Here is a 144,179-nt window from a genome sequence, read left to right as displayed (position 1 = left end):
ACTTGCTTTCTGTGGGAAACAGTGGAGTGAATGGGCAGTGGTTTCATTCATAGTAATGAAAGTTGGTTTCCTATGGGTTTATGTCTTTCATGCCTCTTCTCCCCTACCACATCTTCCAGTACCTTTGCAGCAGAGTTCCCAGTTTTTCAGTGGCCCTTCACTATCAGCTGGGCAGGAATCAGCGTGTGCTAGAGCTGCTCTCGGGCTCGGGGGTGCCGGCTGGCCCGTGCGTGTGCGCACCGGCTAGYGGAAGGTCAGAAGCAGCAACTAAGTGGTGAGCTCGTGCTGGCATTTGCCTCATATGAGGGAGAGGAAGTCTCTCTTCTGCTTTGTTTTTCATTTCTAGGAAGAAAATGTCTGTCCGTCCTTCACTCTTTGTCAAACTGTGTTTAATATTAAGAATTAGGGGCAGTAAAGCYGTTACAATAGCAGAAATTAGGTTTAGGAAACTTGAGGAAGGGTACCAGGTAAAACCAGGTACCAGGATGTGCATGACCATCAAAGGACCAAAGTGCGATGGAGGGTGAGCTGGGCGGGGAGCTCAGCGCACGGGGCGCCGCTGGAGCAGGCGAGGGGGTTAGGCGCAGGCCTGCGGTTGCTGTGAAGGGCTAGGTGCTGCCAGTGTCGCTTCCGGAAGCTCGGGTCATCTTTCTCTTCCTTTTTTCCCCCTGTTTGTAAAAGGCAAGAATACTGGTATATTCCTCAGTAGGGGTATTCGTCAACGTGGCAAAATACTTGAGGTCCTTGGTTGGATGAGGCTGGGTACATGTAAAGTTTAATCATGGTGCTTAGTGCTGTGGCTTTTGTCTTGGCTGCAGTGCCTGAGGTGGTTGTGGTATTAGTGTAGTCATAGCAACAATAAAAAGGTTAGTAGATATTTAATCAAATATATACTTCATTCCTCCTTCCCCCCCCATTAACTTACTTTTTCTTCCTGTGAAGCCCCTTGCTGCATACAATTCTGTTGTCAACTTACACGCTTGCAGATGGCTTTTAATAGGATGATGAATAAATGGCAATCAGTTCACCTGTCCCATTTTATGCAAAGCCTGGTTTTACCCTGATGGAGAGTTAAGCTGGCCCGCCAAAGCTGGGGAAGCCAGAAGAGACTGCGTTGCCAGGAGCGTGCTAGGAAGAACCTGCCCAGCGGGGCTGCTGCTGACTCACGCTTTGCAAACCTGGAATGTTCCCTGCGAGGCTGGAGCCACCACCGGCTTCCGCTCCCTCTCGCGGGCAGCGGGCAGCTCTCTGTGCTGGCTGCCACCAAGTGAAGCCTCTAGATAGTTATGCACCGCTGCGTTTTCCCTGACGTTTTATGGAGTGCATTAGCATGGAGCTTGCGAGAAATCATGGGCAATTTATTTTAATACATTGGGTGACATTTGATGCTAAATCACAGCAGCTATTTACATTTGTTTTCTGAGTCATCCTGCTTCTGGCGATAAGGTGATTTTTTCAATGTGTGCAGTTAGTAAATTGGGTTCATCTTTTTTTTTTTTTAATGTGTATTTTTGCTCTTAAAAATGCAAACGTATTCCTTAATGGGCTAAAAGAAAATGAGTCACGTTTAAGAAAGTGTCTTTCCTTAGCATTTTCATCATCAAGGGGAAGAGGTTCATGAGCGCTAAAGACAGGAATAGAGAGCAGTGGGGGAGAGATCATAGAGCTGTACATTAAAATATCAATATAAAACTCCGTGTCATGCAGTTGCCTGGATGTCATACTGTAACAGATAAGAAAACATGCTAAACTTGCATCTGATTTTTGCAGGACAGAAAGCACTTAATTCTGTCCTGTAGCAAGGAGTTCACCCACTTAGCGTATCCTTACGCCGCTGAGCACTTGTGTCACGCATGTGTGCATCCCGGCTGTACTTCCAGCAGTGAGGGAGCAATGCACAGCTGCTCATCGCGACTGTGCTTTATATCCTCTGTGAGCACGAGGAGGAACGTTGGTGTTTTATTGTCATTTCTGTGCTGATAATTTCCGAGGTGAAAAGTCATTAGAGTTGATCTGGAGTTTCCTATGGTTAGAAGCCTTTCTTTCCAGCCTGCATTTTTCAAGCTCCCCTGCTGTGGTGTTTATTTAGATATTTGTGACTGAGGCATATGGGAGAAAGGGCAGCAGCAGTGGAAAATACAGGGCCGTAAAGACTTGTAGATTGCTCCGGTTCTGCCCTTGGACACTGTAGGCCTGGAAACCACATGGTCACAGCAGGGAATCAGCACTGCTACCCCTTCCCTCTGTCCAGCCCTGCGGCACGCAAGGCAGCAGCCTCGTCGGTAAGGCCCGTGTGCTTTCACTTCCGTCTGAAAGCAAAGGCGTAAAAAATCCAGGGACTTGTCACAGTCCACCTAAAGCAATGCATCTGCCTGGAGTCGGAGGAGGGACAAAACCAGTAACATGCAATAATTTAGGGCAGAGCTACCTGCTTTAGGATTTCCCTGTTCCTCCAAATTACAGCCGTTTAACTGCAGTTGTTTTGAGGGTGGATTTACTTGCATCGGTCCACAACACTTTTCAGAGCTCCTTAATGTGATTGTGCTGGCTCAGCTTTTTGTTTGGCCTTAGGGTTCTCCATATTGACTTAATGCATTGAAACCCAAATTTGTGATGATTCAAGATGGCTGATACCTGTATTCATAAATTGATGTTAAATCACGCCTTAGGTACTGCTGCAGTTCAGCTGCCTGCCAGCAAGTCCAGGGTGCCAGGCCCCGTTCCGGCGCTGCGGCGGAGGGACATCGCTCGCTGCTCTCCTCCTCAGCTCTTGAATCCGGGCAGATTCCCTGCCCCAGTGGGATTCTCATCTGCTAACTTGTTCATGCTCCCCGAGAAGTCAGGCGTAGTCTGGCTTTTGATCTTGGGTGTTTCTAAAATTTATACGGAGTTTGAAAGGCACAAGTTTTATTTTTAACTGAAAAAAGTGTAGTTGAGTGTGCTGGTCTGTGGGTTCCTCTTTGAGAACACATGCTATTCTGGAGTTCGTAGCTCCTACACTGTGTGCTCCGAATCTCTAGAAGGACAAAAGACAACAGTTGAGTAATCTTTTCTTGTTTTTAGCAACATGATGTTAAAACTAAAGGAACTTTAGATGCCAAAGAATGAGTCAAGATTGCACTGATAGTTTTTTTTTTTTTCTTCTTGCTCATAGTTCTGATAAAACAGAAGAGATTAAAACAACAAATTAGGATCATTAGTAATTTAGTGAAAGAAATCAGAGAAGATAGAAACCTGAGATTTAAAGCTTTGGGGCTCCCCCCACTCCTGTACCCACACCAAAGAGGCCTGAGGGCGGAGGCCTGGCTTGCAGAGCCCGCCGAGGGCGGAGGAGCTCCGTGCTCTGAGCGCCCATCCCGGGCGCTCGCCGCTCTCGGGGCTGCCCCGGCCGGGGGCCCCGCCGAGCAGAGCTCACCTTCTCCGCGYGTGGAGGCGCAGTGCCTGAGAATTGAATCCTCCGCTTTGGAAAGTTGCCACAAAATACTTCTGCAATGCAACTAAGTACCTTAATAATCATTGTAATATGAATTGGTGCTATTATTATCAGTGGTGTAATGTAATTAATAACGGCAGGATTTTTAACAGCAGCTGAGAGAAACTGGCAGAATTGCTTATGGCAGTGAGATTGCCTGCAAAATACAGAAAATGCCCCTTGGAGTAGATGAATGTGCTTATTCTTAGCTTTTTTGCATTTAGTGTCCATTAGTCAAAATGTCCCAGTGAATACTTGTGGAAGTKATTATGAAAAGTAAATTTAAGACTCGTTTGTTTTGTCAGGGTATTACCTAAAAGTGGTTTTACAGCTGTAGAACTAACTAGCATCAGTGAAAATCTTAGAATACTATTGCGTGTGGTACACACAAGCAAGAAACTTGAGAGCACTTTAGCTGGTTAATTATTGAACGCAGGGAATGGAAACTGTGCTCTGTGATATAAGTAACATATCCGTGCAGCTTGCAAACAATTTGCAAACCAGGAATAACTCCCTGAAATAAGTCACTGAGGAATATTTGAACTTAAAAACAAATTGAGAATTTCTTTGCGGCCGTATCACAAACAGGCAGAAGAAAAAGGAAGCGAGGAGGCCGTTGTTGTGGATTGTTGCCCAGTCTCACCGGTCCCCACCAAGTCTGCTTTGCGCCCTTGCTATCATGTTTGCCTAGGTGGGATTTGAGAGAAGGGCAGTCAGAGATTTTGAGCCTCAAAGAGCTTTTTGTACGGTGTGCTGCTGTGGCACTGAGTACGGTTGGATTGGCTAGGTAGAGTTCTGGGGTGTTTTTGAGCTAGTACAATGTAATTACAGTGAAATCCAGGTAAATCATTTTCAGTGTCTTGTCCTGTAACTCTCTCTCCCCTCAAATAGATATTTTACAGATCTACCAGTGCTTAGTTCCTGCTTTTTTTGCTCTCTTTCCTCCTCCATCATAGAGTCACTCCACAGAAAGGTTAGTAACTAAAGCCYGGATGCCTGTAGATAATCCTGCTTTACAGGAATGGCCAGGCTCCCTGTAAGAGCTGCTTTCTGGAGGCTTTGGAGGAGCCAGGAARCATCACCCCAAACCAGCTCTGCCATGTTGTGCCTTGGCTGGCAGCAGGGAAGAAGAGAGAGCCTTGGAGAAAAGGGGATATGACAAAAAGATGCGTTTTGGGGCCTCGTACCTGTGGTAAGGACAATCCAAATAGGGGTGACCGCCAGGCTATACCTGTTCATTGCAGCCTGGCAGGCCTGCTGGTGCCGGCCCCCGGCGAGCTGCTGCACGGTGAGGCTAAGCTGTTTCTGAGGAGGAGGTCGGTGGCAGGTGTCTGTAGCCCTTTAACTGGTAAAAGCAGTCAGCCGGGAGATGGTGAGTAGGTGTGGGGCAGGCTGCTGCTCTGGCACGGTGACACGGAGGTGCTGTGCGCGCTCCTGACGGCAGCGATTGCTGCGGGAGCTTTCCCCGGGCCGAGGCTGGCTGATGCCTTGCTCCTCTGAGCAGTCCGATGGTAAAAGATCGCGGTGTCCTCTGTCGGCAGCTTGGCAGGCGGTTCTGGTTGTGTTGCAGGGACTTCTCGGGCACTGGAGCTGCCTCAGCCGCCTGCGGGTTTGAGGTTTGATGCCAGGACTCCTCCGCAAGTTGCTGCTTCACTGTGGGACCCAAACTTATTTTTCATGACCATCTATTAAACAAAGCTTAATCTGCGCCCAACAGGGCAGACGTGTATACTGTCGTAGCGCCCACTTTGCAAAATCTCTGTATTCCCCCCCCACCCTAACATGCCAACCTCTAATTAAAAATGGAGAAAGGCAGTGAATCACGGGGAAGGAGGGCCAGTCAAATCATTGCATTTGTGTCCAAGTGTTCGCTTATGTTTTGTTAGTGTTTGTATTTACATTTTCCAGAGCCGCCTTTATTAGAAGGAGCCCTTGCAATAACACTGTTTTGACCCATAAAATGCCCTTCTGCAGTATCCAAAATGGCAAGAGAAATATAAACATAAACTCTTCTTCCTTATAACAGTGGAGGAGTATTGGAATTAGCAGTATTTTTTTGAAGTCTATTGGGATAAAGTACTGTGGACAAACTAATTCCTGGAGCAAATCAGATTCTTTCAGTAACCAAATATGAATGTGGCCTCTGTATGTACATGTGTATAATCATATATAATATACAGAAAAATAGATTTTTAAATCCATAATATTAGGGGGGGAAAAAAGGAGTGCATCTTATTTCACTCAATTTATAAAACCTCATGCATGGGTCTTTTTTTTTTTTTTTTTTTTTTTTTTTTTGACATTTATTGAAGGGAGACATTTATTCACATCAGTTAACAGAAAAAGATTATTTAGATATTCTGAAATACTGTTACTGAAGTAAAATTGATAAAATCGTAAAAAATACTGTTAGTGGACCTAATCCAGCATCTGCTGAATTGACTTCAGAAGGCCTTACATTAGGCTTGCAGTGAGCAATAATCACAAATGTGGGCATCTCCTTTCCACCTGTACTTCTGTTTATTTGATTTACAAAGTGTGATGAGAGGCCCAAACTGTTCGTATGCATTCTGCAAACATGTTACTGCCTTTGGATTCAACTCATGTTGTGGTGCTGATGCTCTTCCCTACAGTTATGCCCCTTTTCCCCTTAAAACAAGGGAAARAAATAGTCATATAATAAACCACACCTTGGGACGGTAAGTCGTATGTTGTGACAGAGCTTAAAAAGGCTTTTGAGGATTTGCAGCTGTGACTCTTTGAGAACTGAACCCAGAGCATTTTCATTTTCCAGCAATGTTGTTTGCAGAGATCATCGGAAGATGGACATGTATAGGGCTTAAGTAATATCGAATATAAATCAGGTGTGAAGCAGTAGCCGTCAGCTCCGGCGAGGAGCCGTCGCTGCCGCCAGCGCCCGCAGCGCTGAGTGGCCAGGCTGCGGCCGCAGTGGGCCCTGCTGAGAGACGGCAGCCTGCCAGCGGGGCGGCCGCGCTYGGCCTCCGCGCAGCGTCGCCGGGGCAGGTTAAGCCGGTGGATTCAAGTAATCCTTGCAGTATTTAAACCCACGGCCTTGCAGTGTCTGCGCGGGGGAGGGGGCTGTCAGACTGCAGGATCTGGGACGTGTTTTGGCAGAAACTTGCTGCAATCGTGGGTCTCGCTAGCCCCCTCAGCGACCCCCCGGCTCTTGCTCTGGTCTCTGGCTCCCGATTTCTCAGGCTCCTCAGCACCTCCTGCTTTTGGTAAGATGCTTCCCATAGCAGAAATTGGCCTTGGATCCAAGCCCCTTAGCTGCTTAGTGGAATTAAGTCTTGCACTGATCCGTGTCACTCGGAATTCACTGCGGTCTGCCCGCTCCGACCACCCYGGCTGGCACTGGCAGTTTGCTGTTTCTGTCTCCCTATATCTGTCCTGGGTTATCTCTGTCTGTACCGTCACTGTGCCTGGGGACAGTCTGCGTCTCCCAGGGACAGCGGCAGTCATTTGTCCAGCCCTCTGCCCTCCGCATGGCAGCTGTCTCCTTTGTAACTCAGAAATCTAATGAAACGTGGGGCTTAGCAGGCTGGGCACTGCGTTCCTAAAGCCGCGCTGCTCTGCCCTTCCAAGAGCCGCGCTGCTTTGTCCCGGGGGCTCGCACACGTGCTCGAAAGCAGGAGGCAGATGCAAAGCTCATTGCTGCTGCTCAGGAGCATCTGTCCCAGGCTTTGCTTTGAGCTCGCTGGGGAGAACGGGCGAATTGGTAAATAGTGGCGTGGAGAGGGAGTGTGACCCCTGCGCCTCTCCCGGGGTGGAGGCCTCTGTGCAACGAGGGCTAGTCTCTCAATCAGCACATGGCCAGAGCTGCGGTGGGCCTAGGAAGGCTACTTTTCTGTTTAAATAGACTTGACGGCTATTGTGTGGCTGCCATCTGGCCTCTTTCACGCAGTGATAAGTTTGTTTTATTATTATCTTCAACTGTATCTTACTGGGCCTTTAAACCACTGGTCAGTCTCCATTCATTGTGGGATAAAGGAGTTGCTAACTTTTTTTTTTTTTAAACAGAAAATATGGTCTCACTCTGATAGGGGTAAATGAGCCTTTTTTCCCTCCTTTTTTCCATCCTTATTGGTGTGAGCAGCTTTCTGCTTGAAAATTGTGCTTTATGGCAGGGAACTTATCTCAGCATTTATCATCCTGATTCAACAGTGCACTTTGCTTTATATAGGGAACGGCAGCCATCTAAACAATAGTTGTAGAAGGCATTTAAGCCAAAATACATTTTATGATACAATATATTAGCATGGAAGTAAATGCAGGGTTTGGAGAAGACAAGGAATGGGACATGGGATATGCTTCAGGGAACACTTGAAGAATTTTGCTAGCAGGGATGAGAGCACTGAAGGAGTTTTGAAGTGGGTTAACTGTGATAAAAAAAAAAAAAATGTAATGGCCAGTGTATAACATACTGGGGATGTGACAGTATTTTGTCAATGGTATTCTTTGTGCCTATTCGCGTCAAAGTCAGTCTGCCTGTAGCGATCCCTAGCGGGAGCTGGCTGGGGGCTGCTTTGCTGCGTGCGCGGCAGCGGTGCGCAGGTTGCAGTGCTTTGGTGCTCTGGACCGCGTCCAAGGCTGGTTACATGCAGGCAGCTGCGGTAGGGCTGCAGCACTGCTCCGATGTAAGTGGGGGTCGGAATTGGTCCTTTGATATTTTATTGATATATTTAGTCTAGATGCTCTCCACATCAAGCAACACAGATTTTTTAAGGAGCTGCAAGCACTGAAGTGCTCAAGTGAAATTCTTCCCTTTGACAAGCTCTTCAAGCCACAAGAACTTTAGTAAATGCAAGAAATGGGAATATTCTGGAAGTTTTCTGAAGGCGTTTGTGATTCCCAGACAGGGATTAAGCCAGTGCTAGCTCAGGGTCCCTCCTTTGCTGTCGGTGGAGCCCTCCGCTTTTGTGCTCCTGTGAGCTGGAGGCTGGCTCGGTGGCTTTTGCAGAGACGAGAGGGTATTGAATTGTCCTTGGGTGCTCAGCACAGTCTATTGCTTGGTCAGTCCATGTCTGGGAATTAAAAATTGAACGATGTCTTAGCTCACTCAGGGCAGAAAGCTGTACAGGATTTTGCTGCAGACAGGCTTTATGGCAGGGGTGAGTCCTCCAGGGCATGAAATGTGGCAGCACTCTTGGATTATTACTTTCTTTACTGGAGGTGAAAATTGGGAGGTGGCTGGAGCATAAAAAGGTTAAAAAACAATTGAATTTTGAGCTCCTCAGTGTTTTGTGTTGGCCAGCTTTTGATAATTTCCAGTCTCTGTGTCCCATGGATATCTGAGTTGACACAAAAATATTGAAGTGCTACAAATTATAAAAGTACTACATAAATCCGTTCTTAATCTATCTTAGAGCAGAGACTGTTGCAGAGTCCTGTGCCTTGGCCGTTGGGTCAGTGCAGCTGGTAGTGGGCAGGCGTAAAGGCAAGCCGAGCGGTGGGATCCAGAAAGTGCTTTCTTGTGGTCCCCTGGTCACAGCTCCACCTGTCACATGTTCCTTGCAGGGATGTAGCTGCTGGAGGGGCAGCGTCTACACGCAAAACTTAACTGGGAAGCAGTGCCTTAAAAAAGGGGTGGAGGGAGGAGAAAAGATGGACCTTTTCTGTTTCGAATTCCTGTAGAAACTTTCCATTAGTGTGGCTTTGGTTTTGTTCTGCTGTGGTCACTAGCAATTTGATGTTTGCAGAAAATGGGCTGTTGTTCTTCCTGCACTAAGCATCCCTTGCATCATTCGCATTCAGGATGGGCGGAGGGAGGACTGTGGCACTGCTGCAGGCTCACTTAAGCAAAACTAAGCAGCGGTTAGTCCATTGTAAAAGAAAATGTGAGTAATTATAGATGGTTAGACACACTGAATAAAATAGTTGGAGAGTTGTGAAGCTGGTGTCTGGGGACACTGAGACAGAACATGACTGAACATATGAAAATGTGTTCTTGCATATTAAGTATGTTTTCGTGGTTGAGAGTTCAAAGAAATGGAACATACTGAGTACCCTCAGAGAGAAAATAAGGAATTAACTGAAAGAAACACCTTCAGGTTTAAAAAAAAAAAAAAGAAAAGAAAAAAAAGGGAAGACGTGCATTCGCAGGAGGGGTTGTTGTGGCATATATTGGATACTGCTAAAGGAAGCCTGTGCTTGGAGCAGCACAGCCTGGCACAGGGGGTTGGCAGCGGTTGTTTGAAGATCTGTGCGCTTTTGGAAATGAGTGCTTGGTGTTTTCCTGTGCCTGCTCTGGCTGTCCCTGGATGTTTTGTGTCCTAAGAGGAGCTGCATGTTTGCTGACTATTGCTTGGATTACTTTGCCTTTATGATGTTCCCCCTTTTACTGTTACAGGTCTGTTTTTGTCTTTTTAGGCTCTAGTCATGCAACTGGTGATCCTTTGTGAACCCCAGGGATGTCATTCTGCTTTCCTGGTATCAGCTGCAGTTTCTGGGAGGGAGGGAGGAGGAGGAGGAGGAGGAGGATGAAGGAGCAATACACTAACTTAAAGTAGCTTGTGTGATGAAGCAGCTCTTCAGTGCTTAATCCAAAGACGTTTCTAGATGCTGGTATACCAAGTTGGTTTCAAGAAAGCAATTCTCATCCTAGATGTTGCACTGTAACTTGGAACGAGTCGTTTAATTCCTGCCCTCCCACCTGCCTCCATTACTTGGCTTTCTTACCTAGAAAATGGGTGGAACACCCCAAAACCTTTACATCTCTGGATGCTAGGAGGTAGATACCTAAAATAAAGGTATTTATATAGTTATCAAAGCCTGTACATGCCCTACATTGTCTTGAAAGTAGGGTGACTAGGTCAGTCACTTCCCAAGATTGGACCTGGATTTTACGACTGGGTTGCAGTCCTCCCAGGGGATTCACAGCTTGAAGGCACTGCTGTGTGAATGTGCTGTTGATAGAATAAGTGCCAGTGCTTTGCTTTTGGAGCAAATAAAACCCTGCAGTCTGTACCATGGAAAGGCACTGCTAGCAAGTGCTTGTAAAAGCATTTGCCATTTTTGTTTATACAGTGATATCTAAAACACCAGGAAAGAACATTATAACTTCCTAAAAATCACTGTATGTAAAACTTGGCATTAGGGCCAAAGGTGTGCTGTACAGTATCTGTTATATGAAACTGGTGCAGGCATCTTGGATCTTGAAACTGCCATGAAAGCAACTTCAAAGGTGGATCAGATTTGATGGTCTAAAGGCAGAGCTGTCAGGGTGCCGGAGTTTAGTTGTTTGCTGGTCTAATAAAGATACTGAGGGCCAGAAAAAAAAATGCTTCTGGATTCAAGGCAATGAACTTGGCACTGCTGTTTACTGTGGTGCTTCCAAGAGTTCGGATCTAATACCTGATTTTAGCTCTTCAAAAGATAACTTCACCTTCCTGTTGTTTGCCCTCATTCTTGAATCATCTAACCTCTACAGGCATGTGGGGTGAATTTCTGTGTGTATGTGTGTGTGCGTGCACAGTCAGTTCTTTTATGCTTGTCTCCCTGCAAAAAACATAACATTTGACTCATGCATGCATTATCTGTTCTCTGAGTGGGGAAGCAGTTGTACAGAGGGGAGTGAATAACACTGATATAAAGCACCTTTTACTAGTGGTATTGTGTTCACCTTAAGAGATGCCCTCCAAGTAGCAGTTACACTTGCAGGTAATTCTGAGAAATGCTGTGCTTAGGCCTGGCTGACCTCCAAGCTTGCTACTAGTATGTAAGCAGAGTTTTGGCCATGTCTCTTGGAACCTCTGCCTTGCTTCCATTTACCCTCTGAAGAGCCAGAAAAAGGCTCAAGTGGCACTAATTCCTTCACTTGCGCCTTAGCAAAGTGCGTGGAAGTAATTTGAAGGAGCTGAGCACACACCTCTGCTCTGCTCACAAGTGGGCTTACCTCCCACTTGTTTTCTGTGGCGATGGAGGGAAGGAGTATCTGTGAAGAAACCAACTCYTGCAGCTACGAAGTTAGAGCAGGGACCTGGGGATCCCTTACCTAATGGTGGAAGTCGTGTGTGTATATACAAAAACCACCTGAAGCCATGTCATTCCTGTCAAGTGGCATGTCYCAAGTGGCATGTCCCAAGCATGACTGTGCTAGGAATGTTTGCCGTARTGCTGTGTGTGGCTTTCATTAAGGGGCTATGAGCAGCTAACAAAGAGAACATGTGCTCCTTTCTGTGGTCTAAGAAACTCTGAAGTTTCCTTCATTCTGGGACCATGTCCCTCTTCCTCTTTTCAGTCTGTCTGGCTCCTTAGGTCTTTAGAGGTTTTGATGCTATGTGGGACCTCTTGTTTGGTATCTTACCACTCTGGGAGCATCTTCTCAGCCTTGATATGTGAGTTCTTTTCCACAGAGTCCTGTGTGAGATAGGTAGGTGTGCAGACTGGAGATGGTGTCCCCAGGGACAATACTCTGCTCCTAGAACCACTGTGCACCAAAGCATCCGAGAGGGCATCAGACCTGCATCGTCTAAGGATATCCCACATTCCCACTGGGTCTCCTCAGCTATTAGCTGTTATTGAACCTTGCACCACAGCCATTAAATCAACTTGTAATTGATTCTGAAATAATTTCTTAGGTCCTAGACACCCCTGTTATAGCAGAATGATTCTTTTGACCACTCTTCCCTTAAGATCAGAGGAAGACAGGGTAGATTAAAGCAGGGCCCTTCCCTGCTTCTGCTTGTGTATCTTGTCCAGAGTGAATGATGATGTCAATAGGACCTGATCCAAAGCCTACTGAAACCGATGAAAAGTTTTGTATCAGCTTCAGTGGGTTTTGGATTGGGCACCTAAAGGGCTGCTTTAGTCAGTAAAGAGACCGCACTGAGCTGGTTAAATACTGACACTAGAAGGTGAAGGGCTACTGTTGCTGGTGGCAACACATTTTGATGGTCAGTACATGAAGGCTCTCTGAGGACGCTTTCACTGCTAAGAGGACAGCAACCCACTTCAGGGCTTAAGGCATGTTGGATGTTGTACTGTGTGTTGTGTAAGTTGTCTTGTGCAAAGTGGCACTGAGATGACATGACCTACTTGACTTAGAAGAAYACTTCACCTCTGCTGCAGTCAATCTTCTTCTGAGAGAAGATATAGTAAACATGTATTTTTTTTTAATCAGGTGACCTGTGAGATAAAGATGAGGAAAGTTAATTGAAATTGTCACTGCAGTCTCTTGCCAGAGGCTGTCATTATGCTGAAAAGTGACATTACTGATGTTGGCAGCATGGGACAATTTATTGTTAAGTATTAACTATGAAAATTCACCTTCCAGTTATTCACTGATGCTGAGCTGCTAGAAATCTGGCTTGCTTTAGTTCCCGAATTGCCATTTGCCGTAAAATGTGTATGGCTGTTACAGGTACTTTTATAATAAAACACTTGCATCTCAAGAGCTCTAAATCACATCCACATTTTGCAGGTGGTGTCTGTTTCTTGGTTGATCTTCCTTGGTAGAGTAAGTTGGTATAATGACATTCCATGCATTGCTGCTAAGGTGTAGTTGTGGTGTGAATGTGGAGGTGTTTAGATATATGCTATGTTTATATGAATGAAGATGTTTTAATTCACATATCTACATAATTATAATGAATATGTAGGCAGTAATTGTGATGGACTTAGCTGAATGCTTAAAGGTAAGAATGGTGGGGGAAAATACAAAAAAGCTGTTTAAAATAAATTGTATTTCTTCTGTATGGTTTAATAACAACACATGCGGCTGTGTGGGCACAACCTTAGAAATTAAACTCACGTTGAAACACTTTCATTTCCATATCCAAACAGATTTGTGTGGTTTTATTGACTGGTTACAAACAGTATATTAAAACATATGCCATCGAAATTAGGCCACTGTTTCCTACAGTGTAGTTCCTTACTGCATGTTATTTACTTTTTCTGTCTAGGGAAATCCCAGTAGCATAAGTCCCTACATATGTTCACCATAAACCCACCAAGGATGTGTGTTTCATCCAGAACAGAGCTCATTAACAAYGTGAAAGTAGCACAGACTTTTGAGATGTCTTTTAGCTTTATTGTACACATTTCAGGATCACAGAAGGTGTTAGAAATGATTAGTCCCCATAAGGGCACCATCTCAGATGTTGGGGAATGCCAGAAGTTGGGCACAAGCTTGCGAGCACGTGGCTAAGAGCAGGAACTGGATATTTGTAGGAGAGACCAAAGCTAATATCCTCCATCTCACTCCCATGTGAGCTCTGTTAGCTGTTCCCAGTCGATGATAGTTTCCCATTAAACTGTCTCTCTCATTTCTGGAAATTCTTTTCCATCAGTTGGATCTATTAATAATCAGTAGTAAAAATTAATGTTATGGACTCATCTTCTAGAGGGGGATCCTTTTGGCTCAGTCATAATCAAGAAGCTCTTTCTTTTGTGACTGATGTGACAGTATCAGATGGGTAAGAAGTTACCTACCACGTTGTACTTATTGCAACTGCCCTGTGGTACAGGGCAGGATAGCCGCAAGCAGCCTGGAAAGCGTATGGAGCGATGCATCTTTCTGCCGCCATTTAGATGCCAAAGTATCTTTTGCAAGACTTTTTATGTAGGTGGCAAGGTTAGGGTGGTTTGTTTGTTTCTTTTAACCAGTTACGTTGTTTTTGTTAGGAACAAGAAGATTGAAACAAGTAACTCACAACATGCAGTTTATCCAAAAAGAGTAAGTCCTCTCTCCCAATCTGTGGAGGCATATGAACAAACATTCGTCTTTTAGCATTAAAACAGTCACATGGAGTAGTGTTAGTGAAACTGTTTATTCTGTCAAGCAATAGTAAATGTAAAGGAAAGCTGTTGGTGTTATCATGAAGCCCATACCTCCTACATAAGTGCTTCAGTCACAGTTTCCGTATAATCATGGATTCTTGAACACTTCATGATGTCAACAAACCTGTTCATCAGTGTCTAGAAGATACCTTACTTTCTCAATATCAACAAAACCTAGAGGATGTTTGTTAATRTTTCTTTGGAAATGTTAAAAGCACACCCATATGTATGGGAAGTTGTTCTGTGTTAGTTACTAGTATTTTCTTGCCTTAAACAGTTACATTCACACCGAATGCATGCTGACTCTTCATCTCAGCACTGCTTTGTTTCTGTTACCTTGCAGTGGTGTTTGTACTGATCAGTTAAATCCTCTTCCCCAATTCAATTCAAGTTGTTACTTGTAATGGTATGAATACAGTATGCTGTCTCCTCTCTCCATCTGAATTAAAAATACCATGGCTAACATTTCAGAATGAGCCACTCAGATATGAGTATATACAAAATTAAGGTTGTATCCAGTAAATGCTGATATGGAAGGGCTCGGTTTCACCTAGCTGTCCAGGTGCTGAGTAGGGGCTGTGTGACAGCAGGAGGATGCAGTCTAATTAAGGCAAATCAAGTATTTATCTTCAGGCTTGTGACACTGAGTACATGTACTGGGTTGCAAGAGATTCATTCTGCCTTCTGGTTTCCAGACTTTATGGCCCCACTGTGACCCATATTCAGAATGAGTTTTGTCCGTCTTTACTTCTGGGTGGAACCTGTTATTGGGACCCCGTTTGTCTCTAAGGAATTCATATACAAATTTTCAATAGTGTTATTTTGGTGATGGCTTCTCCTTACTTTGTGGCTTCAGACTGTCGTCGTCCTTTCTGACTGAAGAACACCACGGTACGGTTCTGCCTTTGTAAATCAGACTTGGTCTTGGTTGATGAGAGGCCTTTGAATGTTTCTGTGTCACTCTTAACTCCTGTCTCCTGTTATCCCATCAGTAGGCTAGGATGTGGCACAATGCTCATCTGAAGTGCTCCAATTCTCTTGGGCTCTTTGGCCACAGGAGACTGTAGTTCCACTCGAGTAATGTTGGGCTAAGTGCCTTTGCTATTGCTCCATGACTGGGTGTAGCAGGGGCATAAAAGGCCATGACTGTGGATCAGGAGGGCAACCTACAGCTTCATGAAATCATGTGCAGCCAAGGGGCAATTCATTTTGAAAACTGTTTTGATTCATTCAGAGTAATTTGGGGTGAGCTTCTTCACATGGCATATGTTTTCTGGGAAATGGGCCAGCTTAGTAATAAGAGGCCACCAGAAAACTGGCACAGAACATGTAGATGCAATGGACTTGAAGGATTGAAAGCTTAATGAAGACTGATAATATCTGAATAACCTCGAGGGGACTCAGTTCAGACGCTGTGTAGTTTCCAGGAGTACCGACTGTTCTCCTAGTGTGACATGGTATTGTGCTAGTGATCAAATCATCTATCTAAAATAGTTTCCTTTTTCAGATCATATCCTTGGCTGGTACATTCTAGAGTTGTTCCATTTAAATCAATGTAGCTATTCCAAGTCAGGTGAGGTGCTAATATACCTCTTTAGACAGAGATACAGTTCTGGCCAGATAAGCCTAGAGAAGCGCAAGTGTGATTAAGTTAGGTGCAGTTGTATTAATAAGGTACAGCTGTATTTGTCCTGTGAGATGTCAGTACTGGATAGGACATCATGCTTTTGTTCATGGTTCCGACAGTCCTGTTCCTTATTCTTATGGCGTCATCCTGTTGTCATTGTCCTTATGGYGTCACTCTTAGAAGTGGGGAGGCCATCTCCCCAAAGGAAGAAGTATGTTTGCTGGATATCTGTCACCTGATACTCTCCATCCCTGCCCAGCTGGGTCCTCAACTTGCTGCAGTAGGAGGGAGAAAACATACCACATCATGGCCAGTCTGATGAGGAGGTAAATATTCCTTCCTAGTTCTGGAGGAGAAGCTGGTGTTCACAGCAAAATATTCTAGTCCATACTCAGAGGGACAGGGTGGCCTAAGGAGTGGCTGCCCAGTTTTAATAATGACTAGGGCTCCTCCAGTTTGGCTGTTGCATCCCTCAGTCTCCAGGCAACTTTTTCTGATCGGTATGCAGCTGGAGGGTGCTCTTCAGCACCTGAAAAGAAACGAGTGAGACTTTCATCAGCAAGAGGAAGGAAAGGCCAGAGAAAGCTCCCTACTACACTGCTGCTCATTTCCTGTTTTGATGTGTTTTCCCAATTCAAGCAAAACTTGGAGAAATCACTTTTTTAATGCCTGAGAATAAGAAGTAGCAGAGTGCTGAGATTCCTCAGTTTGCATTCAAAAGACCATGCCTTCTAATCATCTCAAAGCAACCAACATGAAAGCTCCTTCCAGAGAGATGTCACAGAAGGTCACACGTTTTCCTTTGAATGATGAGCAGTGCTTTTAAAGGAGCTTAGTATAAACTTCAGGCCTGTGGCCCGTATGATCTGTTTACTGTATACACAGAGGCTGCAATCCTTAGCTAAGCAGGACTGGTGATTCTGTCATTAGAGCTTGAACTGAAATTTAGAAAATCTGCATGCAATTCCTTCTCTGCTGTCGAGTCCATGTGTGATTTCAGGCAAGATATTTTAACTTCCTTGGCCTCAATTCACAGTCTTTCAAATATAAAAATGGGAATGCTACCACACAATTCTTTAGAAGTATTTTCCTTGAAAATGAATCCACAGATCACCCTCAAAAATGAGAGTCAGGGGAGTAGGAGAGAGCTCAGCAGCTGAGAAAGAGAAGGCAAGCTATAGTAGACTAAAGGCAGATAAGTTTCCCATCATGTTATTAGTATAGGCACATAGCCTGCACTGATACTGCATTACAGTTTGGTATTTATGATAGAAAACCTCTGCATTATAAATATGAGAACATGGCAATAATTGGRTTTTCCTTTCCTATCCTCTGACTGGCTATATTGGGCTATAAACTCTTCAAGGACTAAGCCCTTTTTTTCAGTGTATGCCCTGCCTACTGTCATGGGTCCCACTCTCAGTCAAAGGCTGCCTGTGCTAAGGATACACTTAGCACCTAGGTATATACTAGAAATAAATAGGATTGGATCCTACAAGGTTGTTGGCGCTTGCTCTGATGATTGGAGTTGAGGAAACTGGGGGATACGTAACTCATGGCAATCTACTGAAAGAAGGAAGGTGAGCTAAAGGAAAATCTTCTTTTTCTCATAGTTTATGCCTCTTACTCCCTGATCCTCATCTACARTAAGACAGTTAGAAAAGCTTGAGCTAGTCTAATTCTACTGCAGGACTGATTCCTGAAGCGACACAGGACTCATCCTAAGCCCAGGATATGCAGGGGCCGTAGGAACTGACTCCAGCTGCTGATCTGTACCCATGCATGGCTGTGCAGAAAGTTCTTCTAGAGGGGAAAATAAGGCCTTTACTGGTGGCATCAGGTTATATCCCTGAGCAATATGGTCTTCCTGTCCTGTTAGGAGATTTAATAGCTCTTTTCATTTATGGATGTAGATTTTGAGCTATATGGTTATTTTTTTAATTTTAATCTACTCAAAATAGGAAGTATAAATTTTGTTACAAAATTGAAAATGTACTTTCTATTGTTCCATAATGTTGAGTCCAGATCCATGAATCCATTTTCAAATGTGTGAATTAAAAGTTGATCAGGAATTTAAAGGAAAATATCTGCCAGGTAGGCAGAAGTACTGGTCTGTGTATAACTGAATTTTCTTAGGGCTTTACACATTACATGTGATTCATTTAGAAATGTGGTCTAAATTGTGCTAAAGTACCTAAAGTACTCTGTTACAGAAGACTACAGCCCTTGTGGTCAAATGGATCAGTAACCTTTGTTTTTGATTTTATTTATTTATTTATTTTTAAATCTCTGTTCAGGTACTTATATAATGCAGCATAGTGTTTCTAAGGGAGCTGTTATACACTTCTGAGTAGTGAGTTCCTATTTTAAAAGTTGCTCCAAGATCTACATGCTAGCTCTAAAAAAGAGAGAAATTCACTGGATAAATTAAGTACTAAAATACTTGTTTTTAAGATTGTTCAAATAGAAGTTTGGGTTTAATGGCTTTGTCATGAACCATAACGTCCATAATCTTAAGGTCAAAACACTGATTTTGACTTGTCTGTCTCCATGGAAGTATAGCAGTCAGTGTTGACTTTTGTTGGAAAAAGCATGGCACTGTGAATAACCAGTGCAGCCTGGCACTTATGTGGACTCAAACAAGTGAAGTACGGCTTTCAGCCCATGAATCATTTCCTGAGATTGCTCAGCTTAGTAAAAAGCATTGTTATTTTAATGTGTTTTGATACAATCGGAGGCATGTGGTGCTGAGAGAGAATAATAATTTTCTTTACAGGGATTTAGTTTCAAGAGGTTAGAAATCTGTATTTGCCCTGGTTTTCATGTTGGCTTGCCACTTGCTTAGCATTTTCAGATGTACCATACAGTTCTTTTTGAGCGAGGGAATGGGGCATATAATACTTTCTACTATACAGTACCATGGTTTCTCATCTCCTTAGCACTGCCTGTTTGCTTAATCCTAAGACAGTTAAAGTATAATAGTGGAACACACTTCTGAACTGAGCATAAAGGAAACGATCAGAGACAGTGCTGGAAAACTGAGAGGAGGACGTGTGAGCCGTTGGGCACGCGCACAGTATACTCTGTGCCTCCTGCCGGGGTGGCTGTTTGTGTTCGTGGTGAGTTTGTCTCATTTGGTCCTGTCACTGAGACTAGGATTTTCCAAGGAGGGCAGGGGATATACCGAGGGGATCTGACAGAGCACCACAACCCTTTGAACTTCCTGGTGTTGGTTTCACCACTTCATTTTGCATTAGTCTCGTGTCATGGTATTATCAGCTGGTAATTAATTTGCTGTTAGGCAAAGTTGATATCGTATAGGATTTGACACAGGTTGTACTGAATTCACTTGACAGGATCTCCCTGACTGCCCTGTCGTGGCTCTGCAAAGCCCACAGTGAGGTGCAATGGTTCACCTTGCAAGCGCTGAAGTATTGGCAGCTCAGTCCTCTCAGGTCCATTTCCACCCACGTAGGCGGACTTCGATACTGTTTTTTCATTTGATATAAGAAAACAGCTAACCTTATAGTCCTGATTTCTGAGATAGCTCTGGCTTGGCTATCTCTATTATGCACTGTGGCATAGACACCTCTGTGTAAATGCCTCCATCTCCTTTGAAAGTGCTGCCTAGTGGTTCTGTTACGTGGAGCGTGCTACGGCTCCTGGAGGAGCTCTCCTGGCTCCCAGTCCTGCAAAGCACTTAGCAAGTGCCTACCTTTATACACAGAATATGTTCTCTTAAATTTATTGAAGGATCCAGGGCCTTTCAGATTAACCTGGTCTTGGCTAACACTCAAAACCTCAGAAATTTGCAACAAAAAAGTTGCCTTTGGATTTGCAATTTCCTGGTCTTAACAACCAACTCCCGTGTTAGGTGAGTGGTGTGCGGTGGAGAATAACAAGTAACGATGGCAGCTTTGTTGGTTGGTGTGGTTCCTCCGCGATGCCCACGGTGGCCTGGAAGCACAGACTTCAACCACAAGTATGAGGCACTGAAGCTTTGTGAAGCAGTAAATGATGACAAATCTAATGCGGTTAGGGGCAGTCTCCGTCAGAGGCTCGTCTTAGTTGAGCAGATGGCTGTACAAGATGAGGCGTTACTGATTTCAAAAGAATTTCTAGACACTAGAGCCACAGGAAGTTTTCCCAAAATTGCAGGAACCTCAACACGGTTTGTTATAATGGGAAGGTAGATTCTTGTTAGCTTTTTTTTTTTTTTTTTTTGCATTCAGTGAAAAAAAGGTGCAACATCTCCTCATGAAACCACGAGATAGTGGTCTCCCACTTCTGGCAGTTTCTAGTTATTTTAAACTTTGTGAAAGATGTAATTGCTTGGTTAAAGTAAACACAATTATCTGAAATGAATGCTGTAAAGGGAAAACACTCCTGTTTTAGTAAAATCCCTAAACTTTAATAAGGACACACAAGCATGTATTCTTTATGGGTAGACTGGCCTCAGCTTGACCTCGACTAGCCATCTGGAACCTTATTTCTTAATAACTTATAGTCTGCTGAATTTGGCTTTTATGACTTATGGCTTAAGCTATTAAATACAGAACATTTGGTTTCACAGGAACTACATAATTTTCAAATAAACAACTGGCTGGAATATATACATTACATGAGAGAATCCATACAGCAAACTCCTCTCTCAAGTGAAAGCAGGTCATTTTTTCCTGCCTTGTCTTTGGTGAGAGTAATGAAGAACTTATTTCACAGATTTAGATTTGGAGTTGATATTGAAGCTAGGAAGTAGATTTAACTGGAGGTTTTTTTAATTGCTTTTTTAAATCAGAAAATATCACTTCATGAAATGAAAAGTGTTCGTGGGAAAGGATCAGTTTCAGTGGACTCCCTATTCCTGAAAAGTTCCTCCCCCTTCTTCCAATTTCAAAATGCCCTTTTTGACATCTTCAAAATGGAAATAAAAATTCTTCAGTTTGGAATAGCTTAAATTGCCAGAGGAAAACTCAACTTGAAGAAAAGAGAAATAAAACACAGTTGAAACATTTCAGTTGACCTAGTCTGAAATACGTAACGATGTATTTTTTGAGGTTTTGTCCCAGATTGGATTGGGAAAACATTTCAAAAACCTTGCGGGACCTGGGAGGGCAGCCCGGTGTAAAGAGGTGCTGCTCTAAGCTAGTAACTGCCCATGTACAGAAATACTAACTGAGGTTTCACAAGCAGCATGGCTGTTTAGCGTGGCACCTCAGCCCAGCTAAAAAGCTTCATGTTTCAGCAAGGCTGATGGGCTCAGGGTGTGGGCTGCTGACTCAGCGTGGACTTGGGCGGCTGCTGGAGCTGAGAGGGTCTCCACAGCGTGCGCCAGTGATGGTGGAGTACATGCCCATTTGCTAGCATGCAGATAGGCCGGTCCAGAGTTGCTTTAGAAGTGAAAGAGTCAGCAAATTTATTTAACAAATGAGAGAGAAAGAAATGCTATCGGTCAACTGGGTAGCAGCAAGACTTGTGTCATTAGCTTTATTTATGGCACATTGTTTTCTTCCACCCCTGCTGGCCGCATACTTAGCAGAAAGAGCGCTGAAAATGAAGTAGGCTCTCTCATGAGAGCTGAGCAGACAGGCAGAGTGGATTAATGACAGGATGCACTTCCCAGTGCCCACAAACCCTAAACACAGCTGGGAAGTGCGATTGTAGCTCCCAGCTGTGAGGCTGCCCCTTTGTGCCCTTGGTTATAGAGATGGTAATGTTGCTGCTGGTTAGCATCRCGCCTGGCTGGGGACACCGGGAATTGGCAGGAGGCTGTGTGGGACTGCATCTCCCAGAGCCTGCGGAGGGCAGACGAGCTGGAGATGAATGTGGGCCCCAAGGGTATGGCAGAGGGAATGGAGATGTCAAGGTACCTGCTGTGAGCTGGGCTCCAGACTTTGGTACGGTTTGTGTTGCGGAGGATGACAGACCTGCCAAGTATAATGGTCTAAACTCTGTGACTAGTGACTCCYTCCACAGCCTCTCAGGAAGGATTCACAGTCTGCTTTGGAGTTGCTACCCTCACCTTGAGGTTCTGTTTTATGACAGCCCTCCGCCCAGTCCTAACAGTACATTCACAGATTTGTTACCTGCATGCAGTGAGAATGGGCTATGCCTGAAACCGTACTCAAAACCACCTGTGCTCGATTGCAAACAGGCAGGACTTTCATGTAACAGGGGGGAGCAGATGGAAAAGAGATTTAGCCAGTATGTTCATTCTTTTATTTATTAGGTACAAAAGTAAGAGCTTTGTTTTTTAGGTAATTCAGGGACTGAGGCTGTTAGAGACTTGAAGTATCATTTTTCAGCCTGCTCGGACAATTCTCCTACTGTCTTACCTCTGGAGACTGTGTGGCTGTGGCATGTATGGGACCCATAGGCCCTAAGCGTCATTGAATCTTCTAAGAATGTGCAGTCCTCCACAAGTTGGCATTTCTTGCCAAGTGCCTGGTGTTAGGCAAATATCAGTTCTGTTTGCTAGTCATGGCCATAAAAGTTTAGCAAAGAGGAGGGAAAACATGGGCAGACAGTAGATTGAGGGAAAATCAGGAGAACAGGGAAAACCTGCACCTGGATGTGCAAGAGAGGTGCTGGTGCCAACCATCCTGTATCAGCACGTTGGTTCTGATGCTGAATGTGCCACTGCTGGTGAGTCCTKTTTCACAGCATAAACATCTCTTGCTGGTTGGTCATAGTATCATATTCTCTCTGACATGTGGTATTACTCATTTACTTGAGTTATCAGCACGTTACTAGTTTTTCCACAAAGCAGGAACCAGATGCATGCTAACAAGGAGTATTATGGCAGGTGTGGTGGCTTCAGCAGTGTAGGACCAGAGCAGTCCGTGGGCTGCAGGGAACAGTCCGCTTTTACAAATATTGACACTGGTCAAGCAGAAGATAAAGTGATGCCATTTCTCAGATTTGGGGTTACACCTCATTTGAGTGAGGAGGAGCCAAATCTTGTCAAAGATTTTTACTTCTTACCAAGGAACTGACTTGTTTCTGACTGAATTATAGGAAGGCATAAATGCCAGTCTGCATCTCCTTCCACTACAAGTGGCTTCAGGGAGTGTGCCACTGCGTGTGGTGATTCTGCATGTGGCTGCTTATATGGTGGTTCTTCCATGCACAGCTTTCCTGACTGACAGACAAAATCTGGCAGCATTCACTGTCGTGATTTCAGATGTTTCTCTTGATATATCTGGCTATCTTCCCCTCTGGAGGGGCAGCAAAACACGCTGTATCCCAGGGCTCCAGCTGACTCAGCTCACAGCTCACCGTATTAGCTTAAACTAGTGATGAAGTAGCACTGAACTACTGACTTTGAGTTGAGATGCAAGAGGAATGACAAGCTCAAACAGCCAAGGCATGTGTAGGTATTTTTCCCTATCCCCCTGACTACCAGGCAGTTCATCTCCTACAGCAGAGTTAAATGGACAGTTTGGGACAACCGTGCCTTAACTGTGAAAGCTGACTTGGCTACATTTCATCTATCCAGAGCTGGGAGATGTTGGCGATTTTGTGAGCCAGGGCTGCTGCCATTCACTCTCCTCTCCTGAGCTGCCTCTCTCATGGTGTAGTCTCACTGCAGTTCTGGATGAGATCTCAGTCACAGTCTCTAGTTCCTCCAGCGAGCTCAACCCTAGCATAAAAGTGAGGCTGGCACTCCCCAAGGTTAATGTCCAGTCTGTTGATGCCTGGTGTGAAAGCATCTGGCACCTCAGAGTCGTCTTTGAAACCTCTGAAGCTGAATGAGGGAATTGTGCCAGGCTGTCCCTCTTACCAGCTCCTGAGCTGGTGCGATGTGGCCTAGAGTGATAGCGGCTCGCGGTGGCTGTCCTGGGGAGCCTGAATGCATTGTATGGTAAAGCTGGCAAGGGGGATTTCTCCAAACTCAGAAGGTTGAGATGTTCAGGCAGTCCTAGTGGTAATGAAGACAGGTGATGTGCTCAAAATCCATGACAAAGAAAACAAAAAGCTTGCAGTTCTCAACTAGCAAAAGACTTTGCTTTACTTAACTCTCCTTCGCCCTGTGACAGGTGACTTGGCCACTCCAGATTGCTAATGGAGATAAGCAGTTTAGAGGAGATTTAGAAGATAAAGGGCTTAAAGCCTCTGGGACCTTCTGCTCTGCAGTTGCTGTATTGTGCGTGGGAAGTGCAGATACTACGGGGATGTGCGTGAAATGGGACAGTCAGTACACTCCAAGCAAAGCAGTGTGGTTCTTTCCTGGAGAGTGCCAGTAACCACCTGTGATGCATCGCGGCACGTGTTCAGTACTGCCCCACTGCTGCTTGGCTAAGATGCTCTAAGCTGGTGCTTTGGGCCGTGTTATCTCAGATATATGAATCCCAGCAGAAAGCCTCAGCTTAAACTTGGTTGCCGTGGGTGCAGCACAAATTGCACAGCCTAGTCCCCATTCCCTAAAGTTAACTTCCCAGGTTTTAGAATTAGAGATAACAGCCAACTGATTATAGGAACCTCTAGACTAGCCGTAACCTGAGGTGGCTTACTCATACATCCCCGCAGAAGCACTAAATTTTGAAGCATCGTTCACTTCTCCTGGCATAATGCAATTTGTGTTAACATGCACATTGGGAAAAGGCTGCACTTTGTTACTACAGGAGTGTGGAATTACACACTGCACTGCATCGTCGGCAATGCTAGGATTATACATCCAAGCTTATTATTAGAGCAGAGAAGCAGGAGCCGAGTGACCTTGGTTTTCACCCTGTCTCAGGCAATAACTCATTCTGTGATCCACAGGAGGTCTTTCAGTCTTCAAACCTGTAAAATGGGGTTTTATTACTTTTTCATCCGAATCATCTTCTGAAGTTTAACTGACACCCTTAAATTGTATAATATCACACTGGCAAGAAAAGTAAATTCAACCCAAACCTAAAAATGTGACATTTTTACTGTGTCTTACTTTACATATCCATTGCATCTCTGAAATACTGTTGACTCTTGGGTATAGGATATATCGAGAAAATTTTCTGCCTCTGTAGTAGATCATRGGAATCTCTGCAGGATGAACAACACTGGTTTATTCAAAACAGATTCTGAAGCAAGAGGAAGGAGCCAAGTCAGTGCAGTATCTCTTGCTTTCTAACCTCTTCTCTGATGTCCTTTTTCATTTCTCAGCTGCAGAAAGACCCCTTCCTGCCTCCTGAAGACCTGCAGTAGTGGTGAAAGACTTCTGTGCTGTCCTGTGAAAGCTTGTTGCTACCCCTGCCTTGTCTGGTCTAGCCTCAGTTCACCTCCACCCCTCTTGTGGGCTGTATCTATATTGCACTTCCGGATGCTGTAGGGAAGAGCTACCCCCATTAACATTGAACGAGCGAGCCTGGAAACTGGAGCAGCATAGAGCTTAGCTTGCAATAATATGCTGCTGCTTTTTCTCTCTGCTGTGAATCTCCTACCGCTGCAGTGGGACAGGACTCAGCAACAGCAACTGAGAATGTGGCCATGTTGCCTCTGCGTTGGAAGCATGTCCTGGAGCAGCTGCATAGCCAGCATGTGCAGGCTCCTGCCCGTCTCCGTCCTGGGCTGCCAGGCAGCCGGCCTGCGGAGAGCCTGTCTGGTGTGTGCTTGCCGCCAGGCTTGCTCAGAGGTGCAAGGTCCTGCATGCTCTGGACAGCATGTGTTGAGCTTACTGAATTCCATGCTTGCAAGTCTAATCTTGAGATTAGTAAAGCTGGAAGCTTCTCTGCCCAACCATAGGTCTTTTCTCATTGCGTCACTTTGTTGTGATGCTTTGCCTAAGCTCCTCTCGCCGCCTTTTTCCCTCCCTTCCTCCATCCCTCCCCCAGATCATTATGATATGTAAGGGAAAGACTTCTCTGCAGTTGGTTTCAGACACCACAAGGCTTGGCTCCCAACACTTTTGCTTGTACATAAAAGGTAGTGACACATTTTCTCTGTCGATTGTATTTGTCACTCCTGACTGAGGCAGAAAGCCCCGTACAGTTGTAGTGCGTCCTGGCTTTAGATTTAGATAGTCCTGGCCATGAGAGCTCTCCTTAGGAACGGGCTCCTTCCAAAACAAATTTTTGTTTTTGCAGCCATGAAGCTTCCTGAGGGCTATAGCTTATGTACTCTTAGTCCAAGGATAGGTTAAATGTGATGTTTAAGACGAGTAATAGTGCACTTACTCTGAAGTAGGTTGTTCTTTATGCTGTTCATTTACAAAAAATAAAAAGGAAGAAGTCATGGTTACTTCCTATAAACTTAATGTTACTCGTGTTTGGCAAGGTGCCTAGCAGCGTGAAGCCGAAGCGTGGAAACATATGTTCTTCTTGCGTGTGATGTTGAGGTGAGGACAGCGTGCCCCTATTAGGCTAAAGATTTCTCAGTCTTGGATCTTAAATACTTCCTGTCAGATATGACTATTTGTAGGAAGCAGTCTTTGTCTGAGAAGTAGTCTCTAGTGAGCCCTTCTCTCCAGCCTGTGAAGATGGAAACTTGTCTACACAACAGCATGACGGATGTCTGAAATAGCTGAGGCTTCTTAAAGCAAATGGCAAAAAATGTGGTACAGTGCTGTGCCAGCATCTCTCGGTTAGCAGGGAGAGTCTTACGGTGCCCTTCTCTGGGAGGCCAAATTCATCCATTAAGCGAGCTAGCTAGAGTTGTAACCAAAGGGGCATCTGTGACCAAGGCAGAGCAGTGTGGAGAACTCAGTTACCTGAACTCTTCCTGCTTTGCTGAGGAACTGAAAAAAAATAGGCCAGTCATTCATTTTACAAGTCCCTTAAGCTATCATAAGAATTTATAGGAACTCATTATACAATAAATTATAGATATAAAATAGCAGGTGGCACATCTTTCAAGCAGCATGCATTAAAATTCATCTTGACAAGATCAGGAAAACAGCCCCCAGACCTATCTTCACTGAGCCAACTACAAAGGAAGTAAGTTGTAGTTAAAAGAAAAGGAATGTTAATGACAGGTCTATGCCAGTAAATTCGGCAAAACGCTTCAAATGCCTCAGCAATAATTGTGAGCAGAACGATTTCTTCCCTGCTAGTTATAAAATCAGATATACTATTAGAGACACCATTAGTAAAACCCAGACACAATATATTTTCATCAAATGTAGCAATTGTCTTCGTCGCCGAGGTTCCTGAAACATAAACCCCCTCGGGGTGCTAGCTGGGCTGCTGTATGCAAGCTGTGAAAATACTGATGTACTTGTTTTACCCTTTGCCTTCCTTGTCCTTCTCTGTTTCCTTTCTTTATTCCTTTCTTATTGGCAACTGTGAATGTAGCTAAGTTGCTTCTGCCAAGAGGATGAGGAAACTGTTTCCTCCAAAGCCAACTGTGCTGACACTTCTAACCTTGATTTCCATAAGTGACTGAACAGTGTCTCCTGTCTGCTGCATATTTCAGGCTCCAGTTACCCAAGTTTCTTGGAAGCTGAGAGCACTTTTAATCTTTCCCATCTCAGCCTCACGGTCACAACCAAGCCTGGCTCTGTCTCCTTCACTTTCTTGAAAATGAGCTGTTCAGACTAGCAGTAGCAGTCCCAAGGTACTTTTCCCCATGAGAAGACTTCTCAAAAGTTTTGGKTTTTTTTTACTTTTTTTTTTTAACTTAAGAATTTGATGTGGATTATTATAGTGGAAAGGGGATTTCTGTAGTCACCAGACAAATGGTGCTGCTTAACTTGTGGGAATTAAAAAGTGTTAAAAGTAATCCAGTTGTTTGTAATACAGAAGCAATTTAATAGCTTTTAGAATAAATAAGTTTTTGATGGCAAGATCAGCATTGCTTGTTTTTGGAGAGTTAAGGCCTTTTATAAATCAGTTGGGCAGTGAAGGAAACAGTTCCTAAGAGTACGGCTAATCCAGCTCTCAGAGGTAGAAATGTATAGAGAAGTGGCAAGAGTACTGAACTGTATGCTTCTTAAGCCTGTTCAAACTTACTTCTACAGCAAACCTGTGACGAAGGTTTCAGTATGGATTTTTCTCAGTCTCGATGGCACTGGAGACTGATTCTCGATTCTCAGACTTGGGCGCCATCCTACTGCAGTCCTCTCAATTTCTGGGCCAAGCGCACCGCCAGTGCAAGCCACTGACCTGCTGATTGCCAGCACTTTACAGCAGCATAATCTGGCTTTTGGATTGCCGTCTTTAGCTGGAGTGCTTTAACACCATTTACTCTCCATATCRCCAGCTGAAATTTAGATATGTTTGACCTTCATTTCCTAGCACTTTGGAAACTGAATTAGAAATAACTGTGTAGTGAATTCTGCCCTTCAGATATCAGTTAGTTTTCTTGTTTTGTGCATCTCTGAAAAATGTTTATCGTTTTACCTTAAGCTTCTCCTGCTGATGGGAGAGCATTGGGGAGGGAATGGCAAGAAGGAACAGTGTGTGCTCTAAAGGAAGAAGCTACATGGAAAGCTTTGGTGCTAATGGATCAGATCCATTTGCAGCCTTATTGTTTGCAGACTAACATGTATAATGCATTGGTGGGCAAAACACTAAATGCTTAAAAGTAATTTGTGGCAATTTAGGTTTTTATTGTTACTTGTATACTGCTCTGGAGGGATAATGTAGCAGAAGACAAGCTCCCAAACTGAAGAGTTTATAGTCTTAAGTGCACAATTCTGCACGCAGCTCAGTGAAGCTAATAGAGGTGCGTAAGGCAGAATCGGGGCCTTACTTAGACAGGCTGAGCTCTCAGAATGACAGCACAGCTCGTCTCGAAGGGGAGGAAACGGAATGGCTTAGGAAAAGTATGTACTTTAGTCCTTATTTTAGTCATAGATAACTGAGCGAGTACATTGTTTGATAGGGGCATGCAGCAGTCTTTGAAAAAGCCCCCTAAGATGAAATATAGAGAAACAGCTCCTGTAAAAGGCAGATACTTTTTTTGTATTTAATAAAATGTGTAAATCTATCAAGCCAGTTTAGATTAATAAGAGGAGGAGCAGGAGTAGGTGTACATTAGTGAGGAATAGTTACAAATAGCTTGTGTATAAAAGAGAGCCTTAGTCCTTTAGTGTGTGTGTGTGTGTTTGTATACGCATGTTGGGTTTTCTTCTATCAGTTTTCCTTGGTAGATCTCAAAGTGATTTACAAAAAGAAGGAAATACAATCTCTAATATATACACAGGCTAAGTAGGATATGGGGAGTGACATGATCTACCCACAGGTGAATGGCAGAGCCAGGAATAAAACCCAGGTATCCTTATCCATTTTACTTGCTAGGTTGCAGTGCTTCCCTTAGCATCCAGCCTAAAGCTGTCTAGACCCATCTTAATCTGCGTCAACAGAAAAACCATACATTGTACTTAAATAAAGATAAATGTATGCTAAATATACTTATCAGTCTGTATTTGTGAACAAGACTCGAGCAAGTTTTATTCATTGTGATAAGCACACATGACCTGATGAAGGTTTTCATTTCCAAGGTTGCAGGGTCTCCTACAGCAGCTTCCTGGCTGGTCTGTTTTGGGCCGTGCCCCTGGGGAACGGTGCCACTCCGAGAAGCTGCCCTGGGGTTCCAGTGCCCGGACACCAGCAGCCAGAGGTCACTTCCTCAAAGCATGAAGCTTTCTAAAGACCATGCCGATTCCAATGAGTTCCTTACTGGGACAGGTTCTTCAGGGATTTCAGGCTGAAACAAGAAGGACAGGAAAAAACAAACAGAAATCCCTTCTAGCACGCTCTGCCATGTCATTATTAGAAGATGCCCACAGGAAGTAGAAAGCCCCATTCTTGTCCGTGGTGGCTGATTCTGACCAGGCACTTAGAGGTTAACTTCTTGCATTTGAGATAACTGCCCTAAATATGGAGCTGTTGTCTCCTCCATGTGGGCGGGTGTCTCTCCTGTTTTCTGTGGGAAGAATCTTTGAAACATCTCATTTTCTTCCTAGTCAGGAAGGGGTGGAAATGCCAATTACAACCTCTCCCCAGCAAATTGCTGGGGCAGCAAAACTGCCTCCTRCTTCTGGCATGTTGTATTTTGATTGTCTGTTATTTTTGTATTCTGCTGCCAGCTAATATCCCATTTATTGCAGCAGATCTTTAGCAGAGAGGTGAATGAGGTTTCAGTGCCCAAGTTTTAGAGCATATGTTCAATGCTGGTTGAAGTGGGCCATATGAAAGTACTAAGCCGAATCCTCCGTCCCTCTGCTTAGAGATGCCATCTAGTTATCTGGGATACAGGTTGCAGATGTGTCCATCCTTCTGTTAACGTCCTTGTTGAATGCATCCGTCTTCTGTGTTGAACTCTCCCAAAAGGAGTGTATCCACCTCCTCCAGTCCTGGCTGCGTGGCATTATTTAGCATTGGTGACACATCAGAAGACTGTTAGGACGCCGAGTGCTGAACACCAGGCTGTCGAGAACATCGATCTTTCTGCTGAGCCAGAGCAAATTTAATTAGCTTATTTTAACATTCCTCTTTATCCCGCGGGCGGGTAGAAGCGATGCTGACTGGAGTTTCTTTCYGACATAGCTCATTTAATGTAACTAATTATTGCATGTAAGTGAATGGTACACTCTGCCGGCAGTCTCTGCAGGAAGGTGGAGCGGTTGCTCTTCATTTATTTGCTGTCAGTATTGTATGAAACCTTCCCCTTCAAGGTAGCAAAATCTTTCAGTTCTCGTGAAGCAAAAGTTAAGTGTTGGCAAACTGGTGAAAAGCTGTAGGCAGCAGAGCCCCATGCCAGTAACATGGTGTAGGCAAGGAGAGTAACTCTATGTCAAAGTATGAGAGAGCCCAGGCTTGGAAATAAGAAATGCCTGAACTGCGGTCCAAATTAAAGTTAGTTCACTTTGTGTTTATGCATTATGAATGTCTCTAATTGCATATTTGCATCCTTTTTTTTTTTTTTTTTAACCATAACCTTGATACCATTCTTCTTTTTAACTTGGTTTGAAATCAGGTATTTCTCACTAATTTAATTCCTGGAAATGGCTGGCCGGTTTTTGCTGAAGCTTTTAAAAACAAAACAAAACAAAAAAACCAAAACACCCAAAGCACACCATTAGCTTGAGTCAGCTATCTTATATAGGGATTTAATTTCTGAACAATTAAAATCAACAAAGTTACAAGCAACTGAGAGCTGATGAACTGGGCAGCCTTRAGTGTAGGTGATACTACCAGCTTCCCCGTAATATGGGAAACTCAAAGGCACATGTAGCAAGGAGGCACCTTTTCCTCTCATTGAGACCATTTTGGTGTCTCTGCTGCTGGCATCTGTAATGTTTTCCCTAGTCTACTCTGATCAAAGACTTAAAATCAAGAGAGAGGGTTTGTAGCAGGACATGCAGAAGAGGCCGTTTAAACAGGGTAATTACTTTTGGAGTTCAAGCATTTCTCACTGCATAAAGAGAATCTCAAAAGGGTGCAATAAGGTCTGTGATAACCTTTGCTGTTTATCCCAAATAAACAGAAGAAGATTTAGGACCCTCTGCCATACAAGTTAGGCAAGACAAACAGTTTTAASAAGAAATTGGAGTAGTTCCCTACATCAGTATCCTCAGCTGGTTTGAAATAGCATATCTCAGAGTCAGCTGGGGGAGTTTAACCCCTGTGGACTTCACTGTCAGAAGGTGTGAACTGTAGGAAAGAGTGGCAGGGGGATGCGGAAGAGAAAGCAGTAGTGAGACAATGTGAAGGATATGCAGAAGAGTAACAGAGAGAGGGAAAGTCTTTGAAGGTTTGGAATTCAAGTCCGTGGAGATGGTAAGAAGCAGCAAGGGATCTGCAGAGTCAGAGATGGATGGGCAAAACAAAGCAACACTCTTGTCTTTGGGTCTGACGCCGCACTGTAACCAGAATTGGGCAGCAAGGGCCGTTGCTTGGCTAGAGCCTGCCTGCAAGGCCCATCTGGGTGTCAGGCAGACTTAGCCCTGCGCCTGGCAGAAGTGGTGACTGACTCATTCATGGCCAGTCTTGAATTAGAGCACAGCAGCTGTCCCCTGTCCCAGCAGGACCTGTCCCTCAGCAGGGCTGTCCCCTCCCATGAGAAGTCCTGAATTCCAGTATGTTGATCCAGCTCCTCCTTTCTTTGCAGGGCTGTGAGTACAACCCAAAGCTCTCTAGATTATCCTCCCAAAAGTACTGCTAAGCAGCGCAGACATGGAGTGCAATAGTCTTGGACACAAGCTGAAGGACACTGGATAGTGGAAGCAGATAAAAAGCTAGCAGAGAACATTACTGTCAGGCTGCTAAGGGACAGAGTCCACTGTCTTGCTCTTCCATTACTTTTCTGGGCTACTTTGCAGCCAGTTTTGTCAGCCATGTTTGAGATCCTCCCACAGCAGGGACGGTGCGTATGCCAGCCCCACCGGATCTCACAGTGGAGGGTGGTTGGCTGGGAGTGCACTCTGCTGCATTTACCTTCCCCCAGGGGTGGTTTTTGAAGCCATTACCAGCTGGCTTTTCTTAGGGTGAGTGTAGGGATTAAGCGGGTCCTTGGTGGTCCCAAAGCAAGCTGCATACCACAGAGGATTTGGATTGACATTTCAAGTGAGCCTTGGGAAATAAAGCTGGGAGGAAAATGCTTGGACATAGGTGTTGTTACACATATGTAGCATCTTATAGCCCTTACAGTGTTGAGTTTATGCTGAATTCACTGAATAGAGACTTAATAGAGTGTGTATCTCTCTCTGTTTCTTTGTAGGAACAGAAAGTTTTCCTTGTTTAACAACCAGACGCAGCATCCTATCATCTGCTTAATCAGGTATGACCTTTTTACTCGTTAGCAGAGTTTCACAAGCAGGCTGCTTCAACAGACCAGGGAGACTTTGAGAAAAGAACAAGAAGCAAACTCCTCCTAACCTCTGGGATACTTTATTTTCTTGGRATTAGTTCCTGCTTTGGTAATCCTCTATTTTATTTTATTTTAAAAGCCTTTTGCATCTGAGGGAAGCTGTCATACCATTGTCTAAGCAGCTGTCTTCCTTCTTTTAGCTTAGCGAGACCCTGCGTGCAGCTCTGTGCAGCAAGGGCGTAAGACGGTGTYGAACAAAGGGAGAATCTGAGAGAGATGATACTGTTACCGCGCACAGCTGGGGTTTGTCGTGCCCTGCCGCTGCAGTAAGTTGTGCTGTAGAAAAGATAAGAGTGGCTTGGCACAGTAAGGGCAAATATAATACTGCCTGATCTCCAGAATTCGAAGTGATTGGGTCAGATCAAAGAAATGCACTTCTCCTCCTCTTTGGGAAAGAGGAAACTTTCAAGAGACTCCCATCTCAAAAGGCTGAAAATGAGTCTCATAAAGAACCTGTGCTGCCTCTACCGTATGGATGAGCAGAGGTATTTGTTTTTCCAGTATTTCCCTATACAAATTTATTCATTTCAGTTTAGTTTAAAAGCGAACATAGTTCCTGTTTGCGCTAGCAAATGAGTTTGAAGTACAGAGGACAGAATATTGGACAAAATCAAAACCAGAGGGTTTCAGTGAGTTCGGGAGATGCCTATAGAAGCTCGCTGAGGTGTATTAAAGTGAAGGATGGGAGGCATACTGGGATGGCTGTGGCCTTCCCAGTATCTCCTGTTGGCTCAGCAAGCTAGAGAAGGTTCAGGCTCTGCACCGTTTGAGGAGTAGTGTAAAAACAGAGAAACATGATCTTCAGCTGGTGAAAATTACCCCCTCTGTGCTGTCATTAATTAAATGGTGCTGGATTATACCAGTTAAGGACATGTTTCTTCTGTGAGATTATACTTAAGAAAGAAACAAGTTAGAGCAATTAATAAAGAGTGATTAATTGGGGATATTTATCTGTCAGTGGGCAGTCACTCTGTAGCTTATTTTACTGAAATTTGACGAGCTGTTGAGACTTGGTTTTTAACATTTGAAAAACGTAGCATGAATTTGGTTTACAAATAATGGAATATAGAATTATGGAGCACTTTAAATCTTCCATGTTTTTTCTGCTCTTTTGTGACTGAAGTGGAGCTCCACTATTCCCCTTAAGTAATCTGTGCCAGGCTTCTGAGGCTGCCAAGATACTTAAAGATTTAAAAAAAAAAAAAAAAGGAAACATCAAACACAGCTTTAAAGGAAGGCAAGCTGATACTAGAGAGTGAAAAAGCTTTAATAATGTAAGATCTGGGATCTGTGTGCCTTTGTGTGTGTATATACACACACACACACACACACACACTCACACACTTGTACTTGTAAATATATGTATTGGATACAAGGCTTGTCTTAGTTTTCTTGAACTGTTTATAAGGGCATAAGTCAATCCATTTCCTGAACAAAACCCTCTGCTTTACTTCTGCATGCAATCTCTCCTGACCCTATGAGTTGGGAGGAGTTTGAAATCAAGGATCAAATTTGCCATGATCTGCTTTTAGGYTGTATAAAGCACACACACAAGCAGTTCTTTTCTCATTTATGGGCTTTTCTCCCTGGAAAGCCGTGGCACCGCAGCCCTGCCCTGCGCTGTGGAAGTCAGCTAAGGGCCGCGTGTCCCAGCCTGGCCTGCCTCGAGAGTCGTACTGCTGGCGAGGGGACGCAGGTTTGCGTGCCCCTGGATGCATTTGTGCTTATTAGGCACACTCTCACCCGAAGGTGGGCAGGAGGCTTGGCTGATGGAAGCAACTGTTGTGTGCCACGGTTAGGGAATCTCTTGTTGTTATGCTCAGTTTCTGCGCTACTCTTTTCTGTGTTACTCTTGGGAAGCACAGCACAAGCAGCCCAGCAGTTTGGGAAGGGACTTTCATCTTCCGGACTCTGACGTGTGGCGGGGCAGGAGCCACCAGCAGCCCCTGCACTGGCTCGCGTCAGCCTCCCCCGGGGCAGCCAGTACGTACAGCAACCCAGAGGCCCTGCGCGCCTGGCTCTGGGCCAGCGGCTGCCAGGGCGGAGGGCAGCATAAGGCTGCTTACAGTGATCTTACCCTCTTCAGGAATTTTCCCATGGCCCCAGAATACCCTTGCAGCAGCATGTAAGTACAAAATGAAGGATAAAATTAGCCTTTAAGATTTAAAGAGCAGGCAGTTTTATTGCATTCACCATTTCTTCATTGCAAATATTCCACTGGCAATAAAATAAATTCTCCAACATCTGGCGTGCAAATCTTAAATTGTCTCTGCAGGTTCTGTCTCTAATTGGCAGGYCTAAATTATTGGTCCATGAAGTAAAGAGTAGGTCTGTGGAGCACTCCATAGCCACTTGGTGCTGCTGGGATGCCATGAACAGTTTAAGAAGTAGGCAAGTCTGTTTGAAATGAAAAGAGAGGGAAAGAATCGTACGTCAGAACTAGCATTTTCTACATATGGTCAACTGCATAAGCGGTTAGGGGGGAAAAAAGGGGATAGTAACATCTCATGAGCATTAGCTGTCATTGGTCCCTTTCTCTCCATAGTGACTAATAGAAAACTAACAGTGGAAATGATGTGTGGCAGGTTGGAGATGGGAAGGTTTTGATAGAGAAGGCAGAGGCTCAGAAAAAGGAGAAAGTCCTGTTACATCTTGTCGAAGAGCATCCTGCAGGCCAGGCTGTTGGATGGGAGAGGGAGTAGCAGAACCAGTAGTGTGGCCCTGGCGGCTACGGGACGGTGATGGCAAAGCCTACAGCTCTCTGAGCTGGGATGTCTACACAGCCTGGCCTTGCCACATTTGAAGCCAAGGGCTCGACTCTGAAAGCCGTACAGCTATTTCTGACAGTGCAGTTCTGCCTCAGACAGTGTGAGGGCTGCAGCAGACTCTGCTCAGACTGGTCACGGGCCCCTGGGACTGCTTGTGCAGTGAGCAAACTCAGCCTCTCTTTCTGGCATGAGCCTGTCGATGTGCAGTGTCTGTACACGAGCTAATTCTGCAAAGACCSAAGGCGCTCCTTGGCAGGAGGGTACCAAGACGGCTTGCTTGCCTGGCTCTCTCTAGGCCTGGTGCACAGCTGCTTCAAAATACGAGGGCGAATTCTAACACCCTCCAAGGCTCTGTCAGGTTGAGCTTTTTAATAATTTGGGGTAGCATTTTGGATATAAGCATTACTTATACTTGCACTTCTTCTACTGTGAATCCAGTATCGCTCAGAGGACAGGCACACTGACGGGATGGTGCTTGGTAGTGGCTGTTCCACACAGAGGCTTGGAAACAGCATGAGGCCAAGGTGAACCTGCTGTATACTCAGAATTTTTATGTACCGGAATTTTGTTTGATTAGATTAGAAGCTTTTTGGATGCAAGCGCCTCTTATATGTATTCTGTAGGAAGCTGAGTGCACTTAAAATGAGCAATACACAATAACTTGTATTTCAGACTTAGAAATTCCCCTTATCTTTGGTTGGAAGTTAACATTGTAAAGGAAGATATTGGTGAGCAGTGATTAGAACAGTTTTCAGGTAAAGTGATGCTGATTGATAGAAACCTGAAAGATTTCCTGTAGTACTTACAGATGAAATGTCATCTTGATTTCCAGAGTCATCCARTGGAGAGATGTTGTTCTCCTTTTCCTTTTTGCTTGCTTTGTTTTTTTGTCGGTGATTTTTGTAGTGGGTGCCTCATTTGATGGACACCTTTTGCATTATACCTGGGGGAAAAGTGACACTAGGGAAAGATTAAAAGTGGACAGAATGCAAAATATAAATCAGTGGTGGTGTTCATGCTGTCTTCTCTTTTCCCATGCAGCCGTCTTGTGTGTCCCCTTCTCAGCATACATAAGGTCATGAGGAGGCACCTCCATCTGCTCTCACAGCCAGTCGTGGCTTTGAATCCTCTTTCATGAATCTTCCTCTTAAAAATAGTCTCCCTTCTGCTGACCAGTAGGCTGTTCTGTAATCTCACTATTTGCTAGAAACCTCTTCCTAACTTCCAGCTAAAATTTATCAATGGCCAGTGTGTTCTTGTGCCAAACTAACCTTTGGTTTCCCCTCCTTTGTGTTTATCCCTTATCATCAATCTGCCTTCTCCTTCCTTTGAAGGGAGGGCTACTGTCAATTTTATAATCAATCTGCCTCTTTCCTCCTTTCTTCTGATCAGCTTAATAGCTGTTATCTGCACCCTCTCTCAGCTGAATACACCTGTTTTGAACACGAGCAGTAAAAGCAGTACACTGCATTACTTGTATTTATCAACTGCAATCAGGCGTCTGCCACATTTTGAAAGGATTTGGGCATGCTTGTTAAGCAATGGAAAGGAAGGAGTATATCCCCTGTCACTAGTAAATCATGATGATGATGGTGGTGGTGTTAGTAATAATCCTACCTAGCAGGCTGAGTCACTAGTAGATTCTTAAAAACTTGTTTATAGCCAAGAAGCAAAATTGTTCAGGCAGAGATTATGTGACTTGCTGCAGCTTCTCAGTAAGCGCCTCCCCAACTCCTTGGAAGCTAGAGGTGGGCCTGGGAAGGTGAAGGGACATATAGTCCTTCCTTTCGCCTGTGTAATGATTGGCAAAGCTGGGTTAATTTTCAGGGAGAGCATGGTAAGGAAGTGGTGCTGGACCATTCACTGTGTTGCAGCAGTGCTCAGGGCTTTGGTCAGCTTCAGCAGCCAGCTCCAGCACTAGGCTTTCCCACTCCTGGGCAGTGCTTAGTGACTGCATAGAGGAGCAAGCACAAGCAAGGTGAGCCAACAAGCTAGTTTTTGCTGTTGTGAAGCTACTGCAGTTGAGAAGTAGATTTTCTTTTGTATTCCCAAGAGTAAAGTCCCCAAGTTACTTTCTGCAGATCAGAAAACAGTCTGATGTGCTGATGTTGAATTTTCACATCTGTGGGTTTCTTTCCCTCAATCTCATGGCCAGAAAGAAAATTCAACATCATGGAGTAGAAGCTCAGCTCTCCTAAAGTCAGTTGAAGTTTTGCCACTGACTGCAGTGGGACCTTTGAATTTCTTTTAGAAATAGCCTATTTAAAAATAGCTTATCTTGCCAAAGATTCTAGCTTTATGTTTGTATGAAAAAGGAATAGCCTACAATTATAGAAGTTATAATATTTCTGTAGTGATGTGTTGGAGTTTTGATAGTTAAACAGTCCTTGCTGCTTCAGTGCAGGAGCCAACCATTCATTCATGGGAATTGGAGGGCAACTCTGCATGAGTCAGTTTATGCCATCTATCAGGGTACAACTGAGGTGGCAACCTGYTCAAAAAGGCCTTCTATTACTGGCCTCTCTTCCTGGGACCTGACCTACCAGATGCCCTGTGCTTACCCTCCGCACGAAGCCCTCCTGCTGTCTAAAACCATCTTTATCCATAACTTTCTACTGACCAGTTCTGGTGAACTTTCCTCTGAAGCATCTCGTTCTGACTGGTGACAGGGCTGGGATACAGGGCAGGAGGATTTGTTCTTGGGTGTCAACACTGCGGGATGAAAGTCATCACTGTCTGCAAAATGGAGAATGAAGATCATGGAGAAAATGATTCCATTCCAACTTGATAACTTTAAATGGTTTTGCAGTGTAAATCACTGAATGCTGAAGCATTACCAGCCTCCTTACCATCAGTGCTGTAAAGCCTGACACTTAAATTAAGTCTGAGTTACGCGTATTTAAGCAGTTATGTTAGTAAACACTCTATTGAAACCGATTGTGGGAGTAATGGGAGTGCTTGTGAGCGTTCTAGCGTGAGAAGAGCTTGTGAGAGGAACAGATTCGTTGTTTTAGGGAGCGAAACTTATGAGAAGAACAGATGTTTGAATCATAACATTCTTCCCAGCACAGTTGATGAAAGAAAACTCTTCATAATCATGACCAAAAAAAATTCTAGTTGTCATCCTTAAGATGAGTCATTTTCTTCCCTCCTTTTTAATACCTCCCAAACTTTGGTCCCTTCTGAAGCAGGAAGCTATAATTCAGTCCTGTCTCTGGCTATGACAGGTTGGGCAGCCAGAAGAATTAACTGGGGATAGGAATGTATGCCATGCGATACATGCACAACTGAGGTCTTTGCTTGTAAAGGGAGATGCTGACCTTACAGACACAGCTTATTCTCTTCTTTTGTTTCCCCAAACATCCTCAAATACTAAATCAGAAGGCTTTGGGACATTTCTGGAATAAAATTGTATTATTTTGTTCTGCCCTTTGCCATGTCTATGTGAAACAGCTGGAGTAGATTTCAAGGCACTTTGATCAACAACCACTTCCTAATGATTAGTTCATAATGTTACTCCTACCTATATCTATCAGACTTCTCTGCAGCACACTGTTAATAACCACTTCCTGGTATCCTGATTTTAATTATGATTTTTTTCATGCAGGAAATGCTTTGCTTGTTTATGCAAATACTCTTGCACCACTTTTGCTGCTAAAAAAATTGTAGGAACACAGAAGAATTATGTTTCCATTTATGAGTATAATGAAATGTAACAGTGTCTATAATTAGACACAACAGGATCAAGGTTAGAGTTAATGGTGGGACGCTTGGGAGCTAGCTAGTGGGTACCTGTGATTTTTGTTAATGTTCTGGGACTTATCACTGTAGCTAGCATAATGTTAGTAACTAGATGTCCAAGCCTGGATTAGATGACTACTGTGCTAGATGCTGTGCGCTCAAACAACATTGTTGTTCCAGAGCCCAAAGAGCTTACAGTCAAATCTAAGAAGAGACGTGGAGGTGTAAGCAGTCACACAACACACTGGTGAGACCATATTTCTCAGTGTGATTAGTAGCTTAAAGATCCCATATTTCATGCTGGGGGATTTTAGATGGAAATCTGTACGCATGTGCTGCAGTTCGCCTGGGACATACCAGCATGAAAGCGCATACATTATGCAGCTAGTCAGAGCATATGAAGTGAATCCAACATAGAACCTAATCCTATTTTACTGGGATTTTTGACTTAAAATCCAGTGTATTATGAAGAGGTAAGCTTCATCTCTAGTCTGTTTCCGCTCTTCTAGTACGTTTTCCACTGAGAATAAATTATTTCTAATACAGCAACAATCCAGTCACTAGTGCAGCTCTATACTTCTGCATATTGACCAGTGCAGCAAATAACAGAGGTGGACAAAATAGTTCAACTCCAGTTGAAAGTGCCTTCTTGTGGGATCTGAAATGTGCCTATACCTTTCAGAGCAAATCTCTACTCTGAAATGCTTGAAGTCAGATCTTCATATTGGTTTGAGTTCAGCTCATTGCTGGAAATGGTGTTGCGAATTGATTATTCTGTAAATTTTAGATTAAAATATTTGGTATTATTTGGCAGTGTGGGTTTGTATCCTGTGTCAGCTCCCTACTCACAGTGATGTTTTCACCACACTCCCTTTGGTCTTTCCCTTACTCTCAAGACCCCTGTATTCCCCCCATCCCTGTAGTACCACCAGTCTTCTCATCCCTACAATCCCTTATGAAAAATTCATGCTCCTGCCTATGATTCTTCTGACCCACAACACCCAGTTCCTCACAGCATCGCTAGCGCTCTTCCTCCGTGTTTTTCCTGCTTCTCCACCAAAATATCTACATTTACTCTTTGGGCCCTTGGGGTCCACCACAATAACTTCAGTTCTATAACACATTTCCTCAGCTCCTTCCTTGGTTGTCTCTGCTGTCTCTTCCCACTGTAGCATAGCTGTCACCTGTTCATGTTCCACCTGTCTTTGCTTAGACAGTTAACTGGGCCAGAAATAGCGTATACTTTGGCTGGATAAGAGCTCAACATCCAGGCACTTATGCATCAGGATGCATGGCCCCCAAATAGGAGAATAAGAACTGAATTCTTTCCCTCTGTATCAGCATTAATACTGTTTCTCCCCTCTACTTATCTGTGGAKTTTTGTAAGGTAGGTAGGAGCATAGTGTCGTCTGTCAAATGTGATTGAATTTGGCCAGTGTGATTCACAATTACTGTATGTGGATATATATCAGACAGAGAGAGACAGGAAATTAGAGCAAAAACATGAGAGAATTAGGGAGCAAATATTTTTGGGTTCTTTGTACATTCACAAATCTTCAGTTAAGTTAATCAGCAGAATCAAGCAGGGAATTGACAATACTGGTTTAATGTCAGGGAGAAATTTTAAGGACCTGTTATGTAGCTGTGGAGATGAGTTGGTAACAAGAACTTTATGCATACCTTGTGATTTATGTTTTCTTAAATGAATTCTGGCACTACAATGTGTCACATTTTTAATTGCTACCAAAGGCAGTTCTTTGTAAAGGTATTTTTAGAAAGGAGCATCCATCAGAAGAAGAAATGTAGAAAGCTTTATATAGATCCCTGAGGGGAGAGGGGGGACATGTTAGGGAGATTCTGTGAAAAAATTGAGTTATTTGGAGACAATCCAGTTAGTTAGGCCAGCAGCCCTATGGAGTTGAAAATCAGTGTTTTCATTTGTTTTTACAGTAACATCAATGGTAGGGGCTCCTTCATGTGGTTCGTGGGCTGCAACCTTCATTAAAGGCTTTATATRTATATATATTTTTTTTTAAATTGTGGCTATTCTTGACAATTCCAGCTGATTGTTGAGGGCTTTATGGGAGCAGCGTCCCTTTCAGCAGGGCTGGGGGCCTCAGCTGAATTTATGGCCCAAGGACCAGAACTATTGGACAGCCAAAGCTCAGGTCTACCTTGTTTCCCAGAGCTGTAAGCCAGTCCCATGGGGTCCTGACTCCCTCTGTTTCCCCAACCCAGTCAAGAAGCAACGCAAGTTCTAGAGCAGGAGGCCAGCGTTGCAGAGAGTGGCGTGATCTTCTCCTTTTTGGTCTCCTTTGCATTGTTGAAAAAGTTTGTCATGATGCCTCCAAGCAGATGCTCTGTCTGGTAAATGTCCTTCCTTGAACAAAACTCTCTGAAACCCTGATCTGAAGGCTTTGGTTGGGAGCCCTAATGTCCTCATGTGTATCAGAAGAGATAGCACTTGCCCTGCAGGATTTACAGCGTAAATAGACAAGCTATAGACAAAGGGAATGTTAAAATACACATTTCACAGACGGGAGAACTGAGGCATTGGCTGATTTAGTGATAAGTTCAAGGTCAGGGAGCCAGGTTAGCAGCAGAATGATCTTGAAGCCCAGTGCCTTAACCATAAGGCTGTTCCGCTTTTGGGAAGGACTTCATGATTATGGGAGTATGCATATTGTACTGTAGTGTTAGGAGGAAGAAAAACTCTCTTTAAGTGAGATAATCTTGAAGGTACTCTAATCAGTGCAAGGATTTCTTCGTTCTCAGGTCAATTTTGGCAAATTGTATGCAGCTAATACCTTATGGAAGAAGACAAATTGCCAGCAAATAATAAATTACAGTAATCCAGAGAAGAGGTGAGACAATCATAGTCAGCAGTCTATAGATAACAAAAGGGAAATCTCTTTATTTAAAGTACCTTATAATTGCTAATGCTATTAATCTCCTGGAAAATCCATGTCTTTAAAAAATAAGCCAATCTTTTTCTTGAACACAAAGGAAAGAACTTTGTTTTTCATCACTGGGAGGTTTGGATGATCATAACCTTCTTTTTCTCTTTGTAATCCTATGGGAGCATGATCCCGGATTCACTGTAATTACCAGGAAAAAAGAAAGAAAGGGGGGAAAAAAGGGGTGTCACTGACCTGTCTACAATGACATGGGGCTGTCTGAGCTGGCACTGGTGGCCTAAGCTGGCCCAACTGCATAGTGCTGTGCTTCTCGTGTGTGAAAGCAGTCTGTAGGAAGCTCAGGCATGGCCACTGCAGTTCTGGTTCCTCTGCTAGTCCCCCCGGCCCTGTTCACTCAATGCACCTTGTTCCACTCTAAGGTGTGATCTGCCTGTTGACTTTGGTCTATATAGGGTCAGGTTTGGCTCGTGTTTTGCCTGCAATGTGTATATGCTATGGAAGTTGGGGAGTCAGACCTGTATGTGTGTGGGAGCAGAAGGGGCTAGAGGTGGGAGCTGCAGGCAGCCAGCAGATGCCAGATTCAGAGCTGGGGTAAGTCGGTGTAGTTCTGTGGACATCACTGAAATCAGTTGCATGATGGATGCCATGTAAAAATCCTCCCCCAATAGTTACTGTGTTCTAAAAAAATCAATTGACAGTGYTTAAAGAAAATCCCTTAGGATCTTGCACAATATGATGTGTGACACACTGCCCCATGACATTTGAATTTCCAGTAAATACACCTCTGTTTTACTGCATGTCTGAGAGCGTCCAGTGTCACTGGAAGACATTCGTGCCTCCTCTGGCCTATGTGATGCCATCTTCCATGTAGCCCGTGCAATTCAAATGGGAAACCACTGTCTTTTAGGGTGTTCCCTGCTGCCAGTTCACAGATTTGTTACCTCCTTTGGTGAAGGATGCCTTGGTTGTTATTAGCAATGCTTAACTCGTGACAGGTCAAAGTACAGCTGCAAATACACGTTTATACATACCATTCAAAACAGATGGAACAGCTACAAATGTTTATGGAAGATAAAGGTGAAGAAATGACAGAGCTACCTACTCCACTGAAGTCACATCACAAGGTCCATTTATCTCCTCTTCCAGCTCTTTTGCTGTTACCCTCCTGAAAGCTGGTGGTCAGGGTTTCAGGCTTAGTGCATGCCATCCCTCTCCAGGTGATATATTTCAGCTCTTAGAGCTGATGTCTTTGAAGTCCTATAGAGGATGCCTAATGCTTTAGTTTGGACAGCCTCCTGTAGAGTGTGATTGATCTTCCTTGGGGAAACTCATTCTGTTCTCACCTTAAATGGGAGACAGTCTGGCCATTCTCTTAATTAGCCTAGAGGTAGTCTCTCTCCCATGGACAAGTAAATGTCTTTTTGAAGAGCTGTGTGTGAGATGACCCCTTGAGTAAGTGGCTAGCTGGTTACTCTCGTCTGAGGTGTAAAACGCCTTCCCCCTTCCTAGCCCGCCACTGCCTGCATGCTGTTCTTGCATGCATCGGTTCGTGCATTTAAAACGTGCATGGCTACACAAGCTGCTTTATGTAGCTCATCCCTGGCTCTTGATTCAGTCACAGTGCTAGTTACCTGCTTCGGGGTCACTGCAGTCTTGGGGTGCCTGTTCTCCAAACTCTGCCCCCTAGCCAAACCACAGTAATGGGGTATCCATATCCAGTAATCCAAAGATGATGCAAGTGTAAATAAAAAAAAAAAAAAAAAAGAAGAAGATTATTTCCTAGTAGATACAGTACTATTATTTGGAATTCCAGAAATATATATATATACATAAAAATCGGTCAAAATCAGTACTAACTAGCAAATGGAGAAGAAACTGGAGTGTTTCAGAGCTTTGATATATCTCTAATCTCCCCCAAAATACACATTTGTTCTGAGTGGCTGTCAGAGTTGCCCCCACCTTGCACATACAAATAATTTTCTAGTTTTCAGATAAAGCCTTTTAACACAGAACAGAGCATGTATGTGTGCTTATCCTCCTTGAATGGAATATTGTGTAATAGTACTGGATGACAACTGTACTGTCAGCTAAATATTTTCCAAAAGAAGGTATTCAGCAAAATTGTATCAGTCTGGGCATCTCTGCTGCCTCTTACTGCAGAAGGTTGTGGAGCTTATGAAAATGCTGCATTGCAGCAAGTGTACTACCACTGATTAAAAGTAGAATTTGTTGTTGTTGTTGTTCCCCCCTCCCCCTTCTGCAAGCTTGTGGGTGGCATTTTAATCAAGTTCTCATGGTAACAAACATAATTTAAAAGCACTGAAGCCTACAAAATTAGTCTTTTTCTATATGTGCTTGAGGTGGGTGTTAAGTCATTACGACTGCAGTGATGTTGGTTATTTCAGTGTTTCTGGTGCAGAGATGACAAGGAAAGGAAAATGGAGTGAAGTGTTGCTGAATGCAGAAAATCTTGATCATTTTTCTCTCAGGTTTTATTGTGTTCTTTTCTGTAAAGAAGGTGCAATTAAAATAATCTGTAATGTGCTCCGTATGTTTCTTATCTTTCTTTTAGTTGTGTTCTGGCATCACAGTATGTCATGTTTGTGATTCCTATGAGTGGCAGGTTTATTGACAGGTATTTTGATTCACCTCCTGGAATAGGAGCCCTTATCAAAACAAACATGTAGATGCATGAGAAACTGGGGAAGTCTGTATGCCCTTGTCATTTATTTTGATACATACAAACAGATGCACAGAGAGCAGCAGGAGGGGATTAAAAATGATATCGGGGGGATCCAAACTGAATGCTTCACTTTCTGTTAATGAATTGATTTTGAAAGCATCACATGGTAAAAACATGGTAACTCATGTAAATTAGGCAATCCTATTTGATCTCTAGGTTGTCTGCTGCTTTGCCATGTCTAAGATAAATGTGTTTAATTGCATTCGATGCTTTCTGTGTTACACTTAATGGATTTCTACTACAACATATTTGCAGTCCTGCAAATATGCAGTGAATAAGGGAATGCAAGTCAGTAATCCTCTGGGGATGTCAGAAAATATAAAATACAGCTCACTCTGCTGCTGACAAAGATGTTATTTTATAATGAGAAAATGTACTGGCTATTTCCTGCTGTTAACTACTTAAGAAAATGAAGTGCCAGTAATTTTTTTCTACTACATCTTACTTTCTAGAGGTTACTACTTTATCCTCAAGTGTCCTTGCCTAAGATACCTGCAAAAAAACTGCAGTCTTGTCTTGAGAGCTATATTTCGGGATGGTTAATGCACATTTGGTATCTCACAGTATAGACATATCTGGCTTTGACAGTAAGACCAAGTTCACACCTTCAGAAAAGTGTTGAAAGTAGGATTTACAGAGATATCAGGATTGCCAGTAAGACAGCATGCAGTAATTAGGGTTTGGGAAGGGACAGAAATATCTCAGCTATGTGGAAGAAAGTTCTCTGCATTTCCCTGGCCTTCCACGCAATCATTATCTGCTGGGCAGCGGGGCCAGACTCCTTCGCTTCCTCAGGATCACACAGGCTGTTTAGGCTTGATGCTGCAAAGGGACTAGTTATTTGTTTTAATGTATGAAAGCTCAGTTTTACCCTTTTCTGTCTAATTTGGCTTTGCACAAACACTTCACAATGATTTGTGTGAATACGTAGCCCAGGAACCTTAAGATATTTTCTAGTATTGCCCACATTGCTGGGCCTTTGAACGCTGCCCCCCGCTTTTATAATCTCCTAACTCCCTTGTTCAGCAATTGCTGAAGTGGAAAATGAATATTAGGGACTAAGTCACAATGCTTTATTTATATGGGTTTTAAGAAGATCTGGAGTGAAAAGTGTCTTAATGCCAGGTCATCAGAACATTTTCCCTGACCATTTTCCGTACCACTGACTGACAACTGGCCTGGGAATTTGAGCAGAGGACTGTGATTACTGTACTGGTCCTCCCTAGCTAGAGCTCCTCCTGCCTTGCCTTCTGCTCCTTGCTTGCTGCCGAAGGTTGTCCTGGCATGATAAGGGCCTTAGGGATTCTGAACAGGTGAAGGGGTAGAGAAAGCAGTAAAATGTCAAGAGCAAAAGAAAATAGAGCCTTTTTTTTGGGGGGGGGGGGGGGGCAGGGAGTAAACAAAGACAGCAGCGAGACATTAGTTATTTGGAGAGAATTGATTATACTGCAATTTCTGTCACTCCTGTGTGCGTTTGATTGAAATAGGCCTTCTATTTTAAAAAATGTTGTCTGGATAGTCATTTCTTGCTGCAGAAAAAGAACGAATATCATCCTTGTTTCAGAACTGCAAATGGTTATGAGCAATACTCCCTGGAAGCAGTACAGCAAAGTAAAGTACAGTGTATTCTTCAAAGGAGCATATCATTTGGATGGTTGATGTTTGAGAAATATCAACTGTATCTTTTAAATGGTAATTTTTGCAATTGATCATATGCCTTATGTCAAATATAACAATGTGGGTACTGTAGTCTTTATTAGTCTGATGTTAACATTTCCCTTTTCACCAAATAAAGCCCCTTTAAAATGCTCAGAATTTTAAAGAAACTTGAAATATGATGAGGATGCAGTTCTGGAGTACGCTCCCATATCAAATCCTGCTGTCTCAAATAAGGTGCCTTTTAGAAGGACAAGTAAAAAAAATTGCTTCCAGAAAAATCTCCTGACTTTTATAATATTCCCGGAGAATACTCACAAAGCACCAGAGAAAATCCGAACTGGAAACGTCTGCTGATTGGCGTGTGCACAGTAGGGTTTGATGTGAGCACTGCTTCAGAAAATGGAGCTTTAGGGTTTTATTCTTTCTTCTAGTTGATGCTGCAGCCTCTCTCATGTAAATTGCTTCAAATTGGAAGCAGGTATAAGGACAGCAAAGAGTCCTCCTTTTTGTATATGTATTGTGTCAAAAAGTGCTTTTCATCATTTCTCTGTACCTGACAGTGCACCTGTGACATACTCAGCAATACTGGAAAATATCTTAATACCTTATTTCTGAAAGTTTCCCAGCTCTCAGCTCAGCCTAATACAGTGCAGAAAAACAGGTATGGGTAAGAGGAGTCTTTCATGATCTGTAAACTGAGCAGGGAGTCTTGATGCCTGAACCAGTATTTTCTTCAGTGAGCAACTTGCATTGGTCACGGGAATTTTCCAGAAGATTGGGTGTGGGGCTAGAGTTGGGCCACACGTTGCAGCCCGTCTTTTCCTCTGTGCCCTGAGAGGGGACAGGAGAAGAATGAGATCAAAGAAATACTCTCTGGTCTGGGTTTATACAGTTCCACTTTGGTGCTGCTGCGCAGTTATTTGTGTCTGAGTGCGTGTCCTGTGTGTTGCTTCATGGGTTCATTCATAGCGATTTTGAAAGGATGCTCAGCATTTGATGTCAGGGCTCTTCTGTGCCAGGTGGTGTAAGTCTAAATGAAGAGAAAGTAATGGCTGTTCTTGCTTCAGAAGCTCTTTGGAGGCAGACAGGCATTTCTGTACTTCAAAACAAGGTGCCCTGTTGTGCTGCATGCGGTCTGTCTCCCCACATAGCACTGTCCCTCCAGGCTGTGAAGGACCTCACCATGACTTTATGGGCACAGCCTGGGTCCTGGCCAGGACAGAGCTCAGCGCAGGGACCAGCAGCTGCCTGGCGGCTAGCTGGGACTGTTGGAGGTTCAAGCATGGGGCTTGTGAATCCCAACTGCAAGTGCAGGGACCCAGCAAGAACCTGAATGGCAGGCAGCTCCTGAATTGCTCAAGAGGGTATAGAGAAGCCTTTGAGATGCCTTTGCTGGGAGCTTTTACACTTTCCCTGTCTGAACATATATTTTTCTTCAGGCAGCATGAAGAAGGGTTGTCTGCCTCTCTGGGTTACGGATCAGGTTCAAGGCATAGAGCGGGAAAGATGAACAGGTATTTATATTGATTTTCAAGGAGCTGGAATTGTCTTTCAGCTACATTGCAGAGAAAGTCTTTCCAGACCTGTTTATACCCTCTGCTTCAAATCTGACCGTTGGACTGTGGCCTGTAGCATGGCAGCCAGTGCACTGCCAGTCGTCACTGCAGTGCGGTGACCTTTCCTGCTAGTGCTTCTCTGAGCATAACATCTTCATCCGTTCCCACATGGGCCATTTGCTTGTCATGGTGTTAGAGGTGAGGCTGCCAATCAAGGTGGCTTGCTACTTTCCATTGCAAGGTCCTGTTCCATTATCACTTTGCCAAACTGTTGCATTTTAGGCTGCGATTTCTGCTCTGGAAGTTGGGCTCATCTCTCACTCTTTTATGTGCATGCACGTTTCAGGCCGAGCTGCTCAGCCCTTTCCAAGAGCACAGCTGCCTACCAGGCTGTGCCGAGGAAGCCATCTTGGCTGATTTAACTCAGGATCTTTTCTGTGAAGTTCTTCAGTATCCTCTTGTGTTGTTGTGGCATTGTGTATCTTTGCAAAGTTTGCTGAAGGTCAGGAGAGACTAGCTCGAGTCTCTGCTGATTCCAGCCTCCTTGAGCCTTGCCAGCCCTATTTGTGTCATATCATATCGTATCACTGATGATATCACTGTGAGAGAGAAGAATCTGCCTCTCCTTTGCTTATAATCTTCTAGGAGATGTGAAAGTCCCCAGTTTCAAATACAGAGGTGACCAAAGCTAGAAAACCTTGCTAAGACTGTGGAAGGAAGCAGGGGTTTGAGGGCAGAAGAGGCAGCTTTGATAAGGAGTACATGGGAAAGGTGGGAATGGCTCAGCAGCGAGATGGGGGTGAGTTGCGGAGATGGGATTGGATGAGAAATCCAAGAAGGAAAACCGGGAGTTAGTGGAGGAATGGGAATGAGGAAAATGCTGACGTGGATCTGCAACTGGACCTGGGTATGAGGAGAAAGCTCTCAAAGTCTGTGGTGGTGAAAACTGTAACTTGGTCCTCAAGGCTGGATGAGGGAGTGGAACCCACAGCCTGAAACTGGGGCGAGAAGCTGAAGCAGTGGAGACTGGGCTAATCTAAGAGAAGGGAAAGGGAAGAACGATATGAGCTTATTGAATTAGGCAGGAGCTGAGTACATATGCACAAGGGCACCTAGTTATGGCTATGCAGTCATCTCTGATTTCTTCCCCATCCAAACTCGTGAGGTGTAATCTTGTAACTTTAATGTCCTTTCAGATGGTTTTGTATGCGTGATATATGTAGTTGCACTCTAGACAAAATCCAGTTTATGGCAGTAACTTTTTTCTGCATTTTTGGTTGTCTTTAATATTCTCTGTCAACAAAAGTAGAACAAAACTTTCCATTCCTAAACAAATAAAGTTCAGCACTGTACAGATGTGTATATTTAAGTGGCTGCCATGGCTGGATTTTGTTGCCGCCAGATAGACAGTGATTTATTCTGTAAGTTTTGTGCCCTGAGCTTTCAGAAAAGCTCTTCTTTTCATCCTGAAGCCCRGCAGAAGTCTAGCAGTAATAATTAGCAAGCCATAAAAATCGACCTGATTTGTGGGAAGAACTGAAGGATGCAAAGAGACGTTTCTGTTCAAGGAGGTAGGAACAAAAGTGCATGGTTACTGACCCAGTCATGTCAGACCTAAATTTTGAGGGAATCCCAAGTGATAAGTGTTCTGCAGTCTGAATACTGCCTATTCATTCAGCCCTTCTAGCAGAGTGAATGAATCATCTTTTCAACCAGAGACAGTCCCTCTGGGTCAGAGTCAAGGTCAGTGGTGGGGCATGTGTTTCAGACTGCTTGCCCTAAATGAAAAAGAAAACATACAAGACTTTGCTTACGCTGTTGMAGCTTCAGGCATCTCATCTATAAAACATTCACATTTAGCATCTCATGAGACCTCTTGTAAGTGGCAGCTCTGGATGCATAACCAGGTCCTTCTGGAAGGGCCATCTGTCTTCCTATCTGCTCATGTACTTTTCCTCCTCACCATCGCCCCTACCCCCAAACATTTCTCTCAGCTGATCTTCCTGTTTCTGCGCCCAACAGAATCCTTATCTCAATGTCATTGTGCGATGTCTGTAATTTTTAGTTTGAGGAGGGCACGTTGACTCTGCAGAACAGGTTGAAAATGAGCACTCTCTCTCTTCATCTGGGGAGCCAGCCAGCATGCAAGCAGCAGGAAGGAGTCTGCAGGGCTCGATGTTGCTGCATCAGCAGAGGGATATGGAGGAACATGTGTCTGGAAAGTAATGTGATATTTCACTTATAAACTTATGAGACTAACAAAACTGTTGATTTGCTAGAGCCTAGCAGTGCAATAGGTGCTTTTCCTTTACAGTATAATCCAGTCTATATCATACAATGTATTTTCATGTATAGTTTGTGGGGATTTAGCAAGCAGCATTCTTAAATATTGTGATGCCCAGCAGGCGTCTGTGACATTCCACCACACTTAATAGGGAAGGGACCCCTTTAAAAGTAATTGACAGGAAACCACACAATTATTTAACATTAATATTATATTAGCAAGTAAAGGCTCTACACGAGGGTAGATCTAGTTGTTATTTACATGGTAAAAAGAGTCCTTTCCCAGAAAACTCTCTTGTATTGAGAAACCATCGACAAATTAATGGAAGAAAAACTTATCCACTTGCCTTTTGAAGCTATGTAAGTTTTTATCATATGTAACCTTCTGCAGCAGCTAATTCCCACAGCTTAATTTCCTACTGTGGGAAGAATCTCCCCCATTCGTTTGTTCGGAGCCTGCCAACAGCTAGTTTTGTTTAATGCACTGTAGCTTTCTGTGGAGAGGATGATTGTCTGTTTTCTCCTCTCATATTCTCCATGCTGCACATGTTTTTGTAGACCTCTGTCCCATTCATCTCTTTCCCAAGATGAAATGTTACAGCCTGTTTAGTCATTTCTTGCACAGAAGCTGCTCTAGATCTTTGATCATCCTTGTTGTGTTCTTTGTACCTTTTCCAGATCTRCTATATTTCATTTGTGATTGACACTTAATGCTTTCAGGCATCCTAAACCAACATCAGTATTAATGCTGCTGCAAGACTTTGCAAAAGAAAAGATACAGAGGAATTCAAGACTGGAGTGAACCATTGTATGTTAGATCACAGGTACCTCCTGTACACTTTAGAAGTACCCAAACACATGCATGAATTGATGCATGCATGAATTTTGTGTGTCCATCAGTGATCTGCATGTCAGATATCCCATTATGCTTCTTGCATCCTGTTGCTCTTTAAATGGGAATCTGTAACCTCAGTCCGTGGAAGAGCTACCTCATGGAAAGGTTACTCCCTTGTCCAGAAGGAGACCTTGAGGATGTTTTCTGCATGCCCTGCCTATATTGCAAAAAAAGTGGTTATCTGGATCCTCATAGACGTGTAGGCACCCAGATCTGCTGGAAATCAGCGGGTCCATGTCACCAGGTGGAGACTTTGTGCCTTGAGAACAGGCTGACCGTGTGGCTGATGCTCTGTGGAGCTGCTCGCCTCTTTGCATCGAGCAGATTGTGCTGGCCACTGCTTGCGGCACAAGTCTAGACTGCATGGTTTGATTGGAGATGGCAAATCCTAGGTCCTCTCCTTCCCCCGGCTGTGTCTCTATATTAAAACAGCACATATTCAGCCCCAGGGGTTTGTTTTTTCCAGACTTTTTCCTCAGTTACTGAATTTGTTCATCAGTCACATCCTATCGTTCTTGACATTCTCTTCTTTCTTCATCCAGTGCAACTTTCTTAGCCTTCCCTACTCCCTGGCCCTGGGCTTGCTCCTTCCCTCCCACCAAACCTATTCATTCCCCCTCTTGTCCCTGGAGAACACCACTGACTTCCCATGTACATGTCAGCCCCTGGGCACTGGGTTGGGAGAAAAGGAATGGCAGCAGGACAAGGTTAAATCCAACTTGTAGGAAAGGTCAGATAATTGCATATACCCATGGGAGCTTGGAGAGGAAAAGAGCCTTTGAAATAAGCCTTTGCTATGACAGCAAGCCCTACAATTAAGATTTCAGAAACACTTGTTGACTTAGTAAGTTTGTTCCTCCTCACACTTTAGATACCTTAGTTCTCTTAATTAAAAAAAAAAAATTGAAGGTTGAACTAAAAAAAAAGACAATTGCYATAGTTAAAACACAAGCGGGAGGCACATGAACTCCTGTTTTTGTTCCAGTGCAAGATCCCAAGATCTTAACTGTAAGTCCTTACAAAGGAAAAACTTCCACTGAACGTGAGGGCTCCACAAGCAACTGCTGTGATTTCAGGTTCCTTCCCTGTCTGCTGCATCCTCTCTGCCCTCCTTCCCACCCTGCTCAAATGCRCTGGAGCAGTGGTGCTTTAGTTCCTTCCTTTTGTAGGCAGTAGATCTGGGTGAGTAAAGATTTGGCAGGGAAAAGCTATCTCATGATAAAATTATATCCCAAATGTTGTGATTTCACTGTCTAGAGCTTTTATGAGCACAAAAGATTTCTAGGTATTCTCATTTCCAGGTAAGGAGAGAGGTTTTTTTTTTTTTTTTTTTTAACCTCAGTATACAGTTGTGCGTCATCTGAGCAGGTGTCTTAATGTGTGTGGACAGTGTATTTTTAAGGCATGTAAGCATGAGGGTATATATAGGTATTAGAAAGTCCTTTGTGTGTAACTTTGTTGTTTAGGAAACAATATGAAGGAATTAAATAATCCTACTGCTTTTGTAGGACCAAGATTTCATAGCACAACGACGTCTGCTCAGATTCCCCAGAAAAGAAAATTCCAGCACTAGCTAACCTGTGCCAAGYTTGCTGTAAATATAGACGCAAGCAGACTTTGCAAATAACCTCTTTCCCTCTTTACCCCTCCAGTTTTCCAACCCTTCGACATCTTTCTTGTATTTATTTATTTACGGTTAGATATTTTGGGCCGCGGTTAAAAGCATTGGCTTCTGTTGGCTGTAATGGGTTACTGGGCCTTTGCCTCTCGGGTTTTCTGACCATGAAACTGAGAATCAAAGATGCTTAAGTGAGTCTGGATGGAGGGACCTCAGAACAAGCTTTCTTCTGTCTGATGCTCTTTTTCAGCATGAATAAACAGTGCATCTCTTAGACAATAAGATGTTGCTGCTTCCACTGTGTCCCTGGCGTGATTGCCTGGTGTGTCTGGTAGAGCAAGAGAGGCTAAGAGCACTCTCGGCAAAAGAATAATCTGCTGCCCTTGACCTGGGGAGAAAATCTTTTTTCACATGGGCGAGAGTGTTTGCCCAAAAATGTTGGAGCAGCACAGGGCCTTGAAGATCCTTTTGTGTTCTCTCTTCCGTACTTCATTTTGATGTCAGGATCCTGGTATTGCTTAGTGGAGTAATTGAGAGTGTCCCTTTACTTTGACGTACGAAAGGACAGAAATAAGCTTGGATGGTGGCTGGGTCAGGAAAGCCTCCCCTGGAGTTACTGATCTACCCCTTTTCTGGGGTGCGTGGCCCTGGAGGGTGGCGGAGGGCTGCAAAAGCTGCTTTCCAGATTTTTGCTGTGGGCTGTTTTCCCTGCATGTATTTATAGGGAAGAATCAGCCTGAAATCAGCCAAAGACATATATGTTTCCTTTTTACCATTCATAGTAGCTGACATGATGATCTTCATAGGTTTCTCAAAGACAGCATCTGGGTATTTCCAAAGATTTTATGATAGCAGGTGTGGAATTAGTTTTGAAAGTTAGGCAAGACCTCTGAAAAATCCAAAATGCAGACATGTTTGTAGAGGCAGTATTTAAACAAAAATTAAAAACTCACTGAGTAAAGCTTAGGTCATGTGAAAATGTGTCATGTCTAATGAGATCTTGGTGAAACTGAAAGAAATAGGGGATATGAAATTAATTCATGTTTGTGAAGAAGAAGGAAAGTCCCCGGTGCTGTTAACATGCCTATTCTAGATAAAGGAGGTTCTGGTTATATGGCTTTTTGCTTCGCAGCTAAGTGCGTAGCACCTCTCTGCTAAGCAGTCCAGTTTGCCATGTTTGCATTCAGCATAGCTCCACTGAAGTTAGCAAGAACAYAGACCTGTCCTGCATGGAGAATATGCAAATAACATTAGCATAATTAATTAAATTTCTTATTGCCTAATTTGAGCTGTCATCCATCATGGAGTCCCTTGAGAAAAGATATGCAGCATCAGATCAATGTGTCTTAACAAGGTTGGTGTGTATGTGGGGGAAAAATCCTGCAAAATTTCAATCTAACCTTCTTGTGGGCTTTGAGGCTCCTGAATTTATAGCTTAATGACTGATCAGGCGAGGTTAAAGCTGAAGGTACTTACAACGGGGTTCTAACTAGCCCAGCCTTGCTGACGCCCGCAGTGCTGGAGGCTCGCCCCCGCGAGGTTGTGCCCCCGCGGACAGCGTGCTCCCCGCGTGGGGCGCCCRGGACGCTCAGCATCGCTGCCTGCCGCGCGCTGCCGGCTCCCACTTTCACCCCGACGGACCCTGCTCCCTTCTGGAGGGACTGCAGGACGCGTTACAGACTTTGCTGGGCCRTCAGGCCTGCCTTAAACAGCTTGGCTGGGGTAGAAAGCTGAATTTTACTCACAGGGAACTATAATAAGTAGTTAAGGTCTCTCTCTAAACCGAGTGGGCCTTCCTTGAAATAAGACACGTGTTCTTCCCGAGTACAGATTTCTTTTCCATGCTCATTTCTCTTCTGAAGTATGCAGTGCATATTTCAAGCTATATACTTTTTCCCCGATGAAGAATTTTTTCTCCAGCTCAGCTGTGTTGTTATTATGGATTTCAAACTTTGATCTTGCCAAGGATTGAAGGAACCGCAGGGGTAAAAGGGAAAGGTGCAAAAACCAGCTTTTGTATTGGAGACATGCTTCCTGGATGCTTCTTTTCCCCTAAAAACCATCTCCTTAAATAAAAGGAGATTTGTATTTGTAATAAGTGGGGGAAAATCCTTTATTTACTTTGGTAGTGAAACACACACTATAAAAATGCAAATAAGGACTAAGACATTGAGACAAGTGTTTACTTCAGTAAGTCTTTAATATACAGTTGAAAATCTCCGTTTATTCATATTGTGGAAGAGCCAAAGTGTACTCTGTAGAAAGTTTTAATTTTCAGTTGGACTATTCCATGGCCTTTGAAAGCACGGAGGTTAGGAGAGAGAACCTGCTCAAAGGCTGATAAAACATTTTCATGAGGCAAGTTCACTTCAGTGCTTCCTCCCTGAGCAATCCTGTGTAGCAAAGCAGTTGGCAGAATTCCTCTGAAAATAATCTGAAAGATCACATAATATGAGTTTGTCTGTGACTGTCCTCTCCGATCACACTCCAAATGACTGTGTGTTATTTGCACACAGCACTTCCAGCTGGTGGTGGTCATTTGCGGTGTTTCTTCTGCCCTCGGTACCTCCTATACTGAGGGTAGAAAAGCCAGTGTGGCCACAGCTGTTTCTTGGACCTTTTTCACTGCCCTGGGTTCTAAGTCGGGGCCTTCCCAGGAGCAGTTGTCGCTGGCTGGCAGAGGTGCGGAGCCACGTGTTTCAAACAAGCCTGCCAATTGCAATTTGTTTTCCCAAGCGCACGGAGAGGGCTCACGATGCCCGTTTGAAATTGTGCTTGGTGGAAAAAGCGATGCTGTACGTCTGACCCTGAGGTGCTCCCTTGAGAGCAGTCTCTTCCTTATTCAGAGCTGGTTTCACTGAGTCTCCTGGAAACGAAAGACTCCACTGAGAAATCTGGGAGGCTTCTGGCAGCTGGGAGACACTCGCGGCTTCCCAGCAGCTCTTCTGCAGCACATCCGTGGCTCCCGCTCCCCGAGGCACGAAAGAAGGGAGAGCTCAGGTAGGATGGAGCAGTGATGGCCACCTCTGTTACTGCTCAGAAGACAAGGCTGTCACTGTGCCTCCTCTTAGTAGGCTGCTTACAATTGCTGAAGGATTGCGTGTGTTTTAAGCTGGAGAGACTTCTGTTCCTTAGTGTTTGCACCTTTATTGACTGATATTGCTTCTTTAATGCTGTTGCCATCCTTAGCACAGACTGAATTTACTGGTAATAAATTTTGCCTTATTTCAAGGTGCTGATATCAGACATGGTTGTCATGGTGCTGTTGTTATGGCTACCGTCTCCTTCACCAGCTAAAATGCCTTTCCTCTCTCCTGCAGGAAGAGATGATGATTAGTGATAGATGTGTGTGTGTGCACTTGAATGGTATATTGGGCAAAAAATACAGCATTGTGGATAGAAACTGTTCGTCAAAAAGGAGTGGTGTTGGAGTGGGAATGGGGTGTGCAGAGGTTTTCCAATTTTTTTTTAAGTTGAAGTGAGCCGTAAACAAGATGTTGTTTTTGAAGGCAGAAGCTGCTATTACTATTACTTCACAACTGAAAGAGAGAATTGCACCCAGTTTTAGATTTTGGAAGTTTGAACATGTTTATGAAGTTCCTGTGCATGGGGATGAGGCCAGCCCCTGGCTACTGCAAAGGGATGTGTCGGGGCAGCAGTGCATCCTGCGGCAGGTCGGTTCAGTAGTGCTCTGCTTTCCAGGTGCCAGGAGAAATTGGTAAATTCTCCAGGAAGGAAGAGCTCTGTCAGTCAGGAGCAGCAGCTGAAAGACTCATTCTCATATATTAGTGGTTCCTAAATTCCTGCAGCAGAGTGGACTTATTTGGCACCAACACAAACGCAAGCTAGTCTGTATTCTGCTCCCAGGAAGGAGCAAGAGCACGATATCTTGTAGATATGTTCCTTATTCACTGGGCAAAAGACCCTTTTTTAATTTCTCCTCATTCTGTTCATTCCCAGAGCTGTAAAAAAGATGGAGCAGGACGAAGCTCGTGCGGCTGTGTTAGCTTTGGCCAGTGTGCCTCCGATCTGTTGTAGTGATGTATGCCAGAGCCCAGGCGCCTAGCTTTATGCTTCTGAATGTCTCATTTYGCAGGGAATCATAGTGGTGCTGCATCTAGGCCCTCGTGTGCACCAAAGGGCTGCGCTGAGCGGCTGTGCAAGGTATACTCCTTGGTATGGAGCAGCGAGGCCTTCGACAGAAGTTCTCATTCCTCAAAGTGAAAGCATTTCCCTCCGCAATCCGCTCCAAATGACATTCAGCCCATAGACTGTTATATATCAGTTGTCTTATCCTGCTTGTTACTGTTAAAACATGTGAGCTGCACTTCTGTCAGAGTTAATCTAGCTGCTAAATCATCAGATCAGTGTTGGAGGGTGTGTTATTTTACATCCCTGAAGGTTCCTTCTTTTTTAAAAATCTCTGTCATATTTTTTGGCTACTTACAGGACCATTCTCAATTTGGATGGTACTTGGATCTTTCATGGACCCTTTATCTTCTTATCTTATCTTTTGATTTAAATGGTGGTTTTAGTATTTTTGTTTCGTGGGACTGGCAAAGCTCTGGTATGTGAGTAATTCTTAGAGCGATCCCCCCATTATGAAGTTGGTTGGAGAATAGTTTCTAGATTTGAAGGTACTTCTAAGCTGGGGGAACATTTCATAAGTGACTTCTCCATTGTCACTTGTATTCTGTATTTTGGGAGGAAGACTTTCCACAGAGTTTAAGTTTTGCTTAGCTGATTTTATTTTTTTATGCTTGGCTGGATGAAGAATATGCTCAGTTTTGGCCTGGTCTGGTGCACATTAAAATCTTTTTGTTGAGCTAAGTAGATTCTGAATTAGGCCCTTTGGACTTAACATCCAGGTTAAAATTATGGCTCGGCTTGTTTCACTGCAGTGAATGAAAAACAGCTGTGTGGAACAAATACACTGCACTGTAATTAAATGTTCTACCTACAGCAGAAAATAGGTAAGATAGGTATCCGTGCCCATTAACGGGAATGCTTTTAGCCTTTTTAAAAATCTATTATTTGTTCTCCTCTGTGTTGCTCTCAGTGCGTGAAACAAGGGTGGTCTGAGAGGTGAGTCACCCCAGCCCATGGCCGAGCTCTGACTCCCAGGCGGGAGGCAGCGGCTGGCTGTGCCGGCCCCCGCACCAAGCGACAGGAACTCCCAGAGGGCTCCGAGCCCTTGGATCCAGCCAGCACGGAGCGCGCAGGAAGGATCAGAAAAATGCAGGAAAACAAGTAGCAGCTCACCTGGCTCTCGGATCACCCTCGGCAGAGGCGGTGCTGTAGGTCTGATCGACTGCTTAGGAGACGGGGTCCAGTCCTCATTTTCAGCTCTGGCAAAGACTGTGGTAGATTTTCTTGGTCTTTCCACAGGGAGCTTCCTTTATTCTGCCTGTGGTCCAGGCACCTTCCGTAACTTTTCAGCCGTTTTGGAGTCCAAGGTACAATCAGAAGATTTTCYACAAAAAATATGTGGCTATTGACTAATTGTTTGCCATGTAGGAATAACAAAGCCTTTATAACCCCCCAAACCTTAACACAAGTGTGAGCAGAGGAACACTGCCTGTGTTTTTAACAGATGTAAAGTTGTTTTTAAGAGAATAGTCTTTTTCGCATTGTCTAGATAGAGGGATTTAGCTGCAAGCTGATAACTTCAACAGTGGACAAGGAAGAAATATATTGTGTTTGCTATAAATTGCCAGAGAAATCTTTGTCCTGTGTTAGGCTTGAAAGGTAGAGTGGCTCACGCTGAGATGTGTAATTCTGTCTAATAATGTACTATCTTACTAGAATTACAGTACTTAGGCATTTGAAATCAACTGGTATATYTTGTTAATCATCTAGCATCTCGTGGACCATGACCAACCATTTCAAATAAGATGGAAGCTAACATGATTCCTGTCAGACGCCGTTAGGCTTTCTCTCCATTTATGATATGTTTGCTGTGATTCTTTTTGATCAGTGTGATGCAGACCACTCATATCTAAAAAAAATTAAATTAGTTGGAGAGAAGATGCGTGTTAAAGTGAAATGAAAGGGTAAAATGCAGCTGCAAAGCTCTTCATATGTTTGTTGCATCTGAAATTAGCCCTCTTGTTTTCTAAATATTTGGAGATTCCTTCTGAGACAGTGCCACCAATAGTATTTGTGTGTAGCATGTGAGAGCTAAGTCTGAGCTTTTTGAAGGTGGCAGGAGATTATTGGAAATTGTCCATCTTCTGTCCTCTGACTCTTGTTTTCATTCTTGCCTCCTGATACCTGCCCACTTGCCTTAACTCTTCTCAGCATAATTGTCAGTAAGTCGAGAAGCTGAATGGCAAATTCTCTTGAGACCTTTTCACCCACAGTGCCTGATACTTAATATTCAGACACATCATCACAATTATGGGTGCACGGACATGAATTAAAGCTTTGTTTTCTTTGTTGTGTTATTTGTCAGTATGAGTTAGATTGCACCCTACAAAGGTGTGTCTGGTTTGTTTCCTTAAACTTAAAGAAGGAATTCTTTTTAAATAAAGCTCATTTTGAAGACATCTTAATTTCATTCTTCTCTGCTCCTTGTTCACCCCTGGGCCTGCTTCTTTTTGGTGCCTCTCTGAATATTATGACCAGCTCACCTCGTTCTCTTGTAGGCTGCCCCGTTTGGGAGTTTTGCTAGCCCTGGATGCCTGCGTTCATGCCGAGCATGCCTCTTCGCCACAGCATGCTGCCCAGGAGCCATCCCCAAGCTGTCCTGGATCCTGTCAAGCTGACCTGGATCTGGTCATGCCAGGTGTTTTTTTCTTTTGGAGGAGTAGTCTGTTGTCTCTCCTCTTAGGAACCTTCATTTTTATTCTCTCCCCTGCATCTGAATTGTAATTCTTGCTCCGTGCATCCAGCTGACTGTTTCTCTTAGTTAACCAAAATTAGCTTTTCTGAAATCAGATGGCCTCATCTCACAGTGAATGGGATCACAGACATGTGACTGGCGAAAACATGGTGTGAAGCGGAAAAGCAGGGAATTTGTAAAATTCTTCAATATTGACCTAGTTCTCTTAAGAAGTGAAATTCATAGCAAATTCAGCCACTTACGTGCGGGGGCAGTGTTAGGATGATGTTAAGAGAGTTCTGCAAGATGTACTCACAAAACATCCTGCAGGGCAGCTAGCGCAGCGGGGTGGTTAAGTCGGCAGGGTCTCGGGCTTTGCATATCATGCTCTTGCAGTACATTACTGTGGGTAGTTTGTTGTGTGTTGAGTTCAGAGCGCTCAGGCTTGGTTCAAGCCACGGCAGCAGGAGCAGGTGTCACATAAGAGAGCATGTGGGTTAAGAAATATGTATACAATGCCTGTAAAAGGAGGCGGTAACTGCAAAGTCAGACTGTGCGTCCCCCACAGCGGCTTCTCTCTCTGTGTTAATTCCAAGTTTTTTAAACATTTTCTGTCTCTCTGCAGCTCCCAAATGGCTGGAAAGGATGGGACAGTTAATTTTTACCATCATTTCTGCTACAAGGTATTAGTTTAGGAAGCAGGATGTCTAATTCAGCTCCGTAGTGCTGTCCCTGGTGCGCCGCCCGAGTTGCAAGGACGTGAATTTAAGGTCTGTGAAGCATCTCTTCGCTGCCGCTTCACTGCTGCGGCTGTCGGCAGTCATGGGTGTAGCACACTGGCTCCGGAAAGGGGGCGAGCAGGGTCTCCGGAGCAGCTGCTGCCTGCCTGCCGGCGCGGGGGTCTGGGTGCAGGGGAGCCTCTGGCGTGGGCTGTCCCTGGCCGGCAGGGCTGCGGCCCTGCCGGCGGCTCCGTCTGCCTCCGCGCCATTCGCGGATGGCGACCTGGGGCTCCCGCTGGGGCTGCGCCGGCAGCTCTGAGCAGGCTTCGAGGGGAGCAGGTTGCCGTAGCCCAGCCTTGGGGGGCTGGCGGAGCTGAGCCCGGCCTGCGCCGGGGCCACAACGGCGCTCACCTGCGCGGCCGCTTAGCCTGGGGTCAGCCTAGGGTGGCCTCAACCCTCATGTTTTACAAATTAGCAAACGTTTCAAAAATTACAAGCATGACATTTTAAGAGGATCCTGTTCCTTTCTGATATTTTTCGAAGGCCTTCATTGCAGTTTATGCAAAGAATAAGAAAGAGGAAAGAGGAAAACAACTTTGTTTCCTTGAAGTGATGTTGCCCTGTACTGTCAAAACTATTCCAGATTTTTTCTTGTACATCTAATACTATTATAAATACTGCCATAATACTTGTCTACAATTGGTATTTCTGTGTCAATATTTGAACTACCCGCTTAATTTTATTTCATGGTAAGTTAATTAAATGATACGAAAGACAGGTGCCCCGATGGTACCGAGTACCCGTGTGTATTTGGGGTTTGAACGCGGCTCCTGCGTGAATCGATGCGTACAACAGACAGTCTCTGCTAAGGAGCCGGGGACAAAGCTGCCTTGTGACTCACTCGCAGTGTTTCTCCTCGCGTTGCAAACTGTGAGAGCACTTGATGAATAAGAGAGTCAAGAATGAATTCATCCATGTTTCGCTCTGTAACCATCTATTATAAATACTGAGCCAAATTCTGCCTCCAGATACACACAGCTCTCATTGAAGCCTGCCCACTGTATTTATTTTTAAAGATAAAAGCATTTCTGTTGCTTGCACAGAGGACTTGTGTGGCACCATCCATTGTGAGGATGTGAATATCCTTCCTCAAGAGCTTGCCGGGAAGGAGGGGGCGTCTGCCTCGAGCGGCAAAGGGCACTTGGGAGATAATAACCCCAGAACTGTTGCAGGGGACAATAACCATTGCTTTCATCCAAACGATTCTCAGAAACGCGTTCCCCTCAATCAGGTCTTGTATAACCCTCGCACGGCAGCGATTCTGGGCTCCTCTTTGGGCGTGACTGGTGTTTAGCTGCTGAAGCTGATGGACAGGTTCTTGCTGTCTTGGGTGGGTTCAAAATGCACTGGTTTGGTGGGGGAAAGCTTTGAATAAGCTTCTTTTTTTTTCTTTTTGAGCTTCCTAAGGGACATACATGAGAATCTCTCCTTTTCTTTGCCCAGAAGAGGCTCTGTTCTGTTCACAGGTCCCAAAGCATTGGTGGCTTTGGCCACATGGCAGTCAGGCCTGTGCAGAGGAAATATGCGTCCTGTGGCCTCACATTCTGGAGAGGGCTCCGATCAGAAAATGTTTTCTAGTGTCACGCAGGGAACAGGCGTAGAGGCAGAGGATCTCTGTGGTGGTACACAGGAGATGGCTTTGCCCCGCTCGGGCTCTCTCCTCCACAGTTCCCCCGTCAGCTCTCCTGGTACAATTTGAGGTGACTGCATTACGGCTTTCGCTGCATACGCAGAGTCTCTTGCCAACAAGTCTCCTGTTAGGGATGAAGGAGGAGGAGAAGGCAAAGGGACGTGGAGCACATTGGCTGTCTCTGGTTGATTGAGGCTGGCCTCAGTGCCGCTGCGCTCTGCGATGCTGCTCAGGCCACCATTTTCATTACAGCCCAGAGGACACGCTAGGCGCGAAGCTTCACCTCTTCCCACAGTCTTTAGGCAATTTGTTTCCCCAAGGAACACTGCCAGGTCGTGGTGAGAGCCTCCGGAGCTGCTCTCCCCGGGAGGGGAGAGGGTGGGCGAGTGTGTGCGTGTATGAGTCCCATTTGGGGGAATTATATCATTTGAGTCACATTTTTATTGTGAATGAAATATAATATCCATGATTCACCATGACTTCTTAATTTAAAGTAAAATTAGCTCTGAAAGCCATTATTATTAAATAATAATATCTGATCAGAAGGGGGGGGTATATTATCAGTTGTGAATAATTATCTGACAAATGTAGCTTTTCGTCATGTTTAGAGGTTTGTTGTAAACTGATCTAGTTCCCTGGCAACAGGTGTTCTGTATTTTTGTTTTTATTAAATAACTGCAGAGTATATGTGAGCTCCAGTTTTCTGCCTTCTTTTCTAGACGGTTCAGCCTCTCCAATACATAGTTGGCTGACTGTGTTCTTTGGCTTGTTTCTTTCCTTTTTTTTTTTTTCCAGGGGAAAAAAAATGTGGCAAGTGCTCTCAGAAAAGGCCTGCTGTTTTTCACTTCCATGTAGCTAGCTTAAATCAAGCCTTTATTTCCCCCCCTGCCGAGGTTACCTTATCATCAAAATACATATTACAATGTACTGTTTTACTAGGCTTGTATATTGAGGAGCTACTACTATGCTTTTCTGTGAGCTGTAGCCAAAGCCTATGGCTTGTACAGTGGCTTCTTTTCCTGGCTTGGACAAATAAGAGCTTATTAGCAGGAATAAAAGACATGTGAAGTAGCAAATAGTGATTAGTTTTGTTTATGTATAAATACTGATAGTCATAAGAGAACGCAAATGCTTGTGTGAAGAACARCTGTTCCCCACGTGTTGTTTTTGGACAAAAGGGAATGAGTGTGAATGTTCACAAAATAGCAAGTAAGAAGGGATATAAACAGGGTCAAATAGCACATATGTTCAGGAACCCGGTGTATGTTCTTAGATGTTGTTTCTCTCATGGCTAGCAGCAGATTGCAAACTCTGTAGGATGGATCGTCTTTTCGTTCTGTGCTTGACAAGCACCCTGTTCACTGCAGGCCTAGTTCAGGACTGCGCCTGCTGTTTGCAACTGCTCTGACAGTTTTTTAATAGCAGCTACACTTACTGAAGCAATTTTTGCGTTCTTCCCTTTTATCACCCCGGAAGATGTCATTATGAAGATCGATTCACTTCTCATTAAGTGGGTCTACATTTAGCTGCACTTAATGAGTTAAAATCAGGTTAACAAAAGGGCAACCCTCAAGAAACTAGTGCTAATAATTGCAAGGCACACGGGCATCATACAGGATTTGGCCCATAATTTTTACTAGTTGTGAGTTGTGGTTTGTTTTGGTTTTAAAGTGGCTCACTCACGCCCAGGACAGACTAGCAGAGACGCTTTGGTGTTTAAACCTTCTCTCACGTGCTGGTGGAGTTGCCCGGCAGCGCCATGGGGCAGTGTGTGTATGCTGGGTCCGGGCTGCTGCCTGCAAGCCAGGGACACCGTCGCCTGCCTGCGCTCATCTTCCCTGCTCATGTCGTTCCAGGGCAAGCGGTGAAGGAGAGGAAAAATGGCGGACGAGAGAAAAGATGAAGCCAAGGCACCGCACTGGACTTCGGGTCAGCTCACAGAGGCTTCTTCACACCCACACTCACCTGAACTTAAGGATCAAGGTGGTGCAGGTGCTGGACTGGTCAGAAGTGCCAATGGATTTCCCTATCGCGAGGACGAGGAGCCAGGGCTGGGCGGACGGGAGCAGCAAGGCACGTACTCTCGAACCAAAGAGAATGGCATCAACGGGGAGCTGTCGGCAGGGGACAGGGAGACTGCAGGTAACGCACCCAGCCTCGCTGGGGCCTGGCCTTGAAATGTTTGGCTCTGCAGACCACTGGATTGTATTTTCCCATGGTGAAATGTTTGCTGACCAAGGCAGGAGGCAGGGTGGCTCCTTCTGCAGCAGCTGCTTTGGTGGCCTGCCAGCCATCCCGCAGGGCACAGGGCAGCGCTGGCACGAGGGAGCGAGCTGGATGTGCAGCTCTGAAGAGCGGTAGCTCTTCGTAGCGAGGGAGGTATTTTCATGCGGGTCTGCACAGCCAGCCTCTGATCCTAATTCAGGCTTCTCGACCATGCTCTGAGAAGACTTTAGGAAATGCGTGATAGTGGCTTAGGGTGGTAGATGGGAGTGTTCACCTCACTGGGGTTAAGAGAACGTGCTGGCGTAGAGGAGCTGGTCGTCTTCTTGGGACTGGGAGGAGGTGGGAAACCACGTTCAGTTGTTGGGTGTGGAGAGTCGCCTTCTCTCTTGAGTGTTTGTGTGTGTGAAGGCCGGATTCTGCTGGTATTGCTCACAATAACAACACCTTCTTGAAACCCACCAGCTATTTGCAGAATAATGTGCTGCTCGATCTGACCGAGAATACCACAATTCAGCGTCAGCACTTATTTACCATTGCCTAGGCATATTTCACTGTATACTCACTGGGGTTTTGTCTGTTTGTAAACTACACTATGATTTTAGGAATTGGCTTGTTATTTGGAAAAAAAAGTGCGATTGTGTCAAAATGAGATATGCAAAGCAAGTTTCCTGTTTTAGAAGTAAATGCTAATTCTTTCTGTGCAGAGTTCCCACTTTAAGCCCCAGATGAATACTACAAGAGGAATTTCTCTTGTACAGACACTACTGCCCTTGATGCATCCATCCATGCATGCTGAGGAGATCTTTCTAGCAATGTTTGTTGGCTGTCGACAACACTTTGAGATGCTATCTGTAATTTCTCAGCAGTTGGAGAATTTTAAATCTCTCAGACCCTAAAGTGATTTCATAAGTGATTGTACTAGAAATGAATACCTCTGCTAAAAGTAAATAGATTTAAAGAGTCTCTTCTTGTGGATAGCCAAAACTTGAAAGCGAAAGGTAAGAGAAATCTTTGTAAGCATTCAGGTGAACACATTTTTGATGATTGTTTGGGAAGGTGATAACAAGATCTGTTTTCTCTGCTGTAACCTAACTGTGTACTGTGCTTAGCCAGCAAGTAAGCATGAACAGCTGTACAGCAATCCCAAAGGTAAGATGCTGCTGTTCTTAGGTGTTGGCTTGGGCTTTGAAAAAACTAGGTTCATTTCTCTTCTTTGCCTCAGATTTCTCACATGGTCTTGAGCAAGTCCCATGCCCATACACATCACGAAGTGGGAATAACTTTACATAATAAAGAGGCATATCCCCTCCTTATAAAGGCCGTTACAAAAAGAAATATGGGAAATCATGCGTGAAGCTCAGGCTCTGAGCTGTGGTCAGTGTCTGAGAGAGACCTGAATGTTTAACCAAAGAGTTTGCAGTCAATGGGTCACAGGAGGCAGGAAGCTAGTGCTGCCTGTCAGCTGGCATTGCAGCAGTGTATCTTCATGTTGCTCTTGAGGCAAGAGGTTGGGCAGCAGAGCAGATAAAACTGGGGCAGCATGTCTAGGGGAAGCGGTGGGGTCGGGGAAGTACACTTGCCTAGGGAACAAGGGAGCTCTTGATCTGTGTGAGGTTAGCTCAATCAGCACTTTATGGCCTCGTTTCCTCCTCCTATGCTTTTTTCACACTGTTTGCTTAGATTGAAAAATCTCTGGTGTGGAGACTTACTGTCAATATCGTATACTTATTGCTAGGAAGACTTACTGTAGCTTATTCCRTGGCATCTTAGTCTGTGCTTGAACATCAGGAAACTTCCTAAAACTGCTTGCTTTCACACACGAAACTCTAGTTTTCCGGAAACTCGAATCCAGCCTTTGAGCTCTAACTTACCAGGAACATCAGTCTGGGACTGCAGCCGGAGTCCTGGCACACCATGTAGTGCTCTGCGGAGGGAGATAGTACCAAGGACTTGAACCCAGCACAGGGGCAACTCCTGACCAGTCTTCGTTTCTGTGAGAGTCTGGCAGGCGAGACATTTCTGTTTTGCCTTGCACATAGCTTTTACGTGGCACCTCTGTGCCTCCCAGCCCAAGGCTGGCATAGGCAGTAAGTGAAAATGCTTGTGTATTGCACAATTTCATCCTAGTTAAACCCATATCTAATTTGTGCTCTTTAATGTAATGTAAGACACCTTTGAATACTTAAGATATATTTTTAATCATTTTTCCTTTTAAAGGCCACCAGGAGGAATTTGTCGGCAATTTACTGTGGTGTCAGAAAGGGAAGGGGGCATGCATTGCCAGAGTAACGATAGTATTTGCTAGCTGGATGTTCTTAATGCGTCATGAGGCAGGAACTTCGGAGGTGGATTTGGGGTGTTTGATTCAGAGTTTGATCTTGAAATCAGGCTTACCATTTGCCACCACCTTTGGGTATCTTTGCCATGTTTAATTGTACATTGTAACTGCAGTGGGGTGTTGTATCAGAGAGGGCTCTTAAATGCTAGTATGATGCACATAATTACTAATAATGTGACATAGGGTTTGTTTGTAGTAGCTTAGAGTCCAAACAACTGAGGAGAAAAAGCATGGGAAGTCAAGGTCAGCCAAGATAATTGAGCCAAACTGTGGTTTCAAGTGGATTTACAGGGATTTTATTTTCCCTGGTGCAAGTGCAGCACCATAAACTAGGAAAATCTCTGGCTTCTCTGCCTTCGTGTAGAAGTCTGTAAATCCACAGCAACAACAACAAGCTCAACCAAAGTGAAGCACCAGTATAAACAGCCCCTTTCCCTGGGCAGCTGCCCATTGCCTGATCCCTTCTGATGAGCGTTCAGTTGTGTTTTGAGGCGTTTAGCCTAAGTAAGCTCTCTTGCACCTGATTAACCCAGGAGCTGGGATTTATTCACGGAATTGACCTCCCCTAGGGAGAGGTATTCTGCAGCAGGGGAATATCCCCTGGGGCGCAGAAAAGCAACGGGGCACCCATTCGCAGGACTTATGCTGTAAGACTTGAGGGCTGAGAGTTAAGGGGAAGGTTAGCATCAGACCACCAGGCCAAAGGTACCCTACGCCAGTGCTGACGCTGAGGCAAGGGGTGGAAATGAGGGAGGAAATAACAGTTCTTGCCAAAACACATCGAATCCATCACTGCGAGTGACAGTTTTAGGTTTGCACAGTTAAAATTTGCCTTCCTGTATATATGTGTGTCTCTCTTTTGGCATCTGTCTAAGAGTTATTGAGTCTGACCTCAATTTTGGAATCCTCTGAATCTGACTGTTGTGCTGCCTTTGATTGATCCGTCTCCGTATCGCGCCGGTAATGGCTGCATTATTGAGGCACATCAATGCCCTCCTTTCAAATGGCCTGACGGGAACGTGGGAGAGTGCACAGCGCTGGGGACAGGGCAGCCCCAGGGCCTGATCCAGTAGCTGCTGAAGTCAAAGGCAAATATGTGTGAGGGAATAGGCCAGTGTTTTGGCATAGCGCATAGAAAGCTGTTATGGGTGCGGTGTAAGTAAGGGTGGTAAAACAGCTGTCCCATTATTTACATATATATAAATATAAATCTATCTATCTGTCTATCTCTTTTCATATATAGCAGTGTGGATAAACCAGCTCAGCACCGCTCCGTCCTTGGCCCGTTCTTCTGCCAGGGCGGTGTCCCATGCTGCTCGCAGAAACACCTTGCCTTTGGGGTGCTCTGCAGCACCCCTAGCCTCAGAGCCACTGCATTTTAATGTGCTCTCACTGCTCCCTGCCTGTTCTTGTTCTTTCTTATGCACACGCACACACAAAGAGCATCTTCAGTGAATATATTGGAATTATTAAGAGCTCAGATCTGTAGCTCTTGTCAAGGCAAACATTTTCATGTCATACGAGATGTGTGCTGTAAAGGAGGCGTGTTAGTGTAATCTTCAGAAACTCACTCTGAAGTGAGCTGATGTGGAAAGCTTTGGATTGGACCCCATAATAGAGCACAGGATGTATTTGACTTACAGTGAAATGCGAGACTGGCAGCCTTTTATTTGCTTACTGGAAACCCATGGTCAGCTCATTGGAAGGAAGTGCTGAAGAATTGTACAGATACGCTGCAATGTTCTCTGGAAACTAGCAATTCAACACAATCCATCGTGTTTGACTTGCAAGGAACTTCAAGTTGCAAAGGTTTGTTTTTCTACACTTAAAATGCATTTCTTTTTCTTTTCAATAATATAATGACTAACCTGTCAAATTTATATAATTAGGGGTAAGAGTAGTTAGATGTATTGTGAAGCATCTTCCACAATATGTCTTTATGTACAGTGACTCAGCTGACTGAGTGCTTTCTTCATTATATGCCAAATGCAGGGTTATAATCGGAGGGAGGTTGGGTTACCCACACAGCTATTTGATGAAATTTTTTTTTGACGGATTAAGAGAAAGCATCTCTTGAAATCCTATTATCAGAGCCTCAGGACAGTGAGTCTGTCCTCATGTCAGTCGATGTTAARGACAGTAATATATCCTGCCAGAGTGACAAACAGAGCCCTTCATTAATTGGCAGAGTTTGCAAACCGTCTGGGATGTGAAGAGACTGCCAGAAAATTGCAGCAGACTGTGGCACAGCACAGAGGACCACAGGTTGAGCACTACTGCAGTGTTTTTCAGGGTCTTTAAATCATAGGAAAGGTGGATGAGGGGGAGTCCATGACAGATAAATGGGAGAGGCCAGTATTTCTGGTGGTTATGGGATCCCAGAGGCTGGTACATGTTAGTCTATAGGTGAAGCAGGAAGAGGAGGGAGCCATAGACCTGTAAAGAAGAATGAAAAAGTAGCAGTATTGAGCTGAGGGAGGAATGAGGGACTAACGAAGGGGTGAGGGGACCAGACCCAGCATAGGGAGAGTTAGGAGAGGTGAAGTGCAGGGTGCTGATGAGATGAAAGTGAGACAAAGCAGGAGCAGGAAGTGGTAGAAAAAAAAAAATTGAAGATAAGGTAAGGTAGGGCAGTAGAGAGAGATTCAGAGTTATCTATTCATCCTGAGCTGACACATCTTTTGCATGATGGCAAATACTAAAACAGAGAGGAAGGGAGTCAGACAACAGGGAACAGCAGTCAGTATCTCGCTCTTTCTCTTTTCCTTAACTCTTTGCCAGCCATTTTTGTTACTTGCTCTCTGGATGTTGAGTGTTTCTTTACACTAGGACGTAGCAGATGTAACGAGATGTAATTTCAAAAGTCCGCAGCCCAAACCAGCAGCTTCTGTTGGCATCAGATTTGCCAAAGAGGTCAGACCCTGGTGGCTCCCTTTCAGCATCTGGGTGTAGTGAATATTTTTCAAAATCCAGTTGCTTATTGCAGTACTTTGGCAGGAGCTGGAGGGTCTGACCCCTGGTTTGGGCCCTAAGTGCATGCAAAAATTGTTGCCTGGAAGGGAGGAGGGTGAGCTTTGCACTGTGCCGGTGCCATCGACTGTTATGGCTGGGGAGTTAGACACGCATGGAAGTTCAGCCATCAGCCTCTTCTGTCCTTAAAGCTCCTTGGAAAATGCCAGTGTATGGTTCTGATTCACTTTTGAAAGCCGGATCTTAAACTGGACCAGGTGCAATAACACCCTTGAAACCAGTAGAGTTGCATTCATGCCACGTCAGGGTTGCGTCTGGCTAAGAGAGGGAATTAAACAGTTATTTCATTTGTGCTCCCTGATGTTTTGATTCACTTTGGTGTTTTCGTGTTGCAGTATGAGCATCGTAAGAGGAAAAGGCATAAGCAACTGTGCTTCTTTAAGAAAGGAGAGCGACAGGCTGCTGCCGGTGTTGGCCTGGCAACAGGAGCTCTGACTTGTTGCAGTCAGTGTTGCCAGACAACGTAATCGATACCGACCTCAGAGATGCGGCATCGAACAATGCGCCTGGAATATGGATGAAATATCTCTGATAACATATTGTTCCAACCACGCTATTAATTCAGATTGTATGCTACAATCGCTGTTTATTGCGATTGCCTTTTAAAAATAACTCCAGGCGTTCTTCTCGGGCTGAYGTTGCCAGGTTGGAGTTGGGTGGCAAACCGACAGATCTCTGCTGCTTTTCGTTCTGAAGGATGAATATCCCATCAAATAAAGAATACCCATCCTGGGGTTTAAATTTTTGTTTTAGTCTCCACTTTTTGTGGTCAAATATTTGCCTTTTGTCTGTTTGCGCTTCCTCCCCAGCATCCTCTGTTGGCTGGCTGCTCTGCAGGGGGTGGAAATCCTCACTGCGCTCTTTCTGTGGTCCTGATCTCAGTCCTCCGGTACTGGCACTGGTTGTATGATTGATGAGACAGGTGTATCTAGAGGCCCTGTTCAAAACCAGGGCCCACCGGGCAATATTTGGCAGTGGGCAGAGGTCTTTTGTGACTGCAGCTAGACGGTCTTATCACTGGAGACCGTGCTGGGATATGATTTTCCATTCCAGCGTCGATCTGAGAGCAGGAGAAGTTGGAGGAAGGTTCGCTAACAAACAACAGAGCCTTGTTTTGCAGCCACACAAGCCGTTCTTGTTTCAGGCAGAGCTAAAATGGCAACTTTTTCTCCAAAGCTGCCTTGAAAAGGAGGCGGTAATTTCCTCCTTGGTAACCCCTGGCCTCTGTCGGAGCGGACAGCCTGGGAAGTGCCCACCTCGCTTCCTGGCTCTGTTGTCCCCTGCGCCAGCACTTCCCTGCCCTCCGGGGCTCGCAGCCTGTGGAGCGCAGGAGCTCGGAGCCCCGGCCTGCGCTGGCCGTGAACCCCCTCGCCTAGCGTCTTTGCGCATCCCCCTCTCCCCTTTGCCCCTTACGGAAACTCTGGGTCGTGGTTTGGTGCACTTGGTGGTGGCTAACCCCAAGTTGGAGCAGCGCGCCACAGCTCTCCCTCCGCCCTCCGCCCCCCGAGACCCCTCGGCTTCCAGGCCAGCCCTCCTCCTGGCGCGCACACGTTAGACACCCACCTTGCCGCACGGGGGCAGCGGGGGCTTTAACCTCTCTGCAGCCAGAGGGTGGGTGCCATCAGATCATTTACAAAAATGAGGAGTCACACAGACAGCCTGCTACTACAGCGATGCCAATGCCAGGCGCTGCTGATTTTTTTTTCGGTGTTGCCATGCCAACAGCTCGGTGTGCCGAGCGAGATCTCCTCTAAGCTCCGCTGAGAGCAAGTCTGTAGCCGGGGAGCTCATTTAGCATTCAGGAGGGCACAGCGTCTCTGGAAYGCGCCTGAGCCACGGCCAGGCTGGCTCACAAACGGAGTGAGCGTCTTTTTTTTTTCCTTTCCTCCAGCATTTGCTTCTCAAGGTTAAGGGAGACAGGGTGGATAGGGAGACAGAGCCCGGGAGTGCTTTGCAATTGGAGATTTCATTCTGCTGTCCTCGCTGAGGCAAGACTCCCATGAAAATGGCAGGAAATTTTTKGGGGGGGATTATTTGGTGTGCAAAATATATCCGTGTGTGAAATATATGTATGTAGATTTCTTGGTCTGACTAACCCTGATGAGCTATTCTGCATTAAAATGGGAAGGCAAGGCAATCTGGGTTTGAATTCAAGYGAGGAGCTGGAATGAAAGAAGGAAGCCAGGGATAAAACCCCCATCTTCGTCTTCCCTGCTGTTTTAATCTGTGAGGTTAAAATACAGAGAAAGAACTCGTCTCTTCTCTTGATGAATTCATGTTTGGAGTAAGGACTGCAGCATCTAGTATGAAGTGGTGTTTTGGTTTTTTTTAGTTGTATGGAGTTACTGCTGGCAGATAGCTGCTTGCTTTCAATTAAATCATGACGATGAGAACAGGTTTGCACGCCTTTGCCAACTGAAGGAATGGAAATGTTCGTAAAGCAAGTGGTGTTAGACGGCAGATGAGCGCTGGTAAGCCACTACCTCTCCATACCAGCTGCGGAAAGGTTGATCCAGGAATCCAAAGGCAAAACCCAAAGTGAGGGCTACGTTCTGGTTTTGAGTCTGTCACTCGTTTCTTGGGAGATACCGAGTAGAACGTTTACATTTGCCTGTGCAGTCTCAATGACCTCGTGTGGAGCAGAGGCTGTTGTGCTTGGAAAGCCCGTTTTGAGGCGATGGTTTAGAAATGCAGCCTTGTTGTTTTGTGTTATCTTTGGGACATTCCACAGGACATGCAAAAAGTGCAGGAAACTCAAGATACGCCAACTTCGCACGTTAGATTATGTGAGTGAGCCCTTCTCCTACCCGTGGAAAAAACTTCAGTGCTTTAACTTTGATTGCATGCAGTGTATGGCAAATAACTGTGAGATATCATTATCTGCAAGGCAGGAAAACCTGTTAACTGCTTTGCAGAGAGTCGTTTTCACTCAGGACTGAGTAGATTGAATACTTCATGGAAATCAGTTTCACTTAGAGGCAATATATACTCTGGGAGGAGAAAATACACTCTATGTATTTCACTTTTTCTGCTCATATTTCATTCCTTGAGACTAATTCATAACAGTGCATGATTAGTTTGGTACAGCTCCCAGCAACCTCTACTGCCTATGGCAGTTATGATGAAGGTAGTCTACAGGCTGTTCCTCTGTCCCTACCGCTGTGCCTCTGGAGAGACAGATAAATAAAGAGGAGCAGAAGTATCAGCTGCCAGTGCTGTGTAGAAGCGACAGTCTTGCTGACATACCAAAACTGTTTTTATCCATAGCCTTGCACTGTTTACGAGAGAAGAAAATTGCTTCAGCAGTGACTGTTGTATGTTACCCCAAATCCAGGGCAGATACCAAACGCTGCATCCAGGGTAATGCAGCCTGTGCAGGTTGCTGCTGAGCTCTAAAGTTAACTACTCCTTAGCTGTGCCTGTCTGTGAGTTGCTTTCTCCTTCCTTTCACAGTCACTTTTCTCCTCATTTTAGAAAGTATTGTCCTTCTAAACAATTGCTCTGTCACCTCTTTCTCCTTGTCCTCTCTTTCCTCCATTAAGTTGCATCTGGCTTTTTTCCATGCTCCCTGTTTGTACCCTCTGCATTACCCCAGCCATGCAGTGTAGCCTCTTTTTGGCCTGAACTTGCATAGCTGCTCTCCTTCTCCAGATATGAGAGCTCTGCTCCTGGAAGCAGACCTCTCCTGACGGCTGCAGTGATCCCAGCCCTGCTCTCAGCTGTCCCCACAGCTCCTGGGTGCCACCAGCACCAGGGCAGTGAAAGCTCACACACATTTTAAGTGCATGGGGAAGACAGCTCTGCCAGGGAAGACGGAGCAGATAGTTCAGAAGGTGCATTGAGTGCTTTTAATACATGTCTTGCACCTCACTTCTGTACAGGTAGGTGCACCTTTCTCTTCCCTAATGATTTTGTTTAGTTAGAGATGGGGGACAGTAGTTTCCAAGGTAGGGAGGCGGTGGACAGGAGAAGGCCCCGTGAATAGTTGGAGATGAGTCTGAGTCAGTGGTGGTGGCTTGGCAGAGACGAGGCTCTTTAAAGAGTCCATCCGAGTCCATCCGCATCCATCCGCTGCGATAGCGCCAGAAGAGAGAGAGGGAGACCACAGAGTTGCTGAGCAGGGCACACAGCTCCTAAGAGCTGAACTGCTCTGAAAATCCCCAAATCAGGTCTTTTGTGGGGCTTGGTTAATCTGTACGTGCCCCAGGACCTTTTCCACTCTGTCAGTCTGTCGGAGTGCTCACAGACATTCATGGGCAGGTATGCCACACCGCTCCTCCCAACCGGTAAGAGAGGCGTCTGGCTGGCTGCAGCCGAGAGGACCGACTGGGAACAAAGCTGCGAGCAGCTGAGCCGTGCAGCTGTTGCTGCATTGCAGAGCTAGTTGTTTAAGCGGTGTCTGACTGGCAGCGTGAGCCTTAAGGGAAAAGGGCACTGTATTGCTGCGCTTTCGTGTTACCATGGCCCCTAATGGGGTGCGTCAAAATTCTGTTGCATTGACAGAATGATTTTCAGTCACTGAAACAGGCATGACTATAAATCCCACACAGTGCACGCACAGGTTAATGTTAATTTTAAACTTAAGTTCAGCAGTTTGTCTAATGTACTTTTTTTTTTTTAATCACAGGAAACACTGTAACAAGTGTTTAAAATCAGCTCAAAAGGAGCTAAAAAAGAACTTTAAGAGACATGTCATCTCCTGGTGTAGGTGGCTGTAGTTCCACTGACTTCTGTGGGCTGTTCTCCTATTTATGTCAAAAGTGAATTAGTTCTTAAAAGTCAGTTTATTTAAAATTTTAACACGTAATTAAGTTCAAGGCAAATTCTGATTTAAAAGCTAGTTACCTGTTATGTGTATTTGTTCGCACTCAGAGGACTAAATACCAGATTCTCTGTTTTGAAGCCAAAATGCTTTCTTTCTGCATGAGTCCTGAGGAGTCCATGTTTTAATGAAAAAGAAATACAGCTGCTTCCTACATGCAAGTGATGTTTTTAGCTGATACCAAGTCCTGGGAAAACCAGGGGACCTCACCGGATTACGCTGGCTGAGGTTCTGCCTCTGGCTGCTTCGGTATTGCACGCGAGCTGTAAATTGCGTTGATGATGCATCAGACAAAATAGAACCCGGTTAGTTTTTCCCACCTCTGATTTGGCTAGGAAATGCTGATGGTAGTAAATATTTTATTGCAGTCAGTAAACTTAAGAAGATGTGACTCAGGAGATGCATAGGGAGCAAGTATTTGCGGTAATGACGGTTCATTTTTAAAGCTTTGCTTTATTGTACTGACATTTGTGCAACTCCTTTTTAACTGACTTTCACATTTAAAGGGGAGGGTGTGGGAACTGATCCCGTGATGTTCTGTTTTACAGCTGCTAGACAGTGTAGCAGAGGCCTCTGACTACTGCGCACGCAGCAGGGACGTGTTAGGGGAGCTGGAGGAGGTGGCTAACTGGAGCTCTCACGATTGCTGCTGGCTCGTGGCAGGAGCTCCCTTTTGGGTTTTGCTGCTTGTGTGCCGTGGAGACTGGGAGCATGTGTGCAGCCCTCGCTGAAGAAGGTGACCAGGCAGATGCCACCAGGGTGGTGGAGCTGAAGTAAATGCAGAAGGTGTGGAGGCAGCCCCAGGGGAGGCCCCAGAGCCGGGGGCCGCGGTGGCATGTGCGAATGCTGTGCAGCAGACTCAGGTGCCCGAACAGCCGCCCGGCAGCTCACCCATCTTTTACAGCTGGGCAAGGCAGGATAGGACCCAGCTCGGTTACAGCCAAACACCAGCCTTGTTTACTAGGGTTTATCATGTTGCAGAGCAGATATGTTAAGGGTCCGGGTGCTGGTGATTCAGATTTATAATCTTGAATCTAGGGGTAGGTAGGAGGGTCTGCTGAACACATGAAGTGCCCAAGAATGTGGACACATGTGCCATTTGCTCTGGGGCATGCCAGGATATGAACGTAGCATGTCAGGTATCCATCTAGAAGCTTTTTTCACATAGTCACTACAACACGTCTTTCACCAAAGGATAATCCGTTTGAGTGTCCATACTGTTGGGGTTCGATGTATTGTATAACCATAACTTCTAGTTTCCCAAAGCATAAACCTTTTCTGAGCTGCTTAGTAGGTAAGTTCTTGTGACATAATTAGTCTCTCGCTATCCTTGTTGATGCTACAAGATGTTAAAGTCAACGAGTTTATTAGGAAAATAATACTTGCCAGTTATGTTGTAGTTTCATTTAATTTAAAAGCTGATGTTCCCATTACTTGCCTTCATACCTCCTGCCAATTACTGTTAATATTGCCAACATCCAGATCAAGGACCTACTTACAGCAAAATATTTACACTCACGAAAGCCATTTGAGAGCTAATATTTGAATTCTGTAAAGCTATGTTAGTGCTTTTTTCTTCAATCTCGAGTACTAATCTGTTGGTATTATTTGTTTTATTTGAGCTGTTCATACTGTTTTGATTGCTTCTGTATATTTCTTTTTCAACACAAGTGCAAAAGGCCGTACTTAGAGTCATCATAATCCCAGTGACGAATTCCAAGCTGTCTTCGTTTTTTCCATCAGAAGTGTCACTGGGTCAAACACGGGTCTCTTGTCCCCAGAGTTTCAGCAGTCTTTGCTCAAACAGAAGACCCACTGGAGAGCTGAGAGTGAATTCAGGACCTGCGCGCAGGGGACTGCCTAATGCCTCTAAACAGAGAGCTGTTTGGTTTATAGTCCTGCTGCACCCGGAATCGTAGTCCTGGGAGGGAAAAATCCATCCGTCCTGTTTGCTTTTCAAATTTGCCAAAGATTGCAAATAGCAACTTTGTATCTTTCTTTTCTGAAGGAATGTATTTGGGATATTTTGCCTTGCTAAGCAATGCAGGTTACTTTGTGCTTTTATTGTTGACTTGATTCCACCATGCCCACAATTAGTGCTGGTTACCTTGGAAACTGGTCTGCACCCTACTGAGGTTTTTGACAGGAGCATTTTGACTGAAATTGTTTCGTTTTCCCAATTCTGCAAACACACATGTAGCTAATCCTTTTGACGTGCCTTGCCTGTGCTCCTTGCCTACAATGCAGCAAAATGCAGGAAACATATTATTTTATTCTTTCCATCTGTTTGCATCTTTCTTTGTCCCTGTTTGAGCTTCTGTCCTGCATGAGCATTAATTATCCTTTGCTTTAACCCAACTGACTATTAATTTTCTAGGTTGGAGTCTGAGGGGTGACACTGCGAATGAGTGTGAAGTTTTCAGTCTCCTCCTTTCTGGCCGCCTTCCTAGCATCCCTTTCCTTCAGTTTTCTCCTGGAGCATTTGTTGTGCCTGCAGTTCCAGCACATTAAACTTTGTTTACGCCCTAAACAAGTTCTGCTTTGCAGAAACCAGATGGCAACTTCCATGGCTATTGTGAACTCAAGAGCCGTTGCTCTGCAGTGTGGTGGTGTGAGACAGAGGAAGCGTTAGAAAGAGTGAGAGACGATTCTGCTTTAATATGGGAAGAGGTGAAAGATACTGTTGGATGAGGACTTTCAGAGGCAAATGTTTGAGCCTGAGCAGTTTCACCTAAAAAGTAGTGTTTGTAGCTGACTTAGCTCCTCAGTGGGTTGAGCCTGAGGTTATTGTAGGTTTGAAGAGAGAGAGGAAAAGTGCCTGAGGTTGAAAGAAAACAGTTTACAAGGTCATGAAAGGAATGGACACACCATGCATTACTGTGGAGATCTATCACAGACCTAATTTTTGCTCTTGTAATTATAGTTGCCAATTATTTGTAATAATTTTCTGGAAATTTTTGGTGAAAGCTCAGACACCTTCTTTAAAGATCTCTGTCACCACCCATACGTATGTCACCAGGGCTGGTAAACCTCTGTGTTAAAAGACTTAATGGACTGGAAAGGTGTTCTGGGAAATGACAGTAATGTAGGTAATGGATTCAGGGGACAGTAGAGCCATGTGCAGTCCATTGACAGCTGCAGCAACATCAGTAAGAAACAAAAGAGGGCTTTGAAATGCCATCTTGGCCACTTACAGGATCTGCTCCCAGATCTTTGGCTCTGCTGCAACAGTGCTCTGGCCTGTAACCTTGCTTTAACAGCGTCTGSTTGAGTCTCTCTCGTTGAAGGAGGATCTCTCCGGTGTCTGGATGACTCCTACTGCAGTTTAAATGTCGATGCCAGAGCGGGCTGGCATGGGGATTAGGCAGCACTTCTGCCCTTGGGTAAGCCAAGGGACTGTCAGCCCAGGATTAGGAGATGGTATAAAGCCACCCTTTCTTCTTTTCCTTCTTGAGCTGCCTTAGAGAGGAAAAGACAGGGCCCAGGAGTTGGTCCTTCCCGATTTTGTATCACCGTTTTCAGGGCGTTGTGCCCAGCATCTGGACTGCTCTGGGGCAGGAGAGTGGACCACGCAGGTAGCCTTACCTGCTCTGTGGCTTGCATCAGGGTCTGTTAGAGGGCAAGCTAGGCCTGCTAAAGCCAGCAAAGAGGAAAGGTCATGGCTCCCCATGACATCAGCAGCTTGACCAGCATCTTCTGCACATCTTGTTGTCCTGAAAGGGTTTGTCCCTGAGTTCCCCACGGGGTAGAGGGACTCCAGATATCCAGATCTGGCACCCTGGTGACTGGTGTTCATAATAGGATTATAAATGAATCAGGCTGGCTTCCAAGACCAGAAGCAGAGGGTACTTACTGGTTCGAGTTTTAATTTTGGTTTAAATGAAYGTTATGCTCAAGAGGGATGCCTGCTTGCCCTCTCAGCCCTCTCTTCCCCACCAGACAAGAGCTACAGTGCTAGGAGCAACTGGAGAGATGTGTCCTGGCAGAACAGTTGGGCCTTGATCTGAAGTGACAACCTTTAAGGGAGAAGCAGAAGTGCTGTCCATGTGTCTGTTAGTTCCTGGCCTCTTGGCTGAGCCTGCCTGTTGTCAAGGAGCTTTTTAAAGTTCAGTCTGAGGATCTTTTGCAGTGTCTTCTCTCCATTATGGAGCTCACATTTGAGGACTGCCTTTTGGGCTGTCACAGAGAGGTAATCCTGCTGTGGCTGCCGTCCTCTGTATTACTGGTCAGGCCACTTTCATGTGTCTTCTCTGCCTTAGCGGAATGGGTTTGAATTTTCTGAGCTTATTCCTCACCTGATGCAGAGACTGCTCTGGTGACTTCATTTCAAGATCTCTCTCTCTCTCTCTTTCTCTCTCTCTCTCTTTTCCCCCCTTTAGAGTAGCCTATACTGTACTGCATTCCCTGAAATCAAACTGGGAGACTCTCAGTCTGTCTTGTATCATAGGCAACCGACACCTTGGTAGAAAGGAGCAGCATCTTGCTCTCTGCAAAAACACTAACAGAAGCAATGCTGCCTTTCTTCCGTTGTGCTCGAGTCATATGTGAAGCCAGGGTCCATGTCGCCCTTAAGACACGCATATTTGGTGTTACTTATCATTGGTTAGTGCTATTTTTGTGGCACAGAGCAGAGTCAGAGAATGTCTACCTGGTTAGATAGAGGGAAAATAAATCTCTACAAACAGAACTATCACTAATGAAGCCAAAGCTTTTAGTCTGTGAAGAATTTGCCTGGCTAACTTTCCTTTTTCTTTTTTTGTTCTTTATCATTAAGCTTCCTTGAACTTTAACTGAACCATAAGAAAGCTATGAAGAGTCTCAATAACTGCCCTGTGAGGATTTGACTTACCCATTGGGTCTGCTATTTATAGTGTCCATTAGTACAAAAATGTCTGTCCTTTTGCAGCAGTCATGTAGAGCAAAAACACTGCTCTTCTGGCAAACTGCCTGTGCGTCCTATGTCGCCCAAAATATCCATCAACAGAATGCTCAGAAGTGAGCCTTTCTTGATAAAAATCCCCAGAGGCCATTTGTATTTTTATTTATTTATTTTGGATATTCTGAAATTGAGATTTCCATTTTTCAGGAGGTAACCTTCCACTCCCGGTCCTGTCTCTCTGTTGAACGTAATCTTTGTCACCAGCAAATTAAATCAGAAAGATTGCCGAGAGGGTGGGAACTGCCTTCCAACCTTTGAAGAGCCCATTTGCACCCTAGAACCAGGTTTGATGTGAACAAGTAGAAATTCCATAACAAAGAAGATCATTTTTAGTAGGGATTCATCTTACCTTGCTGGAAGGAGGCTTGCAGTAGCTCGAGTAACGGAGAGGAGGTGACCAAGCAGATCTCCTTTGGATATAATCCAGTATAATAAATCTGCTGCATGTTAAATTCTGCATCTGAAAAACTAATTGCAGCCTTTTCTTAAAATTTTCAAGTCAAAATAAGCCTAAAAAATTTATTCTCCTAACAAACTTGCCCCGAAAGGGCATTGGGGAAGATTGGTGGGCTCCAAATCAACATTCCTGTTCTTTGGTGCAGCAAACTAACCACACGCATTAGTTGATTTAGGGGGTTAGGCTGCTTGATAACCATGAAGTGGAGGTTTATCTAATAAATTGGGGGCGCACTGTTGACTAGAGGGAGAGAGAACTAGCATTGTCATGTCCGGTCATCTGTTAATGCAGGCGTCCATATCATGTAGTCCCTTTCATGAATGTAACAGGCTCCATCTCAAAAAACAATTGAATTTTTTCCTGCTATTTGGAAAATTTTTCCAGAACTTCGCTCTTCTGACAATAGGAAAACGTCTTCAGTTTTCTAGCCAGAATTTATCCTTGGCAAATTTATACTCATTCATTCCTGGGCTAACACATTTTTTTAATTCAGATTATTTTTTCACTGTTTGGTGGTGGTTCTGACATACTCATCCATCACCACTCACTATTGGCTGCAGCCAATAAAACTGTATTGCAGTCACTGCCCTCCTGGCTACTAGTCAAGAGGGAAGTGAATTGTAAGATATAAATACACACAATTATAAAGGAAATGTTCTTTGCCAGTGGGTTTTTTAATACCTCATTACGTATTCAATTTATGCAAAAGAGATTAACGTAGCATTTTGTTTTTAGATGAGTGTGACTGTGAAAGTCAAGTAACTTACATCTATGCTTCTTTGGAGAAAAAATCTGCTTTGCTGGGGGACAAATGAAGAGGATTAACCTTACATTAAAAAAAGAGAAAAGGAATTCTGCAAGAGCGCTAGCAGTGAGAAGAGATCTTCGTTATTCATCCAGTGGACAGCGTTACTTGTCAGGATGGTTGCCGTAGAGTTACATGTAGGGCCTTGATGTAAATAGACTTCCCCTTCCCCGGCTGGTCGTTGCCTGAAGGAAGTAGCAACGGGTGAGCAGAGAGGTTTTATTCTTGTCCTCGGAGATGGTGATTATTGGCGTTTCTGTGGTGCTTCACCAGAAGAGCAGGGTGTATTGCAGTCTTGGTTAGAAATTTCTGTCCCCACCAGTGGGGTGTAGCGACACTGACGTTCCTTGTTCCGTTCTCAAGCGCCTGCCCTGAATCAGCCCGCAGCCGGGCAGGCGGCGGCCCGGGGCTGCCGCGGCCCGTTGCCTTCCCTTCCCTCCGCTCAGCTCCGTGCCGCATCCCTCCCGCTTTTGAAACAGCTCTCACCCAGCACTCAGAAATAGCTRGAGTGGAGTTTTATTTGCACTGAATCTGGCTGTGAGAGGATGCAATATGTTGATTAATGAGTAAGGGAAGGCGAGCAAATGTACAGGTAAGAAGATCAAAGCCTTTTTGTCTGAATTTTGTAGATGGTTCTGCCAGATAACCCTTAAACCCCTTGATTTGCTAGATCAAATGTGCCCGGCCTGCACTTCGGGAAACCTCTCGGGTGGCTTCCGCCTGCGGTCGCGGGCCGGCTGAYGTGGCGCCGCACCTTTAAGCGGGCCCAGAGCTGACATGCGCCGTCTCACACGTGGGTGGGAGCAGCTACTCTTGCGTAGGCCCCCTCCCGCTCACCAGAGCACCGAATGCCTCCGTCGCCCCGGGCACAGCACCCGCCGGTGCTGGGCRAAGGCCAAGGGCACCCTCCGCGCGCCCCGCTCTGCCAAGCACGCGGCGTCTCGGCGCTGCGCACCTCCTCACCGCCTGGAGCCGAGCCTGTGTGCGAGGCAGGTGCCTGCAAGCTTCAGTCCCACCTGACAAATGTTCTCCTCTGCAATTCGTTTGCATGATGTTCAGACCTACTGTTTCAGTAAAGCTTTATGTTGCAGGCTTAAAAGGGTGAGGAAAACAAATTACTATGTTTTAATCATATAGAAGTGTTATCTGGCCCTTCTGTTTGAAGTCCCTCATCAGCATAGCCTTAGACGTCTGTCTGGGAAATGCCTTTAATGCATACTAATCATATGCTGATGGGGAAGAAATATCATCCAAAGTACGTGTAAGAATGCAGAGAACTCCATATATTAAATGTCAATAAATCCCATTACTCAGTTTGCCTTTCTGCCTCTGTTTGCAAAACAGTAAATGGAAAAAAAAGATTCTAGACATTTAATGAACGATCATCTTGAGTTTTTGCAGTTGCTGCACATTCCCTCTAACAGACGTAAGAGAGGGCATTTACTAATGAGGCTGAATACATCTTACTGCAAAGGCTCAGGTCCTGGTTGTCATAAATACGCAGCATTTTTCACTGAGATCTTTGGAAAATCTGGTCCTTCCATTTTATTTTTCATGATTTGCCTATGTTTCAGGAAAAAGATTACCTTTTAAAAATGGATTATATCAGCTTCTGTTTTTTTTATTTAAACTAATCTGCATAATTAAAAAAAAACTTTCTCATTAACATGCCTTTCTTTGTTTTATTAATTTTGCTACTGCCACAGAAGAAGTGTCTGCAAGGATAGTGCAAGTAGTAACAGCTGAAGCTGTAGCAGTCCTAAAAGGTGAACAGGAAAAAGAAGCCCAGCACAAAGATCAGCCTGGACCACTACCTTTAGGTAAAACAAGATGAAGAATGTTAGAAGTATCCTTGTGTCTGCAAATGTTATACTTACATGCATATATAGAAATGACACAACTGTGTATTCATGTAGGTCATAGTTATGGGTAAGCTAGTGCACTGCTGGATACATTTTGGAACCCCGTAATAATAGTTATACTTATTTTCCCAGTTCACCACGTACCTTTGACTCTCTCATTCACTGTATGCTCACAACAGTAATTCTTCACCTGGTTTCCAACTTCTGAGCAGAACATCTGTGAATGTGATTACTGGTGGCAGTTTTCATTGTCGTTGTGTTTGGTGGGACCAGCAGAGCTCAAAGCCCCTTTGTGTTCAGCCTCGTACACGGAGAGAGGGCGATTGATGTCTAGGGAGGCAAAGATTAGAGGAGAGGCATAGAAAACACAAGTGAGATTTTGCTGGTTGAGTGGTAGCTACTCCAAAAGATGAAGGAAGAGCCAGCTCAGGAAGAAGCAGAGAGGAATATGGAACATAAAGCAAGGGTGGGAGAGGAGATAACGCTCAAGCAGAGCAAGGTGGAGTGACTCAGGGTGGAAGCAAGAGCCAGTGGTCCAGCCTGGGAATAGTCCCGCTGGCCACAAAGTCCATGCTGTGCCCTCACCCTGCTGCTGGCTCCTTTGTGGAGTTTCTTTAAAGTATAAGTCTATATGAACATTTCATATTTATAATCATTCTATCAGGTAATATGCCCTTCCTCCCTCCTGGAAAACTTCCATAGTAGCCCAAAAGTTGTACGCCAAAGGCCAGAGAAAGGTTGTACTCTGTCCTGAGCTAGTGAAAGGCTTGTAAGCCTACCCTGGCATAAATTGTGCTGAGCAAGTATACACTCTGATCAAATCAAAATGATGCCTTGTGGTGTTTTTCCCACAGGCCCGCTGCTGTGTTTGGTACAACGGCTGAACTCTGCTTAGGAATGTTTTAAGGTCAATTAGTAATCAAAAACATTTGTTGAAAATTTGGTTCCCAAGATCTTTTGCTTCATTGAATTAATTTTGAACTGGCAGTGCAGCAGGGAGATGTGATGCTTGATAATTCCCTTCTTTACAGAGCCTCAATTTTACATGAAAGACGCCAATTCTGCAAAGCACTTGGTATATATGTAAACACAGAGTGCTTTACTGGGGCCTGCTTGAGGCAAAACTGAGCATTCACTTGCATCTAGTTAGAGAAGACATTTTAAACATATTATGAGAAATGCATCTTCAGTTAGCAACAGCTGGTGTTACAGTTCCCATGGTCAGAGACTGTTATATAAATGCAGGTAGAACTGCGTTGTAATGAAGGCATAAATAGTCTGGCACTGAAAAGTGTATCTTGCGGGCAAGTCACATAAGGGTCTATTCTAAACCACACTAAATTCAATAGAAAGGAGGCCAGGGGAAATTCTTCAGGGGCCTTGAAACTGGCCTTACTATGCTTGGGAAGAAGCTCTGAATCATAAACTGAGCTCTGCCTCTCAGTAGGAGCCATTTATAACACAGATTTGTTGAAACAGATTTGTGGCTGGGTTTCTTTTGGTGGCTAAGCCCCAGATGGAGTTCATATTAAAAAAAATAATAAAAAAAATAATAATAAATATATATATATATATTTAAAAAAAATCTCCAAATGTTTAGTAGGACATCAGATGCAGAGATTATGCTGACTTCATGTAAGAAGCAGCTTGTTCAGGATTTCATCATACTTCCATTGAAATCACTGGAAAAAAAAAATCATGTGGTTTCAGCATCTAGTCTCATGACAGGGAATGAATCTAAAACCATAGTATATTTAGGCTTCTTTACAGCACCTTTCTCAGCTGAATCACTAATATGTGATGGCTGACATAAGTTCCCTATTGTCATGTTCTCCTTGCCTGGAGTGGTGCCTCTAGCTAATGTCTTTTCTATTTAGAGAAGGAATATTTGCATGCATTCTGTGATTAACCTTAACTCAGCAGAAGAAAAAAAAAAAAAAAAGAGGCTTGCAGAATGTCGAATGTCCATGTGCTCAAGGTAAACTGAAGCGATTGGATGCCAGTTTCTCATGGTTCCAGAAAAGCAGCCTGGATTTGTGTCTCTCTTTCTCTAATATTTTATTGTTGTTGCCTTTTGACTGAAAGTTTTCTTAAGTGGCAATACAGATGTAAAAGATAACTTTGTACTTGTTTTTTGTGTTGTACTCTGTGGCTAGAATTTTGAAATTAACGTGTGCCATCTGAAAAAGAAGTCCTTTTATTATAGCTTTAAAAATCCAGGTATTTTAAAAGGATGTCTGTCTGAAAATCCACTAAACACAGTCCCCATTGAATGATTCTCTCAACTGGGCAGAACAGGTTGACTGCAGCTTGCATCAAGCATTGGCCTCCTGGGAATTAATCGCTGTTTCTCATTTTCATTGTTTGGTTTCTAGCAGTTGAAGAATCGGCTAACCTGCCTCCTTCCCCACCTCCGTCGCCAGCTGCAGAGCAGACGGGAACTCTGGAGGAAGGTAAGGGTCTCCCGGACACTGCAGTGTACGGCTGTCAGCTGGGCGTGAGACAGGAATCTAAAGGATGGGGGAATCAGAAAATGGAGAAACTTTCTGCCAGCTTCATGTGAGAAGGCAAGACATTCCCCAGCAATAATTCCCCATCTGCAAACCAGCTGTAATGCATTGATGGGGTAGAAGCATATGCACGGAGGTAACTGACAGGATGTGTTAAGTGTATCCATATTAAAGAAAAAAAGATGGTGATGATAGCCTTTTTATCTGTCAAACACAATATGATCCGAGATGTCTGCTATCTCAACATGGTCACCAAAACTGTGGTTCCATATGGGTCATTTTTGTTTTCTTAGGATTTGTTTAGCTTTTTTTTAATGACCATTAACTGTATTTTGGAATCTTAAATGCATGAAAGTGAGGAGATTCAGAGCTGGATCATTTCTTTGAACTTCAGCTTCTAATCTATGCTTCAATGCCTGTGTGTATTGGGGTTCTGCTCACAGAGTGCAGAAGTCAAATTGTAGTCTCACAAGGTAAATTTCTACTCTGTTCTGCACGGTGAATAGTCAGTCTTAGTAGTCCATGATCTCTGCATTTTCCTTTTGCTAAATCCCTGTCTAGCAAAGGATTTAAGCACTGGCTTTAATTTTAAGCAGATGCCTAAATCCCAGTGAAGCTGTAGTCTCAGTGCTAAGCACTGAGTTCAGTGTTATGTTCAACAGAAGTAGACTGCTGCATCAGGGCCATCAATATAGGAGACACAGCAATATGTTAAAACAGAGCCATATCTTACGGACGTGAGGAAAGGATTTGGTGCTCAGAACCCCCAGGGACTGGCTGGTGAACTCTGCCATGTGAACAGCGCTTTTATGTGTCAATTGCCGTCTTGGATTTTCTTTTGGCTTTTTTTTTTTTTTCCTCATAAGTGCATGGAAATAAATTCTTACTGTCTGCTGAACAAACTTTGGTATTTTAACACAGAGCCTCCATTAATGTTCCAAMTGGATAGTTCCGATTTCATATGCTAACATGGTCTGACCCTCAGTTTATCAGGACACTCTGCAATTAGGCATCTTCCATCCTCCGGTCATTTTTGAGATAATGCAATTACAGCCTGTGTTAACAACACCATTTGGCAGTGCACTGTACTGGAAATACCTACTGGATGTGGTTAGTAACCAGTATATAAAATTTGATTAATTCTTTTTCTTTTCCAAAAACATCTGCCCACTGGGTGTTGAAAATAGTGTAACAGTTCCTCGACACATCACCCAGAGGTAATAGCAATCAAAACTGTTAACTGAAAAGGAAGCTAGCAGAGCATTAGTAAAGGCTTTTAGAATTGTTACCAGGGTTTTCACCACTTTTTTTTTTGTGTAATTCAGGTGACTAGTTCAGTGTATGCTTTTTCATAGTGCAATAAAGGGCCTGTTCTGCTTCAGGCAAATGTCAAGGTTCTTCCATTACCATGAGTTGAGGATTAGCTTTGCATACTGTTTCTATCAGCAGTGTTATTTGCATGTATTTCAGAATTTTATGAAGTAACCATATTGATTAATTGACAGGAGGTTATAGATTGGCCACTTAGCAAATGGAAACCATCTTGCTAGTTGTATTAACACAAGAAGATGGCAAAATGCTATAGAATTCTAGTTTTTTAGGAACTACTGGACTGTGCTGTTCCCAGCTGTGTAAATGACTCAGCAGGTCACTTAACATGGTTGTTTTTCTCTTTCCTTGCATGTAGGATTGAGTTAATGTAATAGCACTTACCTACCCTGCAGGGGGGTTGCGAGGACTGAAAGGTCAGTGTTTGGGAGATGTTTGGGATGATTTATGCAATGCTACAGTTCTTAAAAACATTCAAATCATTTCCTTTGAGGTTAGTCAAAAAGGCTTTTCCATAACAAGATTTTCATCCAACTCTTAATTTTCAGAGCAGAGCCTTGTATAAATCCTAAAGCCATAGGTTCACAAGGATGTATTGACAGAAATATATGCTGAGTTATTAATGCGCTCAGCTGGAAGCTTCTTGTTTATGTCCGGCTCTGGAACTGTAGCTCACAGTAGGGTTGGTTGATGAACAGAAGGAACTTCTTGCAGAAGTTTTCTCCAGAAGTAGGTCTTATCTTGCTTTTCCTCAAAATATTAGTCTTGTCAGCTCGATCTAGTTAATGAGCTAGAAGAAACACAAACATTTTATGTTCTGATCCATGTTAAAAGATGTGGTCCTCAGCTTCTGTGGGTAGATTGAACTCTTGCTGACTTGACTGAGCCTGTCCCATCTTTTTTATTCAGGCAAAGCTCTCATTCTTTAAAGTTTGCCTCAGTAGGGCTTGGCCCAGTTTGTACTGTACTTGTTTAAACCTTCAGTTTGCTATGCCATCTAGCTATCCATCCTTCATGTACCCTTACATGAGAATATCATTGTCTGTCTGTCTTTTTGCTTAGTAGAATACAATTTATAAATTTAACCAGGTTCTACAGTTGTTGAACAAAAAAAGCTTAGCATTTGGTGTGTGTATCTACCTCAGGCTTCCTTTTTCCACCTTCTCTTACAATATTTTCCTAATGCTCTTGTCAGTGTGTTGCATTGCTCTGAATCCGAAAGAAACTTCCTTCAGTCACAGTAGGAAGGATATCACTGGTGTAGACATGACAAAGGTGGATGTGGCCAGCCATGCAGCAAACACAAGTTTAAAAAAAAAAAAAAAAAGGTAGAAAAGGCAGAGAGGTTTGTGGGTCAAGTGCATTTCATGAGAGAAAGGAGTCAGTGGATGTAGGTTTTTCTTTCTTTCGTTTGGCTGCAGAAAAACATTCAGATGAGCCTGTCCCTTTTCACTGCTGCAGGAGGTAAGATAACTAATTTGCCCTATTGAAATTATTTCATTTATTCCAACTATTGTAACATGATTTTGCTCAGGAAATGAAATTTTCCTTAGCACTGTCTAATCCTTTTGTCGGTTGAATCTGGACATGCAGGGCAGATGGGGTATTCTCTTGCCAGCTTGACATTTCTTTTGTGTGCTGCACTTTTTGACAATGGTCAGTACTGTCTTCGTGTAAAAGTGCATCTAAATGTTACATGATAGGAGGATGGTTTTGATGGACTGTCTTTCATTTTGAAGTAGGCATTTCAAGATAAGCTTTATATGCGAAATAAGAATATTTTGCAAACTGAAAAGAACTAAGTGTCCTATAGAAAAAGATCTATTCTCAGTGAAAATTATTTCTTGAAAGGTATTTTCAAAAGATACCCAGAAGCCAAAGCAGAATTAGCCTTTATGAAAAGTGGTTTTAATCTTGCACTTCAGAATACATTTTTTACTCAGTCTTTGAGATGAAAAGAACTATTAGAAGGGGCTGAAATAACAAAGAAAGGATAACAAATAAAGGCATATTCTCCTTTAAAGACATCATTATCCTGTTAATGAAATTATTTGCAGTAAATTTGAAAATATCTTTATTAAAACTGATAAATGAACAATGTAAATCTGTAATAGCCACAGATATAACAGCCCTCAAGAATACCAGACTTCACACTCCTAATGATTTTGGTCCATCACAGTAATATGTATTGAGCATTTGTATTGGTTCCAGTTCTACTAGCATTACAGAGAAGAAGCAGGGCCTATGTTTTCTTGCCTACAATCCTTTCAGAGCCTGTAAAGAAGGAATTTTCAGCCTTGTTCGCATGGGTAGGTAAACCTGAGGTTTCATCTTTGCTCTTCTTGTTGATGCATTTTACTTCTGAAAAATCCTGGGACAAATATGAGCCACAGCTGGAATGAGAACCTCCCCTTTTCCAGTTGAACCTCATTCTCCATAGTGCACATTCTCTCTTCCCTGTTCTGCTTCTGGCCCTATATGCCTTGTATTGTTTTTCTCCACAATGTCCCAATTCCAGTAGAAGAGAAGGTGAGTGCACTGCATTCCTTTCCACTCTTATCCACAGTGATATATAATCTGGTGTTAGAGCACCCTGCAAAGAAGCAGGAGTTGTAGTTTTGAATCTTCTCAGGTTTCAGAGGGAGTTGCATCCTGGTCTCTCGCATCCTGAGACATGTCCTCACCCTCTATAACAAGTCTTTTGCAAACAGTGAGCCCCTTCAAATCTTTCACTGAATGTTGTAGGAGCTTACATGGAGACGAGATCCCTGAGTTCTGCACTGCAAGTGGATCAGGATCCTTCCTTGTGATCTTGCTGCGGGTCTTGAGCATGAGGGACATTCAGGGAGTTGAGTTTCAGCCCTGTGTTTATTATCATCTGCTATTGCAGTGCTCTGCAGAGCTTCCTGCTCAGCAGAGGCAGGTTGCTGGCTTATCTTTCCACACCTAACTCTTTAAGCATATATAAACCCCTAAATCTGCGGTTTTGGTTCCACTACACAAACAAAGCAGCTAAATTATCAGTATTTCAAGCACTCAGTGTGCCTTGAAAGAAACTATTAGAATGGTTCTCTTAAACTACACTCCATTGGTGGTATTTCTGTGTGCGTGTAAGTGCACATTCAGTCCTGGCCAGCTTCAGCACCGTCACAGAATCTTAACTATGGATAATCTTCCTTTCGCAGTCCGGTGATATGTATTGGATCTACTAACATTATAAACAATATTTTTTTCTTCCTTTTTGTGGGTGACTGAGCCTGAATGGGTTGATATTACAGTATTCCTTTCCCAGGAGGAAGAAATGTGTGTCATTATATTTCAGGATACTTGCTGTCATGTTGCTGCAGAAAGCAGAAGGTGCCTTTTTTAAAGATGCAGAGGTTGTCTTGTTATTGTCTGCTATAGAAGGAAACTGAAAACTTACTGTTATTTGCCATGAAGAAGCTGGGAGCTCTTTTAGATGGAATGGGTTTGGTTATAATACGTGGCCAGATTATATGGATGGATAAAAACTGCTTTCCAAGACTTATAATAGTTACAGCAGCATTCATGAACCATCTTATTTTCAGGTCACACACAGAGATCTGGTTCATATCTGTGTGCTGTCTGTGCTAAAGGCTTGCTTTCTCACTCAGTGGTTTGAATCTGAAAATTTTAGAAGCTCTGAGGAAACTCTTAAGTTGTAATTGCCTGGAGGAAGGCTGGGGACACTGGACATGAACTCTTTTTTGAAACCCGTAGAAAATCTAATGGAATAGCTGCTAAAGGCAGCAAGAAGGTATCCCATGAATGTAGTGTTTGCCCAGCTGCTAGTTGTCATACACAGAGAACGGACTTAAACTTATTTTCTCTAGTACCAGATGTTTAGTTTTTCATGGCTTTATTCATGGTCAGAGGGCACCTTAGCCTACACAAACTCTCAAGTCTCCTCTGTAGGTTTGTATGGGCCAGGTGATAGGGCAGTCGGTTTTATTGTGCTGTGTTATTTTTCTTTTTCTTGCAAAAACAAACCCAGACTCCCCCTCCCTCTAGCTGTCAGTAGCTGATCTGGTCCTGAGATGATTATGTGGTTATCTGTGATGCTACAATGACGGGTGAATAAAGCCGTCAGACCAAAGCACTGGCAAATTCCTAGACAGGAGCTAGTTCACCCACAGAAACATGGCACAACAATGTAAAAAGATAGAACTAACAGAGATTGCTATGAGCAGCTTTATATGGCCTTTATCAGGAAAAAAGGCAATCAGCAATTTAGGGAAGGTTTTCTTCTTTCTTTAAACATTACTTAATTATAGGGAAAGGAAGAAAGTGCAGAAGTTTGAAATTGATGTAAATGAGAAACAAAACCATCATTGACTAAAGTGTAAGCTGGTTTGTTCTTTAATTAAAGATTTTTTTTTTAATTTATACTTTCAAATACTTCACCTGATGATGAAGGATACAGCTGTGTTGGGGTACTCTAGAGGTTTTTAATACGGTCAATCCAGCTATGTAGTATGGATGAGTATCAGCACAAGTTGTGACATGTGGTTTGTGTGTAATATATATCCCTCTAAATAATGAGTGTATAATTTTGAAATTCTCTTATTCTGATGATTGGTTTCCAATGTTCATAAACACTGTAGGAAACACCACATGCATGGCCCATGTGTTAAAATGTGTAGAAACCTCATTTCTCCATCCTGCATTAGCTTGTAGCCTGGCTGATTTCATCTACTCTGTCGTATGACATAGTTGCTCTTGTTGCTAGTGCATGTGTCCATCCTGTCTTGTCTTCTCTTTGTCTGTCTGTCTGTCCTGCAGTTTTTGTCTGTGTGTGTCTATTTGTAGATGAAGGGGCGGAGGATAAGGTGGGACCGCTACACCACTGCCCAGGCGGTGGGCCTGCTGCTGGCAGGGAGTGGCATAAGCACCTGGCCCCCTCCATTTCAGTGTCTGTGCCTGATGATGATCCCTACAATTCGGATGAGGAGTACTATGAACACCCTTTGTTCAGCTCAGAGTGGACTGGCTCTAGTACACGTCCCAGTGCCACAGTGAAGAGCACAGAGGTCTTGCTGGGCCATGATGAAGGTGAACTGAGCATGGTCCCATTTTGTTCCTCTTCCCCTCTACCCGGCCACATGCCATCCATTCCATTATATATGTGCCTGGGAGTGCTGCTTTCCTGGGAGGGACCTAGTTGTTTTTTCTCCCCACATGGAAGTGCCATCCCTCCAGAGTCTCTCCCTCTCAAAGTGGAGCTACAGAGTGAGCAGTGAATGTAACTCCGGGTCAGGGAATCCAAAGTCCCTGCTTAAATCAGGGCTTTTGGTATACTGGTCTGGTTTATAACGGAAGCAAAAGGAGCAGCTGGTCAAAAGAAGCATAAGCTAACTCTGGTCTTTCTGTCAGAGAATCACTGCCAAGAGCAGTGTGCAAGATAGGCCAAAAGGCTCTTACTGGAGGTAAGTCAGTTGTTAGTACAATGGAAAAAATCTCATGTCTACACCAAAGATAGCAGTGGAGGGTCATTAATTCTCCAGCAGGCAAAGGAAATCAAAATTTTCCCCAGTATATACTAGTGGATTCAAGCAGTATTGAGTCATGTTTGGTCTCCAGTTCTTACATGGCTACACACAGCTAACACTGTGTCAGCTGGTTGCAAACAAGGCAGACGTTTTAAAAAGTTTATTTTTACAGTGGTTCTGTTCCCCTCTTTCTGTGGCCTCAGTGCATCAATAAGTATGTGGCTGTATGGTTTTATCAGTGCAGGCTGCAAAAGAGTCAAATGGGTTTTGAGGAGTCAAAGGAGAACCTGCTTCAATGACTAAAAAGAAGTTCTGGTTTCTTATCCAAGGCAGAACAGCTGATGTTTCATCTCACAGCATTTGACTAACTCAATCTTGAGACACGGGAGGTAAAGTTAAAAACATTACCGAATTCTCTTGAGATTTTTGTCTGAGGAAAATAGAAGTGTATGCCTGAAATTACTCAACAGGTCATTTCAAGAAAACCAGAATTGTCCAGTCAGCTGAGTCTTTTCAATGTAAAAGGTATCATACGGAAAAAGGTAGCACGATACTGCGGCAACACGGACTTCTTGGTCAGTGCTAATAACTGAACATCATTAATATCAGGATGTCTACCTGAAGCTAGGGGAGACAAGATCAGAGGAGTAGCCCTACTACAGGTGGGTGCCCATAGCTGTACTTAAAACACTCCTGGACTGGTTTATTCATGAGCACCATCCTTGTGGGTCGTATGCATTTACCTCTAGTGAAAGTGGAAGATTCCAGAGCAACATCTTTGAGGAAGAAACAGGGAAAAAAGCTGAATCATCAATGAAAAGGTAGGGCATTATGAAACACCCCTCCTCACCTGCTGCCTGTGAGTGAGCACTCTGGCATAAAAGAATCCACCGCACAAAGGGAATATCTACAGGATTCCTTCATTAACTCATGGATAACTTACTGCCATAGTTTGGGAAAACAGGATATGACTCAATCTGTAAGATCAAATAGATATATTTTCAGGAGAAAAGTCATTAGATTATTGAATATTTAATCTAAGGTGAGGCAGAACTAGGAGCAGATGTATAGGAACATGAGAAAGATGTCCAGCTCAGATCAATAGTCTCTTTAGGTATTTAGTTGACACTGGCCAGCAGTAGATGCTTAGAGAAAAATATAAGAACAGTGAAGTCGTATAATGATGTTTTCCTCAAGTACACTCTCAGACTCCAGTTTGCAGCTTGAAGGTGATATTTTTGTAGTTAACAGCCCTGAAGAGATTTTTCTGTTTTTTCTCTGAACCCTTGCAAACTTTCAATATCCATAGCAGTGTGTTTGTGTGTTTGTACCTTTTTGTCTCTGTAGATATGTTTGCTTATCCATTCAAGAAATGTTTTTTGAAGCTGTAGCCAGGCCCTTTACAGCTGCTGTAATGAAGTCTACTTACTTCATGCAAATTCTTTTTCCGTGTTTCTTTTCTTTTTTATGGTCTGTATACTCAGCATGTTTATTTGATGAGTTGTAATAATTCTGAGAGAACCCTTATGTTCTGTTTGCATCAGTATTCAGGTTGGGTTTAATCTCCCCTGATTTTAACCATCTCAAAGCTAGGCATTTAGTCTGACCGAGTACCTGGGCCCCTCCACGAGCCAGTGAGTAGAGACAGACCTGCAGAGGAAGATTCGTGCCTTGCTAAGACAACTATCTCACACGGATTAGATGATTTGCCCTCTGGAGGTCTTTTCTCCACTGCTCTAGAGGGAGCTGGGACAATACTTCACGCTGGATGCCTAACCTTTAGACATTTCAAGCTAGGTATGTACTGCATTTATCTAATAAAAAGTTTTGGAGGGTAATTACTGCTTTGGTGAGTAATTAATCTTAATCACATGGCATTGTGTGAAGCAACTCTGCCTTAAAAATGGGGTAAAATTAGAGACTTTTCTTATATTATTTAATTGAAAGGGATGTACATACAAAAGAACATAAAACCGGAAAAAGAAAAGTGAAGCAAGTTGTTCAAGAGCTTCTTACAGCTGGACACCTGCCATTCTGCTAAGTTGCTTTTATGATCTACCCATGTGTAAATATCCCTGTAACACTCAGGCATCAGTCCAGTTCTGATTCTGAATCTTCTGCCTTCTGTTCATTTAAGATATAGTATCTAACATTAATTTCACTTTACATTTTATTAATAATGTTGTACTCTCCATAATGATATTTTCTCAACCTGAAATATAGTATTTGTGTTCCTTAAATCACTTTTTAAAGGCCATAACTGAAGTAGGTGGTTGATGGGCTGTTTTTAACTAGGCCAATCTCAGGAGAAAAATCAAGCCCTTGTAAAGAGGTTTAACTCTAATACAAATGGACTGGATACAGCCACTTCCAGATTCAAAACCACTTGTTCTAAGCCTGATTCAGCGAAGTTCTTAAACATGGGCATACTTTAAGCTCAGACAGGTCATCAGGTTGATTTCAGCATGGCTGCTGGTCGGCTGCTTAAGTATTTTGCTGAATCAAAGCTTTCAGGCTTAATCCTGATTTCCTATCAGAGGGGATACCAACAGAGCGAAGCAGTATTCTGTCTGAGCAGCAATGGCAGGAGTTCAATCCATAATGAAGACTTCGCTAATCATTCTTCTGCTATGGCAAGAATAGAATAAACACCAGTCTTGATGTTAATATACTGATCCTAGCAGCCCATAGGCCAAGTGATGTATTTTAGAAATTCAGATGAAGGGACATTGTACTCACTGGTTTCCTTGACTTAATGGGGGGGGGGGGGCWAATGGGGGGAGAGAAAAGAAAATGAAGAATCTTTGTGTTAAATCTGTGATTCTCACATACAGAGTTCAAACACTGGGAAGCCTAAGAGAGAAAGGGTTTATAAACCCGTTCTGTATAGGAATCTTGGCTGAATTCTTGTGAAACAATTAGTGATCAGCCTTGCGCGACATTTATTAAGATTATGGAAGTGGCTGAATATTTTACCAAATCCCAGACCCAAATGATAGATTGACTCACTAGCATTTATCAGTTGAAATAGTCAGTGTCAGTGAAATGAAGTTTATGCTTCATACCTTCCCTCATGCCAACTGAATGTTCTGTGGTGGATAAAACAGCATATTTATCAGAAAAAAATCAGTGTACTTTTTGAACGCACTGATATATTAGTGTTGTCAGAGCCATCCATCATCCAATACCATCTCCATTTGCAATGAATATCTGACCCACAGTCATCTTTGGGAGAGGTAAACCTATAAAACACTTTCAGCTCTCATCTTACAACATTATCATGCTCTGGGGGAGAAAATGTGTTTTTTCCTAAGGAAAATTCCGTTCCACAATGATTAAAATGGGCTGAATCCTAGCAGTCCTTTGACATGCTTAAATCTAAAGTGTTCGGAGCTGAAAGTGTTATGTGAAAGCATTTCTGTTGAGCTTTATGCTGTATGTTTACTGTTGGTGTTGATGTCGCCTCCTTTTTCCATCCCCCAAGAAGAAGAAGCAGTAGAGAGTCCGATGGCCGTGGAAGCGAAACCTGCTGCTCTTCCTGGGAAGCAACTGGGGAAAGAGCATGGGCTTGTTGAGCCTGCACACCAGGCAAAGGGCCTCAGTGAGGGTCAGCCGGATTCTGGTTTGGAGGCCAAAGTGTGTTGTGAAGACAAAGTGCCAAGTGTGGCATCCAGCAGGGAGAGTGTAACAATTGTGGCGGAAACGCCCCCGAAAGACACATCCCCTTCCTTGGCTGAGGAAGGTGTGTCCTCCTTAGGATTGCATGTGTTTGCTGCCAATGAATTCTCCTCCAGCTTTCTCCAGTGCTTTCCAAGGCTGCTTCATTTCCTGTTCTTCCCATTTATTAGTATGACTGCTCTTGTTATTATGCTTGAAGAGTGTGTAGCAGATAATCCGATTGCATAGGTGGTGTATGACAACATGGTTTCCCACCACTGCAGCTGATTCCTGATTTTTACTTTGCCATGATACAATATGCTTTGCAGCTAAGCTGATACCTCTGCGTAAGCCTTCTCCCCCATCTCAGATGTGTTTGCCAGTCACATTGCTAATCTGTGTATATTTTTTTTTCTTTTTGGTGCAGAGATTCATCTGCTTTTCTTTCAAAAAGTAGATTTATTGACTTTGAGTATGACATAAAGAGGCTTAAATTGTAGAAATGTTTTCATTTGCAGTGTGCAGTATTTTTTGTGCTTCAGTGCATTCTGGTTTAGCTTCCCTAAAGCTATCGCTTCTTTTGTCATATCCTTGCCATTCATTGCATCTACCCGCTCTCTCCTTGACCATTGCCAGAACTCTGATTTTTTGTGTGTTTTACTGTATTACAAATGTTTAACCCTGATGGAGTTCCTTGCTCAGGCAAAATGTCCATCACTTCAACTGAGATATCTGCCTTCATCATGAAGTTCAGGACTGGGCGCACAGGGAAAAGTTCTGATTTGCTTACCCGGGCAAAATATTTATTGCAATCAATTGGTTTCCATAAATAAGAACTAGGAAAGGGCTTCAAGATTGTCCTTTTAATGGTATTTCTCTTCAGTCAGGGTGAAGACAGAGTGCAAAGACACTTTGTACAAGGGTAGTGATGTACCCATTCACTGCCTGGCTAAGAAATGCTACCTTGGGAAGCCTGGTATTCTTGCCCAGCTAAGGAAGGTTAAATTACTTTGGCAGTCAGAATATCTTTTGATGCCACTATTATTGCTCATTGGCATTACAGTTAGATGAATCTAGCAAGATAAGTTCTGTGAAACTGATAACATCAGCTCATTGGCCATGTTTGTACACATTTTACAGTTTGCAAGTAAGTCACCGGTCACCAAACTTAAAAACGTAAAGGAGTAAAATTACTGTAGTTGTAGATTATTTGTTTTTACTTGCAGAGTTTAGATGGCAGTACCTTTTTGACTAAATGTTAACATATGCAAATGTTTTAAATAATGGCCAATACTTTGATATTAATTGTTCTAAAAAACAATAGTCATCAGAGTCACAATATGGCTCCATGGACTTTAAATGAAATAATTAATATGAGGAGATTCATATTTGGCCCAATGTTTGTTATGACAAGTTTTAGAAAAACATTTTTTAACGGATCACTTCAGAAGGTTCTACCATACTCTGCAGTATAAGTCCTCATATTTTTCGTATGATATACTTATATATTTTTCATATGATATTTTTCATATGACAAAACATGCTGTTAATAATTCACAGAGCATGTACAAAAAAAATTTAACCAGGTATTACTCACTAAAAACATGTGGCAGACTGTGAGAGTAGCATTTTTCATTTTAAAATAACTTAGGGCCTGATCTACAGTCATTGCAACACACCCAGTGTTCTTTGACTTCAGTTACAGCTGAGGATGGCTGGCCATTTTGAAGACTAGGTCTCCAAGATTTGAGACTGTTAATAGCTCCACTGATGATTTACACATGCCAGTTTCATGACAGCAATGAGATTTTTGCCATTTGCCAAAGGGTAAATGTGAGAAGTTGGTACAATCCAAAAAGTAGCCTCTTCTGACGCTTGGGACACCTCTTATATGTATTATTTATTTAGTTTAGGCCATACATAAAAGAAAAATCTGATATAAAAAAGATAAACGTATAAATGTGTATGTTCTAAATGTTAGCAGCATGCAAAGATACTATTGATTGGACCTAATCTTGCAGACCTTACTAAAGGGAAACTAACATAGACTTCATAGTCCAGCAAAGCATGCCAATGAAGTGAGGGTTATATATGGTTTTATTGTTGTATACGAACCACGAAGATGAAGAAGTCATATAAAGTCATCTCATTTCAGTGGTCACAGATTTACCTGTGTACAACTCACATTTTCACTGTAAAACCTCATATATTGAGAGCAAACCAGGATTTAACACTTTAAAGCAGATTTCTAAGTGGATAGCCTTGCTGCATGTTTGCATCTTTTTCCCTCTCCCTTCCATTTTTCATACCAAGATGATGTTCTAAGCCACATGACTGCCTGCCTGTAAGTGCTTTAAATAATTATGTTGTAAAACCCAAACAAACTACTTCAGATTTACTTACAGCCACGAAGATGGAAAACCGTGTCCAGGAGGGCGCACGCCCTTTCACAGCAGAACCATTAGATACAAAGGAACATGAATTTTGGAAAGACATTAAGACTGGTGAGCAACCTAAACATGATGCCTTAGTTCCACAGCCAGCAAAAACAGAGGCTATAGATAAAAAGGATTCACAGAGCAAAGACAAAATACCTTCACCTCTATCAGAACAGATTTTGGAAACTGATTCACAAAAGAAAGGGGAAGCCAGTTTTGCAGAACCTGCTGCAAAGCTTCCTGTTTCTCAAGAACAGAAAGATTTGTCATCTGAACTGCCTAAAGGGAGCAAAACAGAAGAAAGGACTGCAGATGTGCTCTTGCCAGCCAGCCAAATAATCTCTATGAAATTTAAAGATGACCTTAAAGATGTCCAAGAGCTTGCCATCACACATGGCGGAAGTTCTCTGTTGCCATCAGAACCCAAGGCAGATGCAGTCAAAAGTGAACTTCCTTCAGACCCATCTCCCTCTGTCCTGCAGAGGCTTCCACCCAAAGACCGTTCCAAAACAAAACAGGAACCCACTGATCAACTGTTTGCCAAAGATCTCACTAAAGATGAACAGATCCACAGAGACAAGACACCAACTCTGCAAGGAGAAGTTTCGGTAGTAACTGTAGACGGCCTGAAACCGCTGAGCATGCAGAAGATCCCTGCTTGGGGGGAGGAAAAGGACATGACCAAGGATGAGAGTGATGAGGAGGAAAGGTACGACTTCTATGATAAAGGGGAGGCTCGAATATTAGACGATGGTAAATTTACCACAAAACCCGAAGAGAAGACGCTTTCTGTAGACAAAGCAGACTTTCAAAAGGATGGTGAAGCTAAAAAGTTACCTGATATTTTCAAAGCAGAAAAAGACATGGACCAAAGGGGGCTCCCAGCAGCAATGGACACAAAAAAGGAGGTGCAGCCAACCACAGAGGTGCCCCCAGGCAAGTTAAGCCAAGAACTGATCCTTGAGAAAGCAAGAGAGCACCCTGATACCACTCAATTATCCAGAACAGTGGAGAAGGCCCCTGAGGCACCAGGTTTAACCAGTGACAAGACTTCTACTCTAGAACCTTCTCAAGCAAAAGATGTTAAAAAAGACACCAAGGAGGATAAGATAAGTGTTTTGGATTCAGTTACTCATGAAATGACAATAGAAGAGGATCGATCAGGAATGTCAAAGTATTTTGAAACCTCTGCTCTGAAAGAGGAAGCAACCAAAAGAGATGTTCTGAAACAAGGCAGTGATTACTATGAGCTAAGTGACACTAAAGAGAGTGCGTATGAGCCTTATCAAGCAGATCATCTAATACCTGAAAACAAAGAGGAAGAGGAGGAAGAATTACAGACAGAAGTGGATCAGCAGCAGAGTGTGCCTGGTCATGAAATAGGGTACAGTACCCTTGCTCAGAGCTTTCCACCAGACAAGTCTGAGGAACCAAGTTCCCCAACAGAAAGAATGTTCACTATTGACCCCAAGGTCTATGGGGATAAGAGAGAGCTCCACAGTAAAAATAAAGATGACCTAACCCTGAGCAGGAGCTTGGGACTTGGGGGTAGATCTGCAATTGAACAGAGAAGCATGTCTATTAACCTGCCCATGTCCTGCCTGGATTCAATAGCTCTAGGATTTAGCTTTGGCCGTGCACATGATCTTTCTCCCCTTGCTTCAGATATTCTAACTAACACTAGTGGAAGCATGGATGAAGGTGACGACTACTTGCCAGCAACCACGCCAGCACTGGAGAAGGCTCCCTGCTTCCCCATTGATAGTAGAGATGAAGATGAACATATTGAAGAGGAAAAAGCAATGCCTGAAGAAAATGTCCAGCCTGAGGCCTTGGTTGAGTCACCTTTCCCAGCCAAAGACTATTACAAAAATGGTGCTGTAATGGCTCCTGATCTCCCTGAAATGTTAGACTTAGCAGGGACCAGATCTAGATTAGCCTCCGTGAGCGCAGATGCTGAGGTGGCGCAAAAGAAATCGGTTCCTTCTGACACTGTTGTGGAAGACAGCAGCACAGCCCTGCCACCTGTGACAGATGAAAACCACATAACTCTAAAAGCTGAAAGTCAGCTGGAAGACTTAGGCTACTGTGTTTTCAATAAGTACACAGTCCCACTCCCTTCTCCAGTTCAGGACAGTGAGAATTTAACGGGTGAAACCTGTCCGTTTTACGAAGGCACCGATGAAAAACTGAGACGTGGCCTAGCTCCCGACCTGTCTTTAATAGAAGTGAAGCTGGCAGCAGCTGAAAAATCAAAAGAAGAATTCCTTAGTGAAAAAGATTTAGGTCAACATGCCACTGGTGAATCTGTTCTGGTGAGGGACTTTGAGCAGGAGAAAAAAGAGAAGTTGGATACGGTGCTAGAAAAAAGTGAAGATCAAGTTGATTCTAAAGAGGTCTACCCCATTAAAGGTACAGAGCCAGAGAAGACAAGACCTGAGGCAATCTTAGAAGTGAAAGAAGAAGGTGTGGTTGATAAATTTCATGTAACTGATGATACTGTGTATGACAGAATATTAGCTACAGAGGTAGCAAAAGAAAAAGATGCTGTTTCTTTGTTGATTGAGAAGGAGAAGACTCTTAGTGTTGTTCCTGAAATGGCTGAGATAGACACTCCAATAAAACCAGATTATAACGCTATAAAGCACGATTTGGAAGTGGCTGCAAGGAGAGCGGACCAAGAATATCAGAGTCAATTAGATACTAAGATCCGTGAGGTTGTTTCTCCTCCTTCAGGGCAGGACAAAGCCTCTGTTAAAAGAACAGAGCCTGAACCTCAAGAAACTCAGCAGAAAGATCAGACCATTTTGTCCAGAGAAACAAAGGATGCAGATGTACTTTCCAAGACTGAGCCTAGTCATGTGAAGGACAACACCAAATTGACTGAAACAGAAATTAAGGAAAAAGTAACTAAGCCTGATCTGGTACATCAAGAGGCAGTTGACAAAGAGGAATCATATGAATCTAGTGGGGAACATGATCAAGCCCAAGAAAGTTTGAATGGAGAATCCTTGAAACCAGAGGATATCAAAGGAGAACCTCCAAAACCTCCTGTGTCAGGGGAAGACACTCCTGCAGAGTTACCAGCAAAGGAGCCCTCTGTGGAGCTCCCCCTTCCAAAAGCTGAGCCTCTGCAAGAAGAGACTGCTGATGTTCAGATGGAGAGCATACCACAACCTACAGAGGGAACTGAAAAGATTCCAGATGCAGCTGTGAAACCCATGGAAATCCAAAAGCTGCTGCCATGTGAAGTGACAGCCGAGGCCACAAAAAGGGAAGAACATGAGGAAGAAGAGGTACAAGGAGGACAAGAAGAAAAAGAAGAGGATAAACAGCAACTTATATCAGAAGTGCCCCCAGAAGTAGACTTAGGGAAGCCCACCAGTGAAGAAATGCCAGCCAAGGTTAGCCCAGAAGCACTACTTGAACTGAAAGGCATTATTGAATCTGTGGTGACAGTAGAGGATGACTTTATCACAGTGGTGCAGACAACAGTTGATGAGGGTGAATCAGCTTCTCACAGTGTGCGGTTTGCTGCTACCCAGGAAGACATGGAAACAGGGGACTCCCAGGCTGAAGAGGAACTGGAGATAGAAGAAGTGGCTGACATTCATGCTGAGCCCAAGGAGGGCTCCCCAGAAGCTCCTGCTACACCTGAGAGAGAAGAAATCCTGCTCACTGACTACAAGACAGAGACGTGTGATGATTACAAAGATGAAACAACTATCGATGACTCCATCATGGACACAGACAGTCTCTGGGCGGATACTCAAGGTGTGCATTATCCTTTTTGTTTTGTCTGTTAAGCATTTTTGGCTTCCAAATCATAATGATCAAAAAGCAAAATTATTGTAATAGTAACAGTAATCTCAGCGTATTTCAGAAATGTGGTAAAATAGTATGCCTTTTTTATATTAAAACATCTACTCTGTCTTCAGCTATTTTTACCCTGCTCCTCCACAGTATTGTTAACATTTGTTACTAATCTTTTGTTTGTTGTTATAATTTGCTCTGATCCTACAGATGATGATAGGAGCATCATGACTGAACAGTTAGAGACTGTTCCTAAAGAGGAGAAGGCAGAGAGAGAATTGCGAAGACCATCTCTTGATAAGCATAAAAAAGAGAAACCTTTTAAAACTGGGCGAGGCAGGATTTCTACTCCTGAAAGGAAAATAGCTAAAAAGGAACCTAGCACACTCTCCAGAGATGAAGTGAGAAGGAAAAAAGGTTCATTTAACACTCCCTATTACAATATATATTTTTATATATATATATTATTTTTTTTTTGTACTACTGTGCAGTACTATCAGGTTACTCTGTTGTAGAAGATGTGTATCTTAATAGTATTAACTGCAGTGCTTTTTAATTAGACATTGTACAATTATATGAAAAGCTATGTGCAAGGCTCACTGCTCCATCAGTCCAGTTTTTTGTAGGCATTCCCACTCCACATTGGGTAGCACATCTGAGGTTAATGCACCAGGGCTTCCCCTCTTCCGACTTAGGATTCGTTCACCCCAGTAGAACCAAGGCATCGGGTTGGAGTTGTGGAGCAGTGGGCCTGCCACTTGATGTATTGTCATATCAAACTGTTTGGTGTTTTTTCCTGATTCTATGCTTTTGTGTTTTCTTGTCCGTAGCAGTGTATAAGAAAGCTGAACTTGCTAAAAAAACTGAAGTTCAGGCCCACTCTCCCTCCAGGAAAATCATTTTAAAACCTGCTATCAAATATACTAGACCAACTCATCTCTCCTGTGTTAAACGGAAGCAGACAGGTGACTGCGTTCTGTTCAATTATGCAATGTGGCTGGCAAACATAGACTTTTTTTTTTGTAAATCTCATGGCTATAGCAGCTTCTCTATTTTTTATTTTTCTTCTAAGAATATCAGTCTTCACAAATAGTATTGCTTTTTTAATGTTTTGTATCATTTTTCTTTTCTTTTCTTCTTTCTTTTCCAGTGTTTGTTTGTTTGTTTGTTTAATGGAGGCCATGATCATGTATGCTTGTCGTTGCTTGGACCTCCAAGTGCTGTGGTTGTATCCTGGCATCGTGGTTGTAGTGTGTTGTTGGAGGAATTTCTAGTCTTTTTTTTTTTTAATTATGCTTTTATTTTTTTCTGGTGGGAAAATGTTGACAGCTTAAACCATGGTATGCATTTCCATTATTTTGCTTTTTTACTCTCATGCATAATAAGAAGTGTTTCAGACTTATATATTGTTGATTGATGTTACCTGCATTGACACTTCCCAATCTGTTACTGATGTTTATGATGTACAGTCAAAATCCACAGGGGGAATCCAGCCACAAGCAGTATGAAGCTGAAAGAGAAGAAATCTGGGCTCACACTACGAATGCATTCCAAGCAAAAATCTTAATATTTGGTAGAGGAAGATGAAAGAATGAAAAAAATATATTCCTGTTACATCTTGATAGATGTATCATTATTTACAGGACCAAAATGAGAACATTTTCAACATTTTCATCACATTACTCTTCTTGTTACTGTGAGTTCAGGGTGAAAAAATTATCATCTCTGAATTTACTGTTGATCTTTAAAAAAAAAAAACAGAAAGAATTGCTAAAAGAGGCCAGATTCTCTGTCGTGTAACACATCTGCATGCTGCAGTGTAACTACTCATGAGTGGAACTAGGGTTATCAAGGAAAGAATCATGCCCAGCAATGTAGAGCTACCACTGTGTTGTACAGTCATAGGCCTCTTCTAATGACTTGGAAATTAAGAACAGGATTTATTACTCAGCACAGAACAACACAGTGCAATGCCGAAAGTGTTCCTAAGGAGTCGCTCCCATGCGATTTTGCACCAATGAGTCACCCCTGTGCTAAATTTGGACCATCTTCAATATGGAGTTCTGCCTATTGAAAATTCAGTAAAAGGGTAGTATGTGAGGGTAACTTAAATACCGTACCCCAACAGTATAAAGTGTGTATCATCTACAGGTTGTATTCCATTAGGAAAACAGAACTAAATATTTGGTCTTGTCTTTGCTGGTGTGAGGGAATCCAGCACTAACTCCCGTCACAAGAAGTGGAGCCAGGGAAGGAAAGGCTGATTGGGCCCCTCTGTGTTGCGGTGGTGACTCCTCCTCTGCTAGCAGTCTATGGGCTAACTTACCCTCTAGATCCTGGACTACTTCTTGCCACCTTTTCATTGTTTCCTGAAGCACAGTTTGATCAGCTCAGAAGTTAGGACCCGTAATTCACAGCTTCTTTCAAAAGACCCACGGGGTTCAATAAGCAGTGGAAATGAGGAGTTGATGCTTCATGTCATGAAAAAAGCGTTGGCTTTGTAGCATTCTTGTCTTCCCCTACGCTTCTACAGCCATGTCGTCAGTGCTGTCTTGCCCCAGATACTCTGTTACTAACTCTTTTGAAATCTTCTGGCCCGGTAGTGTCCCAGAGAGGCCTGACTCATACTGATAGACTCACAAAAGGAAATCTGCTGGGTGCTCCAAATGTGTGCTGCCTGGCAACAGTCAGAGCTTTTTCTCTCTCGCTTTAATACATAGTGAAGCAGACATACTAGTCAAACTGAAAAATGTAATACAAGAACAACCTTCCTGTATGTTTAAATACAAAGGTGGAGAGCAAAATAAAAAAAATCCTTCTGCAAATGAGGCAAACTTTCAGTTGAATTAAATCCTCTGGCATTTGTACTGTGGCGAACCAGAACAGTGGACCCAGATCGATTTTAAATTTGTAATAATGTTGGTTTTGGCCGAATTTGGAGGTTTGGGCTCTAAAGCAGAGTAGCTTGAACCATATCACAAAGTGAGCAAAAATCTCTCTGTTTCACCATACTCAGTGTTGTTGGAAAATTTACAATAACCCTGATTTTCTTCTATCTCCCCTTTTTATACTTATTGATGGGACTTGAGGGGAGGCCACATGAAAGGATGTCACATAGTACTGCACACCAAGAGTGTAGGCAGCCATATGTTAACCTACATCTCACTGAGCCTGAACCAGTCATCGAGACCTTTTCAGTATCTGAAACTCAGAGGGACATTGTTTTTCTAGCTCCATCTCTCATTTTTCTTTTATATAAAATGTAAGATCATTGTTTGAAGCCAGTTTCAATAGTCATTATGTCCTTTCTGGAATTGTCTTGTCTGCTTTAATGATACCTGGCCGACAAAGCCCCACCAAAAGTCCTTCTGCCGTGTAGTCAATACAGCTTTGAGTATATTCCAATCAGTTAAAACCTCCATATTACATTTTCTTTGACTTTCAAATGAAACATATCCAGTCATAAGATACAGCTGTCTACATCATAAAGTTAAAATTTGCTCGTATCTTCTGTGTAGTGGCCCAGGAAATGAATTATTTCCCTATTACCTCAATACCAGAAAAAAAATCACTTGTCATTGTGAGGCAGGCACAGCTAAATACTGGTAATTTATGCCACGGTATTGTCCAGTGAGGGACTTTCAATCACCCTGCTTTTTAAGAGGTTCACCCTTGAAATTCAGCAAAGAAGCAATAGGGCCAGCTTTGAGGAGAGCCCTGTGAAGCCTCTGCCGTGGCCCGCGCTGGCGGGCGGCGGGGCCCCGCCGGGAGCGGCGCTTGCCGCTGGCCTGTCCCCTGTGTGAGGTCACAGGGGCGCGCGCCGCCCCGCCGGGACGCCTGCCGCCTCCGGCATGCGGGGCGCTTGCGTTCCTTGTCTCCGTTCCTGGGGTCAGCGCCCCGACATAAAACATGTTCCTACTTAAACTGGCGGCAGAGCGCATAAAGACACTGTGAAGTCATGATCCAGATCTTTTGTTCAGATGGAGGCCTCGTGGTGCTCTCAGGTAAGTCGGCACAAGCAGCACGAGCCTGCTTTCCATGTCACAGCGGTGGCACGGGGTTCGGTGCCAGCAGAGGAAGGAGAGACGCTCTGTACGATTATTTAAGAGACGCAGAACAGACCACAAACAGCAGTAACAGATGTGGTAAAATGTAATGCAGGAGGGCTGTGCCGTACTTTTCCCTGTTACAACTTCAGAACTAAAGTACGCAGTATTCTTTTCCTCCTCCCAAAGTTTCTCTCCAGCTCTTTCAGTTGAGCTAAAAGAGAAACGGCAAGGAAGCAACATTAGGAGGACAGAACTATTGAGTGGGAAGTTCAGTCCTGTGTTGGAAAACCAGGGATCCCCCCACCACACCTGGTGCAAATGCATGCTGCAACTGTGCAGGGAAAGGAGAAAATTCATTGGTATTGTCCTGTACAGTGTTTTAGGCTGGTTTTGTAGTTGAAAGACAATTAGGATTATAGCCAGAGAATGTCATCTGTGCCCACTGTCCTGCTTCTGCATTTACTAAGCACCATTCTGGCACAGATGCCAAAGGATTTTCTGTAGCAAATTGCCTCCTGAAAAGCAGCAGTGGGGTGCAACTAATAATCTGCTTTCTGAAAAGCTCCAATTCCCAAACTTCTCCTAAGGATGGAATCCAAGTCAAAGATAGAAACGCTTTACCTCAAATCATGTTGTAACAGATAAGTGAAATACTGGATTAAGACACTTGCTGTCCCAGATTTAATTTGAATTCTAAAGTCTCATGGCTTGGTTGACCCACAGCACACTGAGCTTTTGGGCACTACTGGGATGATAATTCAGCAAGGAATTTCTCTTTCTCTTAGGAATTTTGGCTATGTTTTGAAAAGTGGTTGGTGATTTGAGGGGCCTCCATTTTAAATTTTTCAAGGAGCCTGATTTTTAGAGGACAGTAGGTCAGTGCTTTTAAAAATCAGGACTCTAAGATGTCTCAGGATAGACCTTCAGAACTACAGGCTCTTATAATTGTCTGTCATTTTTTGAAATTTTTACCCTAGTTTCTAGACTTCTAGGAACATGAAGACAAAATTCTGATTTGTTTGAAATGTGTAGAATACTATTTTATTTCAAGTATAATGAATATAGGACATTTTTAAGGCAGGTACCTTTCTGTATATAGTTTACTAAGACTAATTCACCAGGTAATTGCTTTGCACAGTAGTTCCAAGGCATTTGATCGTTCTAACAGTATACTAAATGGAAATGCTTATACGTGTATTTTTTAACCATCAAGTCTTTGTCTGGGTCTCTCAGCAGCAGGTGGTGAAACAAACCAGGCTCCTGGTGTATTTAAACAAGCAAAGGAAAAACTCTCGGTGAGTAAAGTCATCTTCTAATCATCCATTTTTATAATCACCTTTTTGTCCTTATTTCAGTTGTTTTTGTGTTAATTCAGTAAATAATTGTGTGTTCCCTTTAGAATGTTTTTGCCATATTCATTATTCATTTAAAAGGGTAATTAAAGCCATCTTTCCTGAATAACCCCTGAATTACAGTCACAGGTAGTACGTGATGACAGTTTGCAAATCCACAGGGGGCAGGCAGACTCCAGACTCCTGGAGTTTGATGTTGTTCTGCGTTTTGAGCCTGGTCCTCCTCCAGGGGAAACTGTGCCTTGGGTCTTTTTGCAGCACCTGACCCCTTTCTCGACTGTTAGATACGAAGAAATCCCTGCCACAGGGCTGGCTGGAAGGCTGTGATGCACCCTTACATCTCCACATGTTCCACAGAGCTCATGCCTGTTTAGAAATTATTAGCCAAGAGCGTTTTATATGTGAACAAGTGCTTTCTGATTGGCCAGTTCCTGCACCACTGATCTTTGTGTGTTTTAACCTGATAATTACGTGCCCTGCCTTCAGCTGCTCTGCAGCCTCTTCTGCTCCTTGCATCTCGTTCTCCTCTGCTGAGTTTCCTTCAGCAAATACTGCAGTACCTCTTGCCCTGCTCCTGTGCTAACCCTATGCTCTTCCTGTCCCACCACTCTAAAATCCCCAGGAAACCTGCTTTCACTCTCCCCTAAGCAACTCTTTTTTCCATGACACTGATGCATGCTAACCCACAACTTCAGCACAGCAATTATTTGTCATTGTTTACCACTGTTAACAATAATGTAGAAGTTCCTTAAGATTCCCATTATATTTCCTAATACATTCCATGGCTAATATGTTTCATCTGTCTAATCAGATTGCCGGTTCCTTGGGGAACAAAAAACTATGTCTCATAAAGTGCTATGCACATCATTGATGAATTGTAAGAAATTGGTAATAATGATAACAGCATAACTTACTTGAGGTTATGCAGGGAGCTGTGAAATTTACACCTGAATTCAGCCATGGATTTGGGAATTTCATGTAGTGTTGTAAGTCTGGCCTATTTTAGCTCATAACTGAGGAACTGCTAGAGCTTCTTTACTAAAATAGTAAGAAATACCTAGACAGGCTTCTGGTCTGAGTCAACTAAGATTTAATATTGTCTTCTCTTTGGGGGTGATCAGTATTTACCCAAGAGAAATCAATACTAGCCCATTTTCAGAGCCTTCTATGCTTCTGGAGTGCTGTAAGTATAAGCACTGCATAATCATTCTCTGAAATGGTCTGCTTTCTATACATCTTTCTTCTTCCTGTCCCTCACCTTAGGGCAAAGATCAGAAGTCTGTCCCCTGCTTACTTTCTCTCCCTGTTGCTTCCCTTCTCTGGTTGCAGCACTTGCCCATCTCTTGGACATTTTCTCCTTTGTGCCTTGTCTTCATCTCTACCTTCCTAAAGACCTCTCCCTTTTGTTGCTGTGTGTGTTCCTGTCTCCCAGCTTTTCTGTCCTTCAAGTGCAACCTTTTCCTCTCCACTGGTAATGTTACACCATCCAACCCCCTCAGTTTGTCATCCATCTTCAAACCACAGTTTACATATTACATTTCAGAACAAGTTCAGGAAAGGCTAAGCAGTTCCATCTGCTGGAATGAGCTGTGTACCTGTGTCAGCAAAATGTTAGGAACATCAGCCATGCATTATGAATGTGTATTCCCTAGCTAGCCTCTGAAATAGTGAGCTTTCTGCATCCCATCTTCAGCAATCTGAATCACTGAGTCTTTATCAGGGCTACATTGATCTTTGTCCCAAGGGCAGTTGTCACTTCCATCAACATGAGTTGTGGCAGAGGTCAAAGGTAATATATAGCTAACAGAGAATAAGAATAGTTTTCTGGGTAAAGCACAGGTTGGGACTCGGGCATTTGGTTTCTTAACTTGCTCTACCAGTCTTCCTTGAGCTTGCCACTGAAATCGGTTGGGCTAGATTCTGCTGCTTTTATTGATGCTAAAAAGTGCCCTGCTCCTAGAGTAACACCAAGGAGGTGTAGACTGATAATCCTGGAGTGATGCATTAGCTCAATGTCATGCTTTCCCCCAAGTTGTTCCGCTGAAAGATCTTGGTCTTGTCCATCTTCAGGATCCACATTGGATGTGTGTATTCATGGAGGACACTGGTATGCAATATGAGTGAAAAGGACAGGGTCTCCTCATTGAGCAAGATTCTTAATCTGTAAGGGCTTTTCAGTCTCACTAGGGGAATCATTCTGAGGGACACCCCAAGCTGAAAAAAGCTAAAACTGCTAAATGAACGTTTGGGCCTCCAGCTGTGGATGCTTAGTTTCTCAAGTTCAGTAAACCAGGTGAAAGGTGCTTACATAATGTCTGCTTTTCAGAACCACCTGAGATACTCAGCTTCCACAGAGTTTCAGCATCATTAAACACCATAGTGTTTTTGTAAATCCAGCCCAAATTTTCTCAACTGGATGGGACCCAAAAATTGAATTACGACAAATCAGGCTAAGCCTGGACAAGCCTTTGTTGTGACAGAAACATTTTTATTAATATTGTTCAGTTTCTGTTTAAAATAATTATACACTGATTTATTTGTGTATTCCCTTAAAGTGAAATAATTATTAAGAAAAAGTCATAATTATTTTGCAAAACTGATTTTAGAAATATATTCTTGCTAGAAAAGCATCTCCATCCTTGGAACTAAACTCTTATCTTGCTCAGCAGAGCCACCTGATATGGATGGTGGTATCCAATAGAAGTCCAGCTCAGCTGTGTTATGGGACTGAAATTGTTTATTACCCAGTTCTGCAACTCTTAATCATGTTCTGCAACTCTTAGTCATGTTAATTAGTACATATGTACTATGGATGACATTCAGCACCCCAGCCTCAGTTTTCTGTAGGCTGAGTATCTAGTCTAAGCCAGATGCTTGTCAGTAGAGAGCTGGACAACTCTAGCGTATGATTCATCCCATTTTTTTGCTCATTTTCTAAAAAAACGCAACTTGAGGGATGACTCATATACCTTTTCTGAATATTGAGAAAGTCTAGGTGACTGGCTTAGATTAAATGCCATTTTTTTCATGGCTAAAGTTCTGTACCAAATCCCATACTTAAACTCCCATTGGGATTGTTTCTATGAGTAATTTCATGCTTGTGTGAATACAGAGAGGATCAGGACTACATTGCCAAGATAACAGCCTTGCAGTTATTCTTTGTAGCATCAGTTATACCCTTGGGAGAAAGAAAAGTGTTTCTTAAGGGAGTAGCCCTATTCTCTTTCAAAGTAACTCCTTTTTGCAGGGCAGTCAGGTGCTCCTCAGTATCAACAAAGTATTTGCAGTCTGTCCGATTGATGTTTAATTGTTTTTTTCAATGTGGTATTATCAGTATTCAGAATCAGACAAGTATCTGATCACAAGGACATGTCAACATTTCAAGCATATAATGGTTTTATCCCAGGTCTCCACATTGTCAACAGAGACTTACAAATTTCCACCATGACACCAAATGTACTTCTGGTGCCTTTAGGATTTTGTGTATATACAGTGGCATAAGAAACATTGCTATCATGTCCTTCTACCATTCTGGGAATATTGCTGTAATTTTGCTTTAAGATTCCCACTGTTTTATTCTTGAGCATAACCTGGGATACCACACTTCAAATGCATAACTTGGTTTAAAAAGACCAGGATATGTCTGTGCTCCTACAGTTTTGCACTTGCTTCTAATGCAGCCAACTAGCAGTTGTACCAGCTATTGCTGTGCCTGGCACCATTTTTGTTGTATTAATACGGGGCAAAAATAGTATCCGCAGAAAAAGGCACTCCCTAAAATCAGTAACGCTGACCAGACCCAGATGTTTTCAGTCAAACAACACAGAACTAAAACTTGCCTGCATGTCTGAGAACTGCCACAGACACACCATTACCAGACAAAGGAAAAGTATTAATTCATGGCTTGGCTTTTTATTTTTTTTGTCCATGTTGCATGTATTTTCCTTTTGTTCAGCTTCATGTTGTTTTCTTCTGTTTGTTTTCTCATGACTAGACTGCCTCTTTGTCAAAGATTCCTGCCTCAAAGTCTAGAGCAAAGTCATTGCTTCCTCCAAGACCCAGCTCAGCTTGCTCATTAACTACTAAAAGGGCCACTTTTCTCGATACAGACAGTTATTATGTACGGCCCTCCTCAGCAGGCCCAAGAGACTGCTTGCCCTACTCAAAATCAGATGCTAAGGTAAGGTAGCCAAGTTGGTAGAAAGAGTTAGTGCAGAGATGTGTAGGTGAATTCCACGGATCAGATTCTCTCTCCACTGAGCTTCAGTAAATCTCTGTGAGGTTAACCTGGTGTTACCAGTTACCCAGTGGCAGTAAAATTGCTTATCAGGCTGCATGCTACAAAATCGATAAAAAACAAAGGAGATTCTCCAGAGGAAACATAAGTGAAATAAATTATACATAAAAGGACATGTCCTCCTTCCATTGATGATATGGATACTGCTTCATTGACTGCTGAGGAGTTGCACCCATTTGCACATGTGTAAATGTGAAGAACAGCAATACTAATTTGCCTTCCAGGAGAAGTTTAAAAGCCAAAAAAGTAACTTTCAGCTGATTAATACTCTCTGAAAACAAATTCAGTCGCCAGTGTAAGAGGGTACAGTTCTTATGACTGGCAATAAAGGCTGAAGCTGTAGGAACCAAATTTGATCTATGCATGGCACCATGTTGAAGAAGTTGCAGTAAGAGTTTAAAGAGCTGTTTGGCAGCTTTCCATCCTAGCTTCCCGATATTCACATTCCACTTGCGTTGCTTATTTACCTGATACTGACTTAATGACTATTACATTACTTAAAAGCCATTTTCCCTATTGACTTACATTTTCTGTCTAATGTTATGCCTGGTGAGTCTCTTACTGGTTTGGACCATCATCCTATTTGCCCTTGGGAGGACCATTTGCTTATACAAGAATGTCTTTGACTGCCCATGCCAAAAGTTCAACAGTATTATAACATACTCAGATGTCCACTGCTCTAACTGAGGCAAAAAGCAGGTATCTGGTGATTTCGAAATGGAAAAAGATGAGCGCGGAAAGAAGCAAGAGAAGACATCAGGGTTAATAGTCCTGCACTCAAAAAATAAGCACTAGCCAAAATTATCTCTCCTTAAAAAGTTACAAGTTAATGTTTGAAAAGGCAAAATTCACACATTACCTAATAATATAGTGTGTAGTGTATTCTAGGCACAAATATTGCAGTTACTTTGCAAGTGAATTCACATGAGAATTTCACACCTGAGCTCTAGGTGATTTTTTTTACTTTCAACTTGAACAAAATAAAAACTTGTTTCTCATTAAGAATCAAATCTGGAAGCTCTCCATATTTAGATCTAAGTATCTGTCTCAAGTAGCTCAGGAGACAGCTGCCTTTGTGTTGATGGAAAAGACATCTATGCTGGCTTCACAGGGATTTAGATAGTAGTCTAGTAGTCCCCTATCATCCACTGAAGTCACTGGGAGCTCTGTCTTTGACTTCAGTAGGAGTAAAGCCAGTCATTAATACGTGCTTGGTCAAACCAATGGGAGATGAAGGGCTTTGCCTGCACCAAAAGCTAAAGTTTATCTTGAGGAAACAGTAGGTTATTTAAGCTAGGGTGAGATTTGCAGAATTTCTTACTAGAGGAAGTCACAGGGAAATCTCCCACCAGGAATGGAGTTCTGACCACTCTGAGTGCCACAGCCAGTCCTTTCCTGTTGGGTGTTTGGCTGCAGTCAAGCGCCAGGGAGCTAATCAGAGCATGGGAGGCGGCTAGATCCCCACAGCTTCCTGCATGAGTAGTAATCTGGGCCCATGGGATGAGGCTTGCCCTCCTGTAAATAGAGAGAAATCAGAACCAAGAGAGTGATGTTTTGAAAACTAAACGTTCCTTTTTTATTCTGCTGCTACTAGGATGGAGTAAGCAAGAGTCCAGAAAAGCGTTCCTCTCTACCAAGACCTTCCTCTATCCTTCCTCCTCGAAGAGGTGTATCAGGAGACCGAGACAGAGAGGAGAACTCTCTCTCCCTCACAACTTCCCTTTCCTCTTCAGTACGACGGACTACCCGTATGTTCTTTGCATATTAACTCTCTGCTACTGCTGTGGTTGTCTCCCATCATTGTTAGATTTATCCCACTGTCATTACATCATGTGTCCCTAGCCCTTTGCACTGAGGGGTGGCTCTGAGGCGTGGTGTTGGAAATCAGAGCCTCAGATTGTTTCTGTTCAGATATCAAGTGCTTGTGCAGCAAGGTCTTGAAACCAGACATGGAGGGCATCCTTTCTGCAGTCTGCAAAGCCCAGGGCTAGAACTGCAGTTCAGGCTTACCACCCATGTTAGAAAATGTCTTTGCAGGGACCTCAGAGCTGGGTAAGGTATTTAACACAGGATATTTATAAACAACAACAAGAATGAGACAAATCTGAAGTAGGCAGTAAAAACGTTCTGATGGATCTGAAAACATTGAACCTAATAGTTATAGTCGTTAATTTGCTGTTTTACTGTAATGACCTCCCTGTGTTCTAGTCTAAGGGTAAAAGCTCTCTATTCTGAGCATTGTAAACAAGATGTTAGCTAGTGGAGTGGCTCACTGGAGGAAATCAGGGTAGTTAACCAGCAATTCTATCAAATCGCAAGCCAAAAGAAATTGCAGGACAAAGAGATTTTTACCAAATACACCCAAAACTTTTAGCTTGATTTGCATTCAGCCCAGGCTTCAGAACCTGGATGTGGTGTGGCTCCCTGCTCTCCCATAGGAATTATTCTGGCTTTCTCACTTTAGAAACCGATTACTGCCCTTCTTAAAAGAAGCTAAGGGAAGTAGATGCTAAAATTCTACAAAAGAGTCCTTTGAAATTCTTGGCTGATGTTTCAAGAGTAAAACAGAGACCCTTTGCAAGCAGAGTGACCCCCAGGTGACACAACAACTCATTCTGCTGGCTAGGAGCAAGAGGCCATTGAGCATTTGCAAATGTGGTGGAAGGGCTGAGCAATGAAAAATAAATATACCAAAGCTGCAGGGAGCTGGAAAAAAAAACATTCCCTTTCCATTACAGTTGGTATAGTGAGAAGGTTCTGGTTTAGGGTTGGTTGGGAAAGAAAGAAACCATTCAGGGAAACTGGAGGTGAAAGTGGAATATGCTCAGTCTAATGTGTCATGTAGAACAAAGACAGTTTCTCATGGATCCCAGGAGCAGCAGTGCATTGAGTTTGGTCCATCACCATTAAGTAAACAGAATAATTACCAATTAGCTTGAATGGGATTTTGATTAGTCCCACTGGATGCTCTAGAGAGGTCCATTGGATTTATCGTTGCTGAACATTTTAAAGGTGAAACCATATATATTCATCCATTCAGCACTGAGGTTCTCAGGCTTTAGGAGTTGGTTTGTTCTTTCTCTGAGTGCTCTCAGCAAACCTTTGCTATAAACACTGTGTGGAGATATCTCAGCTTCTTCTGTTTGTTTGCTGTAGAGAGTTACAAGCAAAGCTGGCTGCAGAAAGCACAATGCCACTAATAAACTGATTCTTACGTTTACTGAAACACAGGAAGTTCCATCCGGATATAAGAAAAAGCTTTTTTTTACTGTGAAGGTGACTGAGCACTGGAACAGGTTGCCCAGAGAGGTTGTGGAGTCTCCATCCTTGGAGATACTCAAACCCCGACTGGACACAGTCCTGGGCAACTTGCTCTAGGTGACCCTGCTGGAGTGGGGGCGAAGGGGAGGATGTGTGTGTGGATCAGATGATCTCTAAAGGTCCCTTCCAACCTCAACCATTCTGTGATTCTGTGAACTTGGAGGACATCTGTCCATCTTCACAATAGAGCCATGACTCTTGTTCATCAGCTGAATGCTTGCTCAGGATTCAGATGCGGATACCAGATTACCGGCAATGGTATGTGATCAAAAGCAGCCAGGCATTCAGGTGGTATAGTTCAGGATTAAGATGAGAATTTTCACCACTGTCTAGTATAACACCCGAACTCCATTGAAATAGATGGCAACACTCTCACTGGCTGACGAGGTTATCACATCAAGTCCCAAAGATTAGATTCAGATGGTGTGTCTGGTTTTCCTAAGAGGGAAATCAGTGTCTCAGTATTGTGCCCTGTCGAGCCAGCTTTGCAAGAAGCATAGGCATTTTGGGAAGCACATCTGTACTGCAGAATGGAGACCTTGGTCACCATGTGGGTGAATTACCAGCTCAACCACAGGTGACAAGGTAACTCTTGGCAGGGTTGACTAGCTAAGTGAGACACAGAGACAGACACCCAGTCTGCTGCTCCAGCGTTAGCACAGACAGAGCCATCTTAGAGCTGTGTCTCACAGGGTTGCAGTCTTGGGAGGTACAGTATGATGAAGAGCTGTATCTCTCTGGGTCTAATGCTGTTTTTTTGTTACGTATAGGATCAGAGCCAATTCGTAGCAGAACAGGAAAAAGCGGAACTTCTACCCCCACCACTCCTGGCTCCACTGCCATCACTCCAGGGACCCCACCTAGCTACTCCTCCCGTACCCCGGGCACTCCAGGGACCCCCAGCTATTCCAGAACCCCACACACTCCTGGGACCCCCAAATCTGCCATACTGGTACCTACTGAGAAAAAGGTCGCCATCATTCGCACTCCTCCCAAATCTCCAGCCACTCCGAAGCAGCTACGAGTTATTAATCAGCCTCTACCTGACCTCAAGAATGTCAGGTCCAAAATCGGTTCAACAGATAATATCAAATACCAGCCTAAAGGAGGGCAGGTAAGGATTCTACTCTTTACATTCATCCATATTTGATTTATTCTCATGTGTACAGTGCAGAGCTGGGATGGCATGGGATGGGATGCCATGGGATGCCATGGGAGCCATCTTGAGTTGCCTCGTAAATGCTCCTTCTGTTGTCACTGCCAGAGACATTGGTTGTTTTTTAAGTGATGATAAATGGCAGGGGGCAAGACTACCTTCAGAAAAGTATCTTGTCACCTGAAAATTAACAGTGCCTCACTGAGATCAGTGGAAAATTGCGAACAAAAGTTTTCACTCCGAGCCACAGATATGTTCAGCCTGAATTTAGCAGCTGCTGCTTGCTTATCAGCAAATTAAAGAGGTTCTCTCTACTTCAAGCAGTTTCAGATTCAGCCTTGACAGATGTGAGCAGGATTGCACAGCACCATGACTTTTCACTGTGTCATGTTACATGATGTGCGTTGTGTTGGGTGGTGTTAATGAGGGTTGCAACCTCCAGCCTGATAAATCTACCCTAGGTTAAAGATGATGGGAGGGGGCAGATGTTAGACTTAACTGCTTTTTTTGCTGCAGGGTTTGAATAAGCAAGAACAGGGCTTAAATTATAAACTGGAGACGGCATATAAAATAAGAAAAGGTGAATGCATAAGAAGGCAAATCATGATTTTCTGTTCTCACCATGTGAGTGCACAAGAATTCAGGAAAAGCTGATGTAATTGAAAGCTGGAAAATGTCAAAGGACATAGTTCTTCATACCTTGCACAGTTATGCCATGAAACACATTACCTTGAGCACTGCCTTCATCTAAGGAAGGGACATATGTGTAGAGTAACAAAATCTCCTATTACTGTAGACAGCACTTACCAAAACTGTAGAAAGAACAGTAAACATGTAGGCTTTTAAGCTAAGCTTGCACTTTTGGGGAGTGAGGAAAGATTGGATAAGTAGTACCCTCTGTTTTCCTAGGGTATGGAATTTATACCTTCCTTGAAGAGTTTCTGCTTGATGCCCTGCCAAGCAGAGCTATGGCCAGACCTGGAGTAGTCATTTCTCCATTTTGGGCATTGCAGATGTGGTTGTGCAGATGGCATTAAAAGCCAAAATTATCTCCAAAGCAAGCTTTCTGCATGGAAGAACTGTTGTTTTGGCTTACAGGTTATAAAACCATTTATAACCTGAAAAGAAGTCCTATTTCATTTAGAAACAGAGAGGCTGAATGAGGAACGAAAATATAGCTTACCAAGATTTATGCTAAAAATACAGGGAAATCACTATTGTGAGTGTAAAGAAATTGGTTAGTTTATTTTTTGTTAAAAGATATTTGCATTTTATATTGATTCTGGACCACAACCCTACCACAAAAAAACCCCTGTGCCCCCAGCTCCCTTGTGCTTCTCTAGAAGCTGAGATTGCCAAGCTATTTGCAGCAGTGGCAGCGTGAATGCTTGCTTTTTCTGTAAAAGCCCATTTCTGAACTACCTACCGGGCACAGGACGTCAGGGTGAAGAACGAGATGCTCACCCATTCAGCTGTCCGGAAAACAAGACATTCTAGAAAGCTGGGTTGCACAGTATTTCTGGATCAGATACTTGCAGAAATATCTGATTTTTGGAATACATAGTGGAATTTACAAAACAGTGAGGTTTTCCTAGTACTTTCTCAAAAAAAAGTAATTGGATCAAAACTTAACATTTCAACTATGCCTGCTGCAGATCATACAGAGAAAAAAGCAGGCTAATATATTAAGCAGTAAGGCATCTCTTAGACATCGATCCTGCTTTCATGGTAAATTAACACATTTGGTGCTTTCCAGGATTTGAGCCATAGCCAGTTATTCAGATAAAGATAAGGAAGATAATGCTTCAGCAAAGGTTCTTTCTGCCTTTATTTTGATAAGTGTCTGTGTAATTACTTTGTATGGGAGTTCATCTCCCATTTGACATATTGTACAGCAGATGGTCAGGGTGCACAGGGGCTCTGGGAGATTTGGAACAAAAGTTCAGACAGTGCGTCTAGGTTAGCATTCCTCATAATGCAACAAGCCTGGATGCTGGAGATGGGGCTTAAAACCAGTGCCATGTTAGCCTATCCTCCTCCTCCCCATTGCTCCCTGTGGATCATGAGAACCATGCAAGACTAGAGGATCACAGCAAATCGTGTTTCTTGGTAAATATCATGCCTAGAAAGCTACATTTCCTTAGCAGTTTTGGAAAGTTGCATATGATCTTTACCAGTGAAGAATGACACAGCAGTCGGCATTTCATTCCTTTGGGGGGTGATGGGGGAAAACTGCTGGGTCAACATAAGATCAACGAAGCTAAAGCATTTTTTAATTCCCAGTGGTATGTAGCCACTGAATTGCGTCTGGGGCAAAGAGAGACTTGCTGAGTTCTTCCGTTAGATCTCCTTTATACCGTGATTGCTCAGTCTAGGTAAGAGGTTTTAGGATTAGTTCTTTTCCTGTTTCTGCAGTTGAATTTTATAGAGTCTGTTAGAGGAACATATGAAAGCTAGTTTAGTTTCCTTGTGTCTGCTTACTTCTTGTCTGGTGGCAAATACTCTATCGGCTGAAATGAGCTGTTATCTGCTATCTGCTTTTAGTGATGATATATGAAATGAACAGAAGGCTGCTCAAGTATTATAGCCTGAACTGGGAGAGCTGATAGCAGTAACCACAGGAAAAACAAGCAGACAAAAAGCCAGTATATGTCTGGGCAAGTTAAGTACATAAACATGACATGCAAGTCACTAAAGAAGTACAGATATACAACCCAAAAGCAACATTTGGAGACAGACTCTATCCTTTTACTGGAGGCATATCTTAACCTAGCACAAGGTCTTGTCTTCGCTTACAGCTGTCCCAGAGAAAGCAGCAGCACTGCAAAACTGCCAGAGACTGAGGTGTAGAGCTAAAGAAGCATGGGATGTTTGAATGCTAAATAAATCAAGAAATACAGGACTTCAGCCTTGGCTTTCATCAAAAGCTCATCAGCCAACAGATTGATTTTAATTTAGCTCTGTCTTGCCAGCCACAAAAACAAAGAAGAGGAGAGAAATAGCTCCATCTGACAGAAAAAAGGAAAGACCATGCTTCTAGGGGAAGATGCGAACTAATGTTGCCCTGCATTAAGTTCCTGCTAGAAATAGATGGCTTGAGATGTGTTTAATTGCTATTCTGCAGTCTGGAGAAGTTCTCTGCTCTGTGATGCAGCCAGTAGGTAGTTGTCTGGTTTTCTCTTTATAGTAAAGTATGGTGAAATGTATCATTCTTGGCAAAGCTCAGAGGCAACTTGCTCATGGGTATGTCTGCTGGGCTTCAGATGTATTTTAGCACTGCATCAGCTGTGGAGGAAATACTGTGCTTTCAAAAGTAAGCCATTTGCATCTGTTATTTTTCAGACAGCCTAAGGGAAGCATGGGGGAAACTTGAGGGGGTGGGGGTGGAAATCTGTTTCAGATGCCAGGACTGGAGGGTTTTTTTATGTTGGGATTTTTTTCTTCCTGAAATTCTGCCTATGGATGTGGTTTGCACCATATCGACACCATATCAGTGTACAAAAGCGCACCAGTTGAATCTTTTTTACTATTGACCAGGCAGGGTGTTTATAAAGCATCAGAGGCCAGCAACCAAAGATAAAGCCAACTTATAGATAAGGTGTAAAATAGCACTAACTGCAGTTACATCCAGGCATCTTGTAAGGGGTAAGACGGCACATAGAAGAACGAAATACCCAAGCGATGTCGGAGAATGAAGTGACCCTTGAAGGCTTTTTAGGAAGATTAAGAGAAAAATTCACTATCTACCCTAAATTGTAGAAAACAAAGTGCATTTGGTCATGGGTCAGAGAGTCTGAATGAACTGATGACACTGATATTCAGTGGAACTTGTCCAGCACCCACAAAGTTGCTGGCAAAAGAGAATAGGTATTTGCATTAAATGATAAAAGAAAGCAGCACAGGGAAGGATAAGACATCTCAGAGCTGGACAGAGGAGGAGGCTTGGATAGATTTCTCTCTTCTTTGCACAGTTCTTTTGCTTGGGTCCAGTCCTGTTGGCTTCAAGATCAGTTTGGATGGCAACACAATACACACACGGCCCCATCATCACAATTTACTTCCCTGTCTGCAGAGAATGATAGGATCTTTCTGTGTTCTCTGCCTCAGTAGCAGCCTGCCAAGATGCAAGGACTGTGCAGAGACAGACAGTCCTGGGGGCCCAGCAGAGCTGGAGCACAGCTTGGAGGAACCGCAGGTCAGATGGGTATTCAGCAAGTTCCCGTTGAGACAGCATCTTGTAATTCCTCTTCCTTCTGTTTCAGATGTCTTTGCACCAAGTTACACAGATGATGGCCCAAAATTTAATTCTAAGATCTAAATTATGTGCTATTGGTGCACTGGCTAATGAAGAGCATTCTAAAACACAGTGAAGAATATGAGCATAATAAAAAGTGCCATCTGAGCTGTTGTTACCAGGTCCCATTCTGTCTCCCATCTCCTTCTGGCGCATTATTCACCTTTTCCTCCACTCCACTGTGATCTGAAACATAACTGAGCCATAAACGTGTTGGCCTAAGTTGAGAGAATGTCCCTGTCCAGGACAAAATTGATGCACATAAATGAGCTATAAGTTTTAAGCTAAGCATTGGCTTTGGTGCTTTCCTAAATCAGGGCCACAGGAGGCAACTTAAGGAAGATTAAGGGTTGACTTTGTAACATGGCTGTTGTTAAAGTACTTAGCTAATGAGAAACTAGAAGGCAATTGTTTCCACAGTTAGCCTCATTCACTGGAATAAGTTTGTGAATTTACCAAGGCAACAGTTCATAACTGTAAGATAATTTCATCTCTGTCGGTCTGCTTTTGTTTCCTTTATACATTCCTGGTTTTGTGGATTTACGAAACATTTGGAAAGATTTGGTTTGGACTGAAAAGCAGGGGAAATGTAGGCGCTTAAGAACAGTTTGTTTGTATTGTTTGTAAATGGTTTGTTTGCCTGTTTGAATTTGAAAATTAGAAATTGGTTCATCCCATGTTAAATTGCAGATCCATAAATGCAAAGATAAGTTAGAGATTTCAGGCACAATTTCAAAACTCTGTCACAGCTCAAAAAGCATAATTTTTAGGGTTTTGAAATTTAGAATTTTGGCTCATCATAGCAGATTTGTACAGAAATAACATCTTGCAGCTCCTGTGTTCAGATTCCACTCATTTAATGGAAGGCTTGCCTGAGTACAGTCTGCACAGTTAAGCCTTGAATTATTCTGGATAAAAAGAAAGATCCTTCTTCCTGACTCATATTTTAGAAAAATGAAACAATCACTGTCAGGCTCCAGCAGGTTTCAGAATGTATCTTGGAGGAAAGGTGTTTGGTTGGTAGAAATGGGCAGGGAACTGGGACTCTCTATCCGGATATGACATTCATTTTCTCTGTGTCTGGGACACAGTAGCATCACTGTTGTGCCTCAGCAATCTGTAAAACGTGCGTCACGCTCACAGACTGCAAGCCATAGGTACTCATCAGGAGGGTCACAAGCGGTCTGATGAGGCCCTAGCCAAAGTCTGTTGAAGTCAGTGAGTAACAAAACTTCCACTGACTGCAGTAGCCATAGGTTGACAGGTTTTGCTCTTTTGGAGCTGCAGTCTGCCAGCCGCGTGGACTGTGTGGGTTCTGTCTAGCTGGAACTGAAGGTACCATTTTCTGGAGGATCCAGTATCTCTGCACTGACTAGTGTGGCAGCTTACATAACCACTTGAAACTCTTAGTTTGCTGAAGTTAGAGGAGACTAATCCCAGACGTAGTGTACAACGTTGGTTATTGGTGTCTCATTAATATCATGGAGAGAAGCTGTACTTTTCTCTGGAATGGGTTGAAACTACCAGGACATACATTCTTGTGAAAGCTGGACTCATCCCAGCCTCAAGTTCAGCAGAGGAGACATTTTCAGCTGAGCTCTAAGTAGTCTACTTTTTGGCAATGAAATGGAGCAAGTTGTTAGTTCTCATGGGAAAAATGGTCAGGCAACCCCCAATCTGGATCAGAGCTGTTCAGTCATATAATACATGTTCTGTCTTGGATGGAAAGGTGAGAAGAAAGAAGTTTATTTTGCTAGACAGGAAAGGAAGGAAACCTTGTGTTTTCTTGGAAATTTGGATTTGAACAAGAAAAAGACATGCTGATCTATTGAGATTTGAGAAAGCCAGCTTCCATGAAGAGGTAAACACAAGATACTTTTTGAACTCAAACTGAATGACCTAATTTTCTCCATTATGCTGGAGTAAAGAAAATGCAGGCCTAGTGACTCAAAACTCATCCCTTCTTAAAAATGTTTAATCTGATTTGAAAACCTTGTTACCTGATGATATTTGAAGCTATTAATACTCTTTCCATGAGTAGGGAGTGTTGCTACTAATATTTCAGGATCAAACTCTGTAATTTGGCAAAATCTGTCTGTTTTTTTTTGTTTAAGGACTACTAAAACAAAGATCCATGGAATCTTGTTTTTTAGTGATTTAGTGGAGCTCATAGCATGTTTTTTACCCTTTGTGCATGAATATCCTTCAGTTTCTTTTACTATTCTTCTGGATCGAATCCCCACATTTAGTGATGAGTATGATTACAGAACACTTGTTACACTTGATCTGCCTTGAATTTTGCACTTCCTTGAGCTGTCTATTATTGTTGTCTCTTGACTGTAAACTCTTCGGCACGATAAGGGGTAATTTTGCTTTATATTTCACAGCACAATTATGCAGAACTTCTCAGTGTTTCTACCATGTTCATATTATCAGAACAAGATTTACCATGCCAGCTGTTAGGTTTAAATATAACATACTAGTTTCTGTTCCTGTGGTTAATTTTGGAGAGAGAAACAATTTTTTTTTTATATATATATGTTGCATATGAAAACAACATCTTCTAACACAGATCTATGTACTTGGAACAATTAATAACATATATATGAACTTAATTAATGGGTGCAAATTTAATATTTAAATTTCTTTAAGTACAAGATTTTAAGAGAGATGCCCTCAGAAAATACTCCTTTTGCTTTTGTGTTCTGATGATGTAGACTTTTTCTCCATTATTAGGGACATGCCTAGTTCAATGTGGCCACCTTATTAATTAGACAAATACAGTGATTTGCAAATAGGTAAAAATAAGCCTGTAAGTTCTTCACAGTGAGAGATGTAAATCAGCCATCATTGTCCTATGCAAGTATTAAAGACATGGCTGATTGCAAGGCATCTCTTAAATTTTCCTGACACCTACTATTGGAAGTATCTATTTTCAGTTGCTTAGAATTGTCTTAAAGTTTAACTGTTCAGGCCAAAATATTACGTGCCCATTGTCTGCCTCTGGCTTCATTTTTTTAAGGTCAGAATTGCACCTATCCTTTTCACCCTTACTAAGAGTGAGATGAGGAGGGATACTTTATTTTATCCATGCTATGTCCAGTGCAGCCTTTTGTTTTGAGTCCCACTAGCCTGTAGTCTGGCAGCTTCACTAGTGTATGTATCCAGTAAATTCAGCAGTGCAAAATCAGAATATGATCCCAAGCTCTGTTTGTAGATACGGAAAGTCTGAGGCATATTTTCTCTTTGGGGGCTTTGCTAGGCCAGAGAAATAGGCTTCTCTCCCTTTTCTCTACAAGTAGCCTCTGCCAGGAGTATAAAAACTGTAGTATCGTCTGTCCTTGGCAGCATATAATTTTGGAAGTGCTTAGAACTGCTTCTTGATTATGATCAGGTTTTAACCTTAACCTTGTTTCCAATGCAAGACCCGTTCTTGTCTCACTCAATCTCTGTGTTAACCAGGAGACCAAACACTGAAATAATGTCTAGTTCTAGGTTGTAACTTTGTCAAGTTACTGTGATTCTGGGCTAAGTAGGAGTAACCTGCCCTTTTTGATAAGTTGTTAGGAGTCTGAGAGCTTTTCCCAAGATCCCAGACCCTCAGTGTTCAAATGACACAGCTTTAAATTTTTGAAAGTCTCCTTGGCTTCGCTGTAGCCAGAATCTGAAATACAGAAAGTCTAGGAGGAAATGTGCCATAACAGCAGACTAACAGGCCCAAAGGAATCTTGGGAAGGTATCAGGGCTAACATGTAGACATCCTAGGGAAAAGTCATAAACAGTGGCTCAAAGTACATGAATAACGTTCTCTTTTGATGAAACCTTGACCGGAATGAAGTGGGGCCTGGCTAGAGTACTTTAAATGCTTTAGGCACAGTGCTTGTGGTAAAGCCTCTCAGAGGCTGTAATTGCAAGGTTGATCATCAGCTTGGTGGAAAATGTGTTCAGAGCCTAATTTCATCAGCATCTCAATTTTTATTCTTTGAGTATCTTTGTTTTGGTGTGTACCAGAGTGGTAAGCCATAGGAGGGATGTTGTTTATGGATTATCTACCCAGTGGCTGAAAAGTTAGAGGCTTTACCTGTTCTTGTGAACAGCAGCTGAACAGAATGCTTATAGGCAGCAATAAAAAACAATTCTTTCTTTTTCATAAGCTGTTTTCAATCATAGATGTTGTCTTTAACAGTGGGGCAAAACTGAACTAAATTCTTTCTTGCGTTTCTCAGCCTTCCGCTCAGTACTTCCACATATTTCTGCTCATCTTGAATATAATGGTGCAGTACTGACAGAGAAGGGCCTGCTCCAGACCCCCAGACTGGAGACCATTGCACATGGAAAATCTGAAATCCAAATTCACCTTCTATGGGAGGAGCACAGTCCTAGGGAGGCATATGTCTAACTGGGAGATTCACAGGTACTGCTAGCCTCTGTCACTTCTCTGCACATCAGCCAGCTTAACCCAGAAACATCCCCTCTGGTCTAGTGCAGATGTTGCCCTCAGACCACAGCCCCTTCCTGTTCAGACTGCCACTCGGGCCACTGTATGTAGGGAGGGAGTTACAGTTTACCTTACTAAGTGCAGGTCACTAGATGCCTCATCAAATGGGCCCTGAGAAAAATACCGTCAGTGCTTCCTTTCCTAGCAGGCTGTCCAGAAATCCATCGCATCTCCCGGCACTGCCAAACGGCATTCAAAGAGCTGAGAAGCAGTTGGAGCACAGCGGCTGGTTCCTGCTGGGGACTACCTAGAAGTAGTGTGAGTCAGTGAGGCTACACTGCGTGCACATCAGCGCAGTCTGCTCTGGGGTTCGCTTCTGGATCGCTGCTGAGGAGCTGTCGGAGGATGGAGGGGTGAAGGCCCGTAGAGCAGTCAGTCTGTCAGGTCTTCAGTCAGATGTCGGTTTTACCATTTGGCCATTGCAGTTTTGTGGAATAATCCCAGCATTTTCTGTACAGGCTTCACTTTCCCAGTGTAGCTTAACTTCACCCTGTGCACAACAAATGATAAGGAACCTCTCCTCGATCCTGGACAAAATACTGACTTCCAGCCCTTGTGCAACATACTTTGGTAATCCAGAATCAGATCAGTAGGAGGGAATTTACCCATCTCAGACTGGCAGGCCAGTGCAAAGGTTATGAGGGAGTCTGCCAGTAGGTCTGTGCAGGAGATTGGCCTGTTGGGATTTTTAGTGAGGGTGAATAGAAATCAGTCCTGCTTCTTCCACAGAGCAGAATGTTCCCTTTCTTGACTGAGAGCATGAGCAGGCTTGATCTTTCATTTAATGTGCAACACAATTACAGTGCATATACGTACATCCCTACCACACCTCCACCCCCACACAAGATGTACATACACATTCAGGAACATAGAGACCTTCCTGGTGAGTCATGGTGTTTGCACTCTCTCTTGTGCAGGCAGCTGCATCATCTAATTCCTTTCATAAAGCACCATCATAAAAGTTTTTCATTTTCTTGTCGTAGCTCTGTTCCCCTGGGAGGCTGTTCCAGAGCCTCCATGCCCAGATAATTACAAGTTTCCCTCTAGATTCCATCTTGCATTATTATACACAATCAGTTTACACTCTTTGTTTGCAAGCCAAAGTTGCTCTTTAGCCTAAATAGTTCCTTTCCCTCCCTGGTACTTTCCCTCCGATATTTACAGTCAGATTTCCTAAGGAAACAAAGCTCAGGCAGTCATGCTGTCTGGCTGGCAGTCGCAGCCTTCCTCAACTCATTTGTCACTCGTCGGCCAGTTTCAGCCAGCACTGGCAGAGGAGCAGGAGCTGGAAACACAGGCAGTTCCTCCAACTGTTGCCTCCAGTTGTTGACTGGATACAAAGGAGAGACTCAGTATAACATTGTAATTGGGGAGAAAGGCCCCTCAGCCCCTTCTCCACAATCAGAGATAATAAACAGCTGGCATATGTGTATTGTATCCTATTTGGCCAGTCTAACAGACCTGGGAGAAAGCTAAGGTGATATTGCTGGCAAGAGGGGATAGGGCTTGCTCAGGAACATAGGATGGAGGGATTAAGAGGTTTAAGGCATTAATATGTAGGAAGCAAGACTTTACTAGTTCATGGAACATCTAGTTACAGAGGGTAGTCATGATCTAACTATGTGCAGGGACATTGATATATTCCAGGAAAGGAAGAAACAGATAATCAGGGAAAACCTGGATCAGTACAGTTCATCCCTATGCCAGATGACCAGCACAACACATCTACATCACTCATATCTCACTTCAGCCCTCAGCATAGGACATAAGTGATACATAGGTCTCCCACTGGTCCCTCTACACAGGGGCACGTGTCACCCAGTGAGACAGGATAATTGAGATGATTGTTCTTTTACATATCTGCTAGCTGGGTCCATGGGCCATGAAATTCGTAATCTGTCAGACTTCTGGGTGCAAATCAACCTTTGGGCACTTGATCAAAGGCACCCTCTCAACTTATCACCTTGCTTTGGCTTCATTTTTAAGCCACAGGCCCCCAATCCACAGCACTAAGGTCTTGTCATGACCCCTAAGTCAGCATTTTCAGAGCAAATGCAACCCTGTGGCCATTGCTAAGAGGTGCTGCTGATCTGTCACTGAGATGTGCTCAGAAAGTGCTAGGAAGGCTTTCTGTTTTGCTCAGCTCTGTCTGGCCTAAAGTTCCGTGGGAACCAGATCTGACTGCACATCTGATGTGCATTTCTGTAACTGATGTGACACCTGTCTTATATAGTACTGGGGTACATTTTTTAAACAAATAGTATATTGAGATAAAGCAGACGCATAAAACTCCAAAGGCCGTTGGCTTTCATGTTTCAGTGTACATGGGTTTAGTTGGATGGGCTAAGCAGATAGGAAAGAAAAAGACAGAAATCGGTTTGCCTAGTGACAATGCCCTTCTGAAGGGCTGAATGTGACCTAGCAGTTGTGGAGTTTTCTGATGCCATCATCACCTTTATTGTTGAGCCTGCCATCACCACAGGTTTTTGCCAATTAAAGCGAGGGAGCACTTAACATCTTAATGTTTTGACAGACATAGTGGTTATATTACATGTAATGAGGGGGATCCAGGAAACAGCTTGCTGTGAAAAGCTTCTTTGCTTTAGCTGGAAAGTATGGCCCTCTGAAAATTTGTTCTTGGAGTTTAGACTGGGCTTGAGTCAAGAGTGCAGTCCAGCTGCTCAGTGCCAGAGGATTTGACCAGTTTTCTGGATGTGATATTATCACCACTGCAAGAGCCAAGAGCTGCAAATCCTGATCTCCCTGTAAGGTGGGCAAATAGTCTTTCCTAGTTTGGAGAGGTGAGGCAGAGAGGAAGTGATTTGCCTCAGGTTTAACAAGGAGCCTTGGTCAGTTTGGGGAACTGAAGCCAGGGAGCAGAGACTGCATAAGGTTCTTCCTCTCATTGACTGCTTCACCTGGGTTTGCAGCAGCTTTGTGTTACTGGCGTGGTAAAAAGAAGGAGGAAGGCACCCTGCAAATCTGTTCCTCTCTCCCATCTCAATATCAGTTAGTCATTGTAGGTTTACCTTCAACATCTGCCAACAGGACTGTGCTAAATATGTGTTAGTGGAGGCTCTAGAAATGCCATTTAGTAAAATGAATACACAATTCCTAAAATTATATGGCTTGTATGGGAAAAACAATGTAAATTTATATTGTATATTAGTAACATAGGGACGAATAAAATCCACTGTAACATTTGAGTAAAGTTCATATTTAACCTAGAGGAGAGAATATGCTGCACTGGCTGCACATTTTGAGTGAGTGAAATCTCCTGGTGCAAAGAAGGCAGGTGGAGCCCATGCCAGAACTGCCCTTTCACACACCTGAAAAGCCTAATACTGGTCAGCACAATCCCCTCCCCTTGCTCAGAAAGGAGTCTTGAAGTGATTTGCCCAGGTGTGTGCGCTGAGGCAGGCCCTGTGCCCCGCTGCTCCTGCATACTCCCACCCAGCAGCACATAGTTCCCTGGGAGGAGGACAGTCATTGGTGGCGCCTGAGATCTGCCAGGTGGAGAGGCTGGTTTGGCACAGGGCCAAGCACAGGGCCGTGTGGCCTGCCCTTCACAGAGTTCACCTCCTGGCACTGTCAGGACTGTAAGTGCGTCTGTGGCTAAGTTGGTACAGAAGGAATGCAGGCTCCTGGCAACTGTGAGGGAGGCTGGCTCCATCAAGGGAAGGTCAGGTACTTGTTCTGTCAGAAACAAAGTGCACAGGGCTGCCGGCACCAGAAAATTGCTGTGACCAGCAAATCCTCTGGCCAGCACCAGAAATCAAGAAGCAGTCACAGGTTTCCAGGTACCGTTGTTTCAGTGGTGCCCTTTAATAGGGGACAGTAGTGAGTGAGAGTGGTAGTGAGTTCTGACTGCAGTTTAATCCATTTGTCCAGAGTTGTCAGTCACTTCACAGAGCACGCTGGGGTCTGTTGTGTGAATATAGCTGCTGTTATGGCTGTGTGGCAGAAGGAGGGGTGGAATACCTCAGGATTTCAAACAGTGCCTGAGCTGGCTGGATCTGGAATTGCTGCAGCAAAGGCTGGAGTACTGAACTGTGAGATGAAGGGTCTCCATCTTCTCCTTGTGCCCAGTTCAGCAAAAACACTGGCTGTCACTCAAGAGAGTCTAAGGCAGGCTTTCCAAGGGCTACGTGCAATCCAGGCAAACAAGGAGTTCTTGGAGCTTGTCAGGGAAAAGCCACCTCTCATGTCTCCTGGAATGAAAATGCTCCCCTTTGTATTTCACCACCACCTCATGAGGCAGAAAAAAAAGCAACATACTGCATTTAATATAGAGACTGGCATGATCGACTTTCTCATATTTCAATGCAAGTGTCAGAAGGAGTCACAGCAGGAGGCAAAATTGCCCTGCTCCGTTGTCCTGCACCCTGACTGGAGTGTGTGTATGGTATATAGTAAGTTACCTCCGATTCCTTTTAGGTTAGGATTTTAAACAAGAAGATCGATTTTAGCGATATTCAGTCCCGCTGTGGTTCCAGAGATAACATCAAACATTCTGCAGGGGGAGGAAATGTAAGTAGTACAGACACACTATGAACAGGCGTCTCCACTGTGGTGACCCACCTTGCACAGCCAGCCCCCCTCTTGTCTCCCTCCCTCTGAGCACTATCTTCCTCCTTGCTACTGTTTCACATGTGAGTCTGGTCTGGTAGTTGTGTAAGTCCTGTGTATGCAGTGGTGGCCTTCTGGTCTTTCTCCACAGAGTACAACACATTGCTAGGACTTGGCCAGGAAAAGGAAATGAGACAAGAATGATTATGTCTAAGATTCAAGGATACTGACATTAGAAGCCCAGTAGGAGCCAGGATGGTTCAGTGGCCCATGGAAGTCATTTCCAGAAAGTACCAATCATCCCATTGAGATGCCAGCCGCACAGCTGGGCATCTTCTACTGTCACAGTCTTTCCTCAGCTAATCTTGTCAGTTATGTACAGTTATCAGAGAGAATAAAAGAGAAATAAAACATGAGGACAAAGAAAACTCAGAGGGAGGATGTGATCTGCCGGTGTGCTGAGTGCTAATGTATCTCCAGCACGTTATTATTCTAGTATAACGAACAGAGGCTGCTCAGGGTTTGAGGAGACACCAGTCAGTTGTAGCAATCATGTTAGAATGGCTTAAGATGGCGCTGACCCCTCTGATGGAAATGCTCTCCCCTCAAATGCAAGTGCCGATGGTGAGTGCACGTCTGATCCACTGTGATGAAAAGTAAACCAGTTCACTAAAGCCACCATTGCTGGCTTAAGTTGTTGCTGGTGACGTGAGCAAACCGGTGGCACTGTAGTGAACTTGGAGCTCATGTGCAGGGAGTTGCTTTGTCTGGCCTGGAGGGGCTGAAATTCCTGTGTTAGCAAGGACGTGCTAGTGCAGTAGGGGTGAAAGCCAGCCGCACGCTGGAGCTTGCCAGAGCGCGGCAGAGCCGGAGTGTCGCTCCTGTGGCATTCCCAAGCTGGGTCGGCATAGCCATGGCAATGCAGACCTCGGCAGAGCCTCTGGAGACGCAGTGACCGTGCTGCAGCCTGGCTGAGCGCTGAGTGCCACAGCATCTGGGCTGCCTGATCCAACACCAGTGCAGGTACAGCTGCTGAGGTCGCTCACATTTGTAGATTCATCAGACTCTCCATAATGGATTGAGCTGAAAATTTTTACTGTACTGAGATGGAAAAAAAATATGAAACAGATGGTAGAAAAGAAACAGCCACCAGACTGTTCCTAGTTTCCTAGAGGCACATTGAAAAGCAGAACCAAACAGGCTGGATCCTGCTGCATGCAGGGCTTGGAAATCTCCACCACGAGGGGACAGCTCAGACATTTTAGAAAAAAACTCACAACCCAGTCTGCTTCATCCTCCTCTTCATTTTACTAATGGAAAGACTTAACCCTGCTCTGTCATCTCCCTAGGTGGAAAGGAAGCTTGTTGCATTAATCCAGGTGTTTCCTCCCTTGTGGCATGATCTGTTTTCTACTAACCATCTCTCCTTTTCCAGTGGTTTGTAGAGACTTTGGCTGTTTCTCTGCAGGGCTTGGCTTCTTATATATTTTATTCTTTTCATTCTTGTAATGTTTGTTGTGTTTGTGTGTGATTTTGACAGGTACAAATTGTAACCAAGAAGATAGATTTGAGTCATGTGACTTCCAAATGTGGCTCCCTCAAGAACATCCACCACAAACCAGGTATTGTAGGATTTTCTGGGATTTGTGACAAAGCAAGGACCCGCTCCTTGTATGTGAAGGAGAAAGCATGGATGATACCTTTCTCTTTTATAGTCCAAGAGAAAGTAAATACACTTTGTTAATAGAAATAATACTCTTAATTTTACTTAACTAAATATATAGAGATAAAAATGTGTAGGACCACCAGTTTAGAGATGAGATAAATAAAATAATAACACAGAAGGATGTTGCTGGGACACAATGTCAGTTTGATAAGAGGGTGAAATGCAAGCTGAAGTCGGCAAAATACTTAAGGATGTGCTTAAATCCCATCAAAATCAGTAGGACTAAAACACATGCTTAAAGTTTGAATATGTGTCAAAGATTTTATATTTTCCACAACATGGAGCATGGTATTCGGTGCTTCTCTAACTGAAATGGAAATAATATGAATGCACCCATGTGCATTGTGTCAGACTTTCTCTTGGGGGATTTCAGCCTCTTAATCTTCCTTTCCTTTCTTTGTGTAGGTGGTGGACGTGTGAAAATTGAAAGTGTGAAACTGGATTTCAAAGAAAAAGCTCAGGCTAAAGTTGGTTCACTTGAAAATGCTCACCATGTACCTGGCGGTGGTAATGTCAAGGTAACAGAACAACCCTCAGGGAAAAAGCTGTCACTGTGCCCTGGCCCAAATTCAGCTGTGAAATTATTAGACCTGTGAGTTCAGTGATGGCTCTGAATTGAGTAGGAAACATTTGCTTGTTTTTCTTCAAGCACACTCACGCTGTTTGCTCCCTATGGAATTTGGAATGATCACGCTTATGTCCACACTCTAGGCTGAGTCTGGACCTTAGAAGTGAAGCATCCTGTAGTCCGTGCACTGGCTTTCCCACCAAGGGAAAACCTTGTTTTGGACAGCTGTGTAGCACAGGTATGATCTAGTGAGTTGGTACTGTGAGTATTCCAGAGGATCAGGACTGCAGTATGAAACATGAGGAAAACATCTTGAAAGTAAGGTCACTCCCACAAACATTTGAAAATACAAATTTCAGAATCAAATTCACAATGCCCATAAAATGCCTATTAAATCCATACAGGTAGGAACAATGCTATTGTTTATTAGAGCATCTATCAAAGACAGAAACATTGAGAGAGGATGTAACATAGTAAGCCAATACACATTAAACAGGGTCAAATTCATAAGCTTCAATACTTTTAAGAGTTCTTTAAACAAAAGAAAATCACACCCAAGTGATGATCTGTAACAAGTGAGTTTAGTGAATATATAGTATGTTCCAGCAACATTCAGTAGCAGAGAGGGAAGCTGAAGGTGGGTTTTCAGTTCTGTGTAAAGAAGTTAAGAACTCAAATGCCACTGAAAGTGGGAGATACTTTCTTGGATGTCTAAATTAACTTGGTGCACTGTGAATTCTGAACTTAACTGTTACTGATGGGAAAGGTAGGTTGGAATGTAAGTTATTGTACTGCCTAGATGATGCTTCCAACTGATAATGGCTTCTATAAAACGGAAAAGGTGGTGTTTCATTTTTGAGTCCAGACCTGGACTCAAAAGACCTGAGCTGCCTGATTGCTGAGGCAGGTGCTGAGCAGCTGATTTTGAAAAGAAGAAAGGGCACTATTCAGGATCAGTTCTCCTAAAGGAAAGGAAGATTGTCCTTGGAAAGGAAAAGTGGGGTGATCGTCGCTGTAGGAAGCTAGCACTGAGCACCCAGTCAGTGAGGGCTTTTTTTAAACAACTTCCCTCCATCCCAAGTCAACTTCTTTGCTTTCCTGGAACAGATTGACAGCCAGAAGCTAAACTTCAGAGAGCATGCTAAAGCCCGTGTCGACCACGGGGCTGAGATCATCACGCAGTCACCAGGCAGGTCCAGCGTGGCTTCGCCACGCAGGCTCAGCAACGTCTCATCCTCTGGAAGCATCAACCTGCTTGAATCGCCCCAGCTTGCTACCCTTGCTGAAGATGTCACGGCAGCCCTCGCTAAACAGGGCTTATGAATTTGCTCCATTTTGCATTGTATGAAGTAATAATATTTAGGCATGAGCTCTTGGCAGGAATGGGCTCAGAGCAGGTGTTACATTCATTCTTTACCATGTCTAAAACTAAGTCATATCCCAAGACTTGTAGTTACCATACAATAAAAAACAGAAAAAAATTAATTAAATAGATGCAAAAATTGGCCTGATCTCCATTTACAACAGGAAGACACTGGCTTTATATGGGTATACAACTGCAGTATGTTACATTGGACAATTATTGTTGCTCTGCTCTGTCTTGCATGGAGTACTGTACTATGATAAAATGCATTTTTACCTTTCATGTGCCTGAAGGCCATCCACCTCTTTCTGAAGAGCCTTGTTGATATCCCAAGTTGCTCTTTTCACTGTTCTCTCGATAGATGGGGAAATAAAAAATGAAAAAGTTGCCCATTGTAAGTTATTACAGGTTAAATTAAGAGTCTGCTTACCAGAAGGACGGGCATATAGAGAAATTCAAGTTTAATTAAAAAAAAAAAAGTGTTATTTTGTATAAATGAGTAGAACAAAAGTTGAATTAAGTTATTAACATTTTTTGGACCTGGGTAATTATGTCAGTGTATAGCTGAAAAGCCAATAAATTATTTAACTAATAACTAAAAATAGTAGTTGAAAAACATTTGAACCATGCTTGGGGAAGTGATGTAAAAAAGCTATTGAAAGGAAGCACTTCCATCCCAATGGACTTGTGTCTGATTAGAATGTTGGTTAAGCGGCTAGATTTGTGTACACACTACCGGTTTCACATCCTTTCCATCTGTTTGATACAGTATTATAGATATATATATTTCTCTGTGGCCATTTGTGATACGCCCTCCTCATATACTTGAATATTCTACTTTATTCACAGTATCTGTGTCTCTTGCACCCTTTGGTGTTGCAATTTTAGGTATGTAAAAGTAGATGTTAGCAGGGTTTTTTTCCCTATTCATAAAAATACATTTAAAAAGACAAAAACTTTTAGCATGAAGTTGCTTTCTGTAACAACTAAAAGCCGTGACCCTGTTTTAGTGCCAGATGCAAGTCTCTTCTGTGATGCTAGAAAAAAGATTCCTCCCCTCCTCCCCTCCCTCCCTTTCTTCACCAAGATTGATTTTTGTGGGGTCCAGAAGTTTGTAAGAGGGTCTCCAAAGATGGTTGGGTTTGGATTCTGGATTTTTTAGAAATCCAAAATAGTTTGGTTTAGGCTTTTTTTTTTTTTTTTTAAACTCCTGTAGTAACAGTGAATGTTAGATTTATTTATTTATTTTTTCTTTTGCTAAAGTTGAAACACAGAAAAAGTGTTGTTTCCACTCCTTCAGTGATGTCTTATATAAACACTCGGGCACTCAGATAACCATGATAAGCATAACAGAGATGCCTGTAAATTATAGTACATGAATAAATAAAATAAGCTCCTTAGACTGGGTTGCCATGGTGATTAATCAATAAATAGGGCATCTTAAAAACTGAACAAAGAAGAAGTGGGATTATATTGACTATAAAAAGTATAAGAAAAAGTATGCGTAAAAGGTAAAGGGCAGAGATATATAAACATCAAATCAAATGGAGTTACTTGTGAGAACTCCAACACTATCTTAGGGACACTAAGAGAACACTGAAGGTAATATGGTAGTATTACTCATCAGCAGCTAGTAATCTGCTGATATTATGTACAGTAGACATTATGAAATGACCAGTTTACATTCTTGCAGATTGTTTGATCTTTTCCTTTTGAAATCTCTAAACTTTGCACTGTCAGTTGAGCTATACTTGATCCATGTATTAGGTTAACATTGTGTGTTGGAAGCTTTTGATCTGTTCTTTTTACTTCTTAATTTGTACGTATGCGTGTGTGTTGGGGTTTGATCTGAAAAGACACACAGAGAAGATTTTTATGTCTGTGGAAAAGGATTCTTATAATTAATAGCACAGAATTCCACATAATCAAATTCAGGTAGTAAATGCACAGTTACTAAACAGTAGATCTTCAGTGGACCGAATGGGGATTTTAGCTAAGCTGTCACAGCATTATAAAGACAAAACAAAATGGTTAAAACTCCAAAAATTTTACTGAAGATGAACTCCTAACAGCCCCACGCATGACATTTCAGCTCTGAAAAAAGCTTTTTCACACTATAAAGTTCCTAATACTGTTTGTAAGTCAGTTGTTTTATACAAAGGACAGTGAGTTTAGAACCACGCTAAGTGCATCTGGAGGATTCTGATTTCTGCCTTGTATTTGTTGTACGCTTGCTTACAGTGATCGCTTCAGAGTTCACATGGAAACAATGCCAAGTGAGGTGCATTAAAAGCCCCTTTCAATAGTTCCAGAAAAACAAAAAACAGAAAGAAAAAACAACAAAACAGTATTTTGATCACGTTGCTCTGATCATACCAACAAAAATTAGCCTTGCAGTGTTTTTTTATGCCTTTTGCCAACGTGGGAGAGAGTCTGTGGTACTGCTGAACCTCAGCTTCTCTGAAGCTGGACACCAGCTGGTCAGAACAGTGTTAACCTGTGACTCAAGTATTTTTATTCTGCTTTTAAAATTACATACTCTAGATGATGAAGCTTAGTTTAATACACCTACCGAGTCCAAAGTTAGATTGGTGTAACACACCAAGTCATTTATTTCATGCAGTAAAATGAGCTTTCTTGTCCTGATTGAAGCAAAGACCTTTGTAATCGTAATCATCCTTCCATAGAAAGAATCCTAGAATGCTGTGGAGTTACATGAAAATAAAAGAAATCAAGAGTTTTGTGCTGTTAAATAAAAAACAAGTTATGTTACATGACTCTAGATGTTCACTGATAAAGCTCATATTAATCTTTCCTTCTCAAGAAGCGTGTTGGTTTTGAAAACAACAGTTTTGTAAATATGTAATGCCCACTAAAGATAGAGCCAGCTTCCTGGAAACTGCATCCGTTGTGTTTCTTTTCCGCAGGCGTGTTGAGCCAGCAGGTATGTTGGGTATCTGAGACCCGACTTGTAACAATGCAGAGATAATCCAGACAAATGGAAGAGTTAACCCTGTTTGGATAGTTTGGGGAGAGCCTCCAATTAATAATCTGTCAAGCTGCATAGACAAAAGAAAAGGTGCTGCTGCCCCATCTGCAGAGTTCTGTTTCTGTGTAACCACAAGCAGAAAGAAATCAAAGTTGAGCAAACCTTTGTCCAGCAACAGTAAAGGTAAAACTAATACTGATGAGGATAATTTTGTGCCCACTAGGGCTGTGTATATTTTCACTGTACAGCAGTAAATGGTATTATCCATTCAATGCTATGTTAAGGTACAGTAGTAACCTCATCATGACTGCTTACAAATATCAATTTGCCTATATACACGACCCAAAGGGAGTCGAAAGGCAGCCTGTGGGGAATACCACGTGTGAGCAGAAGCTTTTGCCACGCTGGACCAAATACTCTTCGAAAACCAAGTACAAATGTCCCTTCACAGGCAAATGCCTTGAAGAGTAGATCACTTTTGCTATGAAACCTGAAGCAGATAGAATTATAGCCTAGGTGTGTATAGCATTCACTCGCTAGTACGATTGCTAAAGCAGGTCCCTCTGCAACTCGAGCAATTCCCACTGCAGGAAGGTAAATTAGTTTCACAAATGGAAAAGTCAAGCGTTAGAGCCACTTCAACTTTAGCAAAGAGAAAAAGCCGACAAATAAACATGCTGTATGCTGGGATTTTGAGGAATACAGTCTGCTGTTACAAACCTGTGTTTTTTCTGATAATTCTAGAGCCTGTTACCATAAAAGAGGCATTTCTTGAATGGCTGGTGGTAGGTAGTTCATGTTTTTCAATCCAATTTGCAATTGTATTTGTTGCTGTATAGTGATTGTTTTGCAAAATAAAATCGCTTGTCACCTAATTGCRTGTATCTGTTTCTACTGTTTGCGATGCAGCTTTGCCCTTATTCAACCACTACACTTCACTGCACTGCCGGAAAGAGAAAGTATCATATATCTATTGGTATTGCATAGTCAGTCTTGCCAAGAAAGGTCAGAGCAGATTAAGTGCTCGGCTAGTCCCTGTTATTTCTTGCCAAAAGAGTCAGCTAGCATCCTCATCCTCAGGGTAATAGTCCCCTGATCTGTATGAATAAATTACCCTGTGGCTTGCCCTGGGCTCCTAGCCTGAATGCAAGGTGTAGTGTCACCATGCATTGAACAGTTAAACCCTCTAGACAGATGACTGATCCCATGAATAAGCCAGCTTCCCCTTGCTTTCCGTGGTGCCTGCTTTGGCTGCCTTCAGTGCAGAGGTGGGTGAAGACATCGCCGATGGCCGGAGCCATCGTTTTTGTCACCGTTTTGTCGCGCATTTTCTTACCGTGGCTCCGCCGCCTGCTCAGCCGTGCGGGGCTGAGAACCGACGACTCATCTCCCCAGTGCTCCCTCGCCGGGCCGCCCCCGCCCCGCCCCGCCCCTCCCTCGCGGCTCCCGCCGGGCAGCGCCCGCGCGGAGCCAACGGCCGCCTCACGCCCTCAGGGGGCGCGCGCGCTCCGGCCGCCTTTAAATGCCGCGCGGCCGTTAACGGTCGCTGAGTGGCCGTTGATCTCGCGCCTTGTGCGCATTGCGTGTCCGTCTCTGAAGGAACCGCTCGGCGGTGTGAGGGGCCCGCTGGTGCTCCTCGGGCTCGGTGATGGGCTCCGCGGTAGGCAGCACCGCCACCATCCCCGTGGGGCCCCCGTTACTGGCCGCGGAGGGCTCAACCGGTGGAGAACGAGGGGTGAGCGTGGTCCTGGCTGGCTCCCGGCGGCACGGAGTCTGCTGGGGACGGTGGGGCTGTGTGGACTGGAGGTAATGGGAGCTGCCTGCGGTAGGCTTTTAGACTACCCTAAAAGCTGCCAGGGAAACAAGCCTGAAACTTGAGGCCTACTTGAAGTAGTTTGTTTTCCTCAAAGGGGCATTTGGCTCTGTCTGATGAGTATTGAAGCCCTTGCCTTAGCTCAGGTCATGGAGGAGACACAGCTCTGTGTTGCAGGTGGAGCAAAGAAATACTCCAGCAAACTTCTGTGCACTGACCCAAGCCACCTGTGTGTGTCTGGCCCTGGTTCCTTCTCAGCATGTGACTGTGGCATGAGGAAATGGAGAAAGCCCTTTTCTGGGGCTGTCCTGCCTCTGCACTGACCCTGCCTCCTGCTCTGATTCCTGTCTGGGAGGACCATGCCATTCTGGTCTAGATAAGATGAGATCTGTTGTATCAGCTAGTGTTCAAGCCCTGCATATACCACAGACTGGGGTAGCAGCAGTGGGACTTGCCAACAAAAGTATATGAAGATAGTTGGTGTGCCTGGAACACACCTGTGTCATAGTCCCAGCAGCAGGAAGGAGCTATAACTGAGTAGTTTCCCAGCCCCTGAGCAAGCTGGGCTCTTGACATCATACCGCAATACTCATAAACAAATGCTGTCAGACCACCTGGAAGAACAATGAAGTAGGTGCTATTAATTATCCATTAGCAAACCTTTTGTAAGGGTGCTCTAGGGGCAAGGCAGAGCTAATGTATCAGCTGAAAAAAATATTAAGAGGTTGAGAACAAAAGGATAAGTCCTGCCTTAAGCATTTGCAGCTAAAGCAATGGTTGAGAGCAGCTGCTGAGAACCTGTTTCTTCCTTTTGAAGTGACTGAAAATGCAACAGCAGCAAGGAGAGGTGGTATTTCTAATGAACTCTGTGTCTCATTAGGAGCATTTGGTAGGTGATATATTTTATGATTTGCTAGCAAATTGTGATGTTGGAGTACTGAGGTGAGAAGAAGCTGTGAATCAAATCTTTCCTAACCACAGTGTTATTAAAAGCAATGGTAGCCCAGGAATCCTGCTACAGCATTTACAAGATGGGCAGACCTTCTGTGCATCTAGCATGTATCACAGTTTGTGTGGCATTCATTGTGTAGTACAGGAAAATGGTAGAAAAAATACGAGTCAATTGGAGAAACAGATCAGCTCTCTCCACTGTGTGGAGTGACAGGCGGAGGCCTTTCACCTAGGGGTGTGTGGCCATGAGGGAGTCCCAGTTACTGCTTTCAAAATATGAGAAAGTCCAAATTCATATAGCAATAGCAGCAAACTTAGGCCATTGCATAATTCTAGGGGCTTGCTTATCTTTGCTTCTGAAGACATAATTGTGTTATGTTTGAGCAAAACCAGCAAGAAGAGCTGTGAATGAGACATCTGAAGAATTTTAGCCAAAATGTCTTCATGCTGATTTTAAAAGCCCTTAAAGAAAATATGGAGCCTTTCCTAGTCTTTTTTTAATTCTTCTACAAAACACCTGAGAGGGAAAGGAGAGAATCAGCCTTTTTTTTTTTTTTCTTTTTTTAACTGCCCTACGCAGAGGCTGGATAATGCTGCCACAGCAAAACAGTAGCCTTTGACCTTCTCTTTACACTGTTGTAAACAATTGTATAGACAACAGTGCTACAGAAAAATCCTCAGTGCTCACTCTTTGCTGACTCTTTCTTGCCCTGTTTGAATGTAGTTATTTATAAGGTCCAGAAAAGACATCCTAGAAAGAGATGGATAAATGAGAAAATGACTTTTGTTACTACCTGACAGACCTTTCTGAGAACAGGATAAAATGAGTGGCATCCATCAGTGCTAACTTTCTGTGCCTGTTTGTCCCAAGACTATGGAGAAAAAGGCTGGTGTACAGCGGGAGCTACTTAGTGGTGTACAGCTTGGTGTACAGCTGGAGCTACTTAGAGCTTTGCTCTCGGAAAGGCTGCCTCATAATACAAAGGCTCAAGACACTGAGAGTTTGGATTCTGGTTCTTTCCCAACAAAGAGAATTACAGGTAAAGTAAAGGTTAAGAGCTTGTGTGGCAGGAATCTAGGCTGAGGACTTGGAGAGTATCAGCATGAAAATAAGATCAAGACAGTAAGGTTTAGAGTGCTTGCCTGTCCTGGACACTCCTGTGTGCTGTGTAGGGTTTTATGCTCAGGTTCTCAGAGTGTCCCTGATCTGTGGCTTGCTGCCAGCTTTGACTGTTCTGGGGTCAAGACTGAGTTCTACTGTGTTGTTGGATGTGTAAATGCAACTGTGCAGTGCCAGACGTAGTAACCAGCTAGTCATGTGATTCAGGTGGATGTCAGACTACTGCTGCCTGTAGTGAGAGAAGAAATGGAAAAATAGTATCCTGGGAATTTTTTGTGTCAAGCACTTGGGTGGGTGGGGACTTGCTGGAGTATAACGGAGCTAATGATGCCATCTCATCCCTTCCCTGTGCCTGCTTCCTGGAAGTAGTGACTTCTTGCACTTCTGTGTGTGTGTACGCAAACAAACAGACCTGAGTTTCTGTGCCAGCCCAAGATGCCAGWGTAGCCTAGTAAACAGAACACAGATGAATCTTCAGGACACCTTGCTGTTGCCTATTATGAGTTCCCTGAAGAGTTTGCTTGCCTTCTCTCATCTATAAAGAGATCATAACTATGGTCTCTTCTGTTCCTTTCTCCCACTGCCTTATCTGTTTATATTAGACTCAGTGGTTATCTGGGAAGCATTACAAGGCACAAGTCTAACACAGCTGTGATAAAATCACTTTCCCTGAGCAAAATGGTAGGTTGCATGAAGATCAAATTAAGGTCTGCTTGTTCTTGCTGCTGCCGCCACGCTAGTCCAGATTTTCCTCTGTCAGCCCAGTTTTCATTCAGGCAGCTGTAGCCATCCCCCTTTCCCGAGTCTCTGATGCTACATCCCTTCCTGGGAAGGGTGTGGAGATGGAGTGGGGAACAGCTTTGCAGAGCCAGCTGCTGCAGCCAGTCTGTCCAGATTTCCAGGCAACTGCTCCTCTTTCTGGGAGGCCTGAAGTGAGGGAACAATTTGACTGCCCAGTGTTGAGTTATTTGGGGGGGTTGGGCTGGCAGGAGGAGGAGGGTGGTGGTGGGGATGAAGAGGCTGGCATTCAAAAAAGAGCTTTCTGTCTCACTGGTGAATCTACAAGCTTAGAAGGAAATGGGACAAATTTAATAGCCTCTTGGAAAAAATGCAGAGTAGGATGTGGAGACAATTTCTGCATGTCCTGAAGCCAGGATAATCGCAGAGCCAAAAGGAACTGGCAAGGTGAAGGGTGTACACGACATCACTATGACAGAATTGAAAGCACCAGTCCAGGGATAGTGTCTTGCAAGGATGCTGTATACCCATCAGTGTACTGTTACAAGACCTCTGAGATGCGGCTACTGGGTTTGCTAATCTTACTCTGATCATGAGCCAACTGCTTGCATCTCTTATGCTTCAAGGAATTAGGCAGACTGATCCTGACTGCTATGGCTGTGCAAGTAGGTGTCATAGCAACTGCTTGTCACTTATCCTGATTTTCCTGTATGTCTACTCTGCAAAGCAGCACCAGTGAGAAAAGCTATCTCATAGTGTGCTTTTAAAACAGAGGTCTCTCTGAGAACTTTATCAAACATATTATATATATTGCTCTTTCCTCTGTGGTGGTAGTTGTTGTTCAAACAAAAGCCTTATATACAATATTAAAGAAGAACTTAAGGAATCAGGGGACTGGTTTGTAGCCTTTCTTCTTGCAACACCGTTTTAGTGTTAATATTTAGGTACAATCAAATGGTGACTGCAAATCTGACAGCTTCTACTGCAAACAGAAGTTCCAGTATATAAATAAGTAAAATCTTCCAGGCTATAGGTCCTTCTTCTTTACATGCCATTCTCAAAGTGTAGGCTGGTTCACTTATGCAGGTAACAGGTCACCTTAGCTTTGTGTGCTCCGCAAATGGGGTATCTCCAAAACAAGGCAAGAACAAAATTAGCCTCTAGCCACTGTCAAACTAAAATAAATCACCTTTACCACTTCCTTGGTCTAGTGCTGGTCACAGTCTGGCCAGACTGGAAAATCAGCACCTCTGTAACAGAGATTCTTAGGGCAATGCCAGCTGTTGATATGTCCTTTGCTCTGTGTGTGGTGTTTTTTGTTTTTTGTTTTTTTTTCTGTCAGCATGTAAGTGCTTCTTTAACTTCAAATCTCAGTACAAATAGTCCTAGGTGTCCTTTCCTGTGGCAGTCTGTTGTTGGAGAGTGTTTTTCAGGCCTCAGAATGGCAAGTTTTGTCTAATAGCACCAAGTTTGACTGTTTACATTGATGCTCCAGCTGGAGTACACTAGCAGTATCAGTGAGTTGCATCAATTTACACTTGGTAAATATGTATCCTTTTAGTCTTGCTTTTACTTTCCTTCTCCATTTTTATGCATTGAATGTACATCTTCCTCTTTAATCTACCTGCTTTCATAGGCAGTCTTTAAAAGCTATTGTGGTGCAAAGAGCTTTTTTGGAAAAAGTCATTGTTGTCTTTGAATCAGGTAGATTAATTGATACCTTGTATGTATTTGTTACAGCTGCAAACCAAAAGAAGTCTGGATCTGCCCTGCTGGCAAAGCCAGCCAGGTTTGGCCCTTCTTGCTGCCAAAACCATTGAGGTGAGCAGGGCTGTTCCCAGCACGCAGCTGAATCTTGTCTGGCTCTGGCTGTGTTGTTCCTTCCCCAAAGGTGTGTGCTGGCCTACCTGCGCTTGACTTGCTACTGGTCATGTGACAGTACAGATTGCTGGCTATGCCTAAAGGAAGAATAAGGAAAATATTGTACTTCAAAGCTGTCTTCCCCTGAAGATTCCCTCAGGGATGTAACAGAAAGCCAGGTAGAGGTACTAATATACTGTCCTCCCTCTTTCTGAGCAAGAACTAACACTAAATGCTGAAAGTTGTGGAGCCAAAGTGCATGGACCAAGCCAGTACTCCAGGCCTGCTCCTCTTCTGACAGAAAAGAGGATGTTTGGATTCCCCTTCCGAGGCTTGGTGAACAGTTGATAGTGAGCTTCTGAACTCTTCTTCCTGCAACTATCTTCTTTCAGAGGTGGCAGTGCTGACTGACTGAATGGGTTTGAAAGCATTTAATAGTTGTTGGGGGGTGTGTGTGTGGTTTTTTTTTGTTTTTTTTTTTTTTTTTTTTTTTTTTTTTATGGAACTTGTTTATTGTGGAGCTTTATGTTCATGTTTGTGGGTGGTCCTGTTGGCTTACCCATAAGCAGCTGGCCTGGACTAACCCCGATGAGTGTCTCTGGGTATCCCTATTGGTCTGTAGAATCCGTATGAGATCTTTCAGCTGTAGTCTGTGACTAAGCTGCAGTGCTCTTTTTGCTACATCTGCTTTCTTTTGGGTAGCAGAGGATGGGAATAACAAGGTTTGGTTGAGAGCATCAAACTGGAAGGTATTGTAAATGATTACTTCTCGAATGCAGGAATAAGGAGAGATGCCCATTTAAAAAAAAAAAAAAAAAGCCTTAAATGTGCTTACCAGTTACTGAGAGAATCCAAGTGTCTTAAAGTTGATCCAGTTCAATATTAAAACTGACTTAAATGCCTGATAGTGCTGGTTTTGAGGGTGAGCCTGCATGACACTTCAAGTGACATCCATGTATACCATCTCTAGCCTGGAAGGGTTTAGTCAAGGCTTGATGATCATGTTAACTGCGGGGCCCAGTAGATGCTATGGATTCTATTTATGCATGTCGTGAACCTTCACGAGGTAGAAGGTGACATTGTACTTCTTGAGACCTTAACCAGATCTGTGTTGTTTTTTTTTTTCTTTTTAATTGCAAATATCACTAAAACTTTTTGTCCTCATACTCTTTTTTGGTAAAGAGCGATTCTCATTGCTTCATAGCTACTAAAACTCAAACTCAAATTAGACTTCATATTTACAGCTAACAGGGAGATTATGCTTTATTCAGTAATCACATAACATTACAGGACTAGAAAAAAGCAATTATTTAAAAATATACTTATCGGTCCTACTGCATTGTTTCCTCTTTGACTGTAAAGAAGCATTCTGATAGGAATTAAAACTCAAATTCACTTTCTAGTCAAAGACACTTACAGAAGTCCTGGATCCATTGAGGGGATGTGGAGTAGGAAAACTTCTTTAATACATACCTTGCATTTAGAACTAACTTGTTTTTAACTATTTTTCTCTCTGTAGCTAGTCCTATAAAATTTGAAGGAAAAAAAGATTTACTTCTATCTGGCCTAACTCAATTGAAGGGAAGAAAATAATACTTGAAAACTTTCCTCTCTGAGCAAACTAATTCTGGGGCTAAACAGACTTTATTTTTGTACACCAGTAGAAAGTTACTGCTAGC

At 43.5% G+C, this 144,179-nt stretch overlaps 1 protein-coding gene across 3 annotated transcripts; it reads left to right on the top strand.

Annotated features, from left to right (window-relative positions):
* The first annotated feature begins 63,980 nt into the window (after positions 1-63,980).
* MAP2 (microtubule associated protein 2) lies at positions 63,981-132,989 on the top strand. 3 transcript variants are annotated; one of them, XM_026088152.1, is made up of 11 exons: positions 63,981-64,242; positions 82,424-82,537; positions 84,955-85,032; positions 107,119-107,180; positions 111,232-111,417; positions 113,129-113,282; positions 115,626-115,969; positions 129,241-129,333; positions 130,913-130,994; positions 131,504-131,616; positions 132,774-132,989. In XM_026088152.1, the coding sequence occupies exons 1-11, from the start codon at positions 63,981-63,983 to the stop codon at positions 132,987-132,989; spliced, it is 1,704 nt and encodes a 567-aa protein (XP_025943937.1). The 3 variants fall into 3 exon arrangements, with proteins under 3 accessions (XP_025943937.1, XP_025943945.1, XP_025943954.1); XM_026088160.1 differs by lacking the exon at positions 111,232-111,417; XM_026088169.1 differs by lacking the exons at positions 111,232-111,417; positions 129,241-129,333.
* The last annotated feature ends 11,190 nt before the right edge of the window (positions 132,990-144,179 follow it).

The sequence above is a fragment of the Apteryx rowi genome, unplaced genomic scaffold (assembly GCF_003343035.1).
Source record: "Apteryx rowi isolate R43461 unplaced genomic scaffold, aptRow1 scaffold_12, whole genome shotgun sequence".
NCBI lineage: Eukaryota > Metazoa > Chordata > Aves > Apterygiformes > Apterygidae > Apteryx > Apteryx rowi.
Note: the sequence above shows the minus strand (reverse complement) of the source record. Positions and strands in the feature narration are given on the sequence as shown.

Coding starts and splice junctions, on each gene's coding strand:
- MAP2 (XM_026088152.1), top strand. CDS start 63,981: ATGGCGGACGAGAGAAAAGATGAAGCCAAGGCACCGCACTGGACTTCG. Junction 82,538..84,954: donor GCCTGGACCACTACCTTTAG/GTAAAACAAGAT, acceptor TTTGGTTTCTAG/CAGTTGAAGAATCGGCTAAC. Junction 113,283..115,625: donor TTCAGTACGACGGACTACCC/GTATGTTCTTTG, acceptor TGTTACGTATAG/GATCAGAGCCAATTCGTAGC.